General features: G+C 45.7%; 2 protein-coding genes across 2 annotated transcripts in view; one reads left to right on the top strand and one right to left on the bottom strand.

Annotated features, from left to right (window-relative positions):
* Positions 1-72,365: 72,365 nt before the first annotated feature.
* On the bottom strand, positions 72,366-102,309 carry LOC141098100 (nicotinamide N-methyltransferase-like). The gene is made up of 4 exons (XM_073585670.1): positions 102,277-102,309; positions 87,605-87,785; positions 76,701-76,908; positions 72,366-72,928 (listed from the first exon to the last, which is right to left on the bottom strand). Exons 1-4 carry the CDS (start codon positions 102,307-102,309, stop codon positions 72,499-72,501), a joined length of 852 nt encoding a protein of 283 aa, XP_073441771.1. The 3' UTR covers positions 72,366-72,498.
* Positions 102,310-142,547: 40,238 nt separating this feature from the next.
* LOC141098056 (nicotinamide N-methyltransferase-like) overlaps positions 142,548-144,179 on the top strand; it is a 6,794-nt gene continuing 5,162 nt past the window's right edge. The window contains exon 1 of the mRNA XM_073585641.1: positions 142,548-142,698. Within this exon, the coding sequence (XP_073441742.1) occupies positions 142,548-142,698 (151 nt within the window). The remainder of the gene's footprint in view (positions 142,699-144,179) is intronic.

Genomic DNA, 144,179 nt, shown 5'->3' with positions numbered 1-144,179 from the left:
GTAGCCGGGGGGAGGCAATATCCATGGCCCCTGCCTAGGCTATGAATATCAGCCCGCAGCTGTCTGCGTAGCCTTTCTGGCTATAAAATATAGGGGGAGCTCCCAGTGGGTTTAAAGTTAGAGTTTGGACATGCAGATGGTAAAAACTGGTGAAAATGCAGTGTACAAGTGATATAATGGTCATATATAGTGTTATTCTTCATGTATACATACAGGACAACTTATTCTGAAAAGTTATTTGACAGTCCGGTTACTCCTCAACTGTTTTGCCTTTATGAATTCTCATTGGGAAATCTAGTAAATGCTTATGGCAAACAGCCCAGAGTTACAGGGGGAATGTTGGCAATGGATTTTGGAACATACACAGGAAGACAATTAGTTTCTCACATTTTCTTAGAATTAAAAAAAAAAATGAAATAAGGAAAATAATTGATAAAATATGAAAAACTGTTTTGTTTTAGCAAAACTTGCAAAGAAAAGCAATGTGGGAGCACTCATTGTACAGAGCCGTAAAATGCTAACCTGAGAAGTTTAAAATCTTTCCTATTTTAGATTATCTGAATAATTAATATAAAACATAAGAACATTGCATTATCCTTACATACTTTTGCTGTGATTCAAACTATACGTCTTATCGTTCTTGTTCTTCCATTGTTCTAACATAATTAGTGACATGCCATGTCATGGGAAAAGAGTTCTTCGGGGGACCGAAAAGCAGGGCGAAACACGCGCGTCGGGGCCAGGAGGGAGATGCATTCCATAATTCTCCCACACTGCAGCTAATTCATAGGTATAGTATATAACCTTCTCATGGCTTACTGATATTTTTGTTAGAACTTTTTTCCCCATGACATGGCTTGTCACTGACATATACTGTACAATTCTACTAGAGAAAAAAATAATGGATAATAATGGCCAGTAGTGGGATCAGTTGTTGAATACATTTCTTACCATTTAACACACACGTCAGGGTTTCCTTTTTCTTATGCACATGCACTTTAGTATTATCTTATGTTGTAGCCATCTAGTGGCCAAACACCACAATAATGCACAGGGACATTATAGGATTATCTTTTGATAGATTAGATTTGGGAGTAATTTATGCATAATAATTTTTGTTCAGAGTCTGAGAGGCACTAGCACTTTAACGTTAATTGTTGGATTTTCAAATTATTCCATAACCATGTTACAGAAATCCTGATATTAATGTAAAAAAAATATTTATCTTATACCTTGCTACTATTTTGTATTTTTTGTTAGCATTTATGCCTTTATTCCAGTATCCATTCCTGAAATTTTAAAGTGCTCTTATCTATTAACTAATACCTTAACTTTTAAAATGTAACCCTTTGTTCAATTCATTATGTCTGCCTGCTTAACATATTAGGGAAAAGTCTGTTGCTGTATTTAACCCCTTAACCCCCAAAGGGTGGTTTGCACGTTCATGACCGGGCCAATTTTTACAATTCTGACAACTGTCCCTTTATGAGGTAATAACTCTGGAACGCTTCCATGGATCCCGGTGATTCTGACATTGTTTTCTCGTGACATATTGTACTTCATGTTAGAGGTAAAATTTCATTCAAATAACTTGCGTTTATTTGTGAAAAAAACGGAAATTTGGCAAAATTTTTGAAAATTTTGCAATTTTCCAACTTTGAATTTTTGTGCCCTTAAATCACAGAAATACAGCACGCAAAAAACTTAATAAGTAACAATTCCCACATGTTTACTTTACATCAGCACAATTTTGGAACCAGCGATTTCTCATTTTTGCAACACCATTTTATTTTTACGGACCACATCACATTTGAAGCCACTTTGAGGGGTCTATATGATAGAAAATACCCAAAAGTGACACCATTCTAAAAACTGCACCCCTTAAGGTGCTCCAAACCACATTCAAGAAGTTTATTAACCCTTCAGGTGCTTCACAGGAATTTTTTGAATATTTAAAAAAAAAAATGAACATTTAACTTTTTTTCACAAAAAAAATACTTCAGGTTCAATTTTTTTTTATTTTACCAAGGGCAAAAGTTATTGTGCAATTTGTTCTGAGTACGCTGATACCTGATATGTGGGGGGGAACCACTGTTTCGGCGCATGGCAGAGCTAAGAAGGGAAGGAGCGCCGTTTGACTTTTTCGGCTGGAGTCACACTAGCGATTAAATCGAACGAATGCAATGCGATAAAAAAATTAAAAAAAAAAAAAAAAAAAAAAAAAAATCGCATTGCAGTCGTCCCTATGTTATTCTATGGTGCTGCTCCCATCATCCGATTTTTTATCGGAACGTTTCCTCGGACCGAGACAATCACAGCATGCTGCGATTCTCACCGATTTTCGGATCGGATTCTCCAATGCAAGTCTATGGGTGCGATAAAAAAATCGGATTACAAACGGACCAGATGTGTGACTTGCGATAAAATCGCACCCGGTGTCCTTTACAAAAAGCCGGCAATTCATTTAGCAATACAGTAACATCACACTGACAGGTTAAATAAAGAAACGAAAGAATAGATATAGACACATAGAATAAATATCTATATATATAAATATACATACATACATGTCATAGAGACACATATATATATATTTTTATAATTCATACAGTTCTTCATAGCTGAATAGCCGCTGAAACATTTGCCGGCTTTTGTAAAATCATTCCCCAACCCGACATGAAATGACACATGGTTTACATACAGTTAACCATTTCATTTCATGGTTTTTTTAATATGTCTATCACTAGTAATTAGATGAGGGTTTGTGTGTAAAATTTTGGAGTTGTAGGTGTTAATTTAAGGGGTTAATTCGTTGTAAAAAATGCCGGGGACTCCCGCTCAAGTCACTGAGGCTGTAGGGAGTCCCTGCAATTTTTTACAACGAATTAACCCCTTAAATTAACACCTACATCTCCAAAATTTTTCACACAAACCCTCATCTAATTACTAGTGATAGACATATAAAAAAAAACATGACATGAAATGGTTAACTGTATGTAAACCATGTGTCATTTCATGTCGGGTTGGGGAATGATTTTACAAAAGCCGGCAAATGTTTCAGCGACTATTCAGCTATGAAGAACTGTATGAATTATAAAAATATACATATATATGTGTCTCTATGACATGTATATATATATATATTGTGAGGTAGCGCTGTCATGTAAGTAAGGGGTTCTCGCTTGCAGCGATCGAAAAACACATCCGGCACAGGATTTTCCAACAAATCATAGTCTGAGGTTTATTCATCCTTCATAAACCTCCAGCAGCAATATACACAGCATTACAGGAGAGCGTCCATTATACAGGCTATTTAGCCCCAGGGTTATCTCACCCACGTCAGGGTTCCCCTATGGCTGTTTCTCCAGGCCGCAGAAGTCCACTCACTCCTCAGGGACTCTCAGATACTGGCCGCCATTACACACACAGCCGCTCCACAGGCTGCTGTTAGTGAGGAGATCCTTCTCCTCACGGGACCTTCCAAACTGGACCAATCAGGTCCCAGCATTCACTCCATGTGACCTAACCTGGCCACATTATATGGTCCATAGCCACGCCCACCGGGTCACATGACTATGACCTCACCACAGGTCCTTCACACAGACATATATACTTTACAATAGCATTCATAAACATACATATGTCTCTATCTCAAGGTCACCCACCTTGAGATACATAATGGCTCTTCAACCACTCTCACTCTTGGGACATCCACACAGCGCCCCCTCGTGGACACAGTGGTCATTACACCACATACCTCCCCCCTATGTTCAAACTTGTGGGGTTGAACACACAACATCACACCAGGGTCTCGAGACTGGGCACGTATTGCACCTTGCCCCACAGGTCGAGAGAACTGTCTCCATTTGTCATACGGCCTCATCTCTAAATTAGGCCTCCCCCGCCCCCAGCGGTCATAATACCGGTCATTGTCTTTGACCCTCCAGTCACAGTCTGTCTGCATCATCAGACACTGTTTAGTCACCACACTGTTACAGTGCCCCTTGTCACCTGATCTTTCTCTCATTGACCGTCTCTTTCGGTTGGTGCGGTCATAAGTCTTAGTCGATCCTGCTGTCTGGCACGAGTCTGACTCAGTCAACGTCTCACAGGAACTACAGCCCTTCAACCTCGTACGGTCTGTCGAATTGCCACTCGCTAACATTCTTCGGCCATCTGCCATGTCACTTCTTGGCGGTACCCCTGGGGTCCTTACATCTTGGTATGAAGGCGGCTGCCACCTGGTATTCCGCACTTCTTTATTAATCCGCTGGCGGTCCAGCTTCAACTGTTCAATCTCTTGCAGGTACCCCACTCTATACTCCAAGAGCAATTGAAAGTTCCTCAGGCTTTCCATGGAGCCAACCACCATCATGGGAATCCTTCCCACTTCACCAGACACCTGGTCTTCGTCATCAGGAGGGATCCTCACCCTCACCACACCGGAGACATTCACAAGGTCCTGCATCACCTTCCCGGACCTTCCAATGATTCTCCCAATCAGAGCTTTGGGTACCGGAACCACATCTTTCCTCAAACCCAACCGATCCATAGCCTCTCTTGCTATCTCTAGGCGTCGAGCAGCCTTCATATTACTCCGCCTAACCAATTGTTTGACACGTAGACACTGCAAATGCATCTCTTTCAGGACAGCTACTCGGTTTGATGTGTTTTCCCTAGCTGATACTATCACCAACTGCCGAGTCTCAGGTGCCCAGTGCACCTTACACGCTTTGACCGCCTCTTTGAAAGTCTCATGCACACCTTCCTCAGCACAGGCTTCTTGCATGTCTTCTGGTACATCAATTACAACCTTGAAGGTCGTGGACTTGCTCTCATCCTGGACAGATGGCTCTGGGTTCCCCACGGACACTTCCCTCAAGATATCTGTCATGACCGGATGACTGTCTTGTGCAGCTCTTGGCTCACCATCTTCCTGAGATTTACAGTCTTCAGGACCCTTTTCCAAGATGGGCTTTGGCAGTTCTGCCTTGCTATCAGTCGGGCAAGGCCGCTGTACATCTTCGCCCCTCCACTTCTCCTGCAGAAGACCTTTTACTACTCCACTGAGTTCTTGCAGAACTTTATCTTTCTCCTCTGCCAGGTAGCGACGCTCATCCTCTCTCCTGAGAATCTCCTGTTGATGCTTCTCTTGGGCCTCTCTGAGCACCTCCATATCTTCCAACAGGGTCTTGTTCATGGTTTTACACGCTGACAGGTGACCTCTGAGCTCAGAGACTTCCTTCTCCAGCTCATCCACTCTGTGCTCAGCTGCTTGCCTTAGGACTCTTTCCCGTTCGACATGTTCTGTTACAGTCTCCTTTATCAGCTGTATCTCACGATCCTGCTCTCTTTTGTCCATCACGTGTCTCACTACTACCTCTTTAATTATATCGTTAAAGGGTGCCACTGGGTCAGTCACCCCAGTCGAGTGAACCCTCCAGTTACCGTCCAGCACCAATGTGTCTAGTCCAGTCGTCTCATCTCCCAGCCCACCATCTGTCTTATCACGAGACGTCAGGTCCGTCACTTGGGCAGATGTACTTCTTCCTCTGGTCAGTTCTACCTCTGACCTGTCCATGTCAGGAGCCGTCACTGTCTCAGTGTCCGCTTGCCCCACAGTCGAAGCATCTCCATCGTCAGACCAAACGTCATCAAACAAAAGAAAGTCCCGGCCCCTCTTTTGGGTTACCACTCCAATTTGGGTCACCGCCCCCTTTTGGGTCACCACCCCCTTTTGGGTCACCGCCCCCTTTTGGGATTTCCCCATGTCCGTCCTGCAGAACCTCTTAGGCCACAGTTCACACAGTACAGTTTGTCTTTTAACGATACCACACAAGTCTTTGCTGGCACCACCACAGCTCCTGCTGTCACTGATCACCGGCACCTCCGGCTGCTGTTCACACACACACACAGCGGCTGGTGTCACTGCAGCTCCTGCTGCGCCATCTTCGTGGACCCGCCGATCCACCGGAAGCCGCTTGTCACCTTCGTAACCCCGCCGGGTTACTGGAAGCCGCTTGTCACCCTCAAAGATAAAAAAAAACACAAAAGCGCACCCATAGGGCCTTACCAGTGCAGGTATAATGGTATAATGACATAATACAGGGTACTCACCCTTAATAGTTGTGTAAAGCCACAACTACTGTACCCGCTTAGTCACATGCAATAAAGCTGCAGCAGGATGGTGTAGACAGACAGCGTCTGCTACCAATGCTCCCAGGGCAGATCCCTTAAAGAAAACACCAGGTCCTTGTGCTGCGAGACCTTCGTGACCCCACTGAGCCACAGCAAGCACCTTCAGGTTTTGCAGAGGAAAAGAAAAAAAAAAGAAAAAAAACACATGCACAGTCTCTCACATGTCCTGTTCGTGTGCCACTCAGGACGTACCGTCTCCGCCTGAGACCGTCCACCACACAGGGCACACCGGGTGCTATTCAGGGAGCCGACCCTCCTCCCAGGGTCTCCCAACACACCGGCCTCACCAGGTCCAGGGGCTCAGCGGGTGCTATTCAGGACATCCGTCTCGGCCTGAGACTGCCCAACACTTAAGCCTCACCAGGTCCAAGGTCCTACCATGTGCTCCAGGGCTCTTCCCAACACTGACCCTCCAGGAACACAGTCTTTACCACTGACCCAGGTCAGTAAAACATTTTTTTTTTTTTTTTTTTTCCTTCTTTCCCGACCGGCACCTGCTGGCCGCGCAGGTTCTCGGACCTCTCTACCGCAGAGGTATCCTATAAGTCTTTGCCACTGACTCCTGTCAGCACATCACATGGCTTTAAGACCGTCAGCCCTCCTGGCTCAGTGTTGCCCCCAGCAACCGAATCTGCAGTCCTTTTCCGTTGCCCCTAGCAACAAGGCTACAATATTGCCCTTTGCTTTCTCCACCATATGTGAGGTAGCGCTGTCATGTAAGTAAGGGGTTCTCGCTTGCAGCGATCGAAAAACACATCCAGCACAGGATTTTCCAACAAATCATAGTCTATGAGGTTTATTCATCCTTCATAAACCTCCAGCAGCAATATACACAGCATTACAGGAGAGCGTCCATTATACAGGCTATTTAGCCCCAGGGTTATCTCACCCACGTCAGGGTTCCCCTATGGCTGTTTCTCCAGGCCGCAGAAGTCCACTCACTCCTCAGGGACTCTCAGATACTGGCCGCCATTACACACACAGCCGCTCCACAGGCTGCTGTTAGTGAGGAGATCCTTCTCCTCACGGGACCTTCCAAACTGGACCAATCAGGTCCCAGCATTCACTCCATGTGACCTAACCTGGCCACATTGTATGGTCCATAGCCACGCCCACCGGGTCACATGACTATGACCTCACCACAGGTCCTTCACACAGACATATATACTTTACAATAGCATTCATAAACATACATATGTCTCTATCTCAAGGTCACCCACCTTGAGATACATAATGACTCTTCAACCACTCACACTCTTGGGACATCCACACAGCGCCCCCTCGTGGACACAGTGGTCATTACACCACAATATATATATACATGCATTCTATGTGTCTATATCTATTCTTTCCTTTGTGTTTGAAAACCTGTCATTGGGCTCCATTATATGTCCATTTTGCAAGCCTTTGAGAAAATCTCGACAGACGGATGTTAAACGGATGCTTAGATGCGATTAAAATCGCATCATCACAGGAAATTCGGATGACAGATGGATCCCCGGTCAAGAAACCTTTGTGCGATTTCGGTCCGTCAAAATCGGACCGATTTTTTTATCGTTATGTGTGACTCCAGTATTCAATGCAAAATTGGCTGGAATTCAGATCGGACACATTTGGAGAGCCCCTGATGTACCTAAACATTAGAAACCCCCCACAATTGACCCCATTTTGGAAACTAGACCCCCCAAGGAACTTATCTAGATATGTGGTAAGAACTTTGAACCCACAAGGGCTTCACAGAAGTTTATAACGTACAGCGGTACAATTAAAAAATCATATTTTTTCCAAAAAATGATCTTTTCACCCCCAATTTTTATTTTCCCAAGGGTAACAGGACCCTAAGAGTTATTGTGCAATTTGTCCTGAGTACACTGATACCCCATATGTGGGTGTAGACGACTATTTGGGCGCATGGCAGAGCTCGGAAGGGAAGCAGCGCCATTTGACGTTTTTGGCTGGAATTGAGATCGGACACCATGTCGCGTTTGGAAAGCCCCTGATGTACCAAAACAGTGGAAACCCCCCACAAATGACACCATTTTGGAAACTAAACCCCCCAAGGAACTTATCTAGGTGTGTTTTGAGCACTTTGAACCCCCCAGTGCTTCACAGAACTTTGTAATGCCTGGACGTGAAAATAAAAAAATAGTATTTTTTCCACAGACATGATCTTTTAGTCCCCAATTTTTTATTTTCCCAAGGGTACCAGGAGAAATTAGACCCCAAAAGTTGTTGTCCAATTTGTCCTGAGTACGCTGATACCCCATATGTGGGAGAAAACTACTGTATGGGCATACGTCGGTGCTCGGAATGGAAGTAGTGATGTTTTGGAATGCAGACTTTGATTGAATGGTCTGCGGGTGTCATATACGTTTGGAGAGTCTCTGATGTGCCTAAACTATTGAAACTCCCCACAAGTGACCCCATTTTGGAAACTAGACCCCCCACGGAACTTATCTAGATGTGTGGTGAGCACTTTGAACCCCCAAGTGCTTCACAGAAGTTTATAACGCCCGGGTGTGAAAATAAAAAAATCATATTTTTTTCCACAAAAATGATATTTTTGCCCCCAATTTTTTATTTCCCAAAGGGTAACAGGAGAAATTGGACCCCAAAAGTTGTTTTGCAATTTGTCCTGAGTAGGCTGATACCCCATATGTGGGTATAAAACACTGTTTGGGCGCATGGCAGAGCTTGGAAGGGAAGGAGCACCATTTGACTTTTTCAACGCAGAATTGGCTGGAATTGAGATCAGACGCCATGTTGCATTTGGAGAGCACCTGATGTGCTCAAACAGTGGAAACTCCCAAAATCTAACTCCAACCCTAACCCCAACACACCCCTAACCCTAATCTCAGCCCCAACTCTAGCCATAACCCTAGCCATAACCCTAGCCCTAACCGGAAAATGGAAATACATTTTTTTTATTTTATTATTTTTCCCTAACTAAGGGGGTGATAACAGGGGGTTTGATTTACTATTTATAGCGGGTTTTTATGTTTGGCAGCTGTCAGCCGCTAAAAGACGCTTTTTGTTGTAAAAATAGTTTTTGCATCACCACATATTGAGAGCTATAATTTTTCTATATTTTGACCCACCGAGTCATGTGAGGTCTTATTTTTTTGCGGGACGAGTTGCCGTTTTTATTGGTACCATTTTCGGGCACGTGACATTTTTTGATCGCTTTTTATTCCGATTTTTGGGACGCAGAATGAACAAAAACCAGAGTTTCATGAATTTCTTTTGGGGGGTGTGTTTACACCATTCCGCATGCGGTAAAATTGATAAGGCGGTTTTATTCTTCGGGTCAGTACGGTTACAGCGATACCTCACTTATGTCTTTTTTTATGTTTTGGTGCTTTTATGCAATGAAAACAATTTTATATAAAAAATAATTATTTTTGCATCGCTTTATTCTGCGAGCTATAACTTTTTTATTTTTTCGCTGATGATGCTGTGTGGTGGCTCGTTTTTTGCAAGACAAGATGACGTTTTCAGTGGTACTATGGATATTTATATGCGTCTTTTTGATCGCGCTTTATTGCACTTTTTGTTCGGCGGTATGATAATAAATCATTATTTTTTTCTTCGTTTTTTATTTTTATTTTTTAAGGGGTTCGCTAAAGGGGTTAACTAATGGCACAGTTTTATAGGGCGGGTTGTTACGGATGCGGCAATACCAAATATGTGTACTTTTATCGTTTTGTTTTTTTTATTTCCAAGAAATTAATTTATTAGGGAACATTTTTTTTTTTTACATTTATTTAGCAATTTTTTTAAAATTATTTTTACACTTTTTTTTTTTACTTTATTACATTGTCCCAGATCGGACATCACTCTCCTGTGACAGATCGCTGATCTGTCACATCACAGATTGCTGTGACAGGTCAGCAATCTGTCACAGGCATTGAAGCAGACTTCCTCATGCCTGCGCTTTGCAGGCACTGAGAAAGCCAGCTCCCTGCAGGCCCCCGAAGGTCCCCGTCGCCATCTTGGATCCGGGGACCTGCAGGGAAGGAGCCCCCCCGCAGCAGCACTGCACATTATGCTGCTGTGGGGGGCTCAGGGAAGCATGGAGGGAGCCCCCTCCCTGCCGATGCTTCCCTTTAACCCCCGGTACGGTACACCGCGATCGTGTTTGATCGCGGTGTGCAAGGGGTTAACGTGTCAGGGGCGGTCCATGACCGCCCCTGACACATAGTGCCGGGTAACAGCTGTGATAATCAGCTGACTCCCGGCCGCGATCAGCGGCGCTCACTCTGTGAGCGCCGCTGATCGCTGTGACGTACTATCCCGTCCCTGGGAATTAAGTCCCAGGGCACATGGACGGGATAGTACGTCACATGGCAGAAAGGGGTTAATAGTTGACCATGCGGTTTATTCTCGACACGTTTTGAAGTTGGACCAATTTGTTCATCAGGAGAACCCCAGTGTTAAAATAAAAAAAATGCACATATTTGGTATCGCTGCATTCGAAAAAGTCCAATCTATCAAAATATAAAATGAACTAATACCATTGGTAAACTATGTAACGAGAGAAAAAAATCAAAACCCCAAAACTACTTTTTTTGGCCACCACAATGTTGCAATAAAATGCAATAAAAGGCAATTAAAGCTTCATATTTACTCCTAAAAATATAAATTGTAATTTTTATTATTTTGCTAGTATTTTGATATCTCCCTTTGGCTTTCAGCACTACCTGAAATAAATTTAAAAAAAAATCACATATTTGGAATCACTGCGTTCTTAAATGCTGATCTATCAGCGTATATAATAAATTAATCATGTCGGTAAACGGTGTATCCAAGAAGTATCATTTCTCCTTGCGGAGAATGACATGCTAAGCTAAGGATTGCTACCTCTAATAGGTGGCACTAGAGTTCTAGTCCTCTTCCTCTCTGAAGAGACAATTTGCATGGTAAACGGTGTAATGACAGAAAAAAATCAAAATGTCAGAATTACCTTTGTTTTGGGTGGCTGCAACATTGCAATAAGAAGGGGATAAAAACATCATATCTACCCCAAAATGGAATCAGCGAAAACATCATCTCAGGGTGCAAAAAATAAGACCTCACACACCCCTACTGTATATCAGAAGATGTATAGCATTATGTGTCTCGGAAAATTACGACATAAGCAAAAATTATTTTTAAAAAGTTCCAAATTCTTTTTCACCACTTAAATAAAAAAAAGCTATACATGTTTGGTATCTGCGTACTTGTACTTGATCTGGAGAATCATAATGGCAGGTCAGTTTAAGGTATATTGAACATAGTAAATAGAAAAGTAAAATAACAGTTGTAATATTGCACTTTTTTTTGTAAAGTCAACTCACTTGGACTTTTTTCCCCTTTTCCAGTGCAGCAAGGTAAATTGGATGGTGTCATTCAAAAGTACAACAACAGGCAGGAATAAGCAGTGTGGTGGCCGCAGACAACCATTCCCCATAACACCAACACGACGGAAGTTGCCAGTCCAACTGTTAGGTCTTCCCGCATATGGTTGTTTTTAAAGACTCTGGCGATAACCCCAAAAAGGCAATTTGAACCATCTGCCAGGCCAGCATCAGTAGGGGTAGCAATACTACCAGCCTGACCACCACCAGCATGATCAGGCACATGGCAGCAAGGCACCTGACTTTGTGGGCTGAACCCCATGGACCAGGAACACTGTCTGCCGGTGACACCACTGATTCTTCCGCTGTTGTGCGTGCAAGCCAATCCCCTGTCCATGGTGCATGCGAAGATGACTCCTGCCCTGCACCTGTCATTGCATACACTCAACTAGCACCATCATCAAGCACGTCCACATCCTTGTCCCAGCGCTGCGTTCAGCTGTCAATACCCCAGTCCTTGGAACACAAGCGCAAATACACAGCCAACGCCCCACAGGCAACGCTACTAAATTCACACATTTGCGACGGCTTGAGCTCAAAATGTTGCCTTTCAGGCTTGTGGAGACGGAAGCTTTCCGCAACCTGATGGCGGCAGCCGTCCCTCAGTACTCAGTCCCCAGCCGCCACTATTTCTCCCGGTGTGCCATCTCTGCATTACATAAGCCCTTATCCCACAACATTAGCTGTGCCCTCAACAATGCAGTTACTGGAAAAATCTACCTAATCACAGACACGAGGACAAGTGCTTGTGGGCATGGACGGTACATCTCGTTGGGACACTGTCGGACCTTGGGATGGAACACATCCTCCCCACGCTGAGGATTGCGGGCCCTAGGACAATCAGGGTTGCCTCCACAGTCTACAGCTCCTGCACCTCATCACCTCCTCCTCTTCAGCCGCCATCTCCGAAATGACCATATCAGTCACAAGCTGTAAGCACTGCAGCACTGCCTCAACCAAGCGGCAATAGGCTGTGCTGAAGCTAATATGCTTAGGTAACAAACCGCACAATGCTGAAGAGTTGTGGACAGCTCTGAAAGAGCAGGCAGATCTGTGGCTGACACTGCTAAACCTATAGCCAGGCATGGTCGTGTGAGACAATGGCCGGAACCTGGTAGAGGCTCTGAGGCAAGGTGAGCTCACACACGTACCATGCCAGACCCATGTGCTTAACCTCATGGTTCAGCAACTTCTCATATCCTACCCGGAGCTCCTGGATCTGCTTCTCAAAGTATGCTGCCTGCATGCCCATTTTAGAAAGTCAGCTACAGCTTCTGCCACACTTGCCATGCTTCAGCAGTGCTTGCAGCTTCCAGCTCACCGACTGGTGTGTGACGTCACTGTCAAAGTTCTGGGAGAGTTTTCTCAGACCCTCCCATCGCACAGGCCCTGAGGTGCAGGGTACCCTCACAAGGAGTGCAAAGTTTGGGAAGATGCTGAACGTACCAATGTCCTCCATGATTCCTCTGTGCCTTATAATTATTGGGTATCCAAGCTAGACACGTGGCATGAACTGGCAATCTACTCCTTGGAGGTCCTGGCCTGCCCTGCCGCTAGCATTTTGTCAGAGCGGGTTTTTAGTGCCACTGTTGGAATTATAACTGATAAGCGCATCCGCCTGTCAACTGAAAATGCTGACAGGCTGACTCTTATAAAAATGAACAAGGCCTGGATTGGGCCAGACTTCACTACACCACTGAATGATAGCAGCGTAACATAATCTCAAGTCCAGTGCCTTTTTGGGAAGTCTATTCCCATGCACCTCTTCTTCACACCCACACATGGTATACGCTTCCTGATTCTGACTATTTGCTGTTGCCCTTCTCCTTCTCCTCATCCTCATCATCCACCACAACTATATCACCAGGGTGACTGTGGTCCGTCATGCAACACCCAAATAATTTTTTTAAGGGGTGTTTATATTGTCCATAACAAAATTTTTTATACAGTATGTTCATGTATACCCCCAGAGGTAAATGTTTGTCAGCCTATACACTTACTGTATGTGCATTACAAGTATAGGAGACCCGCTCCTTTCTAATGGGAACATTTTTTAATGAAGCCCTCGTCCACGTTTCTTCAAAGGGGCATTGGGGTGTCTCCAAATTTTGGCAGCTCTTACATTCACTGCATAGCCAAACACTATGGGCGACCCTCTCATTTCTAATGGGAACATTTTGTTATGAGGCCTTCCTCCACGTCTCTACCAATGGGCATTGTAGTGCCTCCAAATTTTTGGCAGCCCTTGCATTCACTGCCTAGGCAAACACTATAGGAGACCCACTCCTTTCTAATGGGAACATTTTGTTTTGAGGCCCTCCTCCACATCTCTACCAAGGGGCATTGTAGTGCCTCCAAATTTTTGACAGCTCTTGCATTCACTGCATAGGCAAACAGTATGGGAGGATCAACTTCCTAATAATGGGAATATTGCTTTCAGGTGGAACTCCTGAACGTCTCTTCAAAGGGTTATTGGGGTGCGTCCAAACTTGGGACAGGTGTTGCATTCACTGCATAGGCAAACAGTATGGGAGTACCAACTTCATAATAGTGGGAACATTGCTTTCAGGTGGCCCTCCTGTACGTCTCTCCAAAGGGTTATTGGGGTGCGACTAATTTTGGTGCAGGGCAGGGCTTGCATACAATGCAGAGGCAAACAGCATGGGAGTACCAACTTCCTAATAGTGGGAACATTGCTTAAAGGTGGCCATCCTGTACGTATGTTCAAGGGGTTATTGGGGTGCGTCCAAATTTGGGGCAGGTGTCGCATTCACTGCATAGGTAAATAGTATGGGAGTACCAACTTCCTAATAATGGGATCATTGCTTTCAGGAGGACCTCATGTACGTCTCTTCAAAGGGTTATTGGGTTGCATCTGTAAGCAGGTGCGGGAATGCAGTAATGCAGGGATTGCAGAACAAAGCTGTATAACAATGCTATTTAATTTTTAACAAGAAGGATGGCAATGGTCTCCTCGCAGGGAGCTAATAAACAATAACCAAGGGAAGTAAAAGGGTTAACTCAACAGTCTGGTATTGAAATGACACTTATCCTTGTCTTCTCTGGGCCTCATTCACTTACAGTCTGATGGCAGCTGGAGCACCGGCAACGGCCGGCGTAGTGTCCTCAGATGAATTACAACAAATCACGGTTCAGCTTCTCGTGGCAACGGGAGGTCACCCGGTCTTCCTCCTTACACGTCCAAATTTGCTGCAGACCTTGCATTCACTGCATAGGCAAACAGTATGGGAGTACCAACTTCCTAATAATGGGAACATTGCTTTCAGGAGGCCCTCCTGTATAACTCTTCAAAGGGTTATTGGGGTGCGTCCAAATTTGGGGCAGGGCTTGCATTCACTGCATAGGCAAACAGTATGGGAGTACCAACTTCCTAATAATGGGAACATTGATTTCAGAAGGCCCTCCTATACGTCGGTTCAAAGGGGTATTGGGGTGCGTCCAAATTTTGGCAGTCCTGCCACTCACTGCATATGTAACCACAGTATAGGAGACCCACTGTTTAATAATGGGAACAACAAAGCAAAGCCGGCTGATGGATGAATAGTAAAGACCACCTGATGGCCCTATAAAAATAGGCTTTGTGACTTTCAGAGTCCCCCTTTCATAAATGAAACAAGATGTGTCTGATGATGTGTTACACACCACATGGCCAGATAAGGTCGTGAAATGTTAAAGTGACATTTCCCAGTGAATGCATTTGTCTTGATTGAATGCAATAGTAAAGTTGACAAAACGCATCAAAAACGCTACAGTACGTGTGAACATAGCCCAAGTGGTGGAGGAGCATTTTTGTTTTTCGTTATTTATTTTGGCTTAGATAAGTCTTTACCCTGGAAAGGATGTTCCTTAACATATTTCCCAAAATCCATTTTGGTTCTGTTTTTGTATGTTTTTTTGTGAGTCTGTAAAAGTGGCGTAAGACTCTGACAACATTGTTCACAGCAGTGACCTGGGAATCAGAAACGCTTCCAGGGGTTTTCCCCATGCTGTTCCCATGACATTTGAGCACTGTTCCCATCGATTTCCTCAATTTTTAGTCCATCTGCAGACCGCCGGGGAGGAGGCGGCTGCAAAAAATGCTCGAGTTTCCCATAGACTTACATTGGGCTCGTTGTTCGGGTCGACCACCCAAGCATTCCAATTTGCTTGACCCGAGCAACGAGCACCTGAGCATTTTAGTGCTCACTCATCACTAATCACGTCCTATTTCTTTTTTTTCCTGCCATTTTATTGTGTTCTATGTAAAATATACATATCCAATATCGTCTATGAAATTAAATGTGTTTGTAAGTGCAGCTGTTTATTGTGTTCCCCTGGAGAATAATACACGTAAATGATCCTGTTGGATACTGTACTGTTTGGATTGGACTTTAGGCAATATTTGTTCCTGCCAACATTATCGTACAATTGTTGATGTTTCCATGTTCGAATTATGTGTTATTTAACAAGTTTATTTCTTGGTGTTCTTGATCTAGACAAGACTTGTGCAATATGATAAATCTTGTACAAAGCAGTACGTGCCTGTCCTTACATACGAGAGTGCTACCTACATCATCTGGTTATTTCACAACTATAAATTACATTATTAACAGACAGTATATCAAAACTAAACAAAAAAATATGTTATATTATGCTACATTATGACTACTTTGGCCGTATTTTTCCAGAAGTGTCCTTTGTGACATCTTTGGCAGCAGCTTCACCGCCGGCATCTTTTTAAAATATTTTATATATATAAAAAAGTGATGACTTTCAAGTGGAAGCCGCTAGAAGAATGGAGCCATCACTTCTTTTAACCATTTTATGGCTTTTGAAGCCTGAAGCGGTTGAAAAAAGTTACAAAAGATGGAACATATGCGCAGCAAGTAGTTTTGATACTGCTGTGCACTATTTTCATTTTTCTGTAGCATTTTTTTGCCCTTCGTCAGGCCAAGTCCGGCCGGCATTTGCCTGAAAAAGACTATATGCACATACCATAAATGTTATTTTTTATTATTATTATTATTATTCGTGTTCATTTTTATAGCGCCATTTATTCCATGGCGCTTTACATGTGAAAAAGGGACATACAAAGACAAGCACAATAAACATGAGCAATACAAGGACAAGGCACACACAAGGACAGAAGGATAGAGGACCCTTCCCGCGACAGCTCACAGTCTACAGGGGGTGGGTGAGAATACACTAGGAGAGGGTAGACCTGGTCGTACGGCAGTTCAGTAGACTGAGGATCACTGCAGGTTGTAGGCTCTCTTTTTACAGTAGTGAAAAAGTAATGTCTAAAGGAGACCACAGCCAATGGGTAAAGATCAACCACAGCACTACTGATTTAAAAAAATATTTATATATACAAGTATATACCGTATATATACATTTATATATACTGTAGAAAAGACTGATTAACTGCAACATATAGGGGTACATCACCTTGTACCAGTCAGCTGTTGTGTAGTATAGTTTACGTCAAAGATGGATTCAGATTCCTATTTTTGTATATGTTTAAAAAAGGACACAGTTCCAAAAAATGATCAGCATCGATCAATTGTACAATATTTATTTCTATCTTGATATCATTTGTAATGAGATAAGCATCTAGTCATTTCATAACTGCCGATACACCAAGGAGCAAAAGGGTGACATGTTTTGAACTTTTGACTTTCAGGCTCCATATCTCACAATCCACTACTGCTTCTAACATGTTCCTACCATCATTTTATAGACAACCATCTCGTACATAAATTTGCCTTTCAACTATTTTCCATATAATTATTTATGGAGATTCTTGTCATGTCACTGCATTATTTCTGTTTTGCTACTAAAAATCAAAATCATATTTTTTATTATTTTGTTACTATTTTGTAAATCCACTTTCCGCTATCAACACTGCTTAAATCCTTCTGGGCTGCTCTCGATCTGATTCGAGCATGTCTCAACTGAAATCTGATCCCTGGTCTCTTCTACACATTCTCAATGTTGGTGCATACTGGTCGCCTCACTTGGGTCTGTATACAGCTGTTTCTTTAACTCTACCCACAAGTGTTCGATTGGGTTGAGGTCTCGGGACTGTGGGGGCCATTCCAGCTGTTAGGAACGGCGGAACGCACTAAATAAAAAATCTAAATAAAGTGCGTTCGCCGCTCGGGGTCCACTGTGCAGTAGGTGAAATAACCGCTGCTAAGTGGTGGCAGAAGCAATATGGCGGTATTGTGCACAGGGTTAACCATCACCCAAGTGCACAGAGCAATCTCTGTTAAATCACAGAGATGCCTAACAACATAAATAAAAGAGATGAGCCTGTTAAGGTCACAAGTACTCAGGGTAGTTACACACACGGTATAAGGTCACATGAATAGCCAAAGATGGCGGTACTAAGTCCTTCTAGACCTACCGTTTGTGTAGCATCGCAGCCGCGAACGCTTAAGTGGACTGCTACTGCAGCGCGGCGTAGGACACTGCCACTATACGACAATGCTAGACGCAAGCGCAATGTCAGACGCTAGCAGCTATGGACAATGAAGCAGAGGCGCGCTGGCGCTGGTACTAAACTCAATCCCTCACACAAGCGTAATATCAAAGGATAGGGGTTTCAAATGAGCCATTCACCAGAATCATGCATTCATCGTCATTCACAAAGCAGTAAGCATAGTCTATACTAGCGCATGGCGGAACAGCCATGTGCGCTTTTTATAGCAGCCGGGACCTTCCGGAAGCTTCCAGATCTCCGAGATGGACCAATGAGATCTGGAGCGGGACCTGAGCACATGACTCCCGATCTCCAATGGGAGATCGTCTCATGAGCATGCTCAGAAGGTGGATGGAAGGACCTAGCCTCAGGAGAGATTTGCTGCAAGGCAATCTCCTCTGCAATCTCCGCTGCAGTAGATAAACAGCAGGAGACTCCTAACACCAGCACCTCTACTTTATTGTCATTGAACCATTTCTTTGCCAATTTCGATGTATGATTCGGGTCATTGTCCTGCTGGAACACACTGCCGTCCTTTTCATACCCAAAATTATTTGAGTGTACGAAATAACTCGTCTTGTTGGTTTCTCACTTATAGCTCAGCATTGAGACCACCATCTGAACTGGTCAAGTATCTGTAGGAGAGCGGAGCACAAGGAATAAAACACCACAATTTTCAGGCATGAACAAAACCCTGCAGAACTGATCTGAAGGAGTGAAGTTGCAGGAGGGATGGAATTAGCCATTGCTCCAGGTCAGGTGAAGGTGATGATATAAAAGTCCAGTGTAAGGGGGTGAGATAGAATTACCTCATTGCTTCTATTCCTCTAATCGTCTTCCATTTGTTGATGTTTACATAAGCTAATGTTGGTAATGTTTGTGATTAATATTTGTGGTACTGCTACATAGTAATAGGTATTATCGCTCACACTTATGGTACTGCCACATTCATACATGTGTTACCATTCTTTGAAGAACTGTATTATATTATGTTTTGTTCCTTTAGGCCGGGGTCACACTAACCGACGCAAAATACGGTCCGTAGTTTACAGGCGTAATACGGATGAATGACCCCTAAATAGTGCTCCGTATGTCATCCGTAAGCAAGGTGTGGTTGCGTATTTTGCGCATGTCAGCATCCGTATGTAATCCGTATGGCATCCGTATGGACTCCGTATGGCGAGATTTTCTCGCAGCCTTGCAAAATGGACATTTAACGGTTTTGAGGCCTGCCAACTATTTAAATCATTAGCCTGCACCCTATTTATTGGCTCAGAAACAGGTGGCTGCCTCCATTCTGTCCATTTGTGACCTTGCCTTCACTAGGTGTGTTGGTGTTGTATGTGCAACATGGCAAACAGTCTGACTTTCAACACAACTGAGCAGGTTCTCTTCAACTGGCTTTTTTCACGCCGCTTTGGTCACCCATACCCAGTGATAGTGGATTCGCGGAGGAGGAGACGCATGTGGGTACATCCACTTTTGAGGCAACGACTAGAGTTGAGCGACTTTTGTTTTTTTTAGGGTCGCGTTTCGTTTCGTGAAACCCGACTTTTCCAAAAGTCGGGTCGAGCAAGATCGTCCGATTATAGGGAAAAGTCGGGGTCGTCCCGAAACACGAAACCCAATGTAAGTCAATGGGGAATAAAAGTCGGCAGTGAGAGGAGGACAGGAAACACACCAACAGTGCCCATTTGAATGCCAAAAGCATCAATTCTTCTTACTTAAGCTTGTCAACCTTAATTAACTTCATAATACAAGTTACGCACTGAAAAATGGGGGTTATTTGGCTACAGACTGTGGGGGGGGAGGGCTGGCTCCAGGTTTTCATGTGCCCTGGGCGAAAGAGCGCCCCTTTAACACATACCACAACTCATCATGCTCCGATACGGCAGAGAAATAGCGGTATAGTACAATGAAAAATACCTCACTTTTTACATCTCCTGACGAGGCCCATCTATTTCTCCATACAGAATCATTGGTCCCATATAATGTTTGAAACAGTATATGATGAGCTCCACATAATGCTACAGTATATGTTGGTCCCCATGGATGAAGCTCTACTGTCTTATGGGCCCAAATAATGCTCCAAACATAATGGGCCCCATTTCTAATGCTCTAGTGTATAATGGGCCCTGTAAATGCTGCTCCAGTGTCTGATGTCCACCTTTGGAATGTTCCAGTGTATGGTGGGCCCCATCTATCATTCTCAGACGGTGTTAGGCCCAGTATGGATTGCACGTGATTGCACAAAGGTGAGAAAGGGTACCGTATCCCCAGATAACATGTATGGATAGTGTACACATTCAAAATATATGTCTATACATCAGGAGGCAGGCTCAGACGGTGTTAGGCCCAGTATGGATTGCACGTGATTGCACAAAGGTTAGAAAGGGTACCGTATCCCCAGATAACATGTATGGATAGCGTACACATTCAAAATATATGTCTCAGGAGGCAGGCTCAGACGGTGTTAGGCCCAGTATGGATTGCACGTGATTGCACAAAGGTTAGAAAGGGTACCGTATCCCCAGATAACATGTATGGATAGCGTACACATTCAAAATATATGTCTCAGGAGGCAGGCTCAGACGGTGTTAGGCCCAGTATGGATTGCACGTGATTGCACAAAGGTTAGAAAGGGTACCGTATCCCCAGATAACATGTATGGATAACGTACACATTCAAAATATATGTCTCAGGAGGCAGGCTCAGACGGTGTTAGGCCCAGTATGGATTGCACGTGATTGCACAAAGGTTAGAAAGGGTACCGTATCCCCAGATAACATGTATGGATAGCGTACACATTCAAAATATATGTCTCAGGAGGCAGGCTCAGACGGTGTTAGGCCCAGTATGGATTGCACGTGATTGCACAAAGGTTAGAAAGGGTACCGTATCCCCAGATAACATGTATGGATAGCGTACACATTCAAAATATATGTCTCAGGAGGCAGGCTCAGACGGTGTTAGGCCCAGTATGGATTGCACGTGATTGCACAAAGGTTAGAAAGGGTACCGTATCCCCAGATAACATGTATGGATGGCGTACACATTCAAAATATATGTCTCAGGAGGCAGGCTCAGACGGTGTTAGGCCCAGTATGGATTGCACGTGATTGCACAAAGGTTAGAAAGGGTACCGTATCCCCGGATAACATGTATTGATAGCGTACACATTCAAAATATATGTCTCAGGAGGCAGGCTCAGACGGTGTTAGGCCCAGTATGGATTGCACGTGATTGCACAAAGGTTAGAAAGGGTACCGTATCCCCGGATAACATGTATGGATAGCGTACACATTCAAAATATATGTCTATACATCAGGAGGCAGGCTCAGACGGTGTCAGGCACAGTATGGATTTGACGGCCCAGATTACACAGCGGAGGAGCAGGGAGAGGTAAAGATTGCAAATGCTGGGGCCCTACCCAAGCAAGGGGGGCCCACTCGTGGGCGTCGGTACTGGCACTGGGCCCCTCATAGTACAGCGGTGTGTCTGACGGCGGGTGTGCACCACCACCGTCAGAGACACTTGATTGCACTATGAGGGACCCTGTGCCAGTGCCCGCGCCCAAGAGTCGGCCTACCCACCTGTCCAGGGCAACGGCACTCGCACGGTGTCGTGCGCTAGGTGGTGACCCCGGCCATGGGGGGGGGAGGCAGCACAGTTAGGGAGTTTTAGAAAGTGGCATATGTTGATGTTGGACATTCAGCTGATGCAAAAGGCGAAATAGGTGAAGTACCAGGAAGAGGTGGACCAAAGCAAGCCATTTTTCTGTCACCCTATGTGTCATCAGGGGAAGGTGAGACAAAATCCTTGGAAACCCATGCGTGGTTCATTTTAATGAAGGTTAGATCATCCACATTTTGGGTTGACAGACGGGTCCTTTTTTCTGTCAGGATTGATCCAGTTGCACTGAAGACTCTTTCCGATAGCACACTTGCAGCTGGGCAAGCGAGCTCCTGTAAGGCATATTGGGCCAATTCAGGCCAGGTGTCCAGTTTAGCGGCCCAATAGTCAAAGGGGAATGACCTGTGTGGGAGAACATCGATATGGGAGGAAAAGTAGTTTGTAACCATAGTTGACAACTGCTGTCTCCTGTCACTTTCCATCGATGCAGTATTACCAGTTGTGTGAGCGGTATTTGAAAAATCAGTCCACAACATTGTCATGAAACCCCTGTCTCCAACGCCACTTCTGCTGTGTGCACCACGAACACCTCTGCCAAGCTGCCCCCGGCCCGTACGGCTCGTGTGAGAACCATCACCGCTGCTGTGTGCTGGGAATGCCTCAAGCAACCGATTTACCAGAGTTGCTTGTTTATTAGCCAATATTAGGTCAAGGTTCTCCTGTGGCATGATGTTTTGTAATTTGCCTTTATAGCGTGGATCCAGGATGCTGGCCAACCAGTAGTCGTCATCGTTCATCATTTTGGCAATGCGGGGGTCCCTTTTTAGGATCCGCAAGGCATAATCTGACATGTGGGCCAATGTTCCCGGTGTCAATGATGCACTGTGAGTGCTGGGTGGAGGAGCACTTTCTGGCAAATCCACATCCCTCCAGTCACGCACAAACCCTGTACCAGACCTTGCCACACCAACATTTTCACTTGCCCCACGAGATGCATCCTCCTCCCCTAAGTAATCATCCCCATCATCATCCTCCTCCTCCTCTTCTTCCTCCACCTCGTCCAGGAGAGGTCCCTGAGCAGACAATGGCTGAATGTCATCAAGGATTCCCTCCTCCTCTTCCTCCTCATCAACATTGGCTGCAGACGCCTGCTTCTTAAGGTGCGTCAAAGTTTGCATGAGCAGACGCATAAGTGGGATGCTCATGCTTAGGATGGCGTCGTCTGCGCTTACCAGCCGTGTGCATTCCTCAAAACACTGAAGGACTTTACAAAGGTCTTTCAGCTTCGACCACTGCACACCTGTCAACTCCATGTCTGCTCTCAAAGTGCCTGGCCGTGTATCCTCCCACAAATGCATTATGGCCTGCCTCTGCTCGCACAGCCGCTCCACCATGTGCAGGGTGGAGTTCCACCTTGTTGCAATGTCGATAATGAGGCAGTGGTTGGGAAGGTGGAGCAATCGCTGCAGCTTCTGCATACGAATGGAGTGTACAGGCGACCGGCGGATGTGCGCGCACAGTCTTCGCACCTTCTGGAGCAGGGCTGTTAACTCCGGATAATTTTTGAGGAAGCACTGCACCACCAGGTTCAAGGTGTGAGCCAAGCAAGGTATGTGGCTGAGTTTTGAAAGGGCTATGGCTGCCACAAAATTACGGCCGTTATCACTAACTACCTTGCCTGCCTCAAGATGTACACTGCCCAGCCATGACTCAGTTTGTCGCTGAAAGTACTCGGCCAGCACCTCGGCGGTGTGTCTGTCGCCCAAACACATCATCTGCAACACAGCCTGCTGACGCTTTCCACTAGCTGCTCGATAGGGGGACACCTCGTGTGCAACAGTGGCAGCTGCAGATGGAGTGCTCGTACGACTGCGCTCTGTGGACGAGCTTTCGCTTCTGGAGGAGGAGGAGGAGGGTCGAACGCCTACAGCCAACTGTTTCCTATACCGTGGGCTAGGCAGCACTGTCCCACCACCGCTGTCCCCTGTGGACCCTGCATCCACCACATTAACCCAGTGCGCAGTGATGGACACGTAACGGCCCTGGCCATGCCGACTGGACCATGCATCAGTTGTGAGGTGCACCTTTCCGCTCACTGACTGCTTGAGTGCATGGACAATGCGGTCTTTCACATGATGGTGGAGGGCTGGGATGGCTTTGCGAGAGAAGAAGTGGCGACTGGGTAGGTCATAGCGTGGTACTGCATAGGCCATGAGTTCGCGGAAAGCTGTGCTTTCCACCAACCGAAAGGGCATCATCTCAAACGAGATTAGTTTGGCAATGTGGGCATTCAAACCCAGTGTACGCGGATGAGAGACTGAGTACTTTCTTGACCTACTCATAGTGTCTGGGAGGGTGAGCTGGACTTGAGAGCTGCATATGGTGGAAGTAGCGGTGGACAGGGCGGACTGAGAGAGGGTTGATGATGGTGATGGAGTTGGTGTTCTTTCTGATGGCCTAGAATCAGTCTTTCGTTGATATAACAGTGGGATTCCCTGACTGCTGTGGTCTTGCAACGACACCTCAACATTTGCTGCTGTGCTAACCGGTGGGCTTACAGTGGGGGAAACAATGTAGCGTTGCTGACTACCTTCGTTGTGATCAGTTGCACATGTGGCACTTGAGGTTTGGTGTTGTGTCCACGCTTGCAAGTGCATGCTGGTTAAATGTCTAAGCATGCAACTGGTATTCAAATTTTTCAGATTTTTCCCTCGGCTAAAGGTCTTTGCGCACTTCTTACAGATAACCTTGGCCTGATCATGAGGATTTTGGTCAAAAAAGTGCCACACTGCACTCTTCCTACTTTGGCAGACATTTTGCGGCCTAGCACGCTGTGATCTTTTGACCCTCTGGACAACCTGTCCAGCAACTCTTTTGATGTTTGGAACCTGTCTTTGGAGTGCTCCAGGCCTGCCAGATAACAGCTGTTGCGATGTCGATGTCTGCTGTGGATGCTCCTCATCTGAACTATTGGAAGCAGCACCCTCTTCCCCCAATGGATGCCAATCTGGGTCAACAACTGGGTCATCCATCACCTCCTCTTCTATGTCATGTGCACCTTCCTCTGTGTCACCGTGTATGGTGGTATAGTGTGCGGGAAGGGGCACCTGAGTCTCATCAGGGTCAGAATCTGGCTCTGTACACTGCGAGGACAATGTAGTGCTCTGAGTGAATGTACCAGCAGAATCATCCATCAGCGGCTGTGCATCAGTGCACTCCATGTCAGATTCATCTTGGCCTGGGTAATTCACCATTTCACTTGATAATCCAGGCATGGTATGTGAAAACAGCTCCATGGAGTAATCAGTAGTATGTCCTGCGTCATCCTTCAATCTTGGTTGGGGTGAAGGACACAAGGAAAGGTGTGGTTCATGAACATGAGCCTCCAATGACGACTCAGTGCTTTTACTTTTTACAACTGAAGAAGAGGAGGCGATAGAGCTGGAGGCTGAGTCAGCAATGTAAGACAAAACTTTTTCCTGATGCTCTGGCTTTAAAAGCGGTTTGCCAACTCCTAGAAAACTAAGCGTTCGAGGCCTTATGTAGCCAGACGATGATGCAGGGTCAGCACCTCCTGCATTCGGTCCTATTTTGCTCTTGCCACTACCATCAGATCCACCACCAACACCATCATTACCAGCTGCCAACCCCCGCCCAATTCTACGGCCTCTTCCACCAGCCTTCCTCATTTTTGGTAGAAATGTAGACAAAATCCAACAAACTATATAGTAATGTAAAACAAGGTACAAGGTGTCTATAGGACAGGGGAGATTTTGAATTTCTGCAGACACTTGTGGACACTGGACACTTTTGGATTGTGTGAGGCCCACTGATATCTGAGCGCTATGTGACAGGCTCGATGGCACAGCTGTGACCAAAGTGACTAGAGGATAAGGGAGATTTTGAATCTCTGCACACACTTTTGGACACTGGACACTTTTGGATTGTGTGAGGCCCACTGATATCTGAGCGCTATGTGACAGGCTCGATGGCACAGCTGTGACCAAAGTGACTAGAGGATAAGGGAGATTTTGAATCTCTGCACACACTTTTGGACACTGGATGGACACTTTTGGATTGTGTGAGGCCCACTGATATCTGAGCGCTATGTGACAGGCTCGATGGCACAGCTGTGACCAAAGTGACTAGAGGATAAGGGAGATTTTGAATCTCTGCACACACTTTTGGACACTGGATGGACACTTTTGGATTGTGTGAGGCCCACTGATATCTGAGCGCTATGTGACAGGCTCGATGGCACAGCTGTGACCAAAGTGACTAGAGGATAAGGGAGATTTTGAATCTCTGCACACACTTTTGGACACTGGATGGACACTTTTGGATTGTGTGAGGCCCACTGATATCTGAGCGCTATGTGACAGGCTCGATGGCACAGCTGTGACCAAAGTGACTAGAGGATAAGGGAGATTTTGAATCTCTGCACACACTTTTGGACACTGGATGGACACTTTTGGATTGTGTGAGGCCCACTGATATCTGAGCGCTATGTGACAGGCTCGATGGCACAGCTGTGACCAAAGTGACTAGAGGATAAGGGAGATTTTGAATCTCTGCACACACTTTTGGACACTGGATGGACACTTTTGGATTGTGTGAGGCCCACTGATATCTGAGCGCTATGTGACAGGCTCGATGGCACAGCTGTGACCAAAGTGACTAGAGGATAAGGGACATTTTGAATCTCTGCACACACTTTTGGACACTGGACACTTTTGGATTGTGTGAGGCCCACTGATATCTGAGCGCTATGTGACAGGCTCGATGGCACAGCTGTGACCAAAGTGACTAGAGGATAAGGGAGATTTTGAATCTCTGCACACACTTTTGGACACTGGATGGACACTTTTGGATTGTGTGAGGCCCACTGATATCTGAGCGCTATGTGACAGGCTCGATGGCACAGCTGTGACCAAAGTGACTAGAGGATAAGGGAGATTTTGAATCTCTGCACACACTTTTGAACACTGGACACTTTTGGATTGTGTGAGGCCCAATGAATATCTGAGCGCTATGTGACAGGCTCAATGGCACAGCTGTGACAAAAGTGACTAGAGGATAAGGGAGATTGGATTGCTTTTAAAAAAGCAGTTTGCGGAGCAGTGGGTAAACAGCAATGCAGGAATGTCAGGAAGCCTCAGAAGGCAGCCCAACAACCAACACCACTGATACACCACTATATAGCCTCCCCTTGCACTGCACACACAGTGACTGGTGTGTTGTGCAGGCCAAATTGCTAGCAGCAGAAGCAGTTTTTTTTTCTTCTCAGCAGGACAAAAAAAAAAATTGGGATTGCTTTTAAAAAAGCAGTTTGCGGAGCAGTGGGTAAACAGCAATGCAGGAATGTCAGGAAGCCTTAGAAGACAGCCCAACAACCAACACCACTGATACACCACTATATAGCCTCCCCTTGCACTGCACACACAGTGACTGGTGTGTTGTGCAGGCCAAATCGCTAGCAGCAGAAGCAGTTTTTTTGTCTTCTTCCCTGCCTAACGCTATCCCTACAGAATCAGCAGCAACCTCTCCCTATACTAAGATCGGCAGAAGTAAGATGGCGGTCGGCGTGCACGCCCTTTTATACCCCCTGTGACGCCCACCAAAGCAAGCCAATCACTTGCATGCCCTTCTGAAAGATGGTGGTGACCCGTGCCTATGTCATCACGTTGCCCACAGTGTCCGTGGATCCTGATTGGCTGAAAAAGAGCGCAAAACAAACTTTTGAAACGCGACTTTGGCGCGTAAGTCGCCGACCTCGTGGCCGACCTCATCCTAGGGTCGGGTTTCGTTTCATGAAACCCGACTTTGCCAAAAGTCGGTGACTTTTGAATTTTTTCGACCCATTTCGCTCACCTCTAGCAACGACTCATTTTCACCGCCTCTATTCTTCTCTGCGGGAGCATCCGGCTAAATTCTACCAATACTGTCGCATGAGCCTTGCAACATTTGATCGACTCTTGGAGACAGTGCGCCCTGGGATAACCTTTCAGGACACAAGGATGCGCAAGCTATATCTGCAGAGGAGCGACTTCTACTCACAATACGGTATGTACAACACAACCATATTCTCTATGTTCATGATGTGTTGGCCAAAGTATGTATTTTTTGCTTCTTGGAATAACTTTTATGCCCTCATCTTAGTCCACATATGTGTCAACTTACAGACCAGAATGTTATGTGTAATATGTACTGAATATCACTAACTCATTGTGCAAACAAAGATGAGTGTGTTATTTGCTCTGAAATCCTACCAAGTTTGTTATGTATGGACCTGTTTGTTTTGTAAATGTGTGCATTCTAAAATATTCCTTTTCTGTTGTTCTTCAGCTTCCTGGCCACTGGCCTGTCTTATGCTGCCCTACACCATGAGTTTGTGATTGGAAGATCTACCATTTCTGGCATAGTCAGGTCAACATGTAGTGAAATCTGGACAAGACTACATCAAGTCGTCATGCCCGAGCCCAGGATGGAAGACTGGTTGAAGATATCAAGGGACTTTGAGGAGGAATGCCAGTTTCCAAATTGTATTGGGGCCCTTAATGGCAAACATATCCGGGGCCGTAAGCCGCCCAACTCTGGCTCCCAATTCTTCAATTATAAACAATACTTTTCTGTTGTATTGTTGGCTCTGGACGACCCTCAATACAAGTTTATAATTGTTGACATTCAGGCCTATGTAAGGACGGGAGACTCTAGAGTCTTCAATACTTCCATAATGGCTCGGCGGCTACCCACCAACCAGTTGGATCTACCACCACCACGCCAGCTACCAGGCTCCACCCAAGAATCTGTCCCTTATGTCCTTGTGGCAGATGAGGCGTTTCAGTTAACACGCAATGTCATGAGGCCATATCCCCGGTGCAACCTTGACCACAGGAGCAGAATTTTTAACTTGCGCCTATCACGTGCTCGGCGACTGGTGGAGTGTTCCTTTGGCATTCTTTGTGCCAAATGGCATGTACTTCAGTCTGCCATTCAGCTGAGTGAACAAAATGTTAATGAAGTAGTGAAAGCCTGTGTGGTTCTTCATAATTTCACCAGGATACATGATTGTTCCTCCTCTGCTGGTGTTGTGCGTAGGCCGGACAATGTGCGTAGGGTGAGACTACCTATCAACCCTCAACGTAGACTGCTCTCTGGCCTCAAAGTGCGTGATATTTTCACTAACTACTTTCTGGCACCTGAGGGGGAAACTTCTTGGCAAGAGCATGCTGTCTCTATGTTGTAAATTTTGGTTTGATGTGTGTCCAAAAATATATATTTCTACCCCTTCTGAATCTATGACTGTGTAATTGCATTGGTAAGCGTATGTTGATACGGTTTTTGAGAATTGAGACAGAGACGTAAAGTGTAGTAGACAAATTTTTACTTTTGCCTTTTTCTTAGGGTTTTTTTTCTTAAAGGCAAACATATTCTTGCCCTATGTAAAACTTGGGCAATGGGCCAAATTGGCCATTTTGCAGATTTGAACATTGTTGCAAAATAAACTTTACAAACATATCCAACAAAAGATATAATGCAATAACAACATTGCAACATTAGACAATTAGATTCCAAAGTCAAAAAGAGGAGGTCTCCATCATCAAAATGATATAAAAAATATAATACAAACATTTATTATGAATGTTTTCAAATCATATTAATAAGCCACCATGACAGGCAAGGCTACCATACGCGTTTCTGAGACATTACATGTCTGCAAAAAAGACAATATTTCAGCGCACTATACAGGGAAACTCAAAGGATCACATTACAATACTCACTTGATAATACATAGAGAGAGCGTGATGTTCTTGAGGCTGTTTGCCTTGATTTGGAAAGAAAGTTAGCTGCACACAAATTTACGAATTTTATATGGACAGCACGCCTTTTCTATGTATTATCAAGTGAGTAGTCTATTTTGATCCTTTGACTTTACCAGTATAGCGCGGTGAAATATTGTATTTCTTACAGACATGTAAGGCAGAGTTCACACGTGGCGTTTTTTTCGCGTTTCCGCGGCTGTTTTAACCGCGCGATTTTGCCGCGAAAAATAAGCATCCCATGCATTCCTATGGGATTCCGCAATGCTGTGCTAATGCTGCGGTTTTTACCGCGGCGGAATCGCTTCGCGGTAAAAACCGCAGCATGCTCATTAATTTACGGAATCGCGGCGATCCCGCACCCATAGGAATGCATTGTTCTGCTTATTTCCCGCATGTGGCTGTGCACACCATGCGAAAAGTAAGCAGAACAATTGCGGATGGTACCCATGGTCCGGAGGAGAGGAGACTGTCCTCCGGGCTTTGGGTACCATATCCCTGTAAAATAGAATTTAAAACTAAAAAATATTGTTATTCTCACCCTCCGGCGTCCCGCGCAGCCTTCCTGCTTCTCTTCACGCTCTCGTTCCCAGTAGTCCTTTGCGAAAATGCTCGCGATGACGTCAGTTCTCGCGGGATCGCGAAGTCTCGCGGTCATTCGCGCGACGTCATCGCGAATTACCGCGAGACGTCGCGATCCCGCGAGAACTGACGTCATCGCGGGCATTTTCGCAAAGGATTACTGGGAACGGATGCGCGGGACGTCGGAGGGTAAGAATAACACCATTTTTTATTTTTTTTTTACATTCTATCTTTTACTACTGAGGCTGCATAGGCGGCCTCAGTAGTAAAAAGTTGGTCACGCTCGTCAAACACTATGTTTGACGAGTGTGACCAACCTGTCAATCAGTTCTCCAAGCGATGCTCCAGATCTGAGAAGACTGAGAGGAGACTTAATAGCTGTCTACAAATATCTAAAGGGCTGTCACATTGTAGAAGGATCAACTTTATTCTCATTTGCACATGGAAAGACTAGAAGCAATGGGATGAAACTGAAGGGGAGGAGACACAGATTAGATATTAGAAAAAACTTTTTGACAGTTAGAGTGATCAACGAGTGGAACAGGCTGCCACGAGAAGTGGTGAGTTCTCCTTCAATGGAAGTCTTCAAACAGAGGCTGGACAGACATCTGACTGGGATGATTTAGCGAATCCTGCTTTGAGCAGGGGGTTGGACCAGATGGCCCAGGAGGTCCCTTCCAACTCTACGATTCTATGATTCTAAGATCGCTTGGAAAACGCTAGCATTTTGCAAGCTAAATACGCTTGCAAAATGCTAGTTTTTCCGCGGGAAAATCGCGGGAATTTAAAATGCGATTTTCCCGCAGACTGGAATTCCGGAATTCTCGCGGTAATTTCCGCGAGAGTTCCGGTACGTGTGAACTTAGCCTTAGCCTTATATGTCTCAGAAACGCGTAAGGTAGCCTTGCCTGTCATGGTGGTTTATTAATATGCTTTGAAAACCTACATAATAAATGTTCGTTTTATAGTTTTTACATTATTTTGATGATGTAGAGCACCTCTTTTTTACTTAGGATTGTGATTTTTAGCACCAGTTGTAACACACTGGACATCTCCTGCCATCAGTCCGCTTATGGACACTGATGTACAGTATGCATCAACAATTTGCATGTATGTAGCCACTTATAAATTGTGGAATGTTGGGGAAGGAGAAGGCGGAAGAGCAGCCTGTGGTTGCTGCTGACCAGGGGCGGGCTGGGCCGGGTGGCAGGGAGGAATATGCCCCCCGGGCCGCTCCCCCAGGCGCACACGTGGGCCGGCAGCTTTCTCTGAGCTGTGCATAGCTGTCTTAGGCTGGTTTCACATTAGCGCTTTTGTGCGCAGCGCATCGGGCGCACCAGTGCGCATGCGCACTGCGCACCTATATTTTACATGATGTGCGCATGGTCTTGCGCATATTTGCGCTTTCGTGCGCATGCGTTTTTTTGTCTTTTGCGCCAGGCGCGTCAGACGCAACATGTTGCATTTTTGGTTCCGCCCTGTCTCGTTAAAACAACGCATGCGCACGGAATGCGCACGGAATGCGCAAAAACACCACATTGTAGCCTATGGGAGCGCAATACTTGCGCATGGTCTTGCGTTTTTATGCGCATGCGTTTTTTACATAAACATGACTGAAATTTGGTCTAGACAGTAAAAAAACAAAATTGAACCAAGGTGATAAAATGGTGTGGGCACTGGGATTCCACAATACTTTAAGGATTGCTCACTAGTGGACACACAGCACAAGCTGCACCAATGTAAGTATGAAAAACCTAATGTCTGGCTGAAATTTCAATACATTTCTATGTACTTATGTCTCTTTTTTTTTTTATTGCAGCATGTCTTCATCTGGTGAAGAATATGTCCCCGGGACAGGGCAAGAGGCAGAAGAAGTGAGTACTATGCTTCCGTATGGATTTGAAAAAATAAACACATGTGATTAATTTTTTTGGTTTAATTTTCAGAGCTCATCCTCCATCACGCCACCACCACCGGAGGAACGGCAGGAGCAGCAAGGCCAAGTGCGGGCGGGTAGACGTGATGTAAGTACAGACGGACTGTTTGTTTTTTTTTTTTTACTTATTTTCTAGTCTGGTTTTTTTTTTTTTTTTTTTTTTTTTTTGTATTTTTTAATTTTATTTTTTTTAAATTTTCATGGTTGTTTTTTTCGATGTTTGTTGTTTTTTTTCCATTTATTTCCATTTAAAACAAATAATTTTTTCATGGATTGTTTATCAATATCTAGGGCTCAAAGTGTGTATGTGTGTGTGTGTGTTTGTGTGTGTGTGTGTGTATGTTTGTTTGTTTGGGTATATGGGCACGGGACTATGGGATGGAGGATATATATGATGGGTATATGGGCATGGGATAGAGGATATGTATGATGGTATATGGGCACGGGACTATGGGATGGCGAACATGTATCATGTGTATATGGGCACAGGCATATGAGATGGCGAATATGTATGATGGGTATATGGGCACAGGACTATGGGATGGAGGATATGTATGATGGAATATGGGCACGGGACTATGGGATGGAGGATATATATGATGGGTATATGGGCATGGGATGGAGGATATGTATGATGGTATATGGGCACGGGACTATGGGATGGCGAATATGTATGATGGGTATATGAGCATGGGACTATGGGATGGAGGATGTGTGATGGGTATATGGGCACTGGACTATGGGATGGAGGATATGTATGATGGAATATGGGCACGGGACTATGGGATGGAGGATAATTTTAAATTTATATAACTAACCACAGTTAGTTACTATGCCCGGGCAGCGCCGGGCTCTTCAGCTAGTTATCGATATTTTTTTTTTTTTAAATCTTTCAAAGATTAATGTTTGTCTTTCTTTTCTAGGCTCCACAGCGGGAGGAGGACCTCGCCCTGGACAACGACGAGCTCATCCGTCTAGTCCAGGAGCGAGTCCCGTTGTGGGACACCCGTCACCAACTGCACTCGGACAACGTGGTGATCCGGCGGCTCTGGAACGAGGTGGCCGCATCGCTGATGGATGGCTGGGACAATGCCTCTCCCCGGGTCCGCAAGGATTTTCGTAAGTATTTAAATGCAGTGTGATGCAGCAGTGATCTTGGCCGGGATCACCCAACTGTGTGTGATGCTATTAACTCCATGGAGTTTCTATCATCACACACAGTTGGATGATCACAGCCTCCAGTGCATAGTCTTACTTTTTTTCTTTTTTTTTTTTTTTCCATCACAGTGAACAAAGTCAGAACCCGTTGGCGCTCGATGAAGGACCGCTTCAACAGGGATATCCGTCAGGAGAATAAGGTTCGCAGTGGTGCTGCGGCAAGGACCGGCACGAAGTACCGATACCATCGTGCCTTGGCATTTTTAAGACCGGTCCTTGCCTCCCGAACGTAAGTATTTTCTAGTTGTATTGTGTTTTATTCTGTGCTTTTCTATTCCACAGGAGTTGGCGATTGTTAATTTATGGTAGTAATTTCTTTCTTTTCTTTTCACAGCACCTGGAGCAGCACCCTGCAACCTGGTCCCGAAGCGGTCCTTCATCAAGCTGCCCCGGACCCCTCCCAGCCATCCATCAGCGAGGAAGCACCTTGCAGGTCTGCACCACAGTCATCTGGAGACCAGGAAGCTGGTCGCTCAGGTGTTCCCCTGTCCCAGGTCTCTGCCACTGGTTTTGCGGGCACTTCCCGCCAGCAGCGGCAGAGGACCTTGGACAGGCCTCTCATGCCCGAGTTCGTTGAATTGAGCTCGGTCTTTCAGAGTAGCCTCAAGGCACTCTCCGATAGACTTGAGAGTGGTTTCCTCCTTTTGGACCAACGCTACAAGTCTATCGAGGGTCGCCTTGAGCGCCTGGAAGTCGACCTCGCCAGACCAGCGCATCATTTTTATACCCAAATAGCTCGGGACACGGCGGAACACCTTACCCCTGACCTCCAGTTGACTGTCATGCAGGCCTGCAACAATGCTTTTATGCAGGCTATGCAGCAGAGTAGGATTATGCAGCAGTCAGTGGTGGCATTTCCACCGGTGCCACCACTGACTCGTTTTACAGCATTACCTACTTCTGCTGCATATCACTGCACAGCCACCACACTTCCAAGCCTCGCCGGACACCAATATACCGCCCCAAGTCCGAGTGCAGCTGGACACTTACCCGCCAACACCATGCCAAGCGCTGCTCCTGCCTGGCCCACCACTGCTGCCGCCACCACCACTGGATGGCCCGTCGTCACCACCCCTGCCTTGAGCGCCGCAACCACCACCACCAGCGGGAGGACCACCCCGGTATGGACCGCCACAGCCACCACGCCTGCATGGACCGCCACCACCACCACCACCACCACCTCGGAGCAGCATCAGCTGGGGGACCGCATTCAATATTTACGGCCCCTGCCAGGACATCCACCACCTCCAGCATGCCACAGCTGGAACAAGATCCTGGCAGGCGGTCAACAAGTGCCAGGCGGTCCCCCAGCTCCAGCCAGTCCCCAGCCTCCAGGCGTTCCAGAGGCTCAAGGCAGTCCAGAGGCTCAAGGCGGTCCAGAGGCTCAAGGCGGTCCCCGGGGTCTAGCCAGTCCTCAGGCTCAAGCGAGGACAGCAGGAAGACGACGGGCCACCGTCCTAAAAAAACAAAGAGGAGGACTCTTACCCTCCCTCCTCCCTCACCTCCCACTTCACAACTTTCCTTGCCTCAGCTCCCTTCCCCCACTTCTTTGGTTCCTCCTTCCCCTAGAACCCCTTACTCCACCCAAAGCCGTTCCTCATCCCTCCACACCCCCCAGTTTCCAGCAACTAAAAAATAATTTAAATAAATGTTATATTTTTTTTTCAAAATAATGTTTGGTTATTGTGTCTTTCGCCGCCTGCACACACTGCGCCCTACACTATGGTTTGTTTTTCTTTACTTTATACCGGATGGTCAGCCATCCAACTCTGAAAGGGATACTATATTTCTTTTTTTTTTTTATATATATATATATATATATATATATATATATATATATATATATATATATATATAAATAAAACAAAAATGAAATATAGTATCCCTTTCAGAGTTGGATGGCTGACCATCCGGTAGAAAGTAAAGAAAGGGAAACCACCAAAAAAAACAAAAAATTTATATATATATATATATAAAAATAAATATATAAATAAATATATATATATAAATATATAAATATATATATATATATATATATATATTTATATATAAATATATATATATATATATATATATTTATATATAAATATATATATATATATATATATATATTTATATATATATATATATATATATATATTTATATATATATTATAATATATATATATATATATATATAATATATATATATATATATATATTATAATATATATATATATATATATTATAAAATATATATATATATATTTTATAATATAAAATAATTATATATATATTTTATAATATAAAATAATTATATATATATATTATAATATATATATATATATATATTATAATATATATATATATATATATTATAATATATATATATATATATATTATAATATATATATATATATATATATTATAATATATATATATATATATATATATATATTATAATATATATATATATATATATATATAATAATATATATATATATATATATATATAATAATATATATATATATATAATAATATATATATATATATATATATAATAATATATATATATATATATATATATAATAATATATATATATATATATATATAATAATATATATATATATATATATATATATAATAATATATATATATATATATATATATATAATAATATATATATATATATATAATAATATATATATATATATATAATAATATATATATATATATATATAATAATATATATATATATATATATAATAATATATATAATAATATATATAATAATATATATATATATATATATATATATATATTATAATATATATATATATATATTATAATATATATATATATATATATTTTTTTTTATGGTGGTTTCCCTTTCTTCAATTTAACCTGGGCAGATGAGTAGTGGAGTTTATTAAGACACAGTACACTGGGTACAGGTATAAAAAACCATGTATTTTATTTTTAACAAACAACAAAACTATTAAACCATTTGATCCTGCCATGCTACACGACCAACATCGGATAAAAAGTAGTCCGCAAATTGGTCCCTCATTTGGGCAACTTCGACTGAGGACCGAAGAGGGTGCTGAGTAAAATCTGGCAAAGGGTTGGCAGCAGGCTCATCCATGTCAAAGTTCGGCCGCTCCTTTGCCATAACAAAATTGTGGAGAACCACGCATGCCTTCACGACCTCATCAACTGTTTCCATTTTGAGATTGATGGCGGTGCTGAGAATTCGCCATCTGGCCACTAGAATGCCAAAGGCGCACTCTACAGTCCTGCGAGCCCTCGTAAGCCTGTAGTTGAAAATTTTCTTGCGGTGGTCCAAGTCACGGCTGGAGTACGGCTTCAGCAGGTTTGGGCACATCTGAAATGCCTCATCCCCAACCACTACAAATGGCAGTGGTGGAGTTTGGGTTTGGGGAAGAGGCCGTGCCAGTGGAAAATTGAAATGGTTGCCGTACAACCTCCAGCCCATATCAGAGTTCTTAAAAGTCTGTGAATCGTTGCCCCGTCCGAATGCCCCTATGTCCACCGCCACAAACCGGCAGTCTGCATCCGCAATGGCCATTAGGACTGTGGAAAAGTACTTCTTGTAGTTGTAGTACTCGGAGCCACTTCTTGCGGGTTTTGTGATGCGGATGTGCTTCCCGTCCACCGCTCCTAGGCAGTTCGGGAAATTGCAGACTGCCCAGAATTTCTCCGATATTTGAAGCCACTTTTCGGCAGTGGGCAATGGCAGAAACTCCGGACACAGAACATCCCACAGAGCCCTGCAGGTGTCGGCAACAATCCCAGATAAAGTTGAGATTCCCAGCCGGTACTGGAAATGCAGGGATGAAAGACTCTCTCCAGTTGCCAGGAACCTGCCAAACATAAAAAGAAAAAATAATTATATTTCTGTCTTGGGTATTACTAAAAACACTGAAAATAAAAAAGTACATGGCCTAACTATTTTGCATGTTTTTTTAATACAACATAGCAAAAAAACATTTTATAAAGGCTTGGGATTAGTACATGCCAGAAGAAAAACCATTATGCAAAAAAGCAATTTCACAAAAATAATGTTAAAAATCAATAGCCAAAAAAAACCTAATTTTTTGGACCAAAAAAAAAAAAAAATAAAAAGCCAAAAAAATTATGCAAACATAACAACATACATACCGTAAGGTGACAAGGAGCCTTTCTTCGGGAGGAATGGCACGCCGGAGCTGAGTGTCCCTTCTCCGGATGTTTCCTTCAACCATACCCAGCAAGTCAAGGAAGCTTTCCTGGGACATCCGTGTATAGTCAGCAAATTTCTCCGGGTTTTCCTGTAGCTCGCTGTACAGCGTGTGATATGCTCCACGGCTTGGCCGGAGTTCGATGATTGGATGTCTCCAAAACCTACGCCGCTGCCGTCTCTGCTGTCTCTCCCTCTCCCTTTCTTGCTGGCAACAAAAGACATACGCCTGAGACAGCGCAATGTCAAGATCCAGCTTGAAGCGGAAATTATCCAGACGCAAGTCCATCTTGACACCGGAAACAGCAGCAAAATCTGATGAATTCAGCAGTACAGGGTCTATAAAACATTCCAATGAAACACGCCCACTGGTGACCCATTGGTGGTCAAAGATTTTGCTATTGTGAAATGTCACACCTAAAAACGCATGCGCATAAAAAACGCAACCGCATGCAAAAACGCATGTAAAACGCAAGTAACACTGCGTTATTTTGACGCATCAGCGTGCGCATGAAGAAAAAAAAACGCACATTTGTTTTGCGTTTTTCTTTGCGTTTTTTATGCGCACGATGCGCTGCGCAAAAAAACGCTAATGTGAAACTAGCCTTACCTTGACAGCTGCGCAGCTCCGACTCTCTCCCTCCGCCCTCCCTGGACTTCTGGTCATGTGACATGGCTGTAGCTAGAATGTAGGGGCTCCTTGCAGGTCCTGACTACAGCCCATACAGTCTAGCTGATTCACTGCTGAAAGTGATACAATGTATGGGCTCCTGCTCTTTCCAGGTACAGCGTCTACCATGACAAGAGGAGCTGCAGCTGTGCCTGCTGGGGATCACTGGTGAGGTAAGTATGAAAAACGTTTTCTTTTTCTTTATCAAATGAATTAAATGGGTGAGGGGGCTGCAAGTGATGAAAGGGGGGCTGCAAATGATGGAGGGGGCTGCAAATGATGGAGGGGGGCTGCAAATGATGGAGGGGGGCTGCCAATGGTGGAGGGGGCTGCAAATGAAGAAAGGGGGCTGCAAATGATGGAAGGGGGGCTGCAAATAATGGAGGGGTCCTGGAAATGATGGAGGGGGTGCTAGAAATGATGGAGGGGGTGCTGGAAATGATGGAAGGGGGCTGGAAATGATGGAGTGGGCTGGAAATGATGGAGGGGGCTGTAAATGATGGAGCGGGTGCTGGAAATGATGGAAGGGGGTGCTAGAAATGATGGAGGGGGGTGCTGGAAATGATGGAGGGGGCTGTAAATGATGGAGCGGGTGCTGGAAATGATGGAGGGGGCTGCAAATGATGGAGCGGGTGCCGTAAATGATGGAGGAGGTGCTGGAAATGATGGAGCAGGCCTGCAAATGATGGAGGGGGCTGTAAATGATGGAGCGGGTGCTGGAAATGATGGAGGGGGTGCTAGAAATGATGGAGGGGGTGCTGGAAATGATGGAAGGGGGCTGGAAATGATGGAGTGGGCTGGAAATGATGGAGGGGGCTGTAAATGATGGAGCGGGTGCTGGAAATGATGGAAGGGGGTGCTAGAAATGATGGAGGGGGGTGCTGGAAATGATGGAGGGGGCTGTAAATGATGGAGCGGGTGCTGGAAATGATGGAGGGGGCTGCAAATGATGGAGCGGGTGCCGGAAATGATGGAGGAGGTGCTGGAAATGATGGAGCAGGCCTGCAAATGATGGAGGGGGCTGTAAATGATGGAGCGGGTGCTGGAAATGATGGAGGGGGCTGGAAATGATGGAAGGGGGTGCTATAAATGATGGAGCGGGTGCTGGAAATGATGGAGGGGGCTGGAAATGATGGAGGGTGTGCTGGAAATGATGGAGGGGGTGCTGGAAATGATGGAGGGGGCTGCAAATGATGGAGCGGGTGCAGGAAATGATGGAGGGGGTGCTGGAAATGATGGAGGGGGCTGGAAATGATGGAGCGGGTGCTGGAAATGATGGAGGGGGCTGGAAATGATGGAGCGGGTGCTGGAAATGATGGAAGGGGGTGCTAGAAATGATGGAGGGGGGTGCTGGAAATGATGGAGGGGGCTGTAAATGATGGATTGGGTGCTGGAAATGATGGAGGGGGCTGCAAATGATGGAGCAGGTGCCGGAAATGATGGAGCAGGCCTGCAAATGATGGAGCAGGCCTGCAAATGATGGAGGGGGTGCTGGAAATGATGGAGGGGGCTGCAAATAAAGCAGGGGGTGCTGGAAATAATGGAGGGGGCTGCAAATGATGGAGCGGGTGCTGCAAATGATGGAGGGGGCTGCAAATGATGGAGGGGGTGCTGGAAATGATGGAAGGGGGGCTGGAAATGATGGAGGGGGTGCTGGAAATGATGGAGCGGGCCTGCAAATGATGGAGGGGAGCTGGAAATGATAGCGGGGCTGCAAATGATAGAGGGGGCTGCCAATGATGGAGGGGGGTGCTGCCAATAATGGAGGGGGGTGCTGCAGTGTAAATGATGGAGGGGGTGCTGCCAATGAGGACAGCGGGGCTGCCAATGATGAAGGGGGGCTACAAATGATGGAGGGGGTGCTGAAAATGATGAAAGGAGGGATGCAAATGATGGAGGGGGGTGCTGCAATTTGCGGAATGGGGCCAGCAAATGTTGGAAGGGGCTGCAAATGATGGAGGGGGCTGTAAATGGAGCGGGTGCTGGAAATGATGGAGGGGGCTGGAAATGATGGAAGGGGGTGCTAGAAATGATAGAGCGGGTGCTGGAAATGATGGAGGGGGCTGGAAATGATGGAGGGTGTGCTGGAAATGATGGAGGGGGTGCTGGAAATGATGGAGGGGGCTGCAAATGATGGAGCCGGTGCTGGAAATGATGGAGGGGGTGCTGGAAATGATGGAGGGGGCTGGAAATGATGGAGCGGGTGCTGGAAATGATGGAGCGGGTGCTGGAAATGATGGAAGGGGGTGCTAGAAATGATGGAGGGGGGTGCTGGAAATGATGGAGGGGGCTGTAAATGATGGATTGGGTGCTGGAAATGATGGAGGGGGCTGCAAATGATGGAGCAGGTGCCGGAAATGATGGAGCAGGCCTGCAAATGATGGAGCAGGCCTGCAAATGATGGAGGGGGTGCTGGAAATGATGGAGGGGGCTGCAAATAAAGGAGGGGGTGCTGGAAATAATGGAGGGGGCTGCAAATGATGGAGCGGGTGCTGCAAATGATGGAGGGGGCTGCAAATGATGGAGGGGGCTGCAAATGATGGAGGGGGTGCTGGAAATGATGGAAGGGGGGCTGGAAATGATGGAGGGGGTGCTGGAAATGATGGAGCGGGCCTGCAAATGATGAAGGGGAGCTGGAAATGATAGTGGGGCTGCAAATGATAGAGGGGGCTGCCAATGATGGAGGGGGGTGCTGCCAATAATGGAGGGGGGTGCTGCAGTGCAAATGATGGAGGGGGTGCTGCCAATGAGGACAGCGGGGCTGCCAATGATGAAGGGGGGCTACAAATGATGGAGGGGGTGCTGAAAATGATGAAAGGAGGGATGCAAATGATGGAGGGGGGTGCTGCAATTTGCGGAATGGGGCCAGCAAATGTTGGAAGGGGCTGCAAATGACGGAGGGGGGCTGCATATGATGATGTGAGGGAGGGGATAGGGGACTGCACATGATCGAAAGGTGACTTCACATGAAATGGGGGAAGAATGGGGGACTGCAAATGATGAAGTGAGGGGGTAAGGGGGACAGCGAATGATGAAGTGAGGGGGACTGCAAATGATGAAATGAGGGACGGGGACAGCAATTAAATTGAAGGTGGGGGATGGGGAGAACAAATGAGGACCTGGGGGGGAGCAAATAATGAATTTTCAGGGTGATGGAAGTAAATGATGTATTGAATGTGGGGTAGAGCTGTTGATAATGAATAGAGGGTGGGAGAGAAAGACATGACAATGAATTGGGGTGGAAGGGGCATCTAAATATAATGAATTGGGGGAGCGGGAGGCACATATTGAGGGACATTGAGGATGCAGTGACTGGTAATGAATTGGAGGAAGAGTACGGGGCTAATTAATGTATATATTAGTTGGGGAAATTGCTATTTATTGTTGGTGGGGGCGCAGTGGTGAATTATAATTTATATTTGGAATGGTGGATTATTATATATTAATGGTGGGTGCACGTCTGTATTTAGATGTGTAGTGTAGAAGAAAGGGGAAAAATGGGGAATGTGCTCTGGAAGCCGTGCTCAAGGTAACTTTGTGTTATTTTATGCAGAGACGAGTCCTGGCTGAAAGAAATGATGGCGGTCTGCCCTGCATAAAAAAGAAAAGCAAAGATGAGGGACTTCAGCTGGAGACGTCACTGGTGAGTCAGTGTGCTACCTGTACACTGACACTATACACTATAAGCTGTTCACTGTGCACTATATACAGAGCTTCTGTGTATAATGTCACAGGTAATCACTGTATTACCTGGACACTGACACTGTATACAGAGCTCCTGTGTATAATGTCACTGGTGATTACTGTATTACCTGGACACTGACACTATATACAGAGTTTCTGTGTATAATGTCACTGGTGAGCTCTGTATTACCTGTACACTGACACTATAACCTGTTCACTGTGCACTATATACAGAGCTTCTGTGTATAATGTCACAGGTAATCACTGTATTACCTGGACACTGACACTGTATACAGAGCTCCTGTGTATAATGTCACTGATGAGCTCTGTATTACCTGTACACTATATACAAAGCTCCTGTGTATAATGGCATTAGTGTTGTGTATTTTTTTATTAATGATCTGCATTGTAGTCTTTGATCACTATATGGTGGTAGTATGTGATCTGGTTATGGTGTGGCAGCATTTCTCCCTGTATGTGGTATTATCTGGCACTGTGTGATGGTAATATGTGGTCTGGTCATGGTATGGAGGTATTTGTTCCTTATATATGGTATTATTCGGTCGCTATGTGGTGGTAATATATGGTCTGGTCATGGTGTGACAGTTTTTGTTCCTTGTATGCGGTATTAATGGTCATTCTAAAAAATATATGCGACTCATTCCCTTAATGAAAAATAAATAAAAATAAACCTAAAAAGAGTATTGGATATTTTAGGAAATATTTAATAAGTAAGAGTAGAATATGGCCCGGCCAAAAGAGTCTACCTTGTTGTGGTGGCTTAAAAATTCTTTTGGCCAAAACAAAAGCTGCTGGTTATGTATGTGATCTGGTGTTTGCTGGGAACTGTTAATAGATTGGTGAGGACGTGGTGTAGAAGATGAGTTTTTCCAAGAGTGGGCGGTGGGACTGTGGCAGGCTTGAGGTGTGGAGGCAGAACTGGGGTGGAGCCTGGGTGGAGTATCAAGGGGTCCCGAAAATTTTACAAGTATGGGGCCTCGAAATTCCTACTGGAAGCCCTGACTGTAATCGTGTGTGTTCTGCAGGACTGGCATCTACCAATATAGGGTTCTTGTAAGGTGGGACTAGTGCTCTTTTAGTAGCTTTTGTTTTTTTTTTAATTTATTTAGTAACAGCTTAATGTGTTTCGGTCATTATGTAGTAGAAGGTGTATGGTGGTGTCATTGGTCTGATTAGAGTGTTTTGTTATGTAGAGGTAATGGTCATTAAATTATGTATTCGCGATGTGGTGGTGATGGTGGTGGGCATTGTGCAGACGTATTGTTTTGGCCTTTTATAGTAGTAATACTGATCATATTGGTCTTTGCATTGTGTGTTTTTGGGTAGCAACAGTGGTATACTGTAATTATATATACATGCTATTTTAAATGGCTAAAGGTTGGTCTTATGGGGAGATATGCTTTTTGGGGCTTGGGCCATTGAGCTTTAAGGACCCTGGCAATGCCCCTGCCATATTGTATGTTTAAATGTCCGTGTTTCTGGAGTTGTATGTTTGTAAGTAAGCTCAGTTATGGTACCATATCTAAGCAGTAACTTTGGTTCTGATACTGTATTGATGTAGTAATCTAGATTCTGGTACAATATGTATGCCATAAGCTTGGTTCTGTTTCTGTATCTTGTAGTAGACAGAGTAAGCTCTGTTCTGCTTCCTTATCTCTGTAGTAAGCTCTGTTCTGCTTCCTTATCTCTGTAGTAAGCTCGGTTCTGCTCCCTTATCTCTGGAGTAAGCTCAGTTCTGCTCCCATATCTCTGGAGTAAGCTCTGTTCTGCTCCCATATCTCTGGAGTAAGCTCGGTTCTGCTTCCATATCTCTGGAGTAAGCTCGGTTCTGCTTCCATATCTCTGTAGTAAGCTCGATTCTGCTCCCTTATCTCTGTTGTAAACTCGGTTCTGCTCCCTTATCTCTGTAGTAAGCTCGGTTCTACTCCTTTATTTCTGTAGTATGCTTGGTTCTGCGTCCATAACTCTGTAGTAAGCTTGGTTCTGCTCCCATATCTCTTGTAGTAAGCTCGGTTCTGCTTCCATATCTCTGTAGTCAGCTTGCTTCTGTTACAGTATCTATGTAGGCAGCAAGCTTGGCTCTGCTCCCATATCTCTGTAGTAAGCTCTGTTCTGCTCCCATATCTCTGTAGTAAGCTCCGCCCTTTTCCCATTTCTCTGTAGTTAGCTCGGTTCTGCTCCCAAATCTCTGTAGTAAGCTCCAGTCAGTTTCCTTGTCTACGTATCAATCTTGGTTCCGGTCTCATGTCTATGTAGTCAGCTTGCTTCTGTTACAGTATCTATGTAGGCAGCAAACTTGGTTCTGCTCCCATATATATGCTGCTAGCTCCGTTCTGTTCCCATATCTATGTACCAGCCTGTTATTAAAGCCTGTTATCTCTGCTGCTTTAATGCAGCGGCCAGAGATAAGCAGGGCAAAAGCACCACAACTGAAGGGCCACTGGCTTGTGATTGCCCCCCAGGCTGAAAAGTGCCAGCCAGCCCCTGCTGCTGACTATTTTGAGCAACATCGCCCTGCGTGAGGGCATACTGTTGCCCATGATGTTGGTACTGACCTTCCTCCTGTGATTGTTGGGGGTAGTGGCCAGAGTAATACTGCTGAGGGGCTTCTTGCTGAGGCGGGTAGGCCCGTGTCTCATACCCACCAATATAGCCATGTCGTCCCCAACCAGGTTGGGACCAGCCTCCAACACTGGGTGGGTAAAAGTGGCCATATTGGTGGGGTTGGCTAGAGGCAGACATATGTTGCTGCTGTAGGGAAGGTTGGGTAGGGGGAGGAAGGGGGTGAGGTGTAGGGCCACGTATTTGAGGATGTTCAGACCCTGCTTGAGCAAGCATCTGTGTGGGTGGTCTCATGCACATAAGATTTCTGGGGGAAAGCTGCCACCTCTGCAGATATTCAAAAAGCTCATATGGGGTGTTGGGGGGTGTGCTTGCATCAAGCAGAATCTGAAAACATCCTCGAATACGGAGCCTCACCTCACGGGAAAGGGCACGGAGATAAAGGGCAAGGCTACATGAGTAGGCCTCCTCCCCATCATCTGCATTGACTCTAGATAGGTAATTTAGGACCCCAGTGTCCACATTGGTCCTGGTATCTTGAACAGCCATCTGCCGCCTTCTTCGTCCTCGCCGGGATATTACAGCAGCCTGTGGGGAGCCCCGGATCTAGACAGTTGGGCTGCTGCTCATGTTGCCCTGCTCCTCCAGTATGGGTGATGGGCCAGCAGCAGGCGGTCCTGGTGGTGGTGTTTGTTGGGCAGGCAATGGGTTCTCGTGTGATGACTCTTCACTCATGCTTCTTGTTGGGGGAGAAGATGAGCCAGCCACCTCATCCCCGACAGGATCAATTATGGCCTCTGTCTCTGAGCCCGTTCCTCGATCCGTAAGGTTGGATTGAGTTCTGTTATGAAATAGAACAGAGCCAAAAATACATCAATATTTTTGGTCCTGTAAAGTATGGGTGCAATGTGGTGTGAGGTATCTACTTACGATCTCAGATCCAGAATTGGGGCGAGGAAGGAGAGGCGGTCATGATATACGTATTTTCTTTTTACGTAGCCCGCATCCCCATTCCTGGACCACTGCTGACGTTCCCGCCGGTACTGATCCCAGATGCTGCGCCAGCGTTTCATAACATCTTCCACTGCAATGTGACAGGAAATTTTATCAATTTCACATATTTGATCAGTCACATTTGCTACCAGTAGTCTAGGCATGTGGCCTTCTGGGGTGTGCTTCCTAGCCAGGGTGGCATATCTAATTGGCCCATCCAGGCCAGATACACAGGGTCTGAATAGTTCATGTATCAAGTAACTACACTTAATAACTTGGTTGGCTAAGAGGATGATGAGCTTGTGGCCTGGGCAAAATTATGGCAGTGTGAAACTATGTGTCACATCAAAATCTACCTTCCTCATGAGGAAAAAAGTAGAAGCACAGGAAGGGGAGGGGGGCAGAATCTGTATGCATTTTTGGTTGTGAGGTAATTTTAATCATTTTTGGGCCTTGTACTTACTCAGTTTCTGCTGCTCCTCACGTGGCCGATCACCAAAGTCATGGAACATCTGGCGACATATGCGCCTCCATGATGCCTCCTTTCTTGCCCGGTTTGCATAATTGGCATCCCGTTGGTCCCAGAGTTCTGGCCGCTCCTGTACCAGTACAATGAGCATCTCCACATTTAGGAAATATGGCACCATAACGCTGCTGTACTCCGTGGAGGCTGACTTCCTGGATGTCTGGAGCGCTATTTGATGTGATTTGCATGTCTAGGCTTCCTGATTATGGATTGGGCCATTTCCTGTCACCAGCCAAAAGACCTGCGTATTTCTCGGAAGTCACACGTGTGGTCCGTGTGTAATCCGTATTTTCTTGCATTGGCGTATTACGGGCATAGTACACTGACAATCGCAGCATGCTGCGATTGGCACGGACCGTAGAATACGCCCGAGAAATATGGTTCCGCGGGGAGGCTCCCTGAAGATTTCTTCGGCGGCTGCTCCAGCAGGGCCCGACGTCGCTCCTTTTCTCCAACCGGTGTCCGGGGTATTGTCGGCGGCTCCCAGGGTCAGGTGTCCCGACGAGACTCGACCTCCAGGCGCCACCGCCATTCCAGGCGTCCGAGACCGTGGCAGCTGCAACGTCGCATTCTGTCCGGTGTACAGCAACTGAATGATGCCAAGCAGCCACAGCCAGTCTCCCCACCCGGTCCACTCCCGTTCTTGGGTGGGGCGGTGGTCGGCTTCTCCATCCATCTTCCAGGGTCCAGCATGAGGGGGCGGCGGTCTCCAGATGTACACCGCTCCCCCGGGGCGGATTTGATACGGCCCCAGAGTGTCCAGTACAGCTGCAAACGCCTGTGCCTCTTCCTGACGCTGGAGTACCACAGCCATTTTGTCCGGTTTTTGTACCGCCCCGGATCCTTTGATGTCAGCCAGTGATCTGGAACAAAGTCTCAGGTTTGTTGTCCACAGGTAACGCAGCTCGAGTTCTTCTGGGTACTTCTGTCGCAGGCTTGCCGCTGAAGGTATTGACGGCGGCAATCCTGCTGACTACGCCAAATGTGGTGGGGGCCCAAATTGGGGGGTGGTCCACTGCTTACCGCGACCAGACGACACAGACACGAGACGGAGGCAGATCTTCGTTGCAACAGGTCCGAGTTTATTGGCCGTCCTCCTGACGACTGTAGCCATACACCGCAGCACCTTCACAGCTCTCCGTATTCAGGCCCGGGTACCTGCACCTTTCTTCAGTCATAGTGACGTTCCTCGTGAATCTTTCACTGGGGCTGCCCTAGGCCTATCTACCGCCAGCGCTTCACCAGTCCGAGGTCGTCATCCAATTGGGGCCTCGTCTGTCCTGCGGCTCTTTGTGTCAGGGCCACCCCCCTGACTGTCTCTTCCTATCAGTCCCCTGGTTGAGCTCTCCACTGTTGTCAGTTCTCCGTACTGATTCTTCTCCTCCTGAGCTCCTCCCGGGACTAGAACCCTCTGGAACCCACTCCTGTCCTATTTATCTCCCTCCTCGGGAAATTCCCTCCTGGGTTCCTATCTCACCGCCCCCCATGACTAAGCGGTTTCTAAAGCCCTAAGCTGCTGTCAAGTCCTGAACTACACTCCCCCTACCATCTTGTGGTCAAACTTAGGTATTGCACTCCTATTCCATTTTTCCCAGCTGTTTCCCTTCTGTCATTACAAACATCCGTCTACAGTGCACAAACCATCCCTTCTTCCTACAGACAAGTCCGTCCGTCAGGTCACCTTCCCTACAAATATTCAAGGTATCTTGGACTGTGTCTCCATTATTTGGGATCACCTGAAAGAGGGACTGTCATCACCTGGGAAGTGCCCAGGGGAACCTGAATTTGGAGATACAGGTATGCTGAGGAGAAGAATACAATTTTCTGTAGGGGAAGGTCGGGACACAGATGCTGCAGTCATGACTACAATCCTGGCCTCCCCTTACACCAGCACTCCAAAACCAGAGTAGATTTGACACAAAGGGAAGTGACAGGTGCTCCAGTTGCAGCTTCAACGGCCGAGACTGTAGGCCGCAGCAATGTGCACCAGCAAGGCACAAGCGACAACGGTCAAGGTCCAGACTTCACCCATCAACAGTCAAGGACTAAAGACCCGAACGACGCCTGTCAAGGCTCCCGACCCCAATGACACCTGTCAACAGCCGAGGACCAGTCCCCATCGATATGGTCCAAGGAGACACTCGTCAGCGGTCAAGTACAGAAGAAGCCCCGAGGATATCTGACCAGAGACCCAAGCTTGGGCCAATGATTGGAGGAGACATGTGAGGAGTGCCACCACTTTCAGCACAGACGATACCAGGCATCAGCAGAGGGAGGGCTGCAGGCCAGATGGGGTCCAGCTGACTCTAAAGCGGCCCACAGAGCATTGATAGACTTCGTCAGGAAAATGTGCAGCTAATGAGACGGAACAGCGGCCCTCGTCAGGGCCCAGAAAGCTAAAGAATTTCCTGGAGGCTGTTTCTGCCAAATATAGTGCTTCCACCCCAATTATTAATAGGTTGGACAGTAGACTCTGAGCTTATCCTGATATTATTCATTGTAAACTAACCAATATATCTCTATTCATACAGTATAATTGTTTGCCATTTATTCTGTGAATATTATTTTCTGGGTAATCTTCCTTTAATAACAAACTCTTCTTCATATACTTCCTCCACTGAACTTGATAGAGATTTCCTTTCCTTCAATGTCTCAATCCATTAGCCCCATTTTCCATTGTTTCCTCCAGACCCATTTGCCCCATCAGAGCCTATTCTATTGACTTTTCGTCTCATCGCTCCAAATCATCCATTTTCAATCTTCAATTTTTCATACTTTTTATAAACTTGAGCAGACGCTTTTTATGATAATATTTGGGTCGAAGCTTCTTCACCTTTTTTCGGGCCACCATTCCAGACTTATGCAACGTGCATCATATGGTTTTTGCACGGATGTCTGTGATCTCACTATTATTCCGTCTTTGTCACACCAAAACTGATAGACCTGTTGATGAGCCAATTTGTTGACTCCAATATTTTGCCTGGATGTCCACCTTTTTGCATCTGAATGGTTGGATTTCATTTCATATTTTTCATGCTGTCATTGAACTCATATGATGCAGTTTGGCAATTTTCTTGGCCGAGAGACCGCTATCGATGAGCTGGATGACTCTGTTTCTCTTTTCTTGGGAAATATTTTTCATGACTGTGTAGGGAGGTTGACCAGACCACAGGTACCTGCATGTCACTGTTCCCAGGGGGGGAAGCATGAGTGAGGAGGACCTTCCCCTATTGCCAGGGGGAAGCACTAGTGAAACAGACCTTCCTGCAGTCCCAGGAGGGCAGAGAGAGACAGAAAGCGTGTGCAGCAGCAGGTGGACAAATGGAAAAAGTGCACAAAGCGGGGCAGTGGGGGTGGGGCTTGCATGGGGGGTGGGGTTAGAACAGTTAATAATTTAAGAAAGAATAGAGGTACAGAGAGATACATAAAGTGCATGTATACTAATGCCAGAAGCCTCGCCAACAAGATGGAGGAATTGGAGTTAATGTTGTTGGAACATAATTATGACATGGTGGGGATATCTGAGACATGGCTGGACGAGAGCCATGACTGGGCAGTTCATTTACAAGGCTATAGTCTGTTTAGAAATGACCGTACAAATAAGCGAGGGGGAGGCGTGTGGTTATATGTAAAATCATCCTTAAAACCCATCCTGCGTGATAATATATATGAATCTAATGAAAATGTAGAGTCCCTGTGGGTGGAGATAAGGGGAGGGGGAAAAAATAATAAATTACTGATAGGGGTTTGTTATAAGCCTCCAAAAATATTGGAAGCAACAGAGAATATCCTCATAAAGCAAATAGATGAAGCAGCAACTCAAGGAGAAGTCATTATTATGGGGGACTTCAACTACCCTGAAATACATTGGGGAACTAAAACCTGCAGTTCCAGCAAAGGTAATAGGTTTTTGACTACTATGAGAGACAATTACGTTTCATAACTGGTTCAGGACCCAACAAGAGGGGGGGCACTGCTAGACCTAATATTAACCAACAGGCCAGACCACATATCAAATACTGTATAAGGGTTGAGGGTCACTTGGGTAATAGTGATCACAAAATAATATTTTTTCATGTATCCTTTAATAAGATGTGTAGGTTACAAGGACACTAAACTTCAGGAAAGCAAATTTCCAACAGATGAGAGATGATCTTGGTGCAATTAACTGGGACGATATCCTGAGACATAAAAATACACAAAGAAAATGGGAGACGTTTATTAGCATTCTGAATAGGACCTATGCACAATATATACTGTATGGAAATAAACATGCGAGAAATAGGAGGAAACCACTATGGCTAAATAGAGCTGTAAGGGGTGCAATAAGAGATAAAAAGAAAGCATTTAGAGAATTAAAGCAAGTAGGTAGTGATGAGGCATTAAATAAATACAGAAGATTAAATAAATTCTGTAAAAAGCAAATCAAGATAGCTAAGATTGAGACAGAGAGACTCATTGCCAGAGAAAGTAAAAATAATCCCAAAATGTTCTTTAACTACATAAATAGTAAGAAACTAAAAAATGATAGTGTTGGCCCCCTTAAAAATAGTCTCGGTGAAATGGTGGATGAGGATCAGGCAAAAGCCAATATGCTAAATTCCTTTTTTTCAACAGTATTTACACAGGAAAATCACATGACTGATAACATGATAAGTGATAACAAAAATTCACCATTAAATGTCACCTGCTTAACCCAGCAGGAAGTACAGCAGCTTCTAAAAATCACTAAAATTGACAAATCCCCGAGCCCGGATGGGATACACCCCCGAGTACTGCAGAAATTAAGTACAGTCATAGATAGACCATTATTTTTAATCTTTAAAGATTCCATAATAGCAGGGTTTGTACCACAGGACTGGTGTATAGCAAATGTGGTGCCAATATTCAAAAAGGGGACAAAAACTGAACTTGGAAATTATAGGCCAGTAAGTTTAACCTCAACTGTGGGTAAAATCCTGGAGGGTTTTCTAAGAGATACTATACTGGAGTATCTAAAGAAGAATAACCTCATGACCCAATATCAACATGGATTTATGAGAGACCGTTCCTGTCAGACTAATCTGATAAGCTTTTATGAAGTGGTGAGTTCCGGACTGGACCAAGGGAATGCAGTGGACGCGGTGTACATGGACTTCTCAAAAGCTTTTGATACGGTGCCACACAAAAGGTTGATACATAAAATGAGAGCATTGGGGATAGGGGAATTTATGTGTAAGTGGGTTAAGAGCTGGCTCAGGGATAGGAAACAAAGGGTGGTTATTAATGGAGCACACTCGGACTGGGTCACAGTTAGCAGTGGGGTACCACAGGGGTCAGAATTGGGCCCGCTTCTTTTTCTGACAGTTCAGTTCAAACATATCAGCGATGGGTCTCTCATGGCACTGTAAATGTGGCTGAATCCCATACCCGATTTTGGGCTGTACACAACTCTGCAGCGGCAGGAGTCGGTGGTTGCCATGACACTGAAGCAGTGACTTGGGTGTCAGATGATGACTGAGCCTGCTCCAAGCCCAGGCTGAGTCCCATGTCATCCTGTTCACAGAGGGTGACCACCACTGCGAAATACCCCCCCTGGGGCAGTCCTCTTTAAAGAACGACACATAATCCCCTACACGTACGGGCTTGCCAAATGTTACTGATGCCGCATTGACGTAAATCTTGGTAACGGTTCCATCCCCCTTGATGAATCCAAATCCCCGGTCAACATCAGTAAACCTTAACCAGGCGGCACGGTGGCTCAGGGAATCCTATCGTCTTGAGCCTGGGGGCCTTCCTGGTGGCCTTCTGTAAAGCCTTTGACATGCCTCGACCAGCTGGTCCTGAAAAGTCTTCCCCTCCAAGCTTCCAGAGACAGACCAGACAAGAGGAACCTGTGGGTGAATCGTCTCATCCGTCTGACTGTCCATCACTCACCTATTCCACAGTCTGCCAATGCGGCCTCCCATGCAAGATCCAAGAGGTCTAATAGAAAGAGGCTGGCAAAGTTGCAGCCAGAATCTGGTCTTGTGAAAGAACATCCTGGCGGTCTCTGCCCTGTGAAGCCTGTACTCCAGAACCCTGGGCCAGTAGGAGAGGCTGCCCTTGGCGAGAGTACTCCCTCTCCATTAAAATCTATGACTGTTTTGTTGTCTTCTGGGAGCTTTGGTGTGTTCAAGCCACCAGCCATACAGAGTCAGTGCGTGATCTCCGTTCTCCAGCTCCAGAACCTGGCGTGGGCATTGTCTAAAGGTGGCCGAGCCCTCTTTGAGAACAGTCTAGTCCTGCAAGGACAGCTCCAGGTATGAGCTTTGTATACGAAGACGTTCATCTTCCACTTGCTGACTGGTATGCCCATGGGTCATTCTGAACCAGAGATCCTTGTGTCCATTTATGTTTGGAGACCCAGCAAGGTACCGCCCTTGAAACAACTAAGTGACATGAGGTGTCTGGTTCCCTTGCGTCGGACTCAGTCAGCAAGGTCATCTTCTTCGCCTGGTTTGCTCGTCGTCGAGTCAAGGTGTGATGACGTCACCAAAGAGAGGGGAGCGGAGGAATTCTCTTCACACGTCTCCAGCGACTATACCAGTGATCTGTTCCCAAGAGCATCCCTGCCTCTTGATTGTCTTCCCCAGGATAAAGGGCTGAAGATGGCTCCTGAGTGGATGCCCTCGGCTCCTCTATGGCCACTGGGTGAAGGTTCCAAGACTGAGCACTACTCATCCTCGAACATGAAAGAGGTGGCCCAGTTTTTTCTGAGTAACTGGCTGAGGTGTAAAGGTCAAGTCTGAAACTTCCAGGTCCCTGCTTTTTGCCAATCAGGAGCAGGCGGTCCAAGTCTTTGTACCCTCTGTGTTGGAAGCTGACCTCGTCGGGCACCAAGAAACTTGGCACTCTCTGATATGTGATGGCACACATACTCCACCCTACCTGAAGGATGTAGTGTCAGCCTGGACTGTGTGTGGTCCCGTACTCCTTCTTCAGGTCATTCTGGCAGGCTGGAGGAAGAGGGGTCGTAAAGGGGGGGTACTGTAACAACCCTGCTGGCATCGCTGCATGGCCTCCCATTCCCCACTCACCAACTTGCTCTCTGCTCCAGGCCTTGCTGTGATTTATGCATACTACCAGCTCCATGCTCTGTCCCTCTTATCTCCTGTCTGCTGTGTTCATGTTTCCTGACTGTGTGTATAGGGGGGCGGCGCCTGAACTCTCTGCTTCTTATGGAGTCAGGTTGCACCTGGCTAATGTGTCCCTGACCAATTACCTAGAGCCTTCTACTATTTAAGCCTGCCTTATCCACTGGAACATTGCCTGTGCAATGTCTAAACTCAGTTAGTATCTTGCTACTGAGCCTGTCAGGTCCTCCCCTGTGTACCTCTTCCTTCTCTGGAGGAATACTCCTAGCCTTGCTTAGTATTCTCTGTCTGCCAGCCAGGAGGCAGAATATCCTGGCCTCTGTGTCTCCATCCTAGCTTTGTCTTAGCTAACCTTCCGCCTCCAGGAGGCAGCATTCCTGGACCCTGTACCTTGTCTCATGCTGTCTCCCTGTCTGAACTCTGTCCTACCTTTGTCTTCCAGTCTGTGGTTCCTTTTCCTGCTGTGTCTTTCCCTGTGTCCTCCCTGTCTGTGTTCTGCACCCTTGCAGCTCCGCCTGCTCTGCACCCTTGCAAGCTCCGCCTACTCTGCACTCTTGCAGGCTCCGCCTACTCTGCACTCTTGCAGGCTCCGCCTACTCTGCACTCCTGTGGCTCCGGGAGCCTGGCATAGTCATGTTTGGTTTATGTACTGTGTGACTTTACTTTACTAAACTTTGCATTTTTTATACTTGGAAGTTTTGCGGTGTAATCAAGTCCTATGTGTCTTCTCTTGTCCACATACTCAGCTGCCACAGATTCCCAGTTGCTGCCCTTCCCTAGTTCAGGTAGGCTCGGTTCCCCCTCTGTGGTATAGAGGGTCCATATTGCGTCCCCGGGGGACGCCAGCCCCCGCCGTCATGGTTGGTCGGCGTGGAGGCGCCTGCTGGGCAACGTCCGCGGCCACAGTCTTGACAATATGGCCATGAGGATATTTGTTGTCTAAATGTTTTGACCTGGAGGACTGCAAGCCGAGTATATATATATGAAACCTGTGGACTCTTTGTTTTTTTTGCACCGTTGTGCCCATTCTGCTGAAAAGCAGGACTTTACTCACGAACTGTGTGCCCGGGTACAGTAGTGTCATTTTCAAAGGAAGGAGGTGGAACATCTTCCATTGAAGAAAAAGGAAAGGTTATGGACTTGACTCATACTGAGTCCTCTTTGCTACCTCTAGTATTGCTGATTGCATATATTAAAATTCTACAATGGTTGGGGACAACCATATTAAAAGGAAGGGGGTATGTAGGGGGATGAGAAAAATATGTTTGTTTATCTTTATGCTGGTACTGCTACACCCTTAGGTGTATTACCAATGTTCAGATGTGGTACTGCTATATGTCTAAGTGTATTACCATTGTCTTGATCCAGGTGGGATCTGACAGATAAATGTACAAAGTAACCTTTTTGTTCCTTAAGCTGTGAGCTTAAGGTTGGTTTTTGCCCCCGGTGGCCGTTATGGTCATTGCACTGGTGTTTTTAGTTCTAGTTTGCCCCTGGTGGTGGTTAGTGTTATTGCACGGGAATCACTAACAGGTGTGATTGCTCAATAAAGGTGTGTCAGTTGTGCTCACTCACTGTTGGTGATATTATTGGTCTTTTCCAACCATCCTTGGTGAAGGAAGGAGCTGGAGGAGAGAGAGTCCCAGGCAGCTCAGTCAGAGTCCTGGAGTGGCAGCTATGGTGTCAGTGAGGAGGTCTTGCATAGCTTGGTGGAGTGGCAGCTATGGTGTCAGTGAGGAGTTCCTGCAAATCTTGGTGGAGTGGCAGCTATGGTGTAGAGCTGCACTCAGATTCTGGACTCTGTTGCTGGAAAGCTGCACTCAGGTGCTGGACTCTGTTGCTGGACTGTTGCACTTAGGTGCTGGACTCTGTTGCTGGACAGCTGCACTCAGGTGCTGGACTCTGTTGCTCCAAGGCAGCACTCGGGTGCTGGACACTGTTGCTATAAAGCTGCACTCAGGTGTTGGACACGGTCAGAGGAAGATGCACTCAGGTGTTGGACTCTGTTGCTGGGAGCATTAGCAACAGAGCAAAGCTAAGTGGTGTTCTCTGTTTGTCTCTTTTCCTTATGTGTGTGTTAGTGCAGTGAAGGGATTAGTGTCTGCACCGTTCACTTCACTAGATTGGGCTAGGTGCAGGGCGAGCTAGGGATATTAGGTATCCTGATCGGCGCCCGGTGCGGAACCGGCCTAGGGATCGTTAGGAGTGTAGAGACACTGACTCAGGGGAGTGCAGGAGGTCTCCACGTCCCCGTTCCCTATCGCAGGGCCACCATTGTAATTGTTTCCCTGGTTTTCCCCTTTATTCTGAAATTCGCCCTCCTGGAGGCGGTGTATCCAGACTTATGTGTACTACAGAAATTCGCCTGCTGGAGGCGGTGTATCCGGCTGCACGTGTTATTATTTAAATTCGCCCTGCTGGAGGCGGTGTGTCCAGTCGCGCGTGATCATGACAACCATTTACTGTTAAGTGTATAATGTATGACATGTATATTGTTACACTGATATGCACAAGGTTAGGGAAAGTGCAGTTGGCAGGGTTGGCCACTAAATGGGGGGCATGTTAATGTTCACAGTTCCTAGATAGTTTAGATAGTACAAACATATAGTTAATTGTAGGAGGGGCTGCTGCTGGATAAGCTAGCGACAGCCTTGGGTTAGGGCAGAGGGCCAGATGCGCCCGAAGAGTTCACACGGCCAATAAGCCCAGGATGCGGCAGCAGTCTCACAACGTTAAAAGGGAGATGCCCAGCCTTCCTCCGCACCAGCACAGGACAACAACGGGCCAGTACAGCAGAATGTGGTAACTCAATGTTTGGGCACATACCTTTAAGACCGGGGTGAAACAGTCAAGGGAACCCACAGAAGCAGTAAGTACAGATGGAAAAGAAGCGAGGCCAGTACAGAGAGCAGTACATCAGTTCAGGTCTAATCCTCAGTGGCTACTGACTCCAGTGACTAATGGTCTTATGTCTGGGGCAAAACAGACCGAGGGATGCTTAACCGTAGCAGAGCTGAACAAAGAGGAAACTGAGAAACCGTCAGGGACGGTCCGAGCTTGTCCCGTGCACAGTAACCGTGGAAATAGTGCAGGGAAAGAGAAGGAAACTTGTTATGTGAATCCTGTTTTAAACGTGGTGAAGACTTTGTACGTGCTGTGTAATGAACCAAGTAAAGATGTCTTTGTTGAAGCTATGATGGACTGTGTCTCAGTTGATGTGAATTTTCCTGGAAACGGTCTCCCACTACATAGGGAGGACCCTGTAGGAGCTGAATCCGGAGACACAGGTATGCTGACTAGTGAGCATGATTTTTCTGTGAGGAGAGGACAGGACACCAGAGTCACGGTGTCCTCGGCTATGACTACGGTTCTGGACCTCCCTTACAACTGCTCCTTGATTCGAACCAATGACCTTTCACTTTGGAATCAACCTACTAACACACTGAGCTATTAGGGAATGTGAGCACAGGTTGTAATTTGTAGTTTACAGGAAGAAAAAGATTTTTCCACCTCTAGAATCAAAACAGTAACAATGCAGTGACATGATAAAAATCTGCATAACTAATCATATGCTAAATAGTTACATGTCAATTTTAAGAATGAGATAACCAAGATGATTGTCTATGAAATGATGGCAGTCTCATGTTAGAACCCGTAGCGCACGGCGAGATATGGATCCTGAAAGTCAAAACTTTGAAACATTGTAAACCTTTTGCTCGTCAGTGTACAGTATATTATCTGCCATTACTACCTCATGTGGTGGAGCACTCCACAGTTTGCTCTAACAGTAAAGAACCCATGCCTATATAGGTAGTTAAATGTCCTTTTTTCCTACATGTAATGAATGCCCCCTGATCATCTGTAAGGTCCTTGGAAGGAATAAATATGTTCCAGTTCTTTGTATGCAGCACACACAATTATTGTCATTACTATCATTATTTATTTATATAGCACCATTGATTCCATGGTGCTGTACATATAACAGAATAATACGGAGGGGAGAGAACCCTGCTCTTGCAGGCTTACTTTCTACAGGATGGTGGGGAAGGAGATAGTAGGTTGGGGGGTTGCGGCAGCACCGGTGTTGGTGAGGTGGTAGCTCCGATAGTAGTGAGGAGGCAGCGGGGACATTGCAGGCTGTATGCTTTCTTGAAGAGGTGGGTTTTCCGGTTCCGTCTGAAGGATCCGAATGTGGCTGATAGTCGGACGTGTTGGGGCAAAGAATTCCATAGGGTGGGAGATATTCAGGAGAAGTCATTAAAAGAAATGTTGCAGGATGATAAAATACAGATGACAGACAGCAAGCATAGGTTGTACCTTGAGGTGTTGAGCATAAAGTGGACAAGGGTATCAGTGAGTCAGATCTGATGCTGTTATGGGTCATGCTGCTTGCTCTGTGTCCTCTGTCACCGGTTGATTTCTCTGTGCCCAGCAGTCCTGGAGGAGACTGACCTTGTCTCTGGAGGACATGTCCTCACCCTTACAGTTTGCTTTAAGTTTGTCCTCTGCACACATGTACAGTTGCGGCCAAAAGTATTGACACCCCTGCAATTCTGTCAGATAATACTCTTCCTGAAAATGATTGCAAACACAAATTCTTTGGTATTATTATCTTCATTTAATTTGTCTTAAATGAAAAAACACAAAAAGAATTGTCCTAAAGCCAAATTGGATATAATTCCACACCAAACACAAAAAGACGGTGGACAAAAGTATTGGCACTGTTCGAAAAATCATGTGATGCTTCTATAATTTGTGTAATTAACAGCACCTGTAACTTACCTGTGGCACCTAACAGGTGTTGGCAATAACTAAATCACACTTGCAGCCAGTTGACAAGGATTAAAGTTGACTCAACCTCTGTCCTGTGTCCTTGTGTGTACCACATTGAGCATGGAAGACCAAAGAACTGTCTGAGGACTTGAGAAACCAAATTGTGAGGAAGCATGAGCAATCTCAAGGCTACAAGTCCATCTCCAAAGACCTGAATGTTCCTGTGTCTACCGTGCGCAGTGTCATCAAGAAGTTTAAAGCCCATGGCATTGTGGCTAACCTCCCTAGATGTGAACGGAAAAGAAAAATTGACAAGAGATTTCAACGCAAGATTGTGTGGATGTTGGATAAAGAACTTCGACTAACATCCAAACAAGTTCAAGCTGCCCTGCAGTCCAAGGGTACAACAGTGTCAACCCGTACTATCCGTCGGCGTCTGAATAAAAAGGGACTGTATGGTAGGAGACCCAGGAAGACCCCACTTCTTACCCCGAGACATAAAAAACCCAGGCTGGAGTTTGCCAAAACTTACCTGAAAAAGCCTAAAACGTTTTGGAAGAATGTTCTCTGGTCAGATGAGACAAAAGTAGAGCTTTTTGGGCAAAGGCATCAACATAGAGATTACAGGAGAAAAAAAGAGGCATTCAAAGAAAAGAACACTACAGTCAAACATGGCGGAGGTTCCCTGATGTTTTGGGGTTGCTTTGCTGCCTCTGGCACAGGACTGCTTGACCTTGTGCATGGCATTATGAAGTCTGAAGACTACCAACAAATTTTGAAGCATAATGTAGGGCCCAGTGTGAGAAAGCTGGGTCTCCCTCAGAGGTCATGGGTCTTCCAGCAGGACAATGACCCAAAACACACTTCAAAAAGCACTGGAAAATGGTTTGAGAGAAAGCACTGGAGACTTCTAAGGTGGCCAGCAATGAGTCCAGACCTGAATCCCATAGAACACCTGTGGAGAGATCTAAAAATGGCAGTTTGGAGAAGGCACCCTTCAAATATCAGGGACCTGGAGCAGTTTGCCAAAGAAGAATGGTCTAAAATTCCAGCAGAGCATTGTAAGAAACTCATTGATGGTTACCGGAAGCGGTTGGTCGCAGTTATTTTGGCTAAAGGTTGTACAACCAAGTATTAGGCTGAGGGTGCCAATACTTCTGTCTGGGCCCATTTTTGGAGTTTTGTGTGAAATTATCAATGTTTTGCTTTTTGCTTCATTCTCTTTTGTGTTTTTTCATTTAAGACAAATTAAATGAAGATAATAATACCAAAGAATTTGTGTTTGCAATCATTTTCTGGAAGAAACTGAGTATTATCTGACAGAATTGCAGGGGTGTTAAAACTTTTGGCCCCAACTGTATTTATATGTAAGGGAGGGACAGGACTGTAGTCGTGACCTGAGATACTGTAACATTGAAGTCCAGTCCTTCCCCTACAGAAAACTGTATTCCTCCCTTCAGCATATCTGCATCTCCAAATCCAGACTTCCCTGGGCACTTCCCAGGCAACAATGGTCCCTCCTTCAGGTGACCCCCAGTAACGGAGACACAGTCCAGGTTAACTTGAACATTCTCTTTACTTAATGCTTCACACGTTACATCCACAGTTGGCACATCATGATATTCACTTGGTTCCTCATCTTTCCCTGCTAGCCTGTCATTTCTGTGCAGTAAACGCCCGGACCAGACCATCCTAGACTACTCCCCAGTTCCTTCATGGCCTGATCTCACCATGATGACAATTCCTTCTGCCTATTTCACCCCAGACTCAAAATCATCAGTCACCAGGTTTGGTTGCCTCTGGTAAAGTATCCGGCCCCTCTGTACCAATCTCGTCGAAGCTCCAACTTCCTTCGTTTCCTCAGTCCAACTAACTGCCCTAAAAAGCATCTGCCCAGACAATGAGTTGTCACATCTTTCCTTTCCTGCACTGGCCCACTGCTATGACACACAGTGACCATGGGTAACGTGGGCTCAAGCACTTTAACGTTACGTGGCTGCCGAGCTGTCCGGGCCTATAGCCCATGTGGACACTCTATGAACATCCTATAAACTGTACCTACAAGGCCCACTAGTATGCCCCCATCTAATGGCCCGCAACAGAACTACACTTATCCTATGTATAAGAGCTATATACTAAAGTGACCTCCTCTAATGTCCCCAAAAGGATGCACTTACTTACCCTAAACTGTATATGAATATCAATATTCATCACTTTACATTATATACAGTATAACACTAAGAAACACAGTCTCCAAAGCATGGTAACACATATATAAATGTGGCAGTACCAAAAATGTGCGCGGTAATATATGTTCCAATGCAGCAGTACCGCAAGCATTCATCACAGACATTATCAACATTAGCAATATGTAAACAGTAACAGATCAAAGACAAATAGAGAAAGGGAAGCAAGAAGGTAATTCTATCTCACCCCCTTACACTTACATAGAAATTAACTTTTCTTTAAAGCTGAACAGACCCAATTCTTTATTAAACTTTCCATTCCAGCATGCTAAGCTGTCAGTGTGCTGAGTGACAGTTCAGCTCTCTATATCAGGGCTGGGGTCTACCGGGGCTTCCTTCATGTGTCTCCTGTTTAGAGTAATTACCTAGCTATTTAGCTGGCTCTTTAGCTCCAATTACTGCAAGTTGTAACTTAGTGTTAGGCACTGCGGAACGCACTAAATAATATGAAAGGAGATATGAGGTGCGCTCGCAGCCCGGGTCCACCATGCAGAGATGGAACCTGCTGCTGAGTAATGGCGGAACAAGATGGTGGCTAAACGCTTACCTACACGTGGGTTGACTTCAACCCAGTGTAAATAGAGGCGAACTCTGTTGCTCCTCAGAGCCGCTACAACAAAACGCTGGAGCCTGTTGAACTCACAGAGCTCGGCTGAGTGAGCGCTAATTAGGATCACAGAGCCCTGTCCTAGAGACACCTGACTAGAGCTCCTCCAGACCATCAGCGCACGGCGCCACGGCTGTGGTGCCAGCAAGAGTTAATGGGTCGCCCTCCCAGGGCTGTGGGGTACTCAGTACCGGGCCGGTCTCTCAGAGGGGATTGTCACAGCAGCGGTGACCTGGTCTGTGGCCCTGGGCACCCATGTAAAAGGGGTTGAGTTGGGAATAAGGTTTATAAGTGATTCGTGACGCCACCTGTGGTGTTCGGCAAGGGAGGTGTTAAGCCGACGCTGCAAGCAGATCCTCTGGGACAGATGGTGTGGTGCAGCAGTGATGTTATAGCCCTCCACAGGTAGGGCTGTTGATCCCAGGGCAGTGTAGCGGAATGTTTAGGAAGAAGGTGCAGTGTTTGGCACAGAGATGTAGCCGTGCTGAGGATGTTGCAGGAAGGAGGCAAGACACAACAGGGTGCCGTTTCTTTACCTTTACTTGGCAAACGCAGTCCAGGGTCCTGGTTACAGATGGCACAGGAGCAGGCTAGCCTGGAAGCAAATCAGGGATCTCTCTATCAGATGGGTTGTGTAGTCTCCTTCCTAGCGCTGGCTTGAGGTACATGCAGTACAATGTAACACTGAAGTTCCTCCTTCTTATCTTCTCTTAGAACTACCTCGTATGGCAGACAGCTGTAGCCCTCTATCTCTCTTGGCTCACCCGTCGCTGTTGTGCCTCCAAGTCTTAGTTGGGAATAGAGCATTTACAGCTTCCTATTCCTCTGGTTTCTGTTGCAGGACCTTCAGTATCCATACAACCGTGGAGACCAGGCTCCAGATTATGCGCTATCACTGGGAGGGAGCTCTCTTTCCTCAGCTCAACCTCCAGCTTCTCTCCACACGTCTACACTCGTTGCCCTCCTCACACTAACTCCTCATTTCCCTTCCTGGCCCTCAGAGAGCACTCCTCCCCCAATTCTGGTTCAGAGCTCCCTCTGCTGGCCTGGAGTGGGAGCTGTGTTGCATGACATGGTTAACTGTTAGAGAGACCCTTCATTGCCTCCAAGCCTGACATCACCCTCCCTGGAGGAAGGCAATGCCACTGTGGCGACCATACCCCTGGGGTGCCACATTCCCCCCTAGTGCAAGTCAGTACTCCTGGACTGATAAAAGAAAAACATATAAACATGTAAACAATATAAAGGTTACAAGATTTAAGAAAAATGAAACATTTACAAAAACCACATGCTCCAAAAATAGTCCTATGATGATAAGTCCAAGCATCAATGTCCATGGTTCATTCCTGGGCAAATGGTGAACTATGTACAAGGGTAGTGACCACACAAGTCCTGTGGTCCAATGTCCATCAAAACATGAAACGAGAACTTCAAAAAGGCTTCTTACAGGTTATCTCTAGGCACAAAGCTTGAGAACAGTTACATATATACACAATTTCAACATTGACATAAAATTATCTATACACGTTATCAGATAGGCGGTATACCTTGTGTAGTACGGCTAGACCTGCGTAACTCTGGTGTGAGTAAACTAGGTAGTATTCTCCTACCGACTCTTAGACTCACCATGGGTATGACAGATTCACCAATGGCAAGGTGAGGATTCTCTGGCTCCACTGCTGGTGTGGCATCTGCTACCTGAACTTCCTGATTTTCAGAGTTCTCTTGAGTCACTTCTTCTTGTACTACCAGTTAGGGAAAGGTCAAAACTGGCACCACTATGGCATTATTTGGTCTAGTCCAATTTACAGGGAATTCTCCAAGTACAGTGCTGACCTTTTCTTCTTCCTCTATGGGTTGGATGTTGTTTTGCTCTTCCATTATTTCTTTTAACTGGTCAGGGCACAATTTCAAATGATCCCTTGATACTGCTGCTGAGGTTTCTCCCCCATCCTTACTGATAAGGCACACCTTGGTGTTATCAAAGTTTGATGGTAAGATGGTGAAGGCTTCAGCTTCCCATTGGTCATCTAATTTATGCAGTCTTCTTTTCCTCTTGAGGACTTGTTCTCCTGGTGACAAGGGGACTGCAGGTGCATGCTGATTATAGTTCCTCTCTTGTTTTTGTCTTGCCTGAGGTAGACTCTTTTCCACACACTCTTGTACTCTTCTGTACTGTTGCTGCCTCTCTGTGTCCCAGTCAGCATCTGGTGATGTTACTTCAGGTGTCAGGACTCCCATGTCCAAATCAATAGGCAGTTTACCAGGCCTCGCTCTCATTAGGTATGCTGGAGTGCAGTTGGTGGAATTCACAGGAATGTGGTTGTAGAGGTCTACCAGATCTGGCAAATTTTCTGGCCACAGATTCCTCTCCTCCAAAGGCAAGGTCTTCAGTAGGTCAATCACTACCTGGTTCATCTTTTCACACATGCCATTGGTCTGTGGATGGTAGGGTGTTGTCTTGATCTTCTTACAACCGTACAAGTTACAGAATTCCTGGAACACTTCTGCCTCAAAAGCGGGACCTTGATCTGTAAGCACTCGCTCAGGATATCCATGTGGTCTACAAAAGTGCTGTTGGAAGGCTCTGGCTGCTGTCCTGGCTGTCAGATCTTTGACAGGCACAACTACCAGGTATCTTGAGTAGTGTTCCACGATGGTAAGAGCATAGATGTAGCCTGAGCGGCTTGGGACCAGCTTCACATGGTCTAGGGCGACCAACTCGAGTGGCTGTTTGGTTATTAGTGGCTGTAGAGGAGCTCTCTGGCTGTTTCGATCCTTTCTGCGCAGGTTACATTGTCCACACTCCCGTCACCACTTTTCAATGGCTTTCCTCATACCAGCCCAGTAGAATGCTTCCAACTTCTTCCATCCAAAGTGGCCAGCTCCATTGTGGTATGCTTCCAGGACCATTGATGCCTCTCTCTTTGGGACTACCACCTGCCAGACCAACTCATGAGTGCGGGCATTGATACTCCTCCGACACAGCTTTCCTTCATAGATGAACAGTCTGCCTCTTTCCTTCCACAACTGCTGGGTTTCTTCAGGAGCATCCGACTCTGGGCGTGAGTCAGCTTGTGACAGTAGCTCCTTCACCATGCGGACTGCGGCGTCACTATCCTGCATTTCTGCCCAGTCATGATGGGGCAATGGATTTAGGGTAACCTCCTTCAAGCCAGACCACCTGTTTCTCACTCCTTGAGCACGTTGAGCCGCAATTGGCCGGTGGAAGGGAGGTAACTCTATTTCTTAAAGAGCCTCAGGGTCTTCTCCTGCATCTGGCAGATTAGGCATTCTGGACAGCGTACCAGCATTGGCATTCTTATGCCCTGCCCGGTACTTGATGGTAAACTCATAGTTAGACAGCCGAGCCATCCATCGCTGCTCCAGTGCACATAGTTTGGCAGTTTCCAAGTGAGTCAACGGGTTGTTGTCCGAGAAGATGGTAAACTTGACTGAAGCTAGGTAATGCTTGAATCTTTCAGTCACAGCCCAGACTATGGCCAGGAACTCCAGCTTGAAGGAACTGTAGTCAGGTTTCCTTTCAGTGGGACGAAGCTTCCTGCTGGCGTAGGAGATCACCCTTTCTTTGCCATTCTGTACCTGTGACAGTACTGCTCCAAGTCCCACGTTGCTGGAATCAGTATACAACACAAAGGGTTGGTCATCATCTGGGTAGGCCAGAACTTCATCGCCTGTGAGAGCCATCTTCAGTCGGGTGAAGGATATCTCCAACTCCTCAGTCCATTCAAAGGTGGAACTTTTTTGTTTGGCCTTCTTGGACTGCCCCACCAGAAGATTTTGCATAGGAGTGGCTATTTCAGTGAAGCCCTTGATGAACCTTCGGTAATAGCCTACCAACCCCAGAAATTGGCGTACTTCATGGAGGTTGCTGGGCTTCGGACAGTCCCGGATGACTGTGACTTTGTCAGGATCTGGTGCCACACCTTCTGCACTCACTACATGACCGAGGTACTGTACCTTGGGCTTCAGGAGGTGGCATTTGGAAGGCCTCACCTTCAGGCCAAAGTTGGACAAGGCTTCAAACACCTCAGCCAGGTGCTTCAGATGGTCTTCATAAGTCTTGGAGAAAACAAAACATCATCAAGGTACAACAGGACCGTCTCGAAGTTCTTGTGTCCCAGGCAGCACTCCATCAGCCGTTGAAATGTTCCTGGGGTGGTGCAGAGCCCGAATGGCATATAGTTGAACTCACAGAGACCCATTGGGGTGGTAAAAGCTGTTTTCTCCTTGCCTGCCTCTGCCACGGGAACCTACCAATACCCACTAGTGAGATCTAAGGTGGAAAAATAGTTAACAGTTTTAAGTGCAGCGAATGACTCCTCAATTCTGGGTAATGGGTAGGCATCTTTATGTGTAATGCTGTTAATTTTTCTGTAATCAACACACATTCTCATGGCACCATCCTTTTTCTTTACAAAAACTATTGGAGCTGCCCAGGGGCTACAACTGTCTCTGATAACCCCAGCTTCCTTCATCTCTCTCAACATACCTTTAGCACATTGGTATTGTGTTGGGGGTATAGGCCGGTACCTTTCTTTTATGAGTGGATGATCTCCAGTGGGGATATGATGTTGAACCCCTTTTGCCTTCCCAAAATCTAGAGGGTGTTTGCTGAATACCCGCTCATACTCCTGGGTCACTCTGTAAACCCCATTCTTTTGGTATGAAGGGGTGGAGTCAGTTCCCACCTGCAGTTGCTGACACAACTCCTCCCGCTGCTTTACAGAGCCATTGTCCTCCACCTGGTCGGATGAGACCAAGGGCTCTGCTGCCTGCATTGCATTATTACTGACAGTGAGCAGCTTAGCAACTGTGGCATACCGAGGTATTGTGGCCTCCTCCTCCCCACAATTCAAAATGCGTACATGTACTCTCCCTTTATGGACATCCACTACCCCTCTGGCTGTCAGGACAGTGGGCCTGCTATCAGAGTACACTGGTTCTACCATTGCCTGGTAATCCTTTCCTCTCAAGCCTATGGCTGCCTGACACCAAATCAACATTTCACATCTGGGGGGTATTACAATGGGGAAAGCATCACTCACTCTGACGCTGCCAATTTCTCCGCTAGACAGTTCTACCTGCTGTCTTTGCATCAGGGCCTTGATCTCCTTCTGCAGGACTCATTGTTCACTGGAACCAGCAGTCTCAGCCACCTGTTGCAACAAGACAATAACCTTGGAAAGACAATTTTCAATTACATTTGTACCAAGAGTCATCATGGGATTACATTCTCGTCGATCAATATCCACAACTATCAGACCTTGAGATTTTAACTCCACCCTCCCCACTTTAACAGTAATTTCTTTACATCCCACTTGTGGTAAAGACTAACCATTACTGGCAACTACTGTTAGTTCATCACTTGGGCCACAGGTGAGTTCAGAGTCAGTCCAATACCGCTTGTAGAGGATATAAGGCATAGTGGTCACCTGGGAGCCAGTGTCCAGCAAAGCGTTCATGGGGATGCCGTCAATCACCACTGGAAGGATCGGTCTCCCTCCAACATACTTGGCTCGCCAGTTCCTTGGGCCTTGTGGTCCTACTTCTGGGGGTAGGCCCTCTGCCCCAGGGGTTGCTCGTTTAAATAACAGAATCTTGCAAGGTGACCTGCCTTGCGGCAGTGACGACAGATGGGATGTCTGTCCTGGTCATAGCGATCGTTATTCCTCCCTCGGAGTGGCGGGGTTCTCCTCTTCCGGAGCCACGGGACATCCTCTGGACTGGAAGCAAGCTGGATCTTTTCCTTGGAGGACACCTGCAGGGACTGCACGGTTTTAGTAAGTGCAGCCATCCCTTTGGTCAACTCCTGGAACTGAAGACGCAGCTCTTCTGTCGGATCTTTATCCAGAGTCTGTGCTTCAGCCTCCACAGGGATGGAAGGGAAAGATGTTGCTTCCTGGTGGTAGGTGATCGCTTGGCACCTAGTGGGCGCTGGGTGGCTGACAGTTGGTTCCTGCAGCACCCGGATAGCCCTGTCCTTGAAGTCTGCAAAATCAAGGTCAAGGTTCTGCAGGGCTATAATGCGAAGCTGTGCTCTGTGGGTACTGGATAGGAGTCCTTCAATAAACTGCTCCTTTAACAGTCCGTCTCTGTCCTGCACACTGCCTGGATCCATCTGCTTTATGGCTCGCAGTGCCTCCTGCAGGTTAAGAGCATAGTCCCGTATACTGTCCAGCGCTTTCTGTTTACATCCAAAGAATCTCATCTTTATTTCAGCTGCAGGGCGGGTGTCAAAGGCACTTCTGAGCTTAGCCAGGATCTTTTTAACAGTCTATTTATCAGTGTCCTGCCAGACTTTTACTTCTCTCTGTGCTGCACCTGTTAGCTGCCCAATAAGAATGTTCACTTTCTGACTTTCAGACAGGGGATACACTTCGAACAAGCTGCAGTCTCTCTTTGAATTCACTCAGGGTATGTGACTCACCCGAGTACTGCAGTAGCCAGGCTGCTCCCGGTATATAGGGCATAGACAGGGGCATTATGGGGACCGCTGCGGTGGGCGCTGATTGTTACGGTGCCCTGGAGGCAGCGCTGACTTTGGATTCAGTGGCGCTGTTGGAGCCGCAGCTGCGCTGGACCCTGCATCTGGCAGTGCTGGGAGGTTATCGGGAGCGTCTGCCGCTGCATTGGCATTGTCCTCAGACATTTTCTCTCCCCCCTAGCTGCTCCTCGGCGGGATCAGGGGACGCCGGAACTGCAGGCCTCAGCTTTTCACTTCCCGCGCGCTCTTCTGCTTTCGCGCTTCTCGGCTGACTCCGCTCACGAAGGCCTGCCCCCTTTTCTTCCCACGCACGCCAATCAGCGGGATAATGGCGCCAATTTCGCACACAGTCTATAGCACCAAACACAGTCTCTAGCACACAGGACCCGGGGATACCGGGCTCCGTAATCCTGTTCGTGACGCCAAAATGGGTCGCCCTCCCAAGGTTGTGGGGTACTCGGTACCGAGCCGGTCTCTCAGAGGGGATTGTCACAGCAGCGGTGACCTGGTCCGTGGCCCTGGGCACCCATGTAAAAGGGGTTGAGTTGGGAAGAAAGTTTATAAGTGATTCGTGACGCAACCTGTGGTGTTCGGCAAGGGAGGTGTTAAGCCGACGCTGCAAGCAGATCCTCTGGGACAGATGGTGTGGTGCAGCAGTGATGTTATAGCCCTCCACAGGTAGGGCTGTTGGTCCCAGGGCAGTGTAGCGGAATGTTTAGGAAGAGGGTGCAGTGTTTGGCACAGAGATGTAGCCGTGCTGAGGATGTTGCAGGAAGGAGGCAAGGACACAACAGGGTGCAGTTTCTTTACCTTTACTTGGCAAACACAGTCCAGGGTCCTGGTTACAGATGGCACAGGAGCAGGCTAGCCTGGAAGCAAATCAGGGATCTCTCTATCAGATGGGTTGTGTAGTCTCCTTCCTAGCGCTGGCTTGAGGTACATGCAGTACAATGTTACACTGAAGTTCCTCCTTCTTATCTTCTCTTAGAACTACCTCGTATGGCAGACAGCTGTAGCCCTCTATCTCTCTTGGCTCACCCGTCGCTGTTGTGCCTCCGAGTCTTAGTTGGGAATAGAGCATTTACAGCTTCCTATTCCTCTGGTTTCTGTTGCAGAACCTTCAGTATCCATACAACCATGGAGACCAGACTCCAGATCATGCGCTATCACTTGGAGGGAGCTCTCTTTCCTCAGCTCAACCTCCAGCTTCTCTCCACATGTCTACACGCATTGCCCTCCTCACACTAACTCCTCATTTCCCTTCCTGGCCCTCAGAGAGCACTCCTCCCCCAATTCTGGTTCAGAGCTCCCTCTGCTGGCCTGGAGTGGGAACTGTGTCGCATGACATGGTTAACTGTTAGAGAGACCCTTCATTGCCTCCAAGCCTGACATCACCCTCCCTGGAGGACGGCAATGCCACTGTGGCGACCATACCCCTGGGGGCGCCACATTAATAATATAGTTAATTGCACCAAGTGCACACAGTGCCGCTTCGGCGGACGCCACTAACTACCCAGGACAGGGAGGAAAGCGCTAGAGGTGCACACGGCGTTGCATGGCAGTCACAGCTACCTGGTGTGGTACGACAGTGCCCATAGCAGGAAGGCACAGTCGAACGCTAGCGTGTGTAGACTACTGGGAGCACAGTGGCTTGAGCATAGCCACCCATTGGTGCTGACTCTCACTCTGAATCCCTATCAACAAGCGTATCAAAGGGAGGGGAGTCTTAATGAGTCAGTCACCAGATACATGCATCCATCCTCATACACACAAATCAGCATAAGAGACTATACTAGCGCATGGCCGTGCGGCCATGTGGCTCTTTTATAGCCGCGTCCTTCCGGGACCTTCCTGACCTTTCAGATGGTCCAATCCGAGCTGGAGAAGGACCTGAGCATATGACCTCCGATCTCCAATGAGAGATCGTCCCACTGGCATGCTCAGTGGACCGAAAGGAGGACTTAGTCCCTGGAGTGGCTCGCTGCTGACCAGCACGTGTTGCTATAGGTGGACCAGAGGTGGCAGCAACAACCAAGCCCACAAAGCTGGTCTGAAAAGAGCGCTGGGATCGACGAGTCTGCTGAGCAGGCTCCTCTGTGGCTGAAGAGGAATGGGAGACCGCCGGAAGCAAGGCTCGGGATTCCCGTTGTGCAGCGACAGGAACCCGACGCCTAACATTTAGCTCAAGTGGTTTGAACTTGCTCTGCACTCTGTGTTCCTGTATTTGATCTTTGTTGCCAAACCTTGGACCTTGCCTTTGACTATCCATTTGCCTAGCCCTTTATCTTTGTCTACCTACCTGGAATTCTGGCTGCAGACTGTGACCTGACTATGCTATTGCCTTACCTCTTCGTGTATGATAAGTTCTCTTGGTATCTGACCGCAGACCTCTTGACTACAGTGTGACACCCACATCCAATATCCTTTTAAGAATATGAAGCTCAACATTAGCTCTCTTATGCAATTGTGGCCTTACATAACAGTTTTTATTATTACTTTTAAACACCCTAAAACATTGTTTTAGTGAAAATGAACTTACCAATGGATACATTGATGTATGTAGCTATGGGACCCCCAGAGAGATTCCATAAAATATAGGAGCCATGTTCTTGCAGGACAAGCTGTGTATATAGTATAGAGTGACTTTCAATTTGAGAACTTTATAAAATTCTTAAATTTTATTTTTTATCTTGCAATGTAATGAAACAAACATGTTCAAGGTTACAGAGAACAAGGAAAATAATTGACATACAATTTATAAAAAGAAACTTTCAATATGTTTTAGTTCCTCTACAGTATTGTTTATAACATTATACAATTTTAATTGCTTTCAGCCAGGGCAAGTCAAGTTTTGTACCGCATTGCGCAATAATAATGGCCCCTAAGTGCCCACTTAAAACAAATAATACCCCGTCAATGCCTCCTTTAGACAATGTTAATGCCCCCTTAGTGCCTTCTTAAAAATATAAAGCTCTCTCCTCTAAAAGAGGACTAGGTCCTCATCTCTTTGGAAAAGAGTGCGCCATCTTGTGGCACATCACAATGTCTACGGATCAGAGAGTGGAGTAATCCTCTACCACAGGGTTCAATTGTACCATTGTTATGATTACAGGTCAAAGTTTTACTGAACCAGATAACCAGATTAAGAGAAATTTTGCACAACTGAGAATTTTGTGCCAAAGACAAATATCCATTTGCTCCACAGATACTATGCCACTTCCCTCTCCTAAATGGCCCTCTAGATGGGACATACAAGTTAAAGGCATGCCCCGGAGCTAAAATGCATTATGATCCAAAATATCTTTTTTAATACAATTTAATTGAAAAGTCCCTCCTGTTCACTCACTACACTAAGTGCTTTATATTATTAATATAAAATTAACACACTGGCGCAAATCCACTTGGACAGAGGGGGAAGGTCCAATATTCCCAGATGCAGCTGGTGGATAACAGGCTCTGTGATGGTGCCTGTTTGAAAAAGCTGAAGCTGATAAGAAAAGAGATACACTGCGCTATACTGGGAAATAAAGAATATATAACTGGGTACTCACTTGTTGGTATATGAAAAAAACACGTGATGGTGGATGTATAGCAGTATCCTGAAATTATTCACCTTGTTTATAGACGTATATTGCCTTTCATTTGGATGCCAAAACGGCTAAATAAATAATGTAGGGTTAAAATAGAAGTGATCCTGTTGTTGCATTTCAAAAACAAAGACAAATTGAACCAGGCTTAATTTACTCACTTGAATGTGTCAGCAACATAAAATACGTGCTGTAAATGAAGCCGTTTCAGGCACTAAAATTGGACTGTTGCAGCCTGTTTCTGATGTATTGACAACACACAAAAGGATGCAATGGGGGGAACGTCCTTTCTCTTAATTTATTAACCAAATGGTATATATTAAACTGAGACTCCCCACAGACTATATAGTACTTCTAAAGGGCAGTCATAAGAACTAAACATATTAAACCTAACAAAAAACAATGACCATATGTCCTATGCATAAAATTATTTCTTTTATTAATTATTCAATAAAAAGACAGGATTTTTTAAAAAAACATTTTTTGCAAAGCATCAATGTAGACATATAATATTTAATATCAAGTACATGAAAAAAAGGGGGGGTATATAAAAACGATGAAGGAAACAGGCCAAAACGCGCTTTGGGGAGGGGCGGCTATCCCAGGCGAGCAGGAGCATTACAGCCTGTAAGTTATAATCTCATACAAGATCGATATTTTGACACTTTGATATTTCTGAGCTTTATGCTGCGGGCCTTTTCTACTTGTCCAGAGCCATGATATGTCTCACCTAGGTACTTATATATACGGTTAGGTGTAGGTGTTATAACTGGTAATCTTAATCAGGCATTCGGGTCAGGTAGTTACTCAAATTGGGCTCAGTCTGCTATAAATTCACGGTCTGCTCGCTAGGAGGCATAACCCTGATGAAGAGAGTATCTCTCGAAACGCGTTGTTTTTTTGCCGCCTCTGAGCCATGTCTCTTCCCCAGTGGGATGTCACTCTAGCCCCGCCCCCACCACACGCCGACTCCCTCAGCGTTGCTCTCGGCCGGAGCGCGCGAGGCAGCGGCAGTCTCTACTTTTCTACTGAATAGCAGCAGCAGCCCCCACGTTGAGCACCCAAGCCTGCCTCACCGAGCACTGGCTCTGCAAGTAAGTGCACCAGACACAAGCACCCTATTCCACTAGCGGGCACAAGCTGCCACTAATGCTCATTCACTTTGCAGGACCTGCACCACTATTTGTTCTGTACAGGGCAATCATCCTAACCTTGCCTGTTGAAATTGGCATGCTGTAAGGTCAGCATTTAGTGGTCATTCCTAACATATATTTTAGCCCCTCCAATTGGTGTTTTATTGCACACAGTCACTGTGCATTGTGCACAGCAAAAATCTATTGGTTGTCGGAATTGACAACCAATGCTTGCCCAGTAGAGTAGGGACTAGCCCAGTCCCTGAAACAGAGGTCACTAATGACGCTGTGTTTCAGGGTGGGATCCGAGGCTGTATCAGTGAGCGCAGCCTCTGCCCCCTGATGACGACTAGTTTGACTATCTCTGCATGCGCTGTGATTCTTAAATAAAGCATCATCACAGAGGAAGCAGTAAAAAAAATAAAGCAATTATATAGTGTAGTGACGGAATGATAGGGACTTTTAAAATACAGTATATTAGGAAAGAATTTAGATTATGATACTGTATTAAATAGATAGAAATTTAGGATTAAAATATGTTTTAATTTCATGCCAAGAGGGATGTCCCAAAACAAATATGTTGCCTTACTTTGGTTTACAGGCATGAATAAAATATTTACCTTTAAAGTCAGCAACATTTATTGCCAATTTATCCACACGTGGCGCAAACACCGCTTTTTCGATTTGTAAACCCGCATTTTTGAAAGCTGCCTCCAGAGTTTCCTTTTTTGTGGTCAGTGCGCTAAATTTCTTTTTACCAACGTGATAAAAAGTGGCATTCAGTGTACCCATGATCACAACATGACCCCCAGGTTTTATCAAGTCCTTAAAATTTTTCAATACTTCACAATATGACGTCATGTCTTTACACGCAGCTTCAAGGCAGAGACAAGACACCAGACAATCCACCGGCGGCACAATGACAGGGTCGAAAGGGTTTCTTTTCACAGCATCACATTTCAGGATTTCTTTCACCTTACTACGTAGATTTTCTGCCTTTTTCTCATAATTCTCCCTTTAAGCAAAAAAAGAATAAAATTAATTTGTTTATTTCTATTCATTTCAACTCATAATTGATATCAGAAAAAAATATGACATATGTCCTACAAGGCAATTTAGATGTCATGGAGGTGAGTTTTATGCTTAAGTTCACCCTCAGAGAGCCCGGGTGTAGAGCCACTCTATTAGGCCAGTTTCAAACATTTACAGTCCAAGACTGTGAGCAGAGGCGCAATGATCGTGGTCGCAGAGGGTGTTGGAGCGTGGGATGGCAACACTAGTGTCTACTTCAGCTGCATACAAAAAAGGAGGAAGTCCAGTCACCAGCAAAATGGCGTATTTTGATAGAGGAAAATTAGGCTATGATATTAAAAAAAAACCTTCATCCTTTATTTTAATTTCATAAAACCATCTTGCTTACGCTGTTTCAGACCTCACATTGTCCTTATTCATAGCAAAGCCTCACATCCAGCTGAAGTGTATTGCAGTGTAGGAAACCCTCTAGCTCCCTACACTGCAATACATGCTGCCGACCAATCAGAGGCCTACAGCTGACATCGGCGTGCCAGGCAATGACGTTGCATGGCAGTGTCGTCATGCATCGCCATAGCAGGCAGGCCAATGTCAGCTGCCAGCCTCTATGTCGGCTACAGAAACGTATACCCCACAGTGTGGGATCTAAGGAAAGTGAGTAGAATATATATTTTTTTATGGCATGCAGAGGCAGAATGGTGGACTTATATACCAAAAAGGGGTCTAATCTGGGGGACTTATATTCCAGGATGAAGGACATATAAACCAGGAAGGAGCCCATGATGGAGGACATACAGTGGGGGAAATAAGTATTTGATCCCTTACTGATTTTCTAAGTTTGCCCACTGACAAAGACATGAAAAGTATATAATTTTAAGGGTAGGTTAATTTTAACATTGAGAGATAGAATATCAAAAATAAAATCATTTAAATTATATAAATTTATTTGCATTTTGCAGTGGGAAATAAGTATTTGATCCCCTACCAACCATTAAGAGTTCTGGCTCCTACAGACCACTTAGACGCTCCTAATCAACTCATTACCTGCATTTAAGACAGCTGTCTTACATAATCAACTTTCTAAAAGACTCCAGTCCACAAACTTAATTAATCAGTCAGACTCTAATCTCTACAACATGGGCAAGACCAAAGAGCTTTATAAGGATGTCAAGGACAAGATCATAGACCTGCACAAAGCTGGAATAGGCTACAAAACCATAACTAAGACGCTGGGTGAGAAAGAGACAACTGTTGGTGCAATAGTAAGAAAATGGAAGAAATACAAAATGACTGTCAATCGACATCGATCTGGGGCACCATGCAAAATCTCACCTCGTGGGATATACTTGATCATGAGGAAGGTGAGAGATCAGCCTAAAACTACATGGGGGAACTTGGGACCACAGTCACCATGAAAACCATTGGTAACACATTACGTTGTAAAGGTTTAAAATCCTGCAGTGCCCGCAAGGTCCCCTTGCTCAAGAAGCAACATGTGCAGGCCCGTCTGAAGTTTACCAATGAACACCTGGATGATTGTGCTCTTTGGCATTAACTCAACTTGCAGTGTTTGGAGGAAGAGAAATGCTGCCTATGACCCAAAGAACACCGTCCCCACTGTACAGCATGGATGTGGAAACATGTTTTGGAGATGTTTCTCTGCTAAGGGCACAGGACTACTTCACCGCATTAATGGGAGAATGGAAGGAGCCATGTACCATAAAATCCTGAGTGACAACCTCCTTCCCTCCACCAGGACATTAAAAATGGGTTGTGGCTGGGTCTTCCAGCAAGATAATGACCGAAAACATATAGCCAAGGCAGCAATGGAGTAGTTCAAAAAGAATCACATTAAGGTCATGGAGTGACATAGCCAGTCTCCATAGAAAACTTATGGAAGACTTATAGACTGTTCATGGCTTTGCCAGTGGGGAAAACTTACAAAATCAGCAAGGGATCAAATACTTATTTCCCCCACTGTATATACAAAGATAGGAGACATATATACCAGTAAAAAAGGCCTAGGATGGAGTACCTATGTGCCAGGATGGAATACATATATAACTGGAATGGGCCCAGGATGGGGGACCCTTGACGTTGGATTGCGAGCTTATCTACTTTGGCCAAAATATTAACCAATACCACATTTAATGTATTTATCATATGCATTAATTTTTTCATCCTTTATTGCACTTTTTATCATTTTTGCAGGATGCAGCTAGGCCTCTTTTTGTTGGCTTGGTGTACTTGGGCATCTGTCTCTGTGGGGTGCATATATATAGTGCTGGGCAGCCTGCCTGTTAATACTATGGGCGTCATCAATAGGCAGTTAGCCAAACACTTTGCATCAAACGTACCTGTGTGCCTGGCGTTGTATGCAAGCCCTATTTGTGTGGATTTTTGCTACTAGGCAGCCAACACCTGAATAATTTACCAGGTGAGTGGGTGGCTGTTTTTATCAGTAGTTTGCACCTGTGCTGCTCTTGCCTTTAACAGTGGGGGCCTGCTGCATCCTCCTAGTGCATTTCTTATTGGACAGGTTTTGGGAAGGCTGTATCCTTATGGTATGTGTTTCTTTGAATTTTTCTCTGTTACTTGTTTTTGGGACATATATGCCAGAAAGAGGAACAGGATGGGGATATGTATACCAGGATGGCAGACATATATACCAGGAAGAGGCCCAGGATGGGGGACATTATGTGTACCAGGATGAGGGACATACTGTATATACCAAGAAGGGCGACATGTTTTCTTTAATGGGGGACATGTATACCAGGAAATGGCACAGGATTGAGGCCTAGGGACCTAGGACGGGGGAAAGATATATCAGGAAAGGGCCTAAGATGGGGGACATATATACCTGAAAGGGGCCCAAGATGGAGGACATATATGCCTGGAAGGGGCCCAGGATGGACTTACATATATACTTGAAAGGGACCCTGGATGGGGTACATTACTACACAATGAAGGGGGGGGTGAACACATAGGTCTTTATAGGATTTAGAATGCTACAATTTCCCGTACTTCTGACCAACATACAGGTTAAGGCTCAGGTCTAAATTTTGCAATGGGGGCCATCGGACTTTAGTTACACCATTGACTGCGGGTCTCCTGGCCCAAATTCAACAGCCTTATCGGCATATATGAGGCTGTTAAGTTTGGATCAGGAGACCCATGGCCAGTCCAGACATCGTAGTCCATGCTCGGATGGCAAATGTTGGAAATTTGATAAATGGCTTAGAATAACTTTGATTCTGACACATTTGAGAAGTTCATGTGTTAAATAAATGACCATTCATTTGAATGACCGCCATGTAATTCTACACTCCACCTCCAGTTGCCGCTGCAAGTAAAATTTCTGACATGTGGCTGCAAAATCTACACAAAGGAGAAGTTGTCCTCTGATTCAGCATATGGAAAGATATGTTATTTATAAGACTATTTTACAGATTTATGACTTTTTTTTATCAAAACCTGACTTCACTTTTTTGATTTCTCTAGGGCTGAAATGATGCATCAGGATCCATAACGGATAAGTAATGCCTTTAGTGGCTTAATTCTTCCCTTACTCTTGGGTACTTTTTATTTGGCCACCCCTTTATGCTTTATTTTTACCTTATCTTCCATATGATTTTTCTACGGCAGCTCTGTTCGCTTCCTCTATATTCGCTCCAGCCCCGCATAAAACTCTGCGATACTCACGCACTTTATTGCAATGTATAAAGTTGTTATAAACTTGAAAAAGGAATCAATACCTATTTCCTTCCAGTTCACATACATATTTAATGATGTGACTCCAGTCAAAACAATTGGAATCTTTCTTCAGCCATTTTTGGAATTCAGCACGATTTTTCTCATTTAAATCCGAGACGATGATTTTATCAAACACTTCACAAGCCGAGAGGAGTTGATAAATGGAAGCTCCGGTGCCAACATCCAGCAGCGTGTCCCCTCTTACTCCACCTTACAAGATAACGCAACATTTTGATGTCAGGTTAGAAGAAAAGGAATATCATTAGCAATGACAAATTACTGCTGAAATCCTAAATAGATCAAAAGCGGGATTCAGAAATAACACCTGTTTTTTTCTGGGGTCAAAATTAATTTACGGTTTGGTCAAGGGGCTGATTTAATTTGGGGTCAAGCATATGATCCAGTTTTATTTAATACAGTTAGGTCCATATATATTTGAACAAACACAACATTTTTCTAATTTTGGTTCTTGACATTACCACAATGAAGTTAAACAAAACCATTCAGATGCATTTGAAGCTCAGAATTTCAGCTTTCATTTGAGGGTATCCACATTAAAATTGGATGAAGGGTTTAGGAGTTTCATCTCCTTAACATGTGCCACCCTGTTTTTAAAGGGACCAAAAGTAATTGGACAATTGACTCCAAGGCTATTTCATGGACAGGTGTGGGCAATCCCTTCGTTATGTCATTCTCAATTAAGCAGATAAAAGGCCTGGAGTTGATTTGAGGTGTGGTGCTTGCATTTGGAAGGTTTTGCTGTGAAGGAAACAGGCAGTCAAAGGAGCTCTCAATGCAGGTGAAACAAGCCATCCTTAAGCTGCAAAAACAGAAAAAACCCATCCGAGAAATTGTTACAACATTAGGAGTGCCAAAATCTACAGTTTGGTACATCCTGAGAAAGAAAGAAAGCACTGATGAACTCATCAATGCAAAAAGACCTGGGCGCCCACGGAAGACAACAGTGGTGGATGATCGCAGAATAGTCTCCATGGTAAAGAGAAACCCCTTCACAACAGCCAACCAAGTGAACAACACTCTCCAGGAGGTAGGCGTATCAATATCCAAATCTACCATAAAGAGAAGACTGCATGAAAGTAAATACAGAGGGTTCACTGCATGGTGCAAGCCACTCATAAGCATCAAGAATAAAAAGGCTAGACTGGCCTTTGCTAAAAAAACATCTAAAAAAGCCAGCACAGTTCTGGAAGAACATTGTTTGGACAAATGAAACCAAGATCAACCTCTACCAGAATGCAGGAAAGAGAAAAGTATGGCGAAGGCGTGGTACAGCTCATGATCCAAAGCATACAACATCATCTGTAAAACACGGCGGAGGCAGTGTGATGGCTTGGGCATGCATGGCTGCCAGTGGCACTGGGTCACTAGTGTTTATTGATGATGTGACACAGGACAGAAGCAACCGAATGAATTCTGAGGTATTCAGAGCCATACTGTGTGCTCAGATCCAGCCAAATGCAGCCAAACTGATTGGTCGTCGTTTCATACTACAGATGGACAATGACCCAAAACATAAAGCCAAAGCAACCCAGGAGTTTATTAAAGCAAAGAAGTGGAATATTCTTGAATGGCCAAGTCAGTCACCTGATCTCAACCCAATTGAGCATGCATTTCACTTGTTAAAGACTAAACTTCAGACAGAAAGGCCCACAAACAAACAGCAACTGAAAACCACCGCAGTGAAGGCCTGGCAGAGCATCAAAAAGGAGGAAACACAGCGTCTGGTGATGTCAATGAGTTCAAGACTTCAGGCAGTCATTGCCAACAAAGGGTTTTCAACCAAGTACTAGAAATGAACATTTTATTTACAATTATTTAATCTGTCCAATTACTTTTGGTCCCTTTAAAAACAGGGTGGCACATGTTAAGGAGCTGAAACTCCTAAACCCTACATCCAATTTTAATATGGATACCCTCAAATGAAAGCTGAAAGTCTGAACTTCAACTGCATCTGAATTGTTTTGTTTAAAATTCATTGTGGCAATGTCTAGAACCAAAATTAGAAAAATGTTGTCTCTGTCCAAATATATATGGACCTAACTGTAATGTGCCTGTTGTGTATGTACATATATTAAGGATAATCGGGGTGCTCACTGTTTATTATCTGGTGCTCAGAGGTAAAATCCAACAATGAATATAATGCAAGAAACCTCGGCACACAAAACATTTTTCCAATGATCAAAGATCAAAATGTATCGTATATCATAATTTCTTGTAACGATAGACCAAAAATTATTTAAGTGACAAGTGATCCACAGAATAAAATTCTCTCCTGTTTAACAGGAGAACAGGAGAGAATTTTATTCTGTGGATCACTTGTCACTTAAATAATTTTTGGTCTATCATTACAAGAAATTATGATATACAATAAATTTTGATCTTTGATCATTGGAAACATTTTTTGTGTGCCGAGGTTTCTTGTATTATATTCATTGTTGTGTATGTACAGTTAGGGTAAGTTAGTGCATCCTCTTGGGGACATTAGAGGAGGGCACTTTAGTATATATTTGACATAGTCTTGGGTAAAAGTGTAGTTTTGTTGCGAGCCACTAGATGGGGGCATACTAGAGGGCTCTATAGGTATAGCTGATAGGACGTTCATGGGGGTTAAGTGTAGGAGGGATTGCCGGGTAGTAAGCGGGGACCTCATAGGAATTTAGGTCAGATGGGAACAGAGTGCCCTAGTGTCCCCATGGGCTATAGGCCCGGACAGCTTGGCAGCCACGCAACGTTCAAGCGCTGCTGCCCTCGTTACCCATGGCCACTGTGTGTCACAGCAGTGGGCCAGTACAGAAAAGGAAGGATGTGGCGACTTGTCACCTGGGCCGATGCTTTTAGGGCAGGAGTCGGCTGGACAGATGAAGTGAAGGAAGCTGAGACTTCGACGAGTTCGGTACAGGCAGGCCAGATGCTTTACCAGAGGCAACCAAACCGGGTGACTGATGATTTTGAGTCTGGGGCTAAACAGGCAGAAGGAATTGTCACCATGGCAAGGTTAGGCCGGGAAGGAACTGGGGAGCAGTCTAGGACAGTTTGATCCGGGCGTGTACTGCACAGAAGTAACAGCCAGAAAGGGAAAGATGAGGAAAAAAGCAAATGTCACAATGTACCAACTGTGGATGTAACGTGTGAAATACTCAGTAAAGAAAGTGTTAACGTTGACTTGTACTGTGTTTCCATTGCTCGGGGTCGCCTGGAAGAGGGTGCCCAGAGAAAGCTGATTCTGGAGATGCAGGTATGCAGAAGAGAACAGTACATTTTTCTGTAGGGGAAGGATTGGACATGAATATAGCAGTAATTCGGGTCACGACTACAGTCCTGTCCCTACCTTAAGTGTGACAATGGACCTTAGAAGACATTTGTGGAGATTTACTCGGGCAACTGGGCTAGTCTTTGGAATGGAAGCCACTCGGATTCTCCGCTGAAAAAACTAGGTAATCATGGGAGCATGTGGGAGCAATTTGTAAGATCTTCATAAGTGAGGCTAGTTCTGATGGGATACTTCTCTGGACACCTAGAGGAAGTCAATGAGAGGTAAGTGCTCTGACTCCTGACCAGTCTTCGTAGCTCCCAAATAAATGAAAGGAGAGAGCTGCACATGCACTACCACCTCTTCCATCCTTGAAGCCCATGTCATGGCTCCATTGACCCTACATGTTACAGCGAGTCCGAGGAGACAAGTTCTGGTTCCAGAAGTGGTTGTTGCATCTATTGGACACATCGTATTGATTTACCGTAATTTTCTCAAGAGAGCAAATCCCTTTATAGAAGGATATCCTCTACTGTAAGTGTCCTAGTGGCCATTATGAGGTGGCTTGGACAAAAGAAATATACCAGAGTACCAAGTTGTAAATTTATAACTTGGGGGGTCATTTTTGGGTTGATGAAACAAATACAAATTTTAATTTATTAGTGTTTTACTAGACTATGAATTCGACAGGATGAACGATTGACCATGGTGGTCATTACAAAGACCAGGCAACTGACTTATTTTTACAAGAACTTTACGAAGACCCAGTAGACTTTCGTACTTGTGGAAAAAAGATGTGTTAGACATTTATATAGGAAAGGGTTCTTTACAGTTAGAGTAGTGGAGTGCTGTGGGGAAGGTGACCTGACGGGCGGACTGACTGGTCAGGTTTCAAAGGGGTTTGCACTTGTCAGGCAGGATGTCTGTTATGACAGAAGGGAAAACAGCTATGAAAGTGTAGATGACGTGGACCTGGAATTGACATTAGAGGGCAGGGAGGAGTGTGAGCATAGGACTTGACATCAGCTTAGGGCTAAGAAACCGTTGGTCATGGGGGGAGGAGTTACAGGGAAACGGGAAAGCTATAAATTTGACAGGAGGGTTCCAGAAGATTCCAGTCCCCAGGGGGAGCTCAAGTGACAGGAAGACTATGACAGTTGGTGCACTGTGAGGAAAACCTAACCAGGGGACTGAGGAGAAAGGAAGTTAGGGGGGTGGTCCTGACATGAAGAACCGCAAGACAGACGAGGCCCCGGGGGGGCAAGCACACCGAATTAAAGACGACAACCGACCAGTAAAATTGCTGTTGGTGTACAGGCCTAAGGCGGCCACAGTGACAGAGTTGTCAAGAGTGTCGTGGAGTTGAAAAAGGGGACCGTGCGTATAATTACGTCACTGGAGAAAAGTACGGTGTGTGTGTAACGGGGCCTGGAAACGGAGGGCCGAGAAAAGGGATTGCGGTGTATTGCGAGGGCCGTCAGTCGGACAGTGGAGAATAAACTTGGACCTGTTGCATCTGAAACCTGCCTCTATCTTGTGTCTGTACGTCACTGCGCGGTATACACCCCCCAGTCCGGCCCAGCAACCCTACACTTGGCGTAGTCGGCAGAATCAACGCCGCTAATACAATATCTTCTGTGGCAGGCCTGTCTCTGAGGAATGGAAACGGACTTGGACTGCATTGTTTGGATTATAAACACCTGTGGATTACAAATTACCAACCTGTGGATTACAAATTGGGAGCGCTGTGGCGTATCTGCGTTGCCAGCAGAGGATCCGGGGAGGTACCAGGTTTGGAGCAAGATGGCGGTGCTGCTTCAGCGCAGAGGAGAGGTCCGGGTGTTTGCAGTCGTTCTGGATGGACTGGGACCTCCTCCTACGTACCCCTGGGGACAGCGATATATACACGGAGGCCGACGCTCCCACATACTGGACCCTGGCAAGTGGGTGGAAAGGCCTGCCATCGCCCCACCCAGCAGAGGGAGTGGCACGGAGGAAAAGATTGTGGGTCGCCCTCCCAGGGCCGTGGGGTACTCGGTACTGGGCCGGTGTCAGGGGGATGTGTCACAGCGGCGGTGACCCAGTCCGTGGCCCTGGGCGCCCCCAAATCAATGGTGGCTTTGGTGGTTAATGGAATAGTTTGTGACGCCACCTGTGGTGTTCGGCAAGGGAGGTGTTAAGCCAACGCTGCATGCGGATCTGCTGGGACTGATGGTGTGGTGCAGCAAAGATGGTGTAGCTCCCCACAGGCGGAGCTGTAGTCCCAGGGCAGTGTAGGTGCTATGGATGAGGAGAGGCACAGGATGGTATGGAAGCTGGTACCCAGATGTAGCGATGCTGAAGGTGTTAGCGCACAAATCAATGGAGGACACCAGAGCTTGCAGTTTCAAAGCTTTACTCACAGTTTGTGGTACACACTGGTGCCTGCCTCCGTGCCGTGTCCTCCAGGGTAAAGACTCAATCAACCTCCCGGGCAAGTCAGGGCTCTCCTCTCCAACACTCCGCCAACATGTACCTTCCTGAACAACTCCTCCAATGCGCCTTGTGGTGTGAAGCACTCCAGTACTTAGTAACCCTGGAATGCCTTCTAAGAGATGTTCCTAGAACTTTACTTGCATGGCAGACAGCTGTAGCCTGCTCCGGGGACGCCTCACTCCCGGCTCTCTATCTGTGTTGCTGTTGTGCCTCAAGCCTTAGATGGGAGTAATGCATTTACAGCCAACTACTCCACCGGTGTCTGCTGCAGAACCATAAGTGTCCATACAACCTCGGGGACCGGGCCCCGGCCTTGCGCTGAGAACCTATTGGCAGGGTTCCTCTTCCAACCCACGTCTCCTCTCTGTTCTCTACTCCTTCGTTCCGTACTTGACTCTCCTTCCTATGGATGCTTAGGTTACAGTTCTACGTCTCTCCACCTTCCTTACTTTCCCGTGCCAGCTGGCTCAGGTCACTGAGGCAGCTGCAGCACTCTTCCTCCATCCCTTCTTCCAGGGATCCTCACTCCTCACTGAGTGACTTCCTCCTCCGCCGACCTTCTGTCAGACTGAACCTGTAATTCTAAACCTTCCCAACCTTTTATATGGATCTAAACTCCACCCACCTCCCAACACATCCAGTGTTCCAAGCAGGGAACCACCAGAGGTGCTCTGCTACTCTCTAAGCACTGAGCCGCAATGTGGTTGTGCAGAACTACCCTGTTGTGTGGTGTGCGAGTGTTGGAGTGTGGAAATGAGCTCCCAACTTACCCAGACAGTGGGGCACCACACCTTAGGAGAAGGTGCAGTACCTCTGTGGAGACTGAGCCTCAGGGGCGCCACAATGGGCTGCGGCTGTTTGGTGCCATTCGATTGCTGCCCACCGGACGGGATGCAACGCTGTGGTTGTCGAGGCATCGGCCGTCTGGAGTGGCGATGGTGGCGGGAGGTCGAGCTTCGCCAGAAGATCCATACCTCGGAGTCACGAGTAGCCAGTTCGATCTCGGGTGGAGGAGGGGAGCCATGGCGGATCCCACAGGAGCAGCCGCCAAAGATACCAGCAGAGAGCCCCTCCGCAGAACCTCTGAGCCTGGAGGCCAGCCCCACCGGATGGTGGAGTGAAGAGCGGAGACTGCGGGAGCAGCCGCGGAAAGATGTGACGGAGACCGCAGCGCCTGGGGGAGATGAGAGTTCCCCCGGCTCTGCCAGCGGCTCTGCAAGCGGCCCTCACCACTCAGCTGCAGCACGCGGCCTCCTGTGATCCCGAAAGTCTGGCCCAGGAAAACCCCACTGTCTATGCAGAGCTGAGTGGGGCCTCCACTCCCAGCCCCGAGCCACTCCGGCCGGTGACGCGACGCCTGGTGTCGCCGGTGCGGAGCCTGCCTTCAGAAAACACTGTTGCGTTCCCCCTGCAAGTGGCGACATCCTCCCCGAAACCGGCCGTTACTCCGGTTATGCCGGCTCCGGCTGAATCTCCGGATGCAGTCCACCCTGCGGCCGCGGTCATGCCGGCTTTGGAAATGGCTGCGGCCTATTTGTCAGGCCCTGTGGCCCAATCTGCGGTAAACCTGACAGCCCCTATCCGCCACCCGGCCCCAGCGGCTGCTAGGCCGCTGACATCAGCCTCTGCCCTGGTTTCACCCCCAGCTAAGTGCCGCCCACAGGACTCCCGGGCTTACACTGGACCCTCCGTTTGGGTCGCAGAAGTGATAAAAAAAAAGAAGGCCAGGGAGCAGGAAGTGTGGAACCAGCTCCACGCGAAGGGAGAGGCTGGTATGGCGGCTACTCGATCTTTGGGACGGCTCGTGCACACGAATATACCCAAGGGGTATGGGTTCATACGTGATCTTGCTACCGGCCAGAAAGTTTATATCAATGTTGCCTCTATTCGCCACGGCCGGGCTCTATACTAGGGGGACTTGGTGTCGTACTACAAAGAGTACTGTCCCCGCGGCTACTACGCGGTAGCTGTGATTACTGAACCCGAAGATCACGAGCCCCCGTAGAAAGAACTCTAGAGACACTCCCTGCATCCCAGAAGCTCCACGGCGGTGGGGCCCCTTGCTACCGGCCATAGGGAGATGGTCTGGACAGTTGGAATTTCGTGCAGACCACGAGTACAGTTTTCCGTCCAGGTTACAGAAAATGTTTTCTTTTATAATGTTGAAGTTAGTTTGCCTGACATGGCAGGGATGCGAAAAAAAAAAAGAGAGGGGAGTGTCAATGTTAAAGGAACGGGGAGAAGATCTGCTATGTTTTATTGTTTCTGTGTGTAATGGTTTTAAAGCAATAGTAAAATATATATATATATATATATATATATATATATATATATAAGAAAATGGGGTACTTGTGCTACTATAAAGTTGTTTGTTGTATAATATGCAAAAGTAAAATGTAACAGGTCCGGGTAAGAGAGGGTCTGTGTGACTGAAGGAAATGTGAGACTGAAGGGGTCTATGAGTTGAGAGGGTCTGGGAGACCGAGACGCCGACCATGACGGGTAACCAAAAGAAAGACAAAGAAATGGAAGATTTGAACCGGACGGGAGTCCTAGGTCAGGTCCCTGACACCACAGACACCCCAGAAAGAAGAAGTCGGGCGCTGGTAATGATCTGGTAGGTGTAAGGCCTCGATCATGGCGTACTGTTATGAATGGGTCACCAAGGAGAAAAAAAACAAAACAAGCTAAGTCACAGAAAACCAGAGAGGTTGGTAACTATGCAGATTGCAGATCCCTGATCCTAACCACACAACTAGCAGCAGCCGTGGAGCGTACCTACGATGGGCCTAGACACTTCGTCACAGCCGGAGGACTAAATAAGCCTGAAGCAAGAAAAGGGGAAAACTAACTGCCCCAGAGCAGACCCCAAAGGAAAGACAGCCCCCACACATGTATTGACGGTGAAACAAGATGAAAGCACAAACACAGGCAGGAAAATAGGCTGAGCAAATGATGGGGCCCAAGCTAACTAGAAAGGATAGGAAAGGAAAGACACTGTCGGCAATCTGCAAAAAACCCTACAAAAATAAAGTCCAACACTTCTGATAGCAAAATTAACCCTGAAGTCACTAGACTTCTCCCACTATATCAGCACTCTGAAATATTCTGAGACAGAGCAAAAAGAGGCCAATCTAATAAGGGACAAAAAGCAAATTGGCAAATAAAGATAAATAAGAGTGGAAATTTAGCGCAGCCCCAGCCGGGGCTGGCTGACCACACAAAAAACTGAATAGACCAACAAAATCAAGTGTGAACATTAGCAGAAAAACTTAGCTTTAGATGACTGGAACAGAGCTGAAAACAAACACCTGACAAGTCAGAAGGAATCACCAGCACCAGACTAGGGCGTCAGCTGTCTTAAATCCAGTCTGAGATTCCTGAGGTCCAATCGTCATCCTCATTATCAGGTGGCAGATGTCTACTGATTAAATCAGCCTCACTACCTCCAGTTACCACCAGAGGGAGCCTGGAAGGAGAACTCACAACTGGTGGACCGGAAAATGAACTCACAACAGCGTACCATATTGTGGCGAGTGACAGAAGGGGAGAGTAGGGGAAGGTACACACTGGAGGGAGAGAATCTGCGTGTACCTAGCCAGTTTCGAAGGACGTTGTCATGTGTCGTGCGTGCTGGCGAGTGGCAGTAGGCCGCTCGGAGCATGGTGCTCCTGGTTTGGTTTGGCCCCCGTGGATAGCGGGTTTGGCCCAACAACTGGTCTGACAACAGATGGTAGTAGAAGCTTCAGAACGACTAAGGCAGGGACGACAATTGTCGAGGCTGACAATAGACAAAGGAAGGGGGAGTGTGGGGAAGGTGACCTGACGGACGGACTGACTGGTCAGGTTTCAAAGGGGTTTGCACTTGTCAGGCAGGATGTCAGTTATGACAGAAGGGAAACAGCTAGGAAAGTGTAGGTGACATGCAGTACCTGGAATTGACATTAGAGGGCAGGGAGGAGTGTGAGCATAGGACTTGACATCAGCTTAGGGCTAAGAAACCGTTGGTCATGGGGGCGGAGTTACAGGGAACCGGGAAAGCTATAAATTTGACAGGAGGGTTCCAGAAGATTCCATTCCCCAGGGGGAGCTCAAGTGACAGGAAGACTATGACAGTTGGTGCACTGTGAGGAAAACCTAACCAGGGGACTGAGGAGAAAGGATGTTAGGGGGGTGGTCTTTACACGAAGAACCGTAAGACAGACGAGGCCCCGGGGGGCAAGCACACCGAATTAAAGACGACAACCGACCAGTAAAATTGCTGTTGGTGTACAGGCCTAAGGCGGCCACAGTGACTGAGCTGTCAGGAGTGCCGTGGAGTTGAAAAAGGGGACCGTGCGGATAATTACGTCTCTGGAGAAAAGTACGATGTGTGTGTAATGGGGCCTGGAAACGGAGGGCCGAGAAAAGGGATTGCGGTATATTGCGAGGGCCGTCAGTCGGACGGCGGAGAATAAACTTGGACCTGTTGCACGTGAAACCTGCCTCCATCTTGTGTCTGTACGTTACTGCGCGGTATACAGAGGGAACACCCCCCAGTCCGGCCCAGCAACCCTACAGTGCCCTACCACAAGAGGTAGTAATGGAAAATAATATTACATCATGAAAGGGAACCTGTTATCTGATTCATGTGGTCCAGAACACTGGAAGGACGTATCAGAGCCTGGATGAACACATATATTTTTCTCCAAAGCTCTCATGTGTTATAGAGAAAATATACTTTATAGATCATGTCGTGGACTATAAATGGAGATCACACTAGTCTGGCTCTGCACCTGACCGGTTCTTCTCAGCGCCAATCTTGCTATGGGACAGACCTATCAATCATCTATAACAGCACTCGGAAGAGCCGGTAAGGGGAAGAGCCGGACTAGTTTAATCTCTGGCTATAGTCCCTGGAGAGATTTTAAAGTATATTTTCTCTGAAATGCAGTAGCGTTTCAGAGAAAAATATACTTGGATGCAATTATACAAACAGCAAGCATCATGAATCTGATGACAGGTTTCCTTTATAAGAGGGTTGGATGTTTAACTCATAACTAATGGTATTGAGAGTTATCAATCTACTGCCAAATAATGTATCATTGATCGAAAAAGATTGAACTTGGTGGACCTATGTCTGTCTTCAAACTATGTCACCATGTAAAAAAAAAGACTTACTTGTTGTGAACGTTTCATGCAGATTTTGTAAAACAAAATCTGTAAATTCGCCTAAAAGGACTCCTCCTGCCGCATAGGACGTCTGTAAGTAATCTTTGGGGATAAATTCATCAGTGTAGGCATGCTGGGAAGTAAAATTGGCATCCATGATGATCTGTCCTCGGGACCGTCCTCGGATTATCTGTTGATACGTCAGAAGTAAGCATGATTGTAAAATGAACTCTGTTGTAAACTAATTACTGTATATACATGTGTGGATTATTCTCCATCCATTGGACTACATGCTTTATATGTCGGCTGTTTTACAAAAATACACATTGTTCACTATTATGCTCGCTACATATTTTATTTTTGAAGTGTGTCTGGACCCTTGTGCCTTCCATAGCAATGTAAGGAGGTGACGGAGACCCTTGCGAACCTCCTCTTTCCTGAACATTATGCACGTGTGTTCCATGGGGCACCCTATGTTTATTACTGTTTAATCATTGTACAGTGTAATGTGTACTGCATTATATACTCTATGTCATTTTAAAAAGTTAGCTCAGGGATAGAAGGGGTTACTAAGGGGGCCAGCCCAGCAGGCTGACAGGGCAGGAATTTCCTGTTTCTGCACAGAACCCAGGCAGGGTTGCCCAGGGCAGGACGCTCTTAACAGCCCGGAGCAGAGGGTACCCCAGTCGGGGGAATACAAGCTGCCAAGGACTGCCAGGTAGGGTGACTGGGTCCTAGCATTGTGGGACCGTCCCCAGAAGGACCTTTGTGGCTTCCAGACTTGGATGGGAGCTAGTGCTGCTGGAAAGGCTCATGAAGTTGCAGGGACAGAGCAGGAAGCATTACCGTATATTATCTTAATAATAATAATAATAATTTTATTTCTATAGTGCCAACATATTCCACAGCACTTTACATTATAGAGGGGACTTCTACAGACAATAGACATTATAACACTTAGAACAAAACAGATACCAAGAGGAATGAGGGCCCTGTTTGCAAGCTTACAATCTATAAGGAAAAAGGGGAGACATGAAAGGTGGATGGTAACAATTGCTTTTATTGTTCAGACCAGCCATAGTGTAAGAATCGGGTGTTCCTGTTGCTGCATGAACCAGTTAACAGTCTAAATATGTAACAGTACAGACACAGAGGGCTATTAAATGCATAAAGCATGTGAGAATATGATGCGAAGAACCTGGTTATGGTAAAAAAATTTAAATGAGCCACACATGGATATTTAGGTTAATGTGTTGAGGCGACAGGCCAGTCTGAACAAATTCGTTTTTACGGCACGCTTAAAACTGTGGGGATTGGGGATTAATCGTATTAACCTGGGTAGTGCATTCCAAAGAATTGGCGCAGCATGTGAAAAGTCTTGGAGACGGGAGTGGGAGGTTCTGATTAATGAGGATGTTAACCTCAGGTCATTAGCAGAACGGAGGGCACTGGTAGGGTGGTAGGCTGAAATGAGGGAGGAGATGTAGGGTGGTGCTGAGCCATAGAGTGCTTTGTGGGTGAGGGTTATAAGTTTATACTGAATTCTGGAGTGGATGGGTAACCAGTGTAAGGACTGGCACAAGGTAGAGGCATCGGTATAACGATTGGTGAGGAATATGATCCTAGCTGCAGCATACAGGACAGATTGGAGAGGGGAGAGTTTGGTAAGAGGGAGACCGATTAGTGGAGAGTTACAATAGTCCAGACGAGAATGAATAAGAGAAACAGTTAGAGTTTTTGCAGAGTCGAAAGTAAGAAAGGGTCGAATTCTAGAAATGTTTTTGAGGTGCAGATAACAAGAGCGAGAAAGTGATCGGATGTGGGGGGTGAATGAAACCTCGGAATCAAGTATGGCCCAAAGACAGTGGGCATGTTGCTGGGGAGTAATGGTGGAACCACACATGGAAATGCCAATGTCGGGCATAGGTAGGTTAGTAGAAGGAGGAAACACGAGGAGTTCAGTTCTTGACAGGTTAAGTTTCAGATAGAAGGAAGACATGATGTTAGAAACAGTGGTAAGACAATCACTGGTGTTTTCCAAAATGGCAGGCGTGATATCAGGAGAAGAAGTGTATAATTGTTTGTCATCAGCATTGAGATGGTACTGGAACCCAAATTGTTATTGTTTGACCAATAGGGGCAGTATACAAAGAGAAGAGGAGGGGGCCTAGAACCGATCCTTGAGGAATCTCAACAGTAAGGTGAGAGGAGGAGGAGCCAGCAAAAGATACAGTAAAGGAGCAGTCAGAGAGATAGGAGAACCAGGAGAGAATGATGTTCTTGAGGCCAATGGAGCCGAGCATAGTGAGGAGGAGCTGATGATCCACAATGTCAAATGCTGCGGAGAGATCCAAGAGAATTAGCATGGAGTAGTAACCAATAGATTTAGCTGTTAGAAGATCATTAGAGACTTTAGTAAGGACAGTTTCAGTAGAGTGTAGAGAGCGGAAAGCGGATTGTAGAGGGTCAAGAAGAGAGTTATCTGAGAGATAGCGGATAAGTCGGGCGTGAACCAGGCGTTCCAGGACTTTAGAGATGAAGGGAAGATTAGAGACAGGTCTATAGTTAGCAGCACAGTTTTGGTCGAGGGATGGTTTTTTAAGTAATGGCTGTATGATGGCATGCTTAAATGAGGAAGGAAACATACCGGAAGAGAGAGAGAAGTTAAATATTTTTGTTAGGTGAGTGGTGACAGCAGGGGAAAGGGACTGGAGGATATGTGTTGGAATGGGGTCACTGGTGCAAGTGGTAGGGCGAGAAGATGCAAGGAGCCTGATTACTTCTTCTTCTGTTACTGGTTCAAAATCAGAGAGTGAGCTACTGTAGATGCAGTGGGGGAGAGAGGACAGTGCATGGTATGAGGTGATTGGGAGATAATTTCCTGTCGGATATGGTCAATTTTTTCTTTGAAATATTTAGCCAGATTGTCAGAGTGAAGATCCGTGGTGGGGGCCTGCACTCTTGAGTTGAGTAGGGAATGAAAATTGTCAAAGAGACGTTTCGGGTTATTGGATAGTGAGGTGATGAGGGTGTTTAAATAGGTTTGTTTTGAGAGGTGAAGGGCAGTGTTGTATGTTTTAAGCATAAACTTATAATGGATGAATTCTTCGGGTAGATTGGATTTTCTCCACAGACGTTTGGCACCGCTGTAGGAAGCATGTATGCAGCGTGTGCCAGGGTTGTCGCTGTCTGTGCCTAGTTGTTCTATGTATAGGATTTGCTGTTTCATCCAGGGCACTTTGAAGTGTTTCATTGTAATGCTTCAGTGCAGAATCAGGACATGAGAGTGAGGAGATAGGGGCCAATGATGACTGCAAGTTCTTCATAAGTTTCTGGATGTTAATGGCCTGTATGTCTCTAGAAGTGTGGAAAGTGGGGGTGACCTGGGCGGGATGGCAGTTCTTGATAGAGAATGATAGAAGGTTGAAGCCAGAGAGCGGGAATGGGGAGTTTGTGAAATCATCCACTGAGCAAAGCCGGGAGAAGACCAAGTCGAGGGAGCTTCCGTCTTCATGCGTGGGGAACTTAGTATGCTGCGAGAGGCCGAAAGAGGAGGTTAGAGATAAAAGGAGAGAAGCAGATGGAGAGAGGGTGAAAAGCAATGGGAATGTTGAAGTCTCTCATGATGAGGGTGGGGATGTCACAGGAGAGATAGTGTGGAAGCCAGGTGGTAAAGTGATCCAGAAACTGATGGGAGGGACCCGGAGGACGATACACAACCGCCACTTGCATGGAGAAGGGCAGGGCTGCCACTAATAATTTCGGGGCCCCATACTGGAAAAATTTTCAGGGCCCCCTTGAGACTCCGCCCAGGCTCCACTCCCAGCCCTGCCCTCCACCCCTCGAACTGTCCACAGTCCCACTGCTCTCTCTTGGAAAAGCTCTACTTCTCAACAATCACACATCAACAGTTCCCATCTCAAGATCACACACATAGCCAGCAGCTCTTGTTTTGGCCAAAAGATTTTTTTAAATCTGTCACCACGACAAGGTAGACTCTTTTGGCCAGGCCCTACTCTACTCTAACCTATTAAACATTTGTTAAAATTTCCAATACAATTTAGGTATATTTTTTATTTATTTTTAAAATGACCAATAATATCACATCCAAAGGGACAAATACCACTGCACCAGGTCCAGACCACATATTATTATTATTATTATTTTTATTATTATGCATTTATATAGCGCCATTTATTCTATGGCACTTTACATGTGAAAAGGGGAAATATAGACAAGTATAATAAACATGTCTAAGACAAGGGACACACAAGTACATAAGGAGAGGGGACCCTCAGCCAACAGGGATGGGTGAGGATACAGTAGGAGAGGGTAGAGCAGGTCTTGCCGTGGTTCAGTAGACCGAGGATCATTGCAGGCTGTAGGCTTGTCGGAACAGGTGGGTCTTCAGGTTCTTCTTGAAGGTTTCCGTTGATGGTGAGAGTCTGATGTGTTGCGGCAGGGAGTTCCAGAGTATGGGGGAAGCACAGGAGAAGTCTTGTATGCAGTTGTGGAAAGAAGAGATGGCAGGGAGTAGAGAAGGAGATCTTGAGATGATCGAAGGTTGCGTGCGGGTAGGTACCTAGAGACCATGTCATAGATGTATGGAGGAGACAGGTTGTGGATGGCTTTGTATGTCATGGTTAGGGTTTTGAATTGTAGCCTCTTGGCAATAGGAAGCCAGTGAAGGGCCTGGCATAGGGGGGAGGCTGGAGAATAGCAGGGAGACAGGTGGATTAGTCGGGCAGCAGAGTGTAGGATGGACTGGAGCGGAGCCAGAGTGCTAGAGGGGAGGGGCAGAGAGTATGAGGTTGCAGTAGTTGAGGCAGGAGATAAGAGCATGCACTAGTGTTTTTATGGTTTCGTGGTTGAGAAATGAGCGGATCTGGGAAATATTTTTGAGTTTGAGGTGGCAGGAGGAGGCGAGGGCTTGCATATGTGGTTTGAAAGAGAGCGCAGAGTCGAGGATCACCCCAAGGCACCGAGCGTGCGGGACTGGGGAAAGAGAGCAGCCGTTGACATTGATGGATAGGTCTGGTGGAGGGGTAGAGTGAGATGGGGGAAATATGATGAATTCTGTTTTGTCCATGTTCAGTTTGAGAAAGCGAGCAGAGAAGAAGGCTGAGATAGCAGACAGACATAGTGAGATTTCAGTCAGTAAGGAGGCGAGGTCGGGTCCAGATAGGTAGATCTGCGTGTCATCGGCATAGAGGTGATACTGCAAACCGTGGGATTCTATGAGCTGTCCCAAGCCGAAGGTATAGATGGAGAATAGTAGGGGTCCTAGGACAGAGCCTTGGGGAACACCGACAAACAGGGGGCGAGGTGAGGAGGTGGTGTGTGAGAGGGAGACACTAAATGTTCGGTCTGTTAGGTATGATGAGATCCAGGATAGGGCCAGGTCTGTGATGCCAAGAGATGAGAGAGTCTGTAGCAGGAGGGAATGGTCTACAGTGTCGAAGGCAGAGGACAGATCCAGGAAGAGGACAGAGTAGTGTCGCTTGCTCTTGGCGGTTAGTAAGTCGTTAGTGACTTTAGTTAGGGCAGTTTCAGTTGAGTGATGCGGTCGGAAGCCAGATTGTAACCGGTCAAAGAGGGAACAGGAGGAGAGGTGGGAGGACAGTTCAAGTTATACATGCTGTTCCAGTAGTTTTGAGGCGTAAGGGAGAATAGATATCGGGTGATAGTTACAGAGGATTGGTCAAGGGAGGGCTTTTTGAGGATGGGTGTGATTGAGGCATGTTTGAAGGATGAGGGAAAGACACCATTTGTAAGTGAAAGGTTGAAAAGGTGTGTTAGAGATGGGATGAGGACTGTGGCTAAGTTAGGGATGAGGTGAGACGGGAGTGGGTCGAGGGCACAAGTGGTGAGGTGTGATCTTGACAGAAGGGTGGAGAGCTGATCTTCTGTCATGGTGGAGAAGCTGGCTTTTGCAGAAAAGGGCTGAGTGGCTAAGAGGCGCATTGGGGGCTGCGGGCCAAAGTTTTGTCTGATCGTGTCGATCTTCTGCTTAAAGAAGGAGGCAAAGTCTTCAGCAGAAATGAGAGGAGGGGAAGAGGTGTTGTGGGACGGAGTAGAGAATTAAAAGTGTTGAAGAGCTGTTTAGGGTTGTGTGACAGGGAGGATATGAGAGATGCAAAGTAAGTTTGTTTTGCGGCGTGGACTTAAAGCTGACAAGGGACTGCTTGTATATATTGAAGTGCTCAGTAGAATGGGTTCTCTTCCATCTCCGCTCAGTGGCCCTGGAAACCCGTCTCAGTTCTTTGGTCAGGCTGTTCAGCCAGGGTTTTGCTCTGCATGAGGGGGGCAGCCGAATCAAGTGTTGCTGTTATTGTAGTGTTATAAAAGTGGCAGCAGCATCTGTGTCTTGAAGGGAAGCTATGTCTGTAAGAGGGAGAAAGGACTCAGAGAGTCATTGTAAATTGAGGTGTTTGAGATTCCTGCAAGGGTGAGCGAGTTTATGGAGCGGGGGTTGTGCAGTAGGAGAGGAGAGGGAAGAGAATGTCAGTAGGTTGTGGTCAGACAGGGGGAGGGGGGAGTTATTGAGATTAGTGAGGGAACAGAGACGAGTGAAGATAAGGTCCAGTGTGTGACCATCTTTGTGAGTGGCCGCAGAGGACCATTGAGTGAGGCCGAGGGAAGCCGTGAGCGATAGAAGTTTAGAGGCAGCTGGGGTGGAAGTGTCAATGGAGATGTTGAAGTCGCCCATGATGATGGTGGGGATGTCAGCAGAAAGGAAATGGAGTAGCCAGGTGGTGAATTGGTCGAGAAAGGTGGAGATGGCTAGTTCTGGGGGGGCGGAAGATGACAGCCAGTTGGAGGTTGAAGGGGGAATAGATGCGGACGGAGTGCACCTCGAACGAGGGAAGAGTAGCAGAGGGTGGCAGAGGAATTGGGGTAAAGGAGCAGGTATCAGACAGGAGCAAGCGAACTCCTCCACCACGTTTGTTACTGGGGCGAAGGGTGTGAGAGAGAGATGGAATCCACCATAGGAAAGCGCAGCTGGAGAGGCTGTGTCAGAGGGAGTGAGCCAGGTTTCAGTGATGGCGAGGAAGGAGAGTTTGTTGGTGATAAAGAGGTCATGGATAAATGATAGCTTGTTAAAGACAGAGCGTGCGTTCCATAGGGCTCCAGGTAAAGCGGTTGATTTTTAAGAAATCTCAAGATGGAAGAGGCCAGGAGCCATTTGGTGAGCTGCATTTCTTGCTACATGTTCACAGATTTACCAGTGGAAAAGCCAAACTTCACATGCCACAAATGCAAGCTTGTGTCCCTGTTGGAGGAAAAGTTGCAAAATCTCGAAGAGAGGTTAGCTACGTTGAAGATCATTAAGGAAGGTGAAGAGTTCTTGGACAGACCAGAATTATCTCTTCATGTTACAGAAAGAGAAGAAATTCGAAGTGCACCTGAAGAAACAGAGGAATGGCGACATGTGACCCAGAGAAGCAGGAGGATCAGGAGGCAGTCAGCACCCATACTGCTCAGAAACCAGTACCAGGCTCTCACGCAGGTAAACGATGAAGAAATACATCAGGATAAGACTTTGCCAACAAACAGCAACCTTGTACGTCTTCAGAGTCCTCCTGGATGGAAAAAGAAAAATGTTGTGAAGAAGAAACGGAGAGTGGTGGTCATGGGGGATTCCCTGTTGAGAGGAACAGAGGCCGCTATCTGCAGACCGGATATAACTTCAAGAGAAATGTGCTGTCTTCCAGGTGCAAAAATTAAAGATGTGTCTGACAGGATATCAGGACTCTTCAGACCTACAGATGACTACCCATTCCTGCTACTACATGTGGGGACAAATGACACCGCAAGAAACGACCTGGAAACCATCTGCAGAGACTTTGAAGACTTAGGCAAGAAAGTGAAAGAACTGGGAGCGCAGGTGGTCTTCTCTTCCATCCTCCCAGTGGATGGCCATGGAACAAGGAGGTGGAATAAGATTCTGCAGGTGAACAACTGGCTATGTCGATGGTGCCGTCAGCAACGATTTGGATTTCTGGATCACGGAGTGAACTACTTATACGATGGACTACTTGCTAGAGATGGGGTGCACCTTACGAAGACTGGAAAGCATGTATTTGGAAGTCGCCTTGCTACACTTGTAAGGAGAGCTTTAAACTAGAACAACATGGGAAGGGAAGCAAAAGACCAGAAAAAGCCATACACCTGACAAATGCTATTGAGAACTCTGCTATTAGAAGTGGAAAGGAAGAACAAAGACGAAAGAATCTAATTAATAAAAATATTGGAGAAAGAGAAACCAATCACAAACTAAAATGTTTCTATACTAATGCACAAAGCATGGGCAACAAACAAGGAGAATTGGAACTACTAACACAGGAAAAGAAATATGATGTCATTGGAATCACTGAAACTTGGTGGGACAATACACATGATTGGAATACAAGACTAGAAGGATACAACTTATTTGCAAGAAACAGACTTGATAAACGAGGAGGGGGTGTCGCATTGTATGTTAGAAACGCGTATATCTGCACAGAGATTGAAGCTTCAGAGACTGGGAGTTCTGTGGAAACTGTTTGGGTAAGAATACAAGGACAGAACAATGGAAAGGACACCATTGTAGGCATTTACTACAGGCCGCCTGTGCAAGCTGAAGATATGGATGAACTCTTTATGCATCAAATGGCCAAGTTCTCCAAAAAGTATGACATAGTTGTCATGGGAGATTTCAACTATCCAGACATTTGTTGGGAATCTCTCTCAGGCAAAACTAACAGGTCAAGGAAATTCTTATCCTCTCTTGCTGACAACTTTATCTTCCAAAAGGTAAGGGAGAAAACAAGGGGAACTGCTACCTTGGATCTAATCCTTATAAACAGGGAGGAAATGGTTGAGGAGGTAAAAGTGTCTGGGACCCTAGGAGGTAGCGACCATGCTATTTTAGAATTTTGGATAACTAGAGGCGGAAGACCTGTGAAGACTCGGACGTCAAGGTTAGATTTCAGAAAGGCAGATTTTAAGGGATTCAGAAAGAGAATTGGAGGGATCCAATGGCTGGATATCCTTAAAGACAAAAATGTCCAGGAAGGATGGGAAATCTTGAAAAATGAAATTCTCAAAGCACAGTTGTTAACAATTCCGAAAAGAGGGAAGAATAGGAAGCATTTAAGGAAACCAGGATGGATGAACACAGAACTTAAGCACATGCTAAAAAGGAAGAAAAAAATGTTTATAATATGGAAAGAGGGAGGCTTATCTAAAGAAGAATATAATGCTGTCTGCAGAACCTGCAGGGCACAAATCAGATTAACTAAAGCTGAAAATGAATTGAGGCTTGCAAGAGATGTCAAAAGCAATAATAAAGGATTTTGGGGATATGTCAAAAGTAAAAGAAAAGTCAAAGATGCTATAGGATTTTTACAGGATGAAAATGATGAAATGGTAAGACAGGATGTTGAGAAGGCTGAACTTTTAAATTCCTATTTTGCAACTGTTTTCTCTCAGAAAGGAAATATAACATCAACTGTTATTCACTGTCCTATTAAGGGAATAGAAGAATCCAGGATATCTATAAACAGAAAGATAGTGAGGAAACACTTAGCTAACCTAAATGAATTCAAGTCTCCAGGTCCAGATGAATTACACCCCAGAGTACTGAAGGAGATAGCAGAAGAAATTTTTGAACCCCTCTCCATAATCTTTGAAAATTCTTGGAGAACAGGAGAAGTGCCAGAAGACTGGAGAAGAGCAAATGTTGTTCCTATCTTCAAAAAGGGGAAGAAGGTGAACCCAGGCAACTATAGGCCGGTGAGTCTGACTTCTATACCAGGAAAGATCTTTGAACAAATTATTAAACAACATGTATGTCAATACCTGGATAAGAATGAAGTGATTAAACAGAGTCAGCATGGGTTTGTAACTAATAAGTCATGTCAGACTAACTTAATTTCCTTCTATGATGGTATCACTGATTGGGTGGATCAAGGAAATGCTGTAGATATAGTATATCTTGACTTCAGCAAAGCATTTGACAAAGTCTCTCATACAATCCTTATTGAAAAAATGACTAAGTATGGAATGGACAAGGCAACTGTTAGGTGGATTCATAACTGGCTTAGTGATCGGACCCAAAGAGTGGTCGTAAATGGCTGCACATCCAGTTGGAAGAATGTCTCAAGTGGGGTACCACAGGGCTCTGTCCTGGGCCCTGTATTGTTCAACATCTTTATCAACGATTTAGATGAAGGAATTGAGGGTAAACTGATTAAATTTGCTGATGACACAAAGCTAGGAGGGATAGCTAATACTTGAGAAGAGAGAGAGGATTCAAAAAGATTTAAATAAACTGGAGAAGTGGGCAGCAACTAACAGAATGGTTTTTAACAGCGAGAAATCCAAAGTACTACATCTGGGCAATAAAAATGAAAAAAGCATATATAGAATGGGAGGAATAGGGCTAAGTGACAGCACATGTGAAAAAGACTTGGGTATACTAATAGATCACAGACTGAATATGAGTCAACAGTGTGATGCAGCAGCAAAAAAGGCAAATGCAATTCTAGGATGTATTAACAGAAGCATACAGTCTAGATCACGTGAAGTCATTATTTCCCTCTACTCCTCTTTGGTCAGACCTCATCTGGAATATTGTGTCCAGTTTTGGGCACCACATTTTAAAAAAGACATCAACAAACTGGAGCAAGTTCAGAAAAGAGCGACCAGAATGGTGACCGGTCTGCAAACCCTGTCTTATGAGGAAAGGTTGCAGGATTTGGGAATGTTTAGTTTGCAAAAGAGAAGACTGAGAGGAGACTTGATAGCTGTCTACAAATATCTAAAGGGCTGTCACATTGTAGAAGGATCAACTTTATTCTCATTTGCACAAGGAAAGACTAGAAGCAATGGGATGAAACTGAATGGGAGGAGACACAGATTAGATATTAAAAAAAACTTTTTGACAGTTAGAGTGATCAATGAGTGGAACAGGCTGCCACGAGAATTGGTGAGTTCTCCTTCAATGGAAGTCTTCAAACAGAGGCTGGACAGACATCTGACTGGGATGATTTAGCGAATCCTGCTTTGAGCAGGGGGTTGGACCAGATGGCCCAGGAGGTCCCTTCCAACTCTATGATTCTATGATTCTATGATTCTATGAATGGGTATGAGGTTATAATGGTTGCGAGGACGTGTAGATGATCATGGCAGGGTGGTAGAAGTGAGTGTAGGGATGTGTTGAGGAGGGCCAGGATTTGGGAATACGTCGCCAGCAATAAGGAGTAGTAGACAGAGCATTAGAAGGTGGGAGCAGGATAGGACATGATGTGGCCGTGTGTGTCTGGAGAAAAAGGATTGTATGTGGAGGAACAGTTGTGAGGAGAAGGTTAGGTGGCTGGGGAGAATGGAGGGGGAGATGAATAGTTCCTTACTAGGATGGGGGATTGCAGGAGTTGGGGAGAAATAGAGTAGTATGGGGGTGATAGTAAAAAGAAGGCAAAACATTGTTGTGGTGTTATAGGCTGTTACCTTGCAATCAAATTCCAGTCCAATTCTAGTCTAATTCAGAGTACTTAGAAATCAGTACTTTGAAATAAGGATTTTGAAGTTGATGGAGCCGACTACGTCTGGAGCAGACCCATGGTGCTGAATATATGTGCAGCTAAAGACAATCAGGTGTGAGTGAAAGTGGGGTGTGACTGCCCAGGCCAAATGCACAGAGTTAAGCAGAGGTCATAAAAGGGGGAAGGGTGTTATGAATGGGTCACCGAGGAGAAAAAAACAAAACAAGCTAAGTCACAGAAAACCAGAGAGGTTGGTAACTATGCAGATTGCAGATCCCTGATCCTAACCACACAACTAGCAGCAGCCGTGGAGCGTACCTATGATGGTCCTAGATGCGTCGTCACAGCCGGAGGACTAAATAAGCCTGAAGCAAGAAAAGGGGAAAACTAACTGCCCCAGAGCAGACCCCAAAGGAAAGACAGCCCCCACACATGTATTGACGGTGAAACAAGATGAAAGCATAAACACAGGCAGGAAAATAGGCTGAACAAACAATGGGGCTCAAACTAACTAGAAAGGATAGGAAAGGAAAGACACTGTCTGCAATCTGCAAAAAACCCTACAAAAATAAAGTCCAACACTTCTGATAGCAAAATTAACCCTGAAGTCACTAGACTTCTCCCACTACATCAGCACTCTGAAATATTCTGAGACAGAGCAAAAAGAGGCCAATCTAATAAGGGACAAAAAGCAAATTGGCAAATACAGATAAATAAGAGTGGAAATCTAGCGCAGACCAACAAAATCAAGTGTGAACACTAGCAGAAAAACTTAGCTTTAGATGACTGGAACAGAGCTGAAAACAAAGACCTGACAAGCCAGAAGGAATCACCAGCACCAGACTAGGGCGTCAGCTGTCTTAAATCCAGTCTGAGATTCCTGAGGTCCAATCGTCATCCTCATTATCAGGTGGCAAATTTCTACTGATTAAATCAGCCTCACTACCTCCAGTTACCACCAGAGGGAGCCTGGAAGGAGAACTCACAACTGGTGGACCGAAAAATGAACTCACAACAGAAGGGGTTATACAGACCACTTAGATGTGTGGCAAAGATAACAAGATGGAGTACAATTATGGATACAAGAAGATAGGTAAGCTATGCATACCATATAAAATACAATGCAGTTCACATGGGGCATATGGTAGCATGGGAAAGTGGTGGATATTACCACCACATAGTGACCTATAATACCACATACAAGGGACAAATACCACCGCACTATGCCCAGGACACATATTACCACCACATGGTGACTGAATACTACAATACTGATCATTAATAAAAAAAAACATACTACTATCACCATAAGTGCCATTATACACAGGAGATCTGTACTTAGTATGCAGTGTCTGTGTACAGGTAATACAGTGATCACCAGTGACATTATACACAGGAGCTTTGTATATAGTGCCAGTGTACAGGTAATACAGTGCTCACCGGTGCCATTATGCACAGGACCTCTGTATATAGTGCCAGTGTACAAGTAATACAATGATCACTGGTGACATTGTATACAGGAACTCTGTATATAGTGTATAGTGTCAGTGCACAGGTAATACAGTGATCACTGGTGACATTGTACAAAGGCAATCTGTATATAGTGTATAGTGTCAGTGTACAGGTAACACACTGACTCACCAGTGACGTCTCTAGGTGAAGTCCTTCAGTTTCGCTGTCAGGAACACCGCACTGTACTTGCTCACTGAGCCAGCGCGCGTGTCCTGAGTAAGACAAACTGTACTCTAAGATACCTGTGGAGCGGGCAGCAGCAGAGAAGATGTGTGCTAGACCAACAGGACCTGAAGCACGTGACTGCTGGGGGTGTGGCCTAAACTCCAGAGAGCTAGGAGCTGAAGGAAAACTCCTAGCAGGGTAACTACGGGACAAAGTTACCAAGGGGCATAGACAGGGACGTAAACAGATCAGGCCGGAGTCAAAGCACGAGATATCCTTTGGTATTGTCGTGCTAAGACAGAACGGATAGTCAGAACGTAGCCAAGAAGTCAGAAACCAGAGAAGCAGATATACAGTACAGAATCAAGAGACAAACTCACAACGGGGGGACAGAACCGGGTCAGAACCATATAAGCAAGCTAGAAGACAACGAACAGGCACACAGGGGTCAACACACTCAGCCAAAGTCAAAAGTATAACTGACGGGGATTGGAGTTTCCCAGGGCTATAAGAAGCTCTCCCTGAACCAAAGAGAGGCCACAACAATTAACCCTAGGCATGCAGGTCAAAACCTCCACTGGGCTCAAGACATTAACCCCTGACGTGCAGGTCAAAACCTGCACTGGGATCATAACATTCACTTTTCATCTTTCATCCAGCACAGACCGCCATCACGTCTTCCAGCCAGGGCTCGTCTCTGCAGGAAATAACATAGTTATCTAGAGCTCCACTTGCAGAACACATTACTTATTTTTTCCCAACTTCTACAATACACCAGATGAAGAAAAAAAGGTGACATAGTGTCGCTCTGCACAGTAACAGGACCTTCCCCCATTTAAAACAGTAGTCTCAAAAAAATAAAATAAATACATCACTGCAGTAATAATATCCCTTAATTAGCCCCTATGGTAATAATATCCCCATCCTGGCCCCCGTGTGTCTCATTCCTGGTTCCAGCCATATTTCCTCTGATCCTGCCCTGATGAGTATCCTTTCTGCCCCCATATGAACTCCTGATCCTGCCCCATCTGTCTACATCATATCCATCCTGCCCCATGATCCTGCACCATGTGTCTCCCATCCTGCCCCGTGTCTCGCATCCTGCCCCCTCCTGTGTCTCACATTCTGCCCCCTCCTTTGTCTTACTGTCACATTCTGCCCCTGTATTCATTCTGCCCCTTCTGTGTCTCACTGTCACATTCTGCCCCATGTCTCACAGTCTGCCCCATGTCTCACATTCTGCCCCATGTCTCACATTCTGCCCCATGTCCATTCTGCCCCCATGTCTCACATTCTGCCCCATGTCCATTCTGCCCCATGTCTCGCATTCTGCCCCCATGTATCGCATTCTGCCCCCATGTCTCACATTCTGCCCCCCGTGTCTCACATTCTTCCCCGTTTCTCACATTCTGCCCCATGTCTATTCTGCCACATGTCCATTCTGCCCCATCTCTCGCATTCTGCCCCGTGTCTCACAGTCTGTCCTCGTGTCTTACATTCTGTCCCCATGTCCATTCTGCCTCCGTGTCTCACATTCTGCCCCATGTCCATACTGCCCCCATGTCTCACTTTCTGCCCCCATTTCCATTCTGCCCTTGTGTCTCACATTCTGCCCCCGTGTCTCACATTCTGCCCCCATGTCCATTCTGCCCCCATGTCTCGCATTCTGACCCCGTGTCTCACATTCTGCCCCCATTTCCATTCTGCCCCCATGTCTCACAGTCTGCCCCGGGCCCCCCGGATTGCCGCTTTCAATAAGAATAAAAAAAGACAAAAACAAGCTCTTCTTACCTGGCCGCGCTCCTGCGGCGAAGCTCCCTCCACGCAACCGAAGCGTGCACTCTCCAGCGACTGACAATGATGTCAGACGCCGTGACGTGAGCGCTGCGGCTGGCATCAGCTGCCAGCCTCCGATTGGCTGGCAGCTGTTAACTATTGACGTGCGGGCCAGGGCCAGCACGTCAATAGAGTTGAACTGCCGCAGCGCCGCTAAGGGCCTGGCTTTGTCTGCCGGTAGGGCCCGGTGAGCAGATGAGACGGGGCCCGGTGCGGGCCCCCTCTGCCCACCGGGCCCCAAATGCCAGTCAGGGCAGTAATGTCCTGATGGTGGCCCAGGAGAAGGGGATGTAGAGTCTGACAGCATGGACCTCAAAAGAAGGGAAGATAAGTGAGGGTACTTGAGGGATAACCTGAAAGGTTCATTTGGGTGATAGGAGCAGACCAATGCCTCCACCTGCTATGTTGTCCAATCTTGGGGTATGAGAGAAGTGTAGTTCACCAAATGAAAGAGCAGCAGCGGTGGTGTCTGACTGCTGGATCCAGGTTTCAGTAAGAGCCAGAAGGTTAAGAGAATCAGAAAGGAAGAAGTCATGGATGAAGGAGAGTTTATTACACACTGAGCGAGAATTCCAAAGGGCACAATCTTCAGTAAAGTTTTCCCGTTGGAACAGACCTGTGGTGCCTGTGGTGTTTTCCTGTGTGCTCAACCCCAGCGAGTGAGGACGGTAACTGACTGTACTGCAGGACCGGGACTTCACTTGTCTGTGTATGTGCAAGGGGCCGGGGTGCTCACTGACTGTGTGTTAGTAAACTCAGCCATGACTACCACCCCGTGCCACCTTGTTACAGCAACAGAGGTACAGGAGGATATATACATATATACATATACACATAACAATTGGGAGAGTGGCCCACCAACACCAGCGACTATTCCAGCTAGATGTATGTCCGAGGACACATTCAGTTGAAATGTACTGCAGCACAGAGAACCAATTGGTTACTTGCAACCCAATGCATGCCCGCCAACCAATTAGAGGCTGATGTTGGCGTGCTGGGCATAAAAATGCTTATTTTGTTTTATATATATATATATATATATATATGTGAGGCAGAATAGGGGACTCATATACCAAGAATGGGTCCAGGACGGGGCACATATATAACAGGATGGGGGACATATATACCAGAGAGGGGACATATATACCAAGAGGGAGCCCAGGATGGAGCACATATATAACAGTATGGGGGACATATATACCAGGATGGGGACATATATACCAGGATGGACGACATATATACTAGGATGGGGCACATATATAACAGGATGGGGGACATATATACCAGGATGGGGACATATATACCAGGATGGGGCACATATCTAACAGGATGAGGGGCGTATATACCAGGACGACGGACATAAATACCAGGAATGGGAACACATAAGCCAAGATGGGGAACATACATAATAGGATGAGGACATAGATACCAGGATGGGGGGCATATATACCAGGATGGGGCCATATGTACCAGGATGGGGATATATATAACAGGATGGGGCACATATCTAACAGGATGAGGGGCATATATACCAGGATGGCGGACATAAATACCAGGAAGGGGAACATATATACCAAGATGGGGAACATACACTCACTGGCCACTTTATTAGGTACACCTGTCCAACTGTGTGTTAAGACTTAATTTCTAATCAGCCAATCACATGGCGGCAACTCAGTGCATTTAGGCATGTAGACATGGTCAAGACAATCTCCTGCAGTTCAAACCGAGCATCAGTATGGGGAAGAAAGGTGATTTGAGTGCCTTTGAACGTGGCATGATTGTTGGTGCCAGAAGGGCTGGTCTGAGTATTTCAGAAACTGCTGATCTACTGGGATTTTCACGCACAACCATCTCTAGGGTTTACAGAGAATGGTCCGAAAAAGAAAAAAAATCCAGTGAGCGGCAGTTCTGTGGCCGGAAATGCCTTGTTGATGCCAGAGGTCAGAGGAGAATGGGCATACTGGTTCGAGCTGATAGAAAGGCAACAGTGACTCAAATTGCCACCCGTTACAACCAAGGTAGGCAGAAGAGCATCTCTGAACGCACAGTGCGTCGAACTTTGAGGCAGATGGGCTACAGCAGCAGAAGACCACACTGGGTACCACTCCTCTCAGCTAAGAACAGGCATCTGATGGCTACTTTCAGCAGGATAATGCGCCATGTCATAAAGCTCGAATCATCTCAGATTGGTTTCTTGAACATGACAATGAGTTCACTGTACTCAAATGGCCTCCTCAGTCACCAGATCTCAATCCAATAGAGCATCTTTGGGATGTGGTGGAACGGGAGATTCGCATCAGGGATGTGCAGCCGACAAATCTGCGCCAACTGTGTGATGCCATCATGTCAATATGGTCCAAAATCTCTGAGGAATGCTTCCAGCACCTTGTTGAATCTCTGCCACGAAGAATTGAGGCAGTTCTGAAGGCAAAAGGGGGTCCAACCCGTTACTAGCATGGTGTACCTAATAAAGTGGCCAGTGAGTGTATATAACAGGATGGGGGATATATATAACAGCATGGGGGACATATATATTAGGATGGGGCACATATCTAACAGGATGAGGGGCATATATACAAGGAAGGGGAGCATATATAACAGGATGTGGGACATATATAACTGGATGGAAACATATATACCAGGAAGGGGACATACAAACCTGGAAAGGGGGCATACATGATGGAAAAAAAAGTATTTAGCCAGCCAATCGTGCACTCCCACTTAAAAAGATGAGAAAGGCCTGTAATTGACATCATAGGTAGACCACAACTACGAGAGTCAAAATGAGAAAACAAATCCAGAAAATCACCTTGTCTGATTAGGCAAGATTTATTTAGCAAATTATGGTGGAAAATAAGTATTTGGTCATTAACAAAATTTAATCTCAATATTATGTTATGTATCCTTTGTTGGCAATGACAGAGGTCAAACGTTTTCTGTAAGTCTTCACAAGGTTAGCACACACACTTCACATGTTGGCCAATTCCTCCATGCAGATCTCCTCTAGAGCAGTGAGGTTTTGGGCCTGTTGCTGGGCAACATGGACTTTCAAATCCTTCCAAAGGTTTTCTATGGGGTTGAGATCTGGAGACTGGCTAGGCCACTCCAGGACCTTCATATGCTTCTTACGAAGCCACTCATTTGTTATCCGGCAGTGTGCTTGGGATTATTATCATGCTGAAAGACACATTCACATTTCATCTTCAATGCCCTTGCTGATGGAAGGAGGTTTGCACTCAAAATCTCACGATACAGGGCCCCATTCATTCTTTCACGTACACGGATCAGTCGTCCTGGTCCCTTTGCAAAGAAACAGCCCCAAAGCATGATGTTGCCACCCCCATGCTTCACAGTAGGTATGGTGTTCTTTGGATGCAACTCAGCATTCTGTCTCTAGACAGGTGCCATTACTACAGGTGATGAGTGGAGGACAGAGGAGCTTCTTAAAGAAAAAGTTACAGGTCTGTGAGAGCCAGAAATCTTGCATGTTAGGTGACCAAATACTTCTTTTCTACCATAATTTGCAAAATAAATGTTTCCAAATCAGACAAGGTGATTTTCTGGAATTGTTTTCTCATTTTGACTCTCATAGTTGTGGTCTATATATGATGTCAATTACAGGCCTCTCATCTTTTTAAGTTGGAGAACTAGCACAATTGGTGGCTGACTAAATACTTTTTCCCCCACTATATATACTAGGATGGGGGACATGTATACTAGAAAGAGGAAATACAGTATATACTAAGATGAGTGGCATATATACCAGGATGGGTGATGTGAAGGATCTCACAGGGGAAGGGGGGGTCGACTTTGCTCACCTCGGGGGGAGGGGAGAGAAGGACCTAGCAGGGGTCAGCTCTTTGGCACCACAACTTGCCCCAGGTCAGTCAGGGAACTACACCAAGGGCAAATAGTCGCTGGAAAGGCTTCCCTTATAGGTACGAGCTAGTGAAGCGATCCCAGTGAGGGGGGATATATATCACCAATCCAGGCTGGGGATATATATATAAACCTCCCGGCCATCACTGCCAGAGTTCCTTACTAAAACAATACGGTATTCTGCCACCAGTTCCTCGTTTGAAATAAGCCCCGTCCGACAACAGGCTTATATCGGGTCAGGAACGAACCCGGTAGGGTATCATATAACCAGCCAAGCGTGCGTATGTGGGGATTCATGGATCAAGATAAAAGAGCAGCCCAAGATTAATTTTATATTTAATCGCCTAAAAGTTGCACTAGAAATATACAAGCATGTATTTACAGAACAATATATAAGTATGCAGTTAGGGGTGTAGTACAAAGGATAAGCTATATATAGGTTGCAATTAGCGTGTTATGTAGCATGTGACTACAGGGAGGCGATTATGGATCACAGGTCCAAATCTTAGGTCCCATTACATTTAGCGATGCACCGACAACGATACGACCTGGTCAGGATCGCTGGTGCATCGCTAAATGGTCGCTAGTGAGCTGCCAAACAGACAGATCTCACCAGCGACGCAGCAGCGATAAGCAATCCGTCGGCGGTCGCTCTTACCTGTCACACCGCAGCGATGATGATGACTTCTGCCTGCGTCCATGCATCGCTAGTGTTGAGCGATACCTTCCGATATCGGGAAATATCAGATCGGATTGGATCGGACCGATACCCCAAAAATATCGGATATCGCCGATTCCGATACCGGAAACCAATGCAAGTCAATGGGACACAAATATCGGAATGAAAATAAACCCTTACTTTCCTTGTAGGTTAATTCTACATGAAGGAAAACAACTAAGAATACTAAGAATAATGTAGAATGTATTGGGGGAGGTGGAGGAGACATTAAAGGCATAGAGGTTTAGCCCAATCAAATGGAATAGCAGGAATTAGTTTTGTTTTAAGACGTTCGGAGTTACAAAGATATTGACTATGTTAAGCTTTTTTATATTTTGTCAGTTATTTATGTTTCACTACTTCCATGCTCTTCACCTTCTTTTTTACTTCTCCCACACTTTCTCCTTCATCATCCTCAGCAGCAGCATCTTTTTCATCAACTTCTTCTTCACCTTATTCATCTTCTTCTTCACCTTCTTCCTATTATTCTTTTTTTTACATTCTTCATATTCTTCTTATTCAACTATTATTCTTCTTCATATTCTACTTCTTCATCTTCTTCATATTCTTCTTCATCATATTCTTATTTGTGACAGGCATTCCTGTAGTTGTTATCTATAAAAGTTTGAAGATTACACCTTCCGCTCTGCCTGTCACAAAAGATTTACAACAGGATTTGTCCGCGTTCAGTTTTGCCTGCAGCAGCAGGTATTTTTCAGGGGCACCACGAGGAGTAACAGACTCACCCCCATACACTGCTTAGTCTTCTTCTGCTTATAATTTAGATAATGTTTTGCTCTGATTTTTAGTCTTATGCTTAATGTTCTTCTGCTTTTTGTTCTGCAGCTTCTTGTTCTTCTGCTTCTTGGTCTTCTGTATCTTGGTGGTTGTCTTCTTGTTCTTTGTCCTCTTGGTCATCTTCTTCAGGGTCATCTTCTTGGTCTTCTTCGTGGTGGTCTTCAGGGTCGTCGTCTTCTTCGGGGTGGTCTTCAGGGTCGTCGACTCCAGGGTCGTTGTTTTCAGGGTCGTCGTCTTCTTCGGAGTGGTCTTCAGGGTCGTCGTCTTTAGGGTCGTCGTAAGGGAGATCCAGAGTGATTACCCAAAAACATTTCAAAAAGCTTGAACTTGGAAATGTAGCAGAAGGTACAAGAAGGCTGAGGAACTGCTGAGAACCAGCTGACGGTACTGGAACCTGGATGGGTAGCCGAAGGTACAAGAGCCAATGGAACTACCGAGGACCAGCTGATGGTACTGGAACCCGGTTACTAAGCAGGAGGTACCTGTGCCAGAAAGCACTACCAAGGACCAGCAGACGTTGGTGGAACTCGGATACCGAGAAAGAGGCACCTAAGCCAAAGGATCTGCCTGGAGCCAGCTGACGTTACTGGAACCCAGGGGGACAAATTCAAGATTGACTTCCAAAGAACCAGCTAATGGTACTGGAACTCAGATAGGCAGCAGAAGGTACACATGAAAAAAAAGTTGCAAGGCCGCGAGCCGGCCGGAGTTTCCGAAACCCACAGTGTTATGAATGAGTCACCGTAGGAGGCAAAAACAGAAATGCTAGCTAAGTCCAGAAAACCAGAGAAGTTGGCAGCTATCGGATTGCAGACCCCTGAACCTATCAACAACAACTAGCAGTAGCCGTGGGGGGTTCCTACGATGCCCTAGACCCCTCGATCACAGCCGGAGAACAGCCTAGCCTAAAGACAGAAAGGGAAATCTAAACTTCCCCAGAGCAGACCCCAAAGCAATAGGCAGCCCCCAACATATAATGACGGTGAAGCAAGAAGAAAAAACACTAACACAGATAGAAAGATAGACTGAGCAAATGATGGGGCCCAAGCTAACTAGATAGGACAGGATAGGAAGGCTGCTGTCTGCAATCCGCGAAAAACCCTATCAAAATAAGAGCCAACAGACTGACAGGGAAAAAGGCCCTGAAGACGCTAGGCTTCAAAAAGACTATGTCAGTACTCAGGTATTTTCTGAAGACAGAGCAAACCGACAAAAAGGAATTCAGCTCACCCCAGCAGGGAATGGCAGAATCCAGAAAAGCAAGGCAAACTAAAACCAAAACACAAATGCAAAAAGGCAAAGCAGAAAACTTAGCTTTTGAGGAGCAGGAATCAGACTGGTCTCCTAGAATTCCACAGAGAAATCACCAGCGAGGCAGAAGGGCGTCGGCTGCCTTATATCCAGTCAGAGATCCCCGTCGCCCAGTCATCCTCTCCCAGCTCAGGTGCTTGGTAATCAGCCTCACTACCTTCCTTCACCAGAAGAGGGAGTTCATCAGACCTCAATGGTGAAGAGGAAAATGAACTCATAACACCACAGTCCTACAGGGGGAGCTGGTCCTATTGGCACTATGGACCCAGCCTTCATTGCCAGATCCCGCAGCCCACATAGGAAGCACCTAAACTGCAGGCACCATAGAGTCGGCTAACCCGACCGCAACATGATAGGACAACGTATTGGAGGCTAAGTGACGTTGACACTACCCGGAAACAGCTGGCGTGCTGGAACCAGGCTGGGCAGGAGAAAGTACCCGTGCCAAAGACACTTCTGAGCAGCAACTGGCAGTGTTGGTGCCCAGGGATTACAGTAGAAACAGAGGCCTAATTGGAGTAATTTTAATATCTGTAGTAGTGTGAATGTGAACAGAGCAGGCGAAATTGCCGGACACACAGCAGGGGATCAGCTGACGTTACTGAACCCCAATAACACTGGAGCATGTGTTGACTGTGCAGATGGCACTTCTAAGCAGCAACTGGCGGTGTTGGAGCCCAGGGATTACAGGAGAAACAGAGTGTAGCCAGAGGCCTAATTGGAGCAAGTTTAATATCTGTAGCAGTGTGAGTGTGGTCGGAGCAGGAGAAATTGCCGGACACGCAGCAGGGGATCAGCTGACGTTACTGAACCCCAATAACACAGGAGCAAGTGTTGACTGTGCAGATGGCACTTCTGAGCAGCAACTGGTGGTGTTGGAGCCCAGGGATTACAGTTCAGGTGGTAGAAACATGAACACAACAGGATACTGTTGCCAACCAATTATTTAATCTGGAAGAGGACTGGCAAATTCTGGCGAGATCCAGGCCTTGTTCATTTTCAGAAAAGTAAGCCGGTCAACGTTACCGGAGGATAGTCGCATGCGACGGTCTGTTAGTACACCACCTGCGGCACTAAAGACGCGTTCCAATAATACACTAGCAGCAGGGCAAACCAGCACCTCCAATGCATACTGGCTAAACTCTGGCCATGTATCCAGCTTAGAGACCCAAAACTTGAAGGGGGAAGAGCCGTGTGGGAGAACACTGAGAGGGCAAGACATGTAGTCTGTCACTATCTGACAGAAACGTTGCCTCCTGCTGACTGGAGCCGTCTGTGATGGTGTAGACATTTGTGACGGGGACACAAAACTTTGCCACATTTGGGCCATACTGGTATTGCCTTGTGCTGAGGCGCTGCTTCTGCTTCCTCTTTGTGCAGAGCTTCCTCCACTGCCTCGACGCACTGAGCTGCTTTGTAAAGCACTAGCAGCACTGCTCTCGGGTGAAATGGAGAACATGACGGAATGCACCAGTGTGTCTTGGTACTCCCACATTTTACGCTCCCGAATCAACGGTGTTATGAGGCTTTGTAAGTTGTCCCGGTAGCGAGGATCTAGGAGGGTGTACACCCAATAATCAGCCGTGTTGAGAATGTGGGCGATGCGGCGGTCGTTTCTCAGGCACTGCAGCATGAAATCAACCATGTGCTGCAGGCTCCCAACTTGCCAAGAAACGTTGTCCCCTGCTTGAAGCGTCATCTCTGCCTGCTCTGCATCACCCCACCCTCGCTCTACATACTGACTACTAGAGCATTGTGTACCTCCCTCCTCTGGAGAGATGTCTTCCTCCTCCATTGACTCCTCCTCATCCTTCTCACAAAGTGTCCCCTGCCTAGGCCTTTGTGAGGAACCACGTTGCGCAGACTGTCCAGAAGCAGATGGCATTTGTGACTTCTCATCCTCCACCTCTTCCACAACCTCCTCCCTTAGTGCTTGCAGTGTTTTTTCAAGCAGGCAGATAAGGGGGATAGTCATGCTGACTAGTGCATCATCTGCACTCGCCATCCGCGTGGAATTATCGAAGGCACGCAAAACGTGACAGATGTCCTTCATAGAGGCCCACTCAGTGGTGGTGAAGTGTGAACGGCGCGCAGTGCGACTTGTTTGCGCCTGATGCAGCTGGTACTCCATTACTGCTGCCTGCTGCTCACACAACCTCTCCAACATATGTAACTTTGAATTCCACCTGGTGGGTAGGTCACATATGATGCGATGTTCCGGTAGGCGGAATGGGCGCTGCAATGCGCGATCTTGCCATGCTGGAACGCCGCAAGTGAGCGCACTCTATGAGGACCTTGTGCAGCAGTGCATCAAGATCCGGATAGTCCCTCAAAAAACTCTGCACGACCAAGTTGAGCACATGTGCCAGACATGGGATGTGAGTGAGGTTGCCTAGATTTCGGCCATTGTCACACACTACCATGCCTGGCTGGAGATTCGCTGGCACAAACCACACGTCGCTCTCCTGCTTGATGGCATTCCAGAGCTCCTGCGCTGTGTGGCTTCAATTCCCCAAAGAAATTAATTTCAATACAGCCTGTTGACGTTTGGCCACGGCTGTTAACATATCGGTCGTAACAGGTAAGCGTTCACGGGTCCATGTGGAGGTAGACTGTGACAGCTCTTGCAGCGCTGATTCAGAGGAACTGGAGTATGAGGAGGAGTCAATGTGTACAGACTGGATTCCTGCAATCCTTGGAGTTGGCAGAACACGTACAGTGCCACTCTCAAGATCTGTACCCGGCTCCACAACATTTACCCAATGGGCAGTGAGGGAAAGACATCGTCCCTGTCCATGGTTACTGGTCCACGCATCAGTGATCAGGTGGACCTTGCTACTGATGGCGTTTAGTAGCGCATGTTTAATTTTTCCCTCCACATGCTTTTGCAGGGCAGGGATGGCTTGCCTGCTGAAATAAAAGCGGCTGGGCACATTGTATTGTGGGACTGCCAATGCCATGAAGTTACGGAAGGTGTCAGTCTCCACCAGACTGAATGAGATCATTTCAAGGGACAGTAGTTTTGCAGTGCCAGCATTCAGAGCCTGTGCTCGGGGGTGGTTTGCCGAGTATGGGCGCCTTTTCTCGCATGCCTGTGCTACCGATGGCTGTAGAGTGGCCTGGGAGTGTGAGGATGACAGGGAACGTGGTGCTGTGGGTGGAATGACACTGTGTCTCTGTACAACAGTGCCAGAGGTTCTTCCTTGGCGATCCTGTGAGGAAGCCGAACCAGCTGTGTGTGAGCTGGAGGAAGAGGCTACAACACGAGCTGAAGAGGTGGTAGGTGGCGCTGTAGGTTGGCCTAGGTCTTCATTGTGTCTTTTCTTTGTAACTCCACCACGTGCTTGGTCCGCACATGTTTCCACATATTTGTGGTATTGAGGTTGATGACACTTTTCCTTCTTTTCACTTTCTGATTACACAGCTTGCATTTGACAAACCAAATGTCATCTAAAACTGTGTCAAAAAAGGACCAGGCACTGCAAGTCTTGGGAGCGCCCGTTTTGGGTTTTGGCAACCGAGTCTGCCTCCTCCCTCTCCCTTCTTTTTTGGTCGTTCGGGGAATCTCTTCCTCAGAGCTGCTCCCACCACCTTCCTGTACCTCACGCCATGATGGGTCAAGGACCTCATCATCTACACTACCCTCTTCAAATGACTGCTTCTCCTGGGTACTCTCGACAGCACAGTACGCACCAGAAAGTGGCACCTGAGTCTCATCATCAGATGCGTACTGAGGTGTGCTGACCATAGGCACTGGCCCACCCGCCTCTTCAGATTCAGAGAGACAAAGCTGTTGCGCATCACTGCATGCTGCTTGGCACTCAAGATGGTGCTAAGGTTAGGTTCCCAAACCGTTAAAGCAACAAATATAAACCTAGCACTCAACTTAAAGGTATTTGCAAGGAGGTTTATTGTAGTACACGAAAAAAGACGTTTCGGTCAATGTGACCTTCTTCAGTTATGAGGAGAATAATCTCTCTAAGGTAATGAGCTTGTCAGAAAATAGGAGAGGGGCAAACGTGCCTCCAGATGCGGTGTCCACTGGCCATCTAGGGACGCTACCGGCCGGAGCTTTCCCTTTCCCGCTTCCCTCAACTCCTGTCCTCCCCTGTGCCTCGCGCACACGTTCCCTATCTGGAAGGACGCCCATTGTGCACGGATCTTTTACGGCAATACCGCACTTCATTGTGCCTAGGTTACCACTGTTGTTCTGCACTTCCAGGCCAGTACTGGCACCATGTTCATGCTAATCATCCTCTGCAACTCACGTCATCATCATTTCTTTTGGTGAGTGCTTTCCTGTCTGATTCAGGATTATTTTATGATATTACCATTTTTTATGTGCATTAGTACGTTGTATCTATCTTTGCATTATTGCTGTACAGGCATTTCATTTATTTAAATGGTGCTTATGACCTAGAATTGTCCACTTGGCAGCCTCTGTTTAGCCCTTCAGCGCTGGTCTCCCTGATTGTTTTTCCATTGTTTTTTAATTGTGGGCTGACTCCGACCTGCATTTGACCTAACAGCTGGGGAATTATTAGTGTTTAATTTTTGGGTAAACGCTTGTGTGATTTTTTTTGTTTATTTAAAATGAGTTTACGTTTTTATTGGTACCATTTTCGGGCACATGACAATTTTTGATCGCATTCTATTCTGATTTTTGGGAGGCAGAATGAACAAAAACCAGTAATTCATGAATTTGTTTTGGGGGGGGGTGCGTTTACAATGTGCCGCATGTGGTAAAATTGATAAAGCAGTTTTATTCTTCGGGTCAGTACGATTACAGCGATACCTCATTTATATCTTTTTTTTATGTTTTGGCGCTTTTATACAATAAAAAGTATTTTATATAAAAAATAATAATTTTGCATTGCTTTATTCTGAGAGCTATAACTTTTTTATTTTTACGGTGATGGAGCTATATGGTGGCTTGTTTTTTGCAGGACAAGGTGATGTTTTCAGCGGTGCCACGCTTATTTATATCCGTCTTTTTGATCGCATGTTATTCCACTTTTTGTTCGGCGGTATGATGATAAAGCATTGTTTTTATACCTTGATTTTTAATGGTGTTCATTAAAGGGGTTGACTAGTGGGATAGTTTTATAAGTCGGGTCGTTACGGACGCCGCGATACTAAATATGTGTACTTTTACTGTTTAGATTTTTTTTAATTCAAATATTGATTTATTGATGGAATAAATATTTATTTTGTATTATTATTTTTTACTAGCTAAAGAGCCTGGCGCTGCTCGGGCATAGTAACTAAATGTAGTTAGTTATAGCAAATTATAATTATCCTCCATCCCATAGTCCTGTGCCCATATACCCATCATACATATCCACGATCCCATAGTCCCGTGCCCATATACCCAACATACCTATCCTCCATCCCATAGTCGAGTGCCCATATACCCATCACACATCCTCCATCCCATAGTTCCATGCTCATATACCCATCACACATCCTCCATCCCATAGTCAACCATTATGACATCATAATGAGCGGCGGGCTTGCAACCTATGATGACGTCAGCGTCGCCATGGCAACCATTATGACATCATAATAAGGGGCGGGGCTTGATACACACACACACACTTTTTCCCCATTATGTAGATAGGGGCATTATGACATCATAATGAGGGGCGGGGCTTGATGCGCACACACTTTTTTCCCATTATGTAGATAGGGGCAAAATTGTTTGGTGAATTGGAATGCACAGGGTTAAAATTTTGCCTCACAACATAGCCTAGGACGCTCTCGGGGTCCAGACGTGTGACTGTGCCAAATTTTGTGGCTGTAGCTGCGACGGTGCGGATGCCAATCCCGGACATACACACATACATACATACACACACTTGAGCTTTATAAATTAGATTTTTTTTTAATATTTTTACAAATATTTAAAAAAAAATGTTATTTCATTCTATCTTTTACACTGTGTCCCACTATGGGACACTCATTTTGTGAAGGCTGATTGATTATATGGCATGCAGATCTGCATGCCATATAAGTTGTCAGTGCTGCAAGGATTTTACACTAACCTCAGAGACTTCCTGACATGCACTGCGCATGACAGGAATTCTCTGAGCTCCGGTAACCCAGATGTCATCATGGCGACATCAGGTTACCATGGGAGCGATCGGGACCCCGCGTCATGCCGCGGGGTCTCCGATCCAAAGGCAGAGGGGCTGTCACAGCTGACAGTCCCTCTGCCTGCTCCTGGAACACTGTGATCTTATTTGATCGCAGTGTGCTGGGGGTTAAAGTGCCGAGAGCGGTCCGTGACTGCTCCTGGCACTTAGTGCCAGGTGTCAGCTGTGAGAATCAGCTGACACCCAGTCGCTATCAGCCGCACTCCCCCCGTGAGCGCGGCTGATCACATATGATGTACTATTCCATCCATGGGCTTTAAGTCCCAGGGCACATGGACGGAATAGTAAGTCCAAGGTCCTAAAGGGGTTAAAATAAAGTAGAAACGCAGATAATATCACTTCTGTGTAGAGCTCTTTCTCCAATTTTTACACCTCTGTCCCCAAATGAAGTAAGAATTGCAGCTTTTATATATTTTTTAAGTTTTATTGTTTTATTTAATATTATCCCTGAATAAAGTTGATACAGGTGTGGCCAAAAGTATTGACACCCTTGCAATTCTGTCAGATAATACTCAGTTTCTTCCTGAAAATTATTGCAAACACAAATTCTTTGGTATTATTATCTTCATTTAATTTGACTTAAATGAAAAAACACAAAAAGAATTGTCCTAAAGCCAAATTGGATATAATTCCACACCAAACATTAAAAAGAGGGTGGACAAAAGTATTGGCACTGTTCGAAAAAACATGTGATGCTTCTCTAATTTGTGTAATTAACAGCACCTGTAACTTACCTGTGGCACCTAACAGGTGTTGGCAAAAAACTAAATCACACTTGCAGCCAGTTGACATGGATTAAAGTTGACTCAACCTCTGTCCTGTGTCCTTGTGTGTACCACATTGAGCATGGAGAAAAGAAAGAAGACCAAAGAACTGTCTGAGGACTTGAGAAACCAAATTGTGAGGAAGCATGAGCAATCTCAAGGCTACAAGTCCATCTCCAAAGACCTGAATGTTCCTGTGTCTACCGTGCGCAGTGTCATCAAGAAGTTTAAAGCCCATGGGGCACTGTGGCTAACCTCCCTAGATGTGGACGGAAAAGAAAAATTGACAAGAGATTTCAACGCAAGATTGTGCGGATGTTGGATAAAGAACCTCGACTAACATCCAAACAAGTTCAAGCTGCCCTGCAGTCCGAGGGTACAACAGTGTCAACCCGTACTATCCGTCGGTGTCTGAATGAAAAGGGACTGTATGGTAGGAGACCCAGGAAGACCCCACTTCTTACCCCGAGACATAAAAAAGTCAGTCTGGAGTTTGCCAAAACTTACCTGAAAAAGCCTAAAATGTTTTGGAAGAATGTTCTCTGGTCAGATGAGACAAAAGTAGAGCTTTTTGGGCAAAGGCATCAACATAGAGTTTACAGGAGAAAAAAAGAGGCATTCAAAGAAAAGAACACGGTCCCTACAGTCAAACATGGCGGAGGTTCCCTGATGTTTTGGGGTTGCTTTGCTGCCTCTGGCACTGGACTGCTTGACCGTGTGCATGGCATTATGAAGTCAGAAGACTACCAACAAATTTTGCAGCATAATGTAGGGCCCAGTGTGAGAAAGCTGGGTCTCCCTCAGAGGTCATGGGTCTTCCAGCAGGACAATGACCCAAAACACACTTCAAAAAGCACTAGAAAATGGTTTGAGAGAAAGCACTGGAGACTTCTAAGGTGGCCAGCAATGAGTCCAGACCTGAATCCTATAGAACACCTGTGGAGAGATCTAAAAATGGCAGTTTGGAGAAGGCACCCTTCAAATATCAGGGACCTGGAGCAGTTTGCCAAAGAAGAATGGTCTAAAATTCCAGCAGAGCATTGTAAGAAAATCATTGATGGTTACCGGAAGCGGTTGGTCGCAGTTATTTTGGCCAAAGGTTGTGCAACCAAGTATTAGGCTGAGGGTGTCAATACTTTTGTCTGGCCCATTTTTGGAGTTTTGTGTGAAATGATCAATGTCTTGCTTTTTGCTTCATTCTCTTTTGTGTTTTTTCATTTAAGACAAATTAAATGAAGATAATAATAGCAAAGAATTTGTGTTTGCAATAATTTTCAGGAAGAAACTGAGTATTATCTGACAGAAATGCAGGGGTGTCAATACTTTTGGCCACAACTGTACATAAAGAAAAAGGACATAACAAACACAAATTTAATTTATAAACCCAACTCTAACTCCCTCCTGCTCAGAGAAAAGAGGAAAAGAATCAATTCATTTTGTCCATGTTTCCAAAACTTTTTCTTATCTTAATTTTTTTTGTTTTTACTAAAAATATTAGATCTTTGATCCCAGTGACTGATGGTGATAAAAGATCATTTCTGGACTTGATCCCATTTATGACAATCGTTACCCCTACACATAGTAATAATAAGGCAATTTTTGGTAAATCCTCAACAAGCGACTACTAAAAACTAGATACTGACCTCTGACGTCTACTGGTCACCGCAGAGGAGTTCTTTATTCCAGCAGCCACTTTTGCTGATATCAGTTGGGTGGAGTAGTGCCAGACATTTCCTGTACTCTTCTATTTATTGCCTCTCCAGACTATTTCACAATGTAGTGATGCAAATAATGCAGGGCCCTAGCCTCGGGGGGCTTGTGTACTTTTTCATACCAACAGAAGATAGAATTAATGTACAGTTGTGGCCAAAAGTGTTGACACCCCTGCAATTCTGTAAGATAATACTCAGTTTCTTCCTGAAAATGATTGCAAACACAAATTCTTTGGTATCATTATCTTCATTTAATTAGTCTTAAATGAAAAAACACAAAAGAGAATGAAGCAAAAAGCAAAACATTGATCATTTCACACAAAACTCCAAAAATGGGCCAGACAAAAGTATTGGCACCCTCACCCTAATACTTGGTTGCACAACCTTTAGCCAAAATAACTGCGACCAACCGCTTCCGGTAACCATCAATGAGTTTCTTACAATGCTCTGCTGGATTTTTAGACCATTTTTCTTTGGCAAACTGCTCCAGGTCCCTGATATTAGAAGGGTGCCTTCTCCAAACTGCCATTTTTAGATCTCTCCACAGGTGTTCTATGGGATTCAGGTCTGGACTCATTGCTGGCCACCTTAGAAGTCTCCAGTGCTTTCTCTCAAACCATTTTCTAGTGCTTTTTGAAGTGTGTTTTGGGTCATTGTCCTGCTGGAAGACCCATGACCTCTGAGGGAGACCCAGCGTTCTCACACTGGGCCCTACATTATGCTGCAAAATTTGTTGGTAGTCTTCAGACTTCATAATGCCATGCACACGGTCAAGCAGTCCAGTGCCAGAGGCAGCAAAGCAACCCCAAAACATCAGGGAACCTCCGCCATGTTTGACTGTAGGGACCATGTTCTTTTCTTTGAATGCCTCTTTTTTTCTCATGTAAACTCTATGTTGATGCCTTTGCCCAAAAAGCTCTACTTTTGTCTCATCTGACCAGAGAACATTCTTCCAAAACGTTTTAGGCTTTTTCAGGTAAGTTTTGGCAAACTCCAGCCTGACTTTTTTATGTCTCGGGGTAAGAAATGGGGTCTTCCTGGGTCTCCTACCATACAGTCCCTTTTCATTCAGACGCTGACGGATAGTATGGGTTGACACTGTTGTACCCTCGGACTGCAGGGCAGCTTGAACTTGTTTGGATGTTAGTCAAGGTTCTTTATCCAACATCCGCACAATCTTGCATTGAAATCTCTTGTCAATTTTTCTTTTCCGTCCACATCTAAGGAGGTTAGCCACAGTGCCCCATGGGCTTTAAACTTCTTGATGACACTGCGCACGGTAGACACAGGAACATTCAGGTCTTTGGAGATGGACTTGTAGCCTTGAGATTGCTCATGCTTCCTCACAATTTGGTTTCTCAAGTCCTCAGACAGTTCTTTGGTCTTCTTTCTTTTCTCCATGCTCAATGTGGTACACACAAGGACACAGGACAGAGGTTGAGTCAACTTTAATCCATGTCAACTGGCTGCAAGTGTGATTTAGTCATTGCCAACACCTGTTGGGTGCCACAGGTAATTTACAGGTGCTGTTAATTACACAAATTAGAGAAGCATCACATGATTTTTCGAACAGTGCCAATACTTTTGTCCGCCCTCTTTTTTATGTTTGGTGTGGAGTTATATCCAATTTGGCTTTAGGACAATTCTTTATGTGTTTTTTCATTTAAGACAAATTAAATGAAGATAATAACAAAGAATTTGTGTTTGCAATCATTTTCAGGAAGAAACTGAGTATTATCTGACAAAATTGCAGGGGTGTCAATACTTTTGGCCACAACTGTATCATGCTGCCAACAAAATCCTTTTTCTTAAAATACATATCTAGTCTGTAATGCCAAGAAAAAACTATATCATTTATCGCACACTTAGAAATGATTCTTTGCACAAAATTATAATTTTATTAGTAGACATCCAGTCCAAAAAAGAAGCAATGCCATAATACAGTGGGGAAAAAAAGTATTTAGTCAGTCAGCAATAGTGCAAGTTCCACCACTTAAAAAGATGAGAGGCGTCTGTAATTTACATCATAGGTAGACCTCAACTATGGGAGACAAATTGAGAAAAAAAAATCCAGAAAATCACATTGTCTGGTTTTTTTTCATTTTATTTGCATATTATGGTGGAAAATAAGTATTTGGTCAGAAACAAGCAATCAAGATTTCTGGCTCTCACAGACCTGTAACTTCTTCTTTAAGAGTCTCCTCTTTCCTCCACTCATTACCTGTAGTAATGGCACCTGTTTAAACTTGTTATCAGTATAAAAAGACACCTGTGCACACCCTCAAACAGTCTGACTCCAAACTCCACTATGGTGAAGACCAAAGAGCTGTCAAAGGACACCAGAAACAAAATTGTAGCCCTGCACCAGGCTGGGAAGACTGAATCTGCAATAGCCAACCAGCTTGGAGTGAAGAAATCAACTGTGGGAGCAATAATTAGAAAATGGAAGACATACAAGACCACTGATAATCTCCCTCGATCTGGTGCTCCACGCAAAATCCCACCCCGTGGGGTCAGAATGATCACAGAACGGTGAGCAAAAATCCCAGAACCACGCGGGGGGACCTAGTGAATGAACTGCAGAGAGCTGGGACCAATGTAACAAGGCCTACCATAAGTAACACACTACGCCACCATGGACTCAGATCCTGCAGTGCCAGACGTGTCCCACTGCTTAAGCCTGTACATGTCCGGGCCCGTCTGAAGTTTGCTGGAGAGCATTTGGATGATCCAGAGGAGTTTTGGGAGAATGTCCTATGGTCTGATGAAACCAAACTGGAACTGTTTGGTAGAAACACAACTTGTCGTGTTTGGAGGAAAAAGAATACTGAGTTGCATCCATCAAACACCATACCTACTGTAAAGCATGGTGGTGGAAACATCATGCTTTGGGGCTGTTTCTCTGCAAAGGGGCCAGGACGACTGATCCGGGTACATGAAAGAATGAATGGGGCCATGTATCGTGAGATTTTGAGTGTAAACCTCCTTCCATCAGCAAGGGCATTGAAGATGAAACGTGGCTGGGTCTTTCAACATGACAATGATCCAAAGCACACCGCCAGGACAACGAAGGAGTGGCTTCGTAAGAAGCATTTCAAGGTCCTGGAGTGGCCTAGCCAGTCTCCAGATCTCAACCCTATAGAAAACCTTTGGAGGGAGTTGGAAGTCCGTGTTGCCAAGTGAAAAGCCAAAAACATCACTGCTCTAGAGGAGATCTGCATGGAGGAATGGGCCAACATACCAACAACAGTGTGTGGCAACCTTGTGAAGACTTACAGAAAACGTTTGACCTCTGTCATTGCCAACAAAGGATATATAACAAAGTATTGCGATGAAATTTTGTTTCTGACCAAATACTTATTTTCCACCATAATATGCAAATAAAATGAAAAAAAAAACAGACAATGTGATTTTCTGGATTTTTTTTTCTCAGTTTGTCTCCCATAGTTGAGGTCTACCTATGATGTAAATTACAAACGCCTCTCATCTTTTTAAGTGGTGGAACTTGCACTATTGCTGACTGACTAAATACTTTTTTTCCCCACTGTAGATATGTACAGCTTAGAAACCCAACGTTTCGACCCTCCCGGGTCTTAATCATGGGGTTCTTAATTGCTGTATTGTCATGAATAAGGTAAGCCCGTAAGTAGAGTTGAGCGAAACGGGTCGGTCATATTCAAAAGTCGCGACTTTCGCTGAAGTCGGGTTTCATGAAACGAAACCCGACCATCACGTGAGGTCGGCCACGAGGAGAGCGCCAAAGTCACGTTTCAAAAGATGCTTCCAGTGCCCTTTTTCAGCCAATGATGGAGGACGCACACTGTTGGCAACGCGATGACATAGGCATCGGTCACCACCATCTTTGAGAAGGGCATGCAAGTGATTGGCTTGCCTTGTGTGGTGTCACAGGGGCTATAAAAGGGCGTGAACGCCGACCACCATCTTACTTATGCCGATCTTAGCATAGGGAGAGCTGCTGCTGCTGATTCTGTAGGGAGAGTGCTAGGCAGGGAAGAACCAAAGCACTGCTTCTGCTGCTAGCAATTTCCACTTTCAGCACAACACTTTGTGTGCAGTGACAGGGGAGGCTCTATTTTTGTGCATCAGCTCTGTTGGTTATTAGGCTGCCTTATAAGGCTCCCTGATAGCTGCATTGCTGTTTGCACACTGCTGTGCAAACTGCTTTTTTAAAAGCAAAAATACTTTTCTTCCTCTTTTCTGCAGTTACCAAGCGTACATTTTTCCACCCTTTTGTGTGTGCACTGTGCAGCAGTCCTGCTTATTAGGCTGCCTGCGTCCATACTTGGACTGAGAGCATCATTGTCAGCGTCCTCAAATCTCTAGTGAGATCCAAATTCTCACCAATCCTATATACACCCTCCACCTTGTCATTCACCATCCAATTTCAGCCTGTTACATTGAGGTGTAATCTCTACTGGGCCTGAGACAATAGTTCAGCGTCCTCAAATCTATAGTGAGATTCAAAATCTCACAAATACTATATACACCCTCCACCTTGTCATACACCATCCAATTTCAGCCTGTTACATTGCGGTATAATCTCTACTGGGCCAGAGACAATAGTTCTGCGTCCTCAAATCTATAGTGAGATCCAAATTCCAACCAATCCTATAGACACCCTCCACCTTGTCATACACCATCCAATTTCAGCCTGTTACATTGAGGTGTAATCTCTACTGGGCCAGAGACAATAGTTCTGCGTCCTCAAATCTATAGTAAGATCCAAATTCTCACCAATCCTATAGACACCCTCCACCTTGTCATACACCATCCAATTTCAGCCTGTTACATTGAGGTGTAATCTCTACTGGGCCAGAGACAATAGTTCTGCGTCCTCAAATCTATAGTGAGATTCAAATTCTCACCAATCCTATAGACACCCTCCACCTTGTCATTCACCATCCAATTTCTGCCTGTTACTGTCACACCCGGTTCCCGTCCTGGCGCTGCGCCCAGGTCTGTCGCTGTTACACCTGGCCCCCGTCCTGGCGCTGCGTCCAGGCCTGCCGCTGCTTTCCGTTCTGGGCACTCACCTCGAGCCTCAGATATGCAGCAGCCGGCCTCCTCTGGATCTCATACTGCTGCTCAGCGTTCTGTCCTCCCTCCTGCCTCCTCCTCCTGGCGCCCTGTGAGGAGATCTGTAGCTAAGACTATTAGGGCACGCCCGCCGGCTCTCTTGCCTTCTTAAATGGGCGGCGTGCATAATTCAAAAAATACAATTAACCAATGGCAGCTCACTGGCTGCTATTTCTGGCCTCTCCTCCATAGGGAGAGCACCGGAGCAACGAGTGTCTATCATTGCTACATCCGGTTCTCATGCTAACCTGTCTGCGCTGCATCTGCAGTCTCTGTGCATTGTCTAATGCTCTCTGTTTCCACAGCATATCAGTATCCTGTGTTACCTGGTTATATCAGCAACCAACTGGGCCTAAGACATCCCATTCCGCCTACAGCCATCCGAGCCCAAGGACTGTGTGAAGGTCATTGAAACCGACTCCTTACCAACTAACCGGATCCAGGACCCAGCGCATTACGGACTCTGCTGTAACTTTAGCTATCCCTTTTGGTCCCGTTGGGACAGCTGCCACGTGTTTGGGGCCTAACTGGAGGAAGCACCTGTGTCCTCCGCGTATTCCATTCTGGCCCTGCCTAAGGGGCTTTACTACGGGTGCCCGGGGCTCACTAGTCACGCCCCCTTCGGAGCCCCCCGGACCGTGGTCCCAAGGTTCCACTTAAAAAATAAAAACGAATGTGAACTTCTCCATCTATGCCGCCGCTTCCATTCATTACAGTTACATTGAGGTGTAATCTCTACTGGGCCAGAGACAATAGTTCTGCGTCCTCAAATCTGTAGTGAGATTCAAAATCTCACCAATCCTATAGACACCCTCCACCTTGTCATTCACCATCCAATTTCAGCCTGTTATATTGAGGTGTAATCTCTACTGGGCCAGAGACAATAGTTCTGCGTCCTCAAATCTATAGTGAGATTCAAAATCTCACCAATCCTATAGACACCCTCCACCTTGTCATACACCATCCAATTTCAGCCTGTTACATTGAGGTGTAATCTCTCCTGGGCCTGAGACAATAGTTCAGCATCCTCAAATCTATAGTGAGATTCAAATTCTCACCAATCCTATAGACACCCTCCACCTTGTCATTCACCATCCAATTTCAGCCTGTTATATTGAGGTGTAATCTCTACTGGGCCAGAGACAATAGTTCTGCGTCCTCAAATCTATAGTGAGATTCAAAATCTCACCAATCCTATAGACACCCTCCACCTTGTCATACACCATCCAGTTTCATTCTGTTACATTGAGGTGTAATCTCTCCTGGGCCAGAGACAATAGTTCAGCGTCCTCAAATCTATAGTGAGATTCAAATTCTCACCAATCCTATAGACACCCTACACCTTGTCATACACCATCCAATTTCAGTCTGTTACATTGAGGTGTAATCTCTCCTGGGCCAGAGACAATAGTTCAGCGTCCTCAAATCTCTAGTGAGATTCAAAATCTCACCAATCCTATAGACACCCTACACCTTGTCATACACCATCCAATTTCAGTCTGTTACATTGAGGTGTAATCTCTACTGGGCCAGAGACAATAGTTCAGCGTCCTCAAATCTATAGTGAGATTCAAATTCTCACCAATCCTATAGACACCCTACACCTTGTCATACACCATCCATTTTCAGTCTGTTACATTGAGGTGTAATCTCTCCTGGGCCAGAGACAATAGTTCTGCATCCTCAAATCTATTGTGAGATTTAAAATCTCACCAATCCTATAGACACCCTCCACCTTGGCATTCACCATCCAATTTCAGCCTGTTACATTGAGGTGTAATCTCTACTGGGCCAGAGACAATAGTTCTGCGTCCTCAAATCTATAGTGAGATGCAATATATCACCAATCCTATAGACACCCTCCACCTTGTCATTCACCATCCAATTTCAGCCTCTTACATTGAGGTGTAATCTCTACTGTGCCAGAGACAATAGTTATGCGTCCTCAAATCTATAGTGAGATTCAAATTCTCACCAATAGTAGATACACCTTCTACCTTGTTTTACAGTACCATATACCTGGTGGTATTTTGGGTACATTTTCACAAAAATGAGCAAGTATGGTGGAAGACGCCATGGAAGTGGGTGGGGGTTGCCAGCTGGTCCCGATGGTGGTGGTGGTGGTGGTATTGCATCTGTTGGTAGTGGCAAAAGCACACTAGGACCTAAGGCAGGAGGTGTTGAGCCTGCGTCATTGTCTGGCTCCACAAGGCCTCGAAGGCTCTCTTTTCTGGGAGAAGGTAAACCACTTTTAAAGCCGGAGCTTCAGGAACAAGTTTTGGCTTACATTGCTGACATAGCCTCCAGCTCTCTCACCTCCTCTTCTGAAGTTTCAAAAAATAAAAGCACTGAGTTGTCAGTGGAGGCTCCGGGTCAGGAACAACACCTTTCCTTGTGTCCTTCACCCCTACCAAAAGTGAAGGATGTGGCAGGCCACACTACCGATTACTCCATGGAGCTCTTTTCACATACCATGCCTGGGTTAGCAAGTCAAATCGTGAATTCCCCAGTCCAAGATGAATCTTACATGGAGTGCACTGATGCACAGCCACTGCTAGATTTTTCTGCTGGTACATTCACTCAGAGCACTACATTGTCCTCACAGTGTACTGAGGCAGAATCAGACCCTGATGAAACTCAGGTGCCCCTTCCCGCATACTATACCACCTTACACGGTGACACAGAGGAAGGTGCACATGAAATTGAAGAGGAGGTGATGGATGACCCAGTTGTTGACCCAGATTGGCATCCATTGGGGGAAGAGGGTGCCGCTGCCAATAGCTCAGAAGAGGAGGAGGAGGATCCGCAGCAGGCAACGACATTGCAACAGCTGTTATCTGGCAGGACCGTAGCAGTCCAAAAACATGTTACAAAAACCAAAAGAGTTGCAGGACAGCTTGGCCAGACGGTCAAATTAGCACAGCGTGCAAGGTCTCAAAATGTCTTCCATAGTAGGAAGAGTGCAGTGTGGCACTTTTTTGAATAAAATCCTAATGATCAGGTAAAAGTTATCTGTAAGAAGTACGCAAAAACCTTTAGCCGAGGGAAAAATCTGAGAAATTTGAATATCAGTTGCATGCTTAGACATTTAACCACCATGCACTTGCAAGCGTGGACGGACTACCAAACCTCACGTACCACATGTGCACCTGCTCCGAATGAAGGTAGTCAGCAATGCTACATTGCTTCCCCCACTGTAAGCCTACCGGTCATCACACCACCAGCAGCAAAGGTCGAGGTGTCGTCGCAAGGGCAAAGCAGTCATGGAATCGCAATGTTATTGCTACGAAAGACTGAATCTAGGCCATGAGCAACACCACCAACACCATCACCAACCCTCTCTCAGTCGGCCATGTCCACCGCTAGTTCCACCATATGCAGCTCTCAAGTCCAGCTCACCCTACCAGAGACTCTGAGTAGGACAAGAAAGTACTCATCCTCTCATCCGCGTACATTGGCTTTGAACGCCCACATTGCCAAACTAATCTCGTTAGAAATGATGCCCTATCGGTTGGTTGAAAGCAAAGCTTTCCGCGAGCTCATGGCCAACGCAGTACCACGCTATGACCTACCCAGTCGGCACTTCTTTCCGCGAAAAGCCATCCCAGCCCTCCACGTGCATGTGAAAGACCGCATTGTCCATGCACTCAAGCAATCAGTGAGTGGAAAGGTGCACCTCACAACAGATGCATGGTCAAGTAGGCATGGCCAGGACCGTTACGTGTCCATCACTACGCACTGGGGTAATGTGGTGGATGCAGGGTCCACAGGGGACAGCGGCGGTGGGACAGTGCTGCCTAGCCCACGGTATAGGAAACAGTTGGCTGTAGGCGTTCGACTCTCCTCCTCCTCCAGAAGCAAAAGCTCGTCCACAGAGCGCAGTCGCATGAGCACTCCATCCGCAGCTGCCAGTGTTGCACACGAGGTGTCCCACTATCGAACAGCTAGTGGTAAGCGTCAGCAGGCTGTGTTGAAGATGATGTGTTTGGGAGACAACAGACACATCGCGGAGGTACTGACCGACTACTTGCAGCGACAAACTGAGTCATGGCTGGGCAGTCTACATCTTGAGGCAGGCAAGGTAGTTAGTGATAACGGATGGAATTTTGTGGCAGCCATAGCCCTTTCAAAACTCAAACACATACTGTGCCTGGCTCACACCTTGAACCTGGTGGTGCAGTGCTTCCTCAATAATTATCCGGAGTTAACACCCCTGCTCCATAAGGTGCGAAGACTGTGCTCGCACATCCGCCGGTCGCCCGTACACTCCAGTCGTATGCAGAAGCTGCAGCGATTGCTCCACCTTCCCAAGCACCGCCTAATTATCGACGTTGCAACAAGGTGGAACTCCACCCTGCACATGGTTCAGAGGTTGTGCGAACAGAGGCAGGCTGTACTTCATTTCTGGGAGGATATACGGGCAGGCAGTTTGCAGGCAGACATGGAGTTGTCTGGTGTGAAGTGGTCGAAGCTGAAAGACCTCTGTAAAAGTCCTTCAGCGTTTTGGGGAATGTGTTATGAATGGGTCGCCGAGGAGACAAAAACAAAACAAGCTAAGTCACAGAAAACCAGAGAGGTTGGTAACTATGCAGATTGCAGATCCCTGATCCTAACCACACAACTAACAGCAGCCGTGGAGCGTACCTACGATGGTCCTAGACGCTTCGCCACAGCCGGAGGACTAAATAAGCCTGAAGCAAGAAAAGGGGAAAACTAACTGCCCCACAGCAGACCCCAAAGGAAAGACAGCTCCCACACATGTATTGACGGTGAAACAAGATGAAAGCACAAACACAGGCAAGAAAATAGGCTGAGCAAACGATGGGGCCCAAACTAACTTGAAAGGATAGGAAAGGAAAGACACTGTCTGCAATCTGCAAAAAACCCTACAAAAATAAAGTCCAACACTTCTGATAGCAAAATTAACCCTGAAGTCACTAGACTTCTCCCACTATATCAGCACTCTGAAATATTCTGAGACAGAGCAAAAAGAGGCCAATCTAATAAGGGACAAAAAGCAAATTGGCAAATACAGATAAATAAGAGTGGAAATTTAGCGAAGCCCCAGCCGGGGCTGGCTGACCACACAAAAAACTGAATAGACCAACAAAAATCAAGTGTGAACATTAGCAGAAAAAACTTAGCTTTAGCTTAAATCCAGTCTGAGATTCCTGAGGCCCAATCGTCATCCTCATTCACAGGTGGCAGATTTCTACTGATTAAATCAGCCTCACTACCTCCAGTTACCACCAGAGGGAGCCTGGAAGGAGAACTCACAACTGGTGGACCGGAAAATGAACTCACAACAGGAATGCACACGGCTGGTAAGCGCAGATGACGCCATCAAAAGCATGAGCATCCCACTTATGCGTCTGCTCATGCAAATTTTGACGCACATTAAGGAGCAGGCATCTGCAGTCGAGGAGGAAGAGGAGGAGGGAAGCCTTGATGACAGTCAGCCTTTGTCTGGTCAGGGAAGTCTCGTGGACGAGGTGGAGGAAGACGAGGAAGAGGAGGAGGATGATGGGGATGATTATTTTGGGGAGGAGGATGCTTCTCAGGGGCAAGAAAAAATGTTGGCGTGGCAAGGTCAGGTGCAGGGTTTGTGCGTGACTGGAGGGATTGTGGATTTGCCAGAAAGTGCTTCTCTACCCAGCACTCGCAGTGCATCATTGACACCTGGAACATTGGCCCACATGTCTGATTATGCCTTGCAGATCCTAAAAAGGGACCCCCGCATTGCCAAAATGATGAACGATGACGACTACTGGTTGGCCAGCATCCTGGATCCATGCTATAAAGGCAAATTCCAAAACATCATGCCACAGGAGAACCAACAAGCTGTAGGGGGCAACATGGAAGAGGTGTTCGTGGTGCACACAGCCGAAGTGGCGTTGGACACAGGGGTTTCATGACCATGTTGTGGACTGATTTTTCAAGTACCGCTCACACGACTGGTAATACTGCATCGATTGAAAGTGACAGGAGACAGCAGTTGTCAACTATGGTTACAAACTACTCCCATATCGATGTTCTCCCTCACCGGACATTCCCCTTTGACTATTGTGCCAGTAAACTTGACACCTGGCCTGAATTGGCACAATATGCCTTACAGGAGCTCGCTTGCCCTGCTGCTAGTGTGTTATCTGAACGGGTCTTCAGTGCTGCTGGATCAATCCTGACAGAAAAAAGAACCCGTCTGTCGACCCAAAATGTTGATGATCTAACCTTCATTAAAATGAACCATGCATGGGTTTCAAAGGATTTTGTCCCACTCTCCCCTGCTAACACGTAGGTTGCCAGAAAAATGGCTTGCTTTTGTCCTCCTCTTTCGCGGACATCTCCAATTACTCCATTTGCAGCTGCTGAATGTCCAACATCAATATGCCAATTTTTCCACCTCCCTAACTGGGCTGCCTCCCCCCACAGGGCCGGGGTCACCACGTGGCGCACGCACCCGTGCGAGTGCTGTTGCCCTGGACAGGTGGGTGGACACACTGTTTGGCAACGGCACTGGCACAAGGTCCCTCATAGTAGAATCAAGTGTCTCTGACGGTGGGGGTGCACACCCGCCATCAGACACACCGGCGTACTATGGGGGGCCCTGTGCCAGTGCCGTCGCCAACGAGTGGATCCCCCCTGCTTTCTCAGGATCACAGCACTTGCAAAGTTGAAATACTTACCTCTCCCTGCTCCACCGCCGTGCCGTCTTCCGCGTTTCCTGACAGTGACATTCTGGTCAGAGAGCGCGATGACATCACATCTGTACGCCCTCTGCCTAAACAGTCCAAGTGCAATGACATGGAAGATGGGGACGACGAGGAGTCCAGACTAGTACAGGGATTCCCTAGCGAGGAGACTTATTTAATTGTTTTCAATGTTGGGACAGCTATTTTTGGGGAGCACTATACTCTGGAGAATGATATATGAGGCCCACCATACACTGGAGCATTCCAAAGGTGGACATCAGACACTGGAGCAGCATTTACAGGGCCCATTATGCACTGGAGCATTAGAAATGGGGCCCATTATATATGGAGCATTATTTGGGCCCATAACACAGTGGAGCTTCATCCATGGGGACCAACATATACTGTAGCATTATGTGGAGCTCATCATATACTGTTTCAAACATTATATGGGACCAATGATTCTATATGGAGAAATATATGGGCCTCATTACTCTGTATAGCGCACTATGCGGTGGCCATAATATTGTATGGAGTAATATACTGTCCGTTTTTGGAGCTATTGGAGAATTTAAAATGGATATTAGTCATGAGGTGTAAGAAGTGAAGTATTTTTCATTGTACTATACCACTATTTCTCTGCCGTATCAGAGGATCATTAATTGTGGCATGTGTTAAAGGAGCCCATTGACACTCTTTGGCCCTGGGCCCACGAAAATCTGGAGCCAGCCCTACCCCCCCCCCCACAACTTTAGCCAAATAACCCCCAGTTTTCAATGCCTAACTATTATTGTAAAGTCAATTAAGGTTGACAAGCTTAAGTAATAAGAATTTATGTTTTTGGCATTAAAATGGGCACTGTAGGTGTGTTTCCTGTCCTCCACTCACTGCCGACTTTTCTTCCCCATTGACTTGCATTGGGTTTCGTGTTTCAGCTGGCCTTTGACTTTTCACGATAATCGGCCGATTTCGTTCGACCCGACTTTTGAGAAAGTCGGGTTTCATGAAACCCGACTCGACCCGAAAAAAGGCAAAGTCGCTCATCTCTACCCGTAAGATAAGGAACCCTTTGATAATCCCCAGATGCTGCAGGAAATGGTGGAGGCTGAAAAAAAGGGGCCGTCCCGTGGTAATCTTGACCTGGAGTCTTTAATAGATGCAGGATTATTGATGGCGGCGCTCCCACGCCCTACCAGGTGTGCTGGATGTGCCAACATTCATATGGGGTAATAAGGGGTTAATGTCACCTTGCTATTGTAAGGTGACATTAAGCATGGCTAATAATGGAGAGGTGTCTATAAGACACCTATCCATTATTAATCCACTAGTCTGAAAGGGGTTAAAGAAACACAAATTAAGAAAAAAGACTTTTAATTAAATAAATACACATTTTTTCCATCTTTATTACACTCCCAATCCATTCGAAGCCATTGTTCTCCTGTAAAAAATCCAAAATAAAAAAGCAACAATATCCCATATAGAGGTGAAAGAAGTCTATAATTCAAAAAGGAATTCCAATGCACACAGAAAAAGCCTAATATATCATATAAATGTTGTTCCAATGTAATCAAATATCAGACAAAATGCATGGATACACACATAATAAATATTTTATTGAGATAAACAACTGCATGTTAAAAATGGCATGTGAAAGTTAACAGTGAAAACAAGAAACAATGAATGCAAGAGGAGGCTCATGAGAGACACAAAATAATGAGAATAAGATTACAATACCAATGGTAGCCACCAAATGGCAGAATACTACCAAGGAGTAATGAATAGGTATGTATAGGCATACACACACAAGAAAAAGAATTGTCAGCCAATTGTGTAAGTTTTCCAACTTAAAAAGATGTGAGAGGACTTTAATTGACATTATAGGTAGACCACAACTATGAAAGACAAAATGAGAAAACAAATCCAGAAAATCACCTTGTCTGGTTTGGCAAGATTTATTTTGCAAGTCATGGTGGAAAATAAGTATTTGGACATTAACAAAAGTTCATCTCAATATTTTGTTATATATCCTTTGATGGCATTGACAGAGGTCAAATGTTTTCTTTACGTATTCACAAGGTTGGCACACACTCTTGGTGGTATGTTGGCCCATTCTTCCATGCAGATCTCCTCTAGAGTAGTGATGTCGCTGGACCTGTCACTTTTTCCCCACTGTGTATATATATATATATATATATATATATATATATATATACGCTGCTCAGAAAAATAAAGGGAACACAAACAACAAATTATAACTCCAAGTAAGTCAAACTTCTGTGAAATCAAACTGTCCACTTAGGAAGCCACACTGATTGACAATCAATTTCACATGCTGATGTGCAAATGGAATAGACAACAGATGGAAATTATTGGCAATTATCAAGACACCCTCAATAAAGGAGTGGTTCTGCAGGTGGGGACCACAGACCACATCTCAGTACCAATGCTTTCTGGCTGATGTTTTGGTCACTTTTGAATGTTGGTTGTGCTTTCACACTTGTGGTAGCATGAGATGGACTCTGCAACCCACACAAGTGGCTCAGGTAGTGCAGCTCATCCAGGATGGCACATCAATGCGAGCTGTGGAAAGAAGGTTTGCTGTGTCTATCAGCATAGTGTCCAGAGGCTGGACGTGCTACCAGGAGACAGGCCAGTACACCAGGAGACATGGAGGGGGCCATTGGAGGGCAACAACCCAGCAGCAGGACCGCTACCTCAGTCTTTGTGCAAGGAGGAACAGGAGGATCACTGCCAGAGCCCTGCAAAATGACCTCCAGCAGGCCACAAATGTGCATGTGTCTGCACAAACAGTTATAAACCAACTCCACGAGGACGGTCTGAGTGCCCGACGTCCATAGATGGGGGTTGTGCTCAAAGGAGGAGGTGAGCTATGATATCACCTATTGTGAATGGTGGATCCTGTGCTATCTACTGTATATAGAGGTGTTATCAGTCATTGTATAGGAGGAGGAGGTGAGCTATAACATCACCTATTGTTAATGGTGGATCCTGTGTTATCTACTGTACATAGAGGCAGGGATGTAACGATTGAAGAGAATGTGAGTACAACCGGGCCACTGCTGAAGCGGCTCCCACTGACAACAGCAGTCAGTTCAGCTGGATGTGTGGCTGAGTGCGCATATTCAGCTGAAATGTATTGCAGCATAGAACCTTGCTGGGTCCCTGCACTGCAATACACGCTGCCAACCAATCAAAGGTCAGCAGCTGACCTCGGAGCGCAAGTCACTGTTGGCGCATGGCAGTGACATCACATGCTGCTCGTCACGTCACTTGGACGCGGAAGTCAGTTGCCAGCTTCTGCACCAGCTATGAAAGAAGATTGCGCATGCATGGGAGCTGGGGAATGTGGGTAGAATTGTTTTTTTTCATACATTTCTTGGAGAAGACCCACAGAACAGGGACATTAATCCTAGAACGGGTAGAGGATTGAGACATTATACCAGGATGGGGGACATATGTTACTGGAAGCGACCCAAAATGGGGGCATTCTACTAAGAAAGGGAGACAGGGAAGGGGCCCATCTTGGAGGAATTATAAGTGGAAGGGGGCCCCAGATGGGGGACATTATAACTGAAAGGAGCCTAGGATGGAGGCATTAAGCCAAGAAGGGACCCAGAATGGAGACATTACACTAGGATGGAGAATATTATTATAGTAGAGGGGCCGAGGTGTCACGCTATGACAGTCTTCGGTAAGGAACAGTGGCTTCAAACTGTCCCTGGAGCTGGACCTTTACTATCCCTGTCCCGTGAGTACTCCAGAAGGTAGAGAAACCTGGGTCTCTGACCTTATTATGCTTCTGCTAAACCCTGATCTGTCCCCTCTGCCACCCCTTGATGCATAGGACAGAAATGTAAGGTAAACAAGACGCAAAGACAAAACAGGGATAATAGAAAACATCTATCATACAAAGGCACTAACCAACAATAGGGAGGATGAAAGGGACAGGGAGGAATAAACTAAATGGGAAGAGGGACCAGGAGATAAACTCACATGTTCTACAGCAAACCACACAACACTATTACAATTCTACTCCAACTACATAGCTTTAGCACACAGCACAGGAAGACAAATCTTTCAAGAGCATGGACAAGAAGGTCTGACGAGTTTTTATAGGAAGAGGTAATGACCACATCCGAAGCAGCTGAAATGGAGTTGCATGTTTCTGACCAGCATAGAAAGGGTTGTTAACCTCTTTAGCAGCAGAGGCAGCTAAATTAATTTAATATGGAAACAAATCACACCATCTCAAAAGAAGACTAGCGATTCATTACCCAACGTGACTGTCTAACTCCAGGTCTTCCTGGGCAACGTGACATCCACCCTGTATTCATTGTAAAAGCATATTGTAAAAATATATAATACTAGATGGTGGCCCGATTCTAACGCATCGGGTATTCTAGAATATATATGTAGCTTATTTATGAAGTTTTAATAATAATGCAGTAATGCACCCCCAATCCTGATATGCATGGTCTTCTCACCCCTCAATCCTGATATGCATGGTCCCATCACCCCCAATCCTGATATGCATGGTCCTCTCAACCCCCAATCCTGATATGCATGGTACCCCTCACCCCCCAATCCTGGTAAGCATGGTTCCCTCAACCTCCAATCCTGGAATGCATGGTCCTCTCGCCCCTCAATCCTGGTATGCATGGTCCTCTCACTCCTCTTTCCTGGTAAGCATGGTCCCCTCACCCCCCTTTCCTGGTATGCATGGTCCCTCTCACCCCCCTTTCCTGGTATGCATGGTCCCGTCACCCTCGTTTCCTGGTATGCATGGTCCCCTCACGCCCCAATCCTGATATGCATGGTCCCCTCATCCCCCTTTCCTGGTATGCATGGTCCTGTCACCCCCCTTTCCTGGTATGCATGGTCCCCTCACCCCCTTTCCTGGTATGCATGGTCCCCTCACCCCCCCTTTCCTGGTATGCAAGGTCCCCCTCACTCCTCTTTCCTTGTATGCATGATCCCGTCACCCCCCTTTCCTAGTATGCATGGTCCCCTCACCCCCCTTTGCTGGTATGCATGGTCCCTTCACCCCCCTTTCCTGGTATGCATGGACCCCTCACCTCCCTTTCCTGGCTGTGCATGGTCACCCTCTCCCCCCTATCCTGGTATGCATGGTCACCCTCACCCCCCTTTCCTGGTATGCATGGTCACACTCACCCCCCTTTGCTGGTATGCATGGTCCCCCTCCCCTTTGCTGGTATGCATGGTCCCCCTCACCCCCCTTTCCTGGTATGCATGGTCACCCTCACCCCCCTATCCTGGTATGCATCGTCTCCCTCACCCCCCTTTGCTGGTATGCATGGTCCCCCTCTCCCCCCTTTGCTGGTATGCATGGTCCCCCTCAACCTCCTTTCCTGGTATGCATGGTCCCCCTCACCCCTGGTATGCATGGTCCCTTCACCCCCCTTTCCTGGTATGCATGGACCCCTCACCTCCCTTTCCTGGCTGTGCATGGTCACCCTCTCCCCCCTATCCTGGTATGCATGGTCACCCTCACCCCCCTTTCCTGGTATGCATGGTCACACTCACCCCCCTTTGCTGGTATGCATGGTCCCCCTCCCCTTTGCTGGTATGCATGGTCCCCCTCACCCCCCTTTCCTGGTATGCATGGTCACCCTCACCCCCCTATCCTGGTATGCATCGTCTCCCTCACCCCCCTTTGCTGGTATGCATGGTCCCCCTCTCCCCCCTTTGCTGGTATGCATGGTCCCCCTCAACCTCCTTTCCTGGTATGCATGGTCCCCCTCACCCCTGGTATGCATGGTCCCGTCACCCCCCTTTCCTGGTATGAATGGTCACACTCACCCCCCTTTGCTGGTATGCATGGTCCCCCTCCCCTTTGCTGGTATGCATGGTCCCCCTCACCCCCCTTTGCTGGTATGCATGGTCCCCCTCTCCCCCCCTTTGCTGGTATGCATGGTCCCCCTCACCCCCCTTTCCTGGTAAGCATGGTCACCCTCACCCCCCTTTGCTGGTATGCATGGTCACCCTCACCCCTGGTATGCATAGTCCCGTCACCCCCCTTTCTGGTATGCATGGTCTGTGTTAAAATAAAAAATAGTTATATACTCACCTTCCGACGGCCCGCGATCTCCACTCCACGTGCCGTCCTTGCGGTCCCAGTAAAGCTTTGCGCAAAACACCGCTGATGACGTCGAGCTCTCGCGAGAGTGACGTCATTTCCAGTCTAAGGTGCAAGGCATTACTGAGACCGCGAGGCCGGGCGTGTGGAAAGGAGATCGAACGCCGTCGGAAGGTGAGTATAACCTTTTTTTACTTTAATTCTATTTTTTACAAATTAAGCGCTGCGCCCGATTGAGCGCTGCGCCCGCCACTGATCACTTACCGCTACAAACAGCTGAGCCTGTCACTGATTGGTCGCGACCAAACAGCGCCGCGGGATTTCGGTTACAGACAGACACACGATAAGACGATTATATACATATAGATACTAGTAGACCCTAGTCATTATAACAGCTCATGGCGCTAGCCGTAAATACACATGTCGGCACCCGAAAAGAGAAAGAAAGAGAATCCCAGCACTCAACAGGATAGAGATCAACGGCTGGATCCCCCAGTAAACATATCGCACAATTTTGTGTAAGACTGAGAAATTTGTATGGTTGGTAGTAGTTTAAAGAGCTATGCATATCTACACCTCAGATAGCTAGAAGTACAACAAGGTACACACTGTCCGAACCGGACCACACAACCAATCCTATAGCAGGCGATTCCACACGAAAAACAGAGCCTGCTTGAATCTCTGCTCAAGATATCCCAAGAAAAAATGTGAAATTATTTATAAAAGTTGACAAATATCAGTGTGCGTAGTAAATATATCCAGTTACTAATATGAGTTAGATAAATAAGAAAATTAATAAGTTGATTAAAGAGAATTAATAAAACTTTCGTGTGTTTATAATAGTGGATCTGAGTAGAAAAAAACTTCATAAAAAAAAAAGAAGTGTTATACTTGAAAAATATACATACATTTGTGTTTAAAATTAAAAGTATATTCCAGAAGAAAGTGCTAATAATTTACTAAAATTAATATATTATATAAATATGACTTAAGTAATATTCCTAGAGAGAATATATTTCAATAATTTAAGTGGAGAACCTCAGTGATTTCATTCAGTCCATACGGCCTTAATGTATTAAGTTTATATATCCAATATATCTCCTTACGATTCAAATTTTGGATTCTATTGTTAGTGCATACTGGGATATGTTCAATAGGACTGATTCTTAGTTCTTTATAATTTTTATTATGTTCTGTAAAAAAATGTTTAGAACGTCCATGCAGTAAAAAACATTTCTTAATATTATGATGGTGTGAATTGAGTCTTAAATGTAAAGGCTGTATACTTCTACCAATATATTGTTATCCACATTTGCACTCGATTAGATAGATCACAAAATTGGTCAAGCAATTAAGACTCGTTTTAATACAATCCCAAAACAAGAATGACCTAATTACAGGTGGAACTTCCAAAATACCATACTACCAACAAATAGATGGAAGCATATGCTTCCATCTATTTGTTGGTATTTTAGGACTTGTTTTAGTTATTTATATTATTATTTATACTATATACTAATAAAATTGTTTTTATTACATCTCTTTTTGATTTAACATGAGTCCATAAGGTTGGTGGTGCATCTGATGATGACACATAAATAAGTGAATCCACTCTTGAGAAAAGTTTTTCTTTAGGCCTGTTTCACACATCCGTTTTTGGTCATCAGTCAAAATCCGCCAATTTTATAAAAAAAACGGATCCGCCAAAAAAGGGGCGGATCCGTTTTTTTCCCCCCATTGATTTGCATTAATGGCGGATTTTGACTGATGGTCGTCCGTTGGGTCTGTTATTTGACGGATCCGTGAGAATTTTTGCGGCTCCCGGGCGGACCAGACGGACACTGCAACTTTCTTTTGGTTGACAGTCCGCTATTTCTAACTGCGCATGCCCGAAAGTTGAAGGCCGGGAGCAGTTTTAACCCTGAAATGCTGTCCTGGGAGCCGCTAAAATTCTCTCTCTCTCTCTCCTTTTTTCCTGGCACGGGTACCTTAAAAAATCAACCTTCGCCGGATCCGTAAATACAACGGTCCGGTGCCACACGTTGCTGTCAATCCGCCGACGGATCCGTTTTCCGCCAATTTTGCGGATTACAACTGATCTGAAAAATGGATGTGTGAAACAGGCTTATCTGTTGGTTCTCGTCCCCTTATGCATAAAAAAAAAAATTCTCAGCAATATTTCTTTATTCTTTTTGTTTCTTCCTGATTTTTCTTATTCCTACAAAAGATGTAATAAAGATTATGTTAGAAATGGACCATTTGTAAGTAAATAAGTTTGTATGATATTGGACTTTGACATGTCATGTGATGCTATTGGCTCCATTTTTTGAATTTGGGACTTATTTAAGAGCTGTCAAACATGTGCCTATATACTTTTGTGGTTTCCTGATGAAGGGGTCATAGTACTCCGAAACGCGTTGGAATAAAGCCACTTTTTCATCTGAATATCCATTTGGACTTCTATCTTTCAAGCAGCGTGGAGTTAATCCACCTTTTTATCCCATTTTTTTAACTCTGGCTGGTCATGAGGAGACCGGTGGATCTGCAGCAGCTAATATTCCTATGAGCCTGTGTTTGGACTCTATCTGGTGAGTAAAATCTGATTAGAGGTATCTCTTAATACCCAGATAAGACCCTATTGCGCTTTTACTTTCCTTCCAGCTTTTTATTGACAGTGAGTCCTCTAACATACTCAACTCTGCTACATTGCTGGGCTCTGCTACTGTATATTGCTACAGGTGTGAAGAAAAGGGGTTGAAAGAAGAGGTACCTGAAAGCCTTTCTCTGCCACATAAGTAAAATAAAAGTATTATAAATGGAACATTTTGCAATAAGGCCCCGAAGCTTCAAATTACAACTCCGACTACGATATTAGACTGATCAAAGAACATTCTGTAAATTGCGTGACCGAATAAAAATTCTTTTCTGAAATCACAGTCATAATTCATTGTCTAAGTTTAGATACATTTACAAAATATGTAAAATGTTGGCACTGTAACAAGATCCCAATGTCGCATGTATAGACGTAAAACTGTGCATTTTTTCTTCAAAAATCATGAGAGCTGTAAACAAGGAAACCATAACACATTTTTGAAGAGGAATTTTTGCGCACAAAACACATCACATATTTGAGTCACCAAATTATAAAAGGCAAAGAAAAACTTGAGAAAATTTACTATTAAACCTACCGCCACCTGAGAAAGCCGAGGAGCAGAGGTAAGAGACTCTGACACTTTTTTTGCCTTTTAATGATTTGATTTTAATGTACCAACTAATAAAAAAAGCAAATGCAAGAGGAGAAATACCAAGGTAAAGTGGGAAAAAAGGATGAAATGGTTCCTTGAAGTTAGAAACATTAACATCTAACTGAGATTATTGTATGTGTCAAAATGCTGTCAAATTTTTCTTTGATCATGATCCAGTTTACTTTCACCCTAATTTGTTTTGTCAACTCAGTCTTCATTAGTGAGCGAAGGAGAGTTTTTCAAAAATAGATATATTTGGTCAGAGGCTTTAGAATACCCTGAAGGGACTAAGTGCGGGTGATTTTTGACATTTGTCACAGTATTTACGACATAGAAAAATCCAACAACTATAGATTTATCATACAAATCTCATGGAGCCCAACTCATCACACGCATGAAAAAAAATCAATGAACAAAAGGTCTAAAGGAATAATTTTTATAGTTTGCCTTCAGCAGGATGGGGGACATGTATTACTGGAAGGAGAGAGTATGGGAGCATTCTGCCAGGGTGAGGGACATTAGTACAGGAAGGGGCCTAGGACATTATTACTGAAAGGGGTTAAGGATAGGTGACATTATTACTGGAAAGGGTCTAGGATAGAGGACATTATTATCAGAAGGGGCTCAGGATGGAGGACATTGTTATTGGAAAGGATATAGGATTGAGGACATTATTTTTGGAAAGGGCACAGGATGGGGACATTATTACTGGAAAGGGCACAGGATAGGGGACATTATTATTGGAAAAGGCACAGGATGGGGACATTATTACCAGAAGGGGCTCAGGATGCAGGACATTATTACTGAAAGAGGCTGAAGATGGGCAACATTATTACTGGAAGGGGCCCAGGATGTTGGACATTATTACTGAAAGGGGCTGGGGATGGTGAGCATTATTACTGGAAGGGGTCCCGGATAGGGACATTATAACTGGAAAGAGCACAGGAAGGGGGACATTAATAAAGGAAGGGGCTCAGGATGGAGGACATTAGTATAGGATGTGAGATATTATTTCATTATGGAAAGGCAACACATATCTCTTTATATGATTTAGAACTGTACAAGGGATAATATGTATGAATACTATGTAGGTGAGCACCTAGGTCCAAATTTTGCGCTTTGGCCCATCGCACTGTAGTTATGTCAATGAATGTAACTCACCTAGAGCGAAGGATTTTGCACCAGAGGATAAGGGACCAAAGGAGCACTCACATGTCCTAATCAAGTCTCCAACGGAAGAAGTTTCTTTTGTGTTGAGCTAACAAGAGCTGCACAAAAAGTAAAACAGGCCCAAAAATTCAATTGCAATTTTTTTTTATGAATATTAAAAAATAGTGAAATGCATCATATAAACGCTCAAAAGAACCTTCACATTCATTTATATGGAAAAACGACTTAATGTTCATATGTTCGGGCTTTTTAGCATCTTTTACGAGTTTCAGATTTATAAAAATGCCTGACTGCAGAAAATGCTTGAAAATGTGCACGTTCCTTTTTATGGTGGATTTCACCTGCTATTTGCCTGAAAAAATGCAGAAAAAGCACCTCGTAAAATGAAGAGTGCAGAGTCTGTGAAAGTGGATGTGATCGTGTTCTGTCTTATGTCACTTCTTTTACCCACTTCAGAGTTCACTCTGAATTTTTTTTAATTGGTTTTAGAGCAGAACCTTAACAAAAAATGCCCTAACTCCACCAGAAAACTCCAAAGGTCCCAGTTTCCGCTCACTGCCTATGTACACGTGTAGGTTTTCAGGAGTTTTTGGAATAGAAAGTGGCATTTGGGGACAGGGTCTTTTTGCTTATTTATTTTAGAGGAAACTGAGCAGAACCTCTAAGTTCTTGAGGAGTTTTGCATTCTTAAGAGTTTCCGCTCAAAACGTTTCTCAAAAAGACTCTGTGTGCACTTAAATACTGAACGGAAACTGAAAACAACCAAAGAACAAATATAGTAGTGCCACCATATAGAGGGCAACAGGAATACTCACAAAGCATATAGCATACCACGAAGAACAGAGTACAAAAGCCTGTTTAAAATGTCATAAAATATTTCCAATTTTATTTAATCATACATATGAAAATTATATAATAAATAATTATGGACCAAAAAATGTTCAATTTGCAAAAGACACAAACAGTGACAAAGTGGGTGATATAAACAATTAATATAAGGACTGAGGAAGCCCACACGAAACGCGCGTTGGGGCTGCTGTGCGTGGTATACTGGGACTTATTAGGGTAAGAACTCCGTCTTTTGATAGCGCTATGGCACTTTATTGATATGGAGTGTATTATTATGTTCAGAGGCGGTTACTTATATTAAATGTTATTGAATTAACTAATTGAGCTCTTCTCTGTATAAGTGGCCATATATATTGGGATGCTTTAGCGCAATATTCATTCTCTTATTGGAGTCTGAGATACCCAGTCCTTATGTTAATTGTTTGTACCACCCACTTTGTCACTGTTTGTGTCTTTTGCAAATTGAACATTTTTTGGTCCATAATTATTTTTTCTATGTATGACTAAATAAAATTGGAAATGTTTTATGACATTTTAAACAGGCTTTTGTACTCTGTTCTTCGTGGTATGAACGGAAACTCAGAAACTGTTTAGAAACTTGGAGGTCCTGCTTAGTTTGCTCTAAGAAAAAAATTGCAAAAAGATTCCATTTGCACATACCCAAAGACTGCAAAAAAAAAAACTCTGCAAAACACTTCAAAAAACAAAAACTCCCCCAAAAATACTTTTCAAAGAAGGAGCAATTCCACTCGAAAACTCATTGCATTTTATCAGGTAAAAAAACTCATTGTGAATATATCGTTTTAGGCTATGTTTCCACGATGAGTAGTTGGTCAGTTTTTTTACAGAGGGCCCTAACTGTTACTTGGCAAGTGGTGATTCCAGAAACGCTGCTGCATAAAGTGGCCATGGAGGCACGTGAGAGAGGAGCTCACTTTGGCCCGGAAAAGACCTTTCAGTAGCTACAAAAACTAGTGTACCATTCTTTGCTAAAGTCTGTGGTAGAGGAAGTATGCCGGCTCTGTAGGATCTGTGAATTGGCCAAACCTCCAGAACAGAGAGCCCCCACACAAACTATTGTGACCCCGGCACCTCTAGAAGTGTCAATGATCGATTACTTGACAATAGGTCCAGTTCACCAAGGGTATGAACATTGCTTGGTAATGACGGATCATTTCACCAAGTTTGCCGTCGTGAATCTGACACGGGACCAAACAGCTGAAGAACTGTGTGCACATAGCCTTACAAAGGTTCATATCTAAAAAAGAAATTGTAAAAATTGAATGTCTAGAAAGTTGTGGCATATGATTACAGGCGACTCTGATGGAAATTGTCTTTGATTGCTAATATGTATCATATATAATTTTTTACTATCAGGTCTAAAGCAGAGGCTTTCGAACATCATGGCCACCGGTTACACCTCCCAGCAAACCTACGTTGATCACTTTAATCCCAAAGATTACTTACAGACATACTACGAGCCAAAGACAGGAATGCTTTATGGAGAATGGACAGAATTTATATTAAGAAATCTACATGAAACTTTCACTAATGGTAAGGAAATATTTCATTTGTGTTCATTTTTCTATGGAGGAGGAGGTAAGCTGTGATGTCACCAATTGTGAATGGTGGATCCTGTGTTTTCTACTGTATATAGAGGTGTTATCAGTCATTGTACAGGAGGGGGAGAAGGTGAGCTGTGATATCACCTACTATGAATGGTGGATCCTGTGTTACCTACTGTATACAGAGGTATTATCAGTCATTGTACAGGAGGGGGAAGTGAGCTGTGACATCATTTATTGTGAATAGTGTATCCTCTGTTATCTACTGTATATAGAGGTGTTATCAATCATTGTACAAGAGGGGGAGGAGGTTAGCTTGTAAGCAGGTTGCGGAATGCAGTGACGGGCATGAAGCAGAGCAAGGGTTAACAGGTTTATTAATAGGGAAGCAATGGGTTAAACAGGGTAAAAATAGTACAGTTAGCAAAGGATATGGTGAGGTGAAGAAATAACGGCTCAAATAATGGCAATCCTGATGAATGTAGCCAGAAAAGTCAATAATGCCTGAGTACATGAAGTAAATAGTGCCGACAAAGGCTGGCGCGGTGTCTCTTCAAATCAGGTCCTGTGGGCAACAATGCCCCGTCTTCTGGAGGCAGTGGTCGGTCTCCAGTCCCTTCCACTGTGCCTAGTCCATATACTGCAGTGGCTGACAAGGGTATGGGCCCAAGTCCTGTACAAGCCCAACATGGATCTGGAAATATACACTGGTGCAGTCAGGGTGCAAGTGTCTGGGCAAATATTCACCGGTTAGGTCAGGGCACAAGTATCAGTCCCGTATGCGGTCCCTCTTATGTGGCGCTTGTGCTGTACTCACGGACACTGAGCGTACGGTGCCTTTCACTCTGGTAGTCACTGGCACATTGCACCTTATCTCTGTAGTCATTGGGCACACTCTGCACGTTCCTCTCCCTGTCTGGTCCCCGCTGCTGGCGGCGGGCGACGGCAGACGCTGGCCTGCACTATGCTAGTGCTCCCAGAACGGAACACTTCTCTCCCTGGCTGCTGCTGCACACACCTGGCTCTGCAGTCTCTGCAACGGTCCCTCTTCCTGGACTGCTGTGGCACTCCCAGCGCTCCTCAGTACAGCAGTCCCTCTGCAGACATCAGGTCAGTGCAGCCTGTCATGGCACCAGTGCTCTCCTGGTGGGGGCAGGGGAAGCTCACTGTTCTACGCGCTGCTCCGCGTTCGCGCCAAACTGACTTGCTGCGTGCGCTTTTCCTCTTTATGCCCCCACTGCTGCGCGCACTTTTCTCCTCTCACTCCCTGCCCCCCTGGGGACAGCAGGAAGGTCCGCCTCACTAGCACTTCCCCCTGGCAATAGGGGAAGGTCTGGCTCACTCAGGCTTCACCCCAGGAACAGGGGATGCAGCCTTTTCAGTTCCGGACCCAGCATGCAAGTACCCGCAGTCCGGCCGTCCCACTTACAAGCTATGACATCACCTATTGTGAATGATGGATCCTGTGTT

This window comes from Dendrobates tinctorius, unplaced genomic scaffold (genome assembly GCF_039654945.1).
Source record: "Dendrobates tinctorius isolate UK_male_01 unplaced genomic scaffold, ASM3965494v1 ptg000086l, whole genome shotgun sequence".
In the NCBI taxonomy this organism is placed as follows: domain Eukaryota; kingdom Metazoa; phylum Chordata; class Amphibia; order Anura; family Dendrobatidae; genus Dendrobates; species Dendrobates tinctorius.
Note: the sequence above shows the minus strand (reverse complement) of the source record. Positions and strands in the feature narration are given on the sequence as shown.

Coding starts and splice junctions, on each gene's coding strand:
- LOC141098100 (XM_073585670.1), bottom strand. CDS start 102,309: ATGGGGACAGAATGTAAGACACGAGGACAGACT. Junction 76,909..87,604: donor GCATGAAACGTTCACAACAA/GTAAGTCTTTTT, acceptor TTATCTTGTAAG/GTGGAGTAAGAGGGGACACG. Junction 72,929..76,700: donor TGTGAACTGGAAGGAAATAG/GTATTGATTCCT, acceptor TTTTGCTTAAAG/GGAGAATTATGAGAAAAAGG.